The following is a 142,759-nucleotide window of genomic DNA, read 5'->3' as shown; positions in this document are numbered from 1 at the left end:
ATTGTAATTTTAGGTCCTTAATACAAGCTGTGAATGTAGCCATAAAGAAGAAGTTGCCCAGTACGAATGCAGAGCTGTGAGAGATGATTTACACCTCTCTGATTTACAGAATATAGGTGGGATAAGTTGTGAGGAGAGAGAGAGGAGGTTTACATCAGGACAAGAAATTGTGCTTGGAGATGGAGAGTCTGTGCAGGAGGCTTTGAATTTGCTGGTGAGTTGGGTGGGCTTCTCTGCAGCAGCACCCGAGGGAACTGCCCTTGGTTTGCCCTCCCCACTCCCTTGTGTGGGTAAAATACCCCCTCTCCTACCCCTTGGGAGTGTTATTGCAATTGTCAGGTCAAACAGCTGCAGATGGGAAATGCTGAGGACTCTGCACATCTTGTATTTTGCTGAGCTACTCCAGCAATACAATTGTATGAAAAATCCTGAGTAGGAATAAGTAGCTGTCTCCAAAGCAGGGTTTGAAGAGTGTACACTAACCAAGGGCTGGGCACACTCAGCACAGAGTAAACAAACAGCTCATCCTGAGCACCAGGGCAGGAGAAAACACCAGTGGGTGATCACGTGGCTAGAGATAAATATATCATAAATCATTTGCTACCAGGAAACAAATGTCAGTTGAGTAAGCATCCTAATTCTGGCATTTCTTAAATTTTCAGTGTTTGCCTTTGCAACCTAATCATGCTTTTGGTTTCTGTGATACATTTGATATCACTGCATGTTGAGATACTGCAGACAGTCTCTGACCTAGTAAGTGAGGCACGTCAGATTTATTCCCATAACAAGCCTTGAGCAGGCACACTGCAGACCTGTTCTCTGCAGCAGATGAGCTAAGGAGCTTGGCATTTCACCTGGCCTTAATTCCCCCAGAGCAGTCAAGGCTCCTTGTGACACCTGATGGAATGCAGAAGCTCTCTGGAGCCCAGCTTGGTCAGTAACTTGTGTGCTCTGGGAGGTACTGTAAGTACCTTGAAATATCGATTTCACACACGTAAACTAATCTGAAGAGGATTAAAAGATTGGTTGGCATTTGAGCAAACAAGAAGGATAGCTTTTTCCTAGGGGGATCTATGAGTCATCTTTTATTTGACAAGACAGACAACTTTCAGATATTACAATACATCTTGAAAATACTTCTAAACCCTTGATTTATTTTAATCCAAAGAGAACTGTTGTTGACTATACCTGGTCTTAAAATCTTTTCATGTTTTGGTCAGGAGCAAGTACAATGATGCATTTTACAGCTTCACTATAGAATATAGGGAATAAATAATTGCTGAATGTCACATGAAATGAGAAGTTATTCTTTGAATTATTTACAGAACACTCACAAAAAAGGAATTTGTGTAGAGAAAATAGGGACAACTATGCATACACAATAGGGGAAAAGTTTGTTAATAAAATAATATGAAGAGCTATAAATTGTAAACAACTGTAAACAACATTTTAAAAACAAGTAACAGTATGAGAGGTTTCTCAGACAAATATCTTCAAGTAATTGACTAATTATGACATTAGTCAGAAAAAATTTAGACCAGTCCCAGCCCAGCAAATTATCAGCATCCTCAGATAGGATAGCCTCATTTCCAGGGCACCACTGAGAACAGCCAAACAAGTTGGTTCTGTTTTACATTTAAATTTTGTTTTCTTGTTGTTATAAATTGTATGCTGCTGTTTTGGTTTTCAGTGCTTATGGTTACGTTACTTACAAGCAGCATGACTGTAACTTCATCCAAGAAAATGAATGTGGATTTATTTACAAGATATTCATTTACACTTGTGTAATTGAGTAGAGAATTCTCCTCCAACCTGTATGTTCTCACCTGGCATTCTTCCTGTTTGCTTGCTTTTAATTACTTCTAATATGCATACTAATGCTCTTAATAACTTGGCTCATGAAATCTACATCTGCAGTGGGCTTTTAATTTACAGCTTGAGTGGTACTGTTTTAATTTTCTTCTTTCCAATAACAAAGCATCTACTGATGCTTCAGATGTGATCAGAGGATTTAAACATTCCTTGGGTGTGCCATGGGGTGCTCGTTGCTATACCAGCACCTTTCCTGGAGTGAGGCTGGAGCACACACAGGACAACCCTGCACTTGTAGTGGTCAGCACTTCATCCACTGACAAGCCCTGAGCGTCCTTCTGCACAAAGGAACCTTGTTCCCACCCCTGTTCTCTTTATTGTGCATGCTTCTTGACTCCTGTGTACCTTTCCTTTTCCACATTTTAACCAATCTCACAACCTTCATGGAAAGCCATCTGCCACCTCTGCCCCAAGCCCTGCCCGTGGCTGCTGTTTGTCCCTTTGCTCAGGTGGCAGTGTGGCTTTCACAGCTCACAGCAGAGCAGGAGCCTCCCAGGCACCAAGGAGCCTCTCATCCAGGCATTGGCTTAGAAGGCAGGAGTGTAACATCATGGGGACACATTTGCTTTCCTGGTTTCAAGTCTTTCCAAGTTTCTATCTAATCATGAAGGTTGGGAATTTGCTTGCATTTCTTTTTTTTTTTTTTTTAATAGAAGGCAAATCAGAAGTATAACTGAGATTACTCACCAGGCACGTGACTTCTGCAATGTGAGTTTAATCCAAAAGCAAAACATAAAATGAATATAATGCTTCAGAAGTCAAGAGAAGAAGAACCACTGCAAAGAATAATTTGTGGATTACTTTTATTATGTTACACAAAAAATAATCAATAAAAGTAAATAAATTCTGAGGTCACATAGCAAATAATGATTGTGACAGATAATCTACACTGTAAAAAGTTCTAGGCTTGGTTCAGATTTTTAAATATAAACTAGTTCTCTGAGAAACAGTGTTTTATATACATGCACTTTAAAAGCTCTTTAACTCTGCTGTACGATGTGGAGTAAATAAAAATCAGGCTCTGTATTTACATACACTGAATGTGCACAGTAATGTGTTTTGAGAGTTAATAATGCATGAAGGGTGCTCAGGGTAGAGGTGGAAGCTTGGCCTCTGGTTGCTGAAAACTTCTGAGATGCAAAGGGGGTCATGCAGATTTAACTGTTACCTGAGAGCTTCTTCTGGGGTTTGCTGGTTTGTTGCTTAAAAATAAAAAAAATTTTAAAAGTTTTATAGAAAGCAAAGTGAAAGAAAGGTTTCAAGTGAAACAAATACCAGCTTAAAGAAAAATTATACCACAATGTAACAAATGTATATTTATTTTCCTTCTATATTAAATATATTGTAATGAAATAAAATAAATCTCTTAAAAATAAACTACAGAGAAGATGTTCATAGAAGCTTTGTGAACTACTCCATCAACAACACACTAGACAATGCATGCTGTACCATCTCCTTAGCCCCCTATGTACCCTTGACCAGCAATCTGTGCTTGCTGCTGTTAAGTCTTTTTCTCTCTCTCTAAGCCCCGAAGCTGTGTTCCTCAGGCACAATTCTCGTGGTTCCTCACACCTTTCCCAGCCAGCTCCCTCAGAGCAGGTGAATGGCCCCCGGGAGACTCCTGTCCCTCTCCATTTGCTCAGGGGGAGCCGAGATGAGGAGCTGGAGCAGCACACAGGCATGGCACTCAGCTCAGGATAGGAGAGAGGAATCCTACCCTTCCTCCCCGTAACGCTCATTTCCTGGTTTTCCCAGGATTAAACAGTGCTGAACTGTTTGGCCCCAGAGGAAGAAGCAGGAAACAGAACAACAAAGGAGAAATCTGATTCCAGTGGGAGCTGTTGATGAAAAGCATTTAGGCAGAGCTTTAAAAGGGAGGCAGAAATACTCACTTGTGTCTCACTTCAAGTGACACACATCAATAAAGCAGTGCAAAAGCGAAGGGATCTGCTGACCTTCAGAACAGAGCTTCCATGGGAAACACATTTTCTGATTTGGCTCAGGTATGTCAGGAGTCATTAAATCAGGAAATTATAAAACTGAAGGCTGGTGCTATTGGGAATCAGAAGGGAGCACAAAAATGGAGGAATTCTGTACTGATCAATTAAATAAAAAATAGTGGCAGTTTGAGAGCTGACAAGGAATCAAATAAGATCAAAGCTCTCCCACAATGGCTGCCATCAGATGGGGCATGGTGTTTGCTAGGTGGGGAAGGCTGCCCTGCCCTTCTCCACCAGGAACATGTTTGTTGACAAATATATTAATTTAAGGTCCCAAATGACTTCAGTATTTCAGGCCACTAGCCTGATCCTCAACTCCTATTGAAGCTTTGTTTATCAGTGCTAACAACCTGTTTTGCAAGGCCAGCCTTTATTTGGCTGATATACTGTATTCCCAAAGGCTGACGTAACATGGGTCACAAATGTCTGGTGACAAATCTCTTCCATCCTCTCTAATTTCCATGTGAAATCAACTTGCATGTATCCCAGATTATACACAGCCAAGCAAGGAGACGGTGTCTCGGCACAAGCACGTTTAAATCCCCCAGGTGCAAGGAAGGAGAAACAAAGATTCATTACAGCAATAATGTTTCAGCCTTCTAGGGATGAGGTCAAATGAGAGCAGCAGAGCCCTGGCTAACAGGAGAGCAGATCTTATGTACACAGGAGCTATCACTAAGCCTCCTGACATGTGTCTGTGGAGGGAAAATATCCACCTTATCACTGAACATTTCACAGGGCAAGAAATCTTCATTGGACAGTGTCGCATGAGTAGGATTTTTTTTTTGTCTAAATTTGCTTTCTTAGCTTATTTACCTTTGAACTTGGTTAGCAAGTAGTGAGTTCTGTCAATCTGTATGTTTACTCCAATTGAAAAACACTGTATTATTTTGGCACTTAGCAATTTTGTATTTACTGAGAACCCTTCTTTGTAATGATGGAAATTCAATGTTTAGGGTAGGAACTGTTCACTGGAATCAAGCCTGGAAACTGCAAGGGTGCATGCCAGAATGCTGCCCACTTCTTTAGAGTCAATGAAAATGTGCATTCTCCTTAATAAACTACCACACATTGGTATGGTTTTTATAGACTAAAAGCTGCTGCTGAAAATGACAAAGCAAACTGAAAAGTGCCACTAATGTCTGGGTTGGAACATGTTGCCAGAACATTCCTGAGAAACTGGAGCCTCCTGGGAGCAGTGTAGGTGGCATTTACTCGCTTTGGAGCCCCAATGTTTATACCAAATTGCATTTCCTTGCCACTGCGCATGCCAGAGCCTGCCTTAATTTAGACTCTGCCCTCATAAGACCCTGAACTCCCTCCACTGCTCCCCATTGCAGGCAAAAGCAGCAGCCAGAGTCTCCCAGGACTGGTCTCAAAAGCCTCTTTCCCCTTCACTCAGTTCAGCAGAATTTCATGACATGTACATTAACTTGGATTTAATTTGATACTTCTCCAAATGCCAACTGCAAAAACCGAGCTGAGGAGGAGGAGGAGGAGGAGGAAAGAAAACTCCACAAGCAAGTGTGATACCTGCAGGCCAACAGTTCCATTAACCTTCCCAGGGACAGGCAGGCACTCTTGTTTTCTAGCAGTCTATCAGTTTTCTCCCTATTTATATGTACTCTTAGCCTAGGTCATAAAGTGTCTAAATGAAAATTTGTTGCAGGGACTGGCTATTGATTTGCAATCCTGCACATCTGGAAGACATGACCCTAAAACAATGTCCATTCTTTGAACTAATGAAAATTTAAACTCTAGCATAAAATAAATTGTTTCAGGATTAAATGACCTGACATTTTGAATGAACACCGGGTTTGTTTTATAGGTAAATCCTCTTTACAAAAATATACCAGAGAAGTTTCAGTGATATTTGTGGGGCTGATTGAATTCAGTGGAGCCACACTGGAGGTTTACAACAATTAATTACACCCTCCAAAGGATATTGCAGAAAATGGTGACATGACAGCTGCTTCTCAGGGTCCCTGATGTTAATGGGATGGATACTACAGTAGTCTCTCTTAAGATCCAGAATTTTTTCTGTGAATGAAACAAGCTAGTCTGTGACTGAGCAATTCAAGTAAACTCTCCCTCTGGGAGGGAATCCAGGTTTCTCCCTCTGTCACTTTGTGTTTCATTCAGTCAAATCTCTGCCAAAACCACAGAGTTCAAGGACTAAGTGTAAATTTCCTGTCAATTCCTGTCCAAGTCGTTGCTGCTGACATCCTGACTCACTGAAGGGGAAGATATCATCTACCTTTGTCAACAAACATCATTCTTCTTGCAATTCCTAGGGCAGAACCAACTCTTCTCCTGTAAAGTCAGATTTATGTAAAGTTGGGAAGGATATTTAACAAATTACTCTAACATGATGTACACAGGAAAAAAAAAGTGCAGCCAGCTAAGGCCAACTACAAAGCCTGGTTTCATCAGATTCTCCTATCACAAGAACCATATAAACATTTGGCACTTTCACTAGCACTGTGCATCAACATGTTGACTCTTTGCTCATCTGAACTGTACATAAATTAATTTCTCCATGAGTTTCTGTCCTAGGATTACGTTGTGATGCTTGTATCCCCATTCATGTGTTCTGTTTATGCTGGATATCATGTTCTGTGCCTTCAAGACTGGCTCTGAAGAGTGAAAGTTCTGTTTTGGTTTCTTATCAGCTGCTCCCCCACAGCTGGCGAGACACAGAGACGGGGCAGGACATAGGGCTGCTTTTGCTTTTTTGCTTTTTTGCTTTGCTTTTGCTCTTGCTTCTGCTTTACTTCTGCTTGCTCTTGCTTCTGCTTATTAGCTAGTTTAGCTAAACAGTCCAAATTTCTTCCTGGACTGTTCCTCCTTTCCTTTTTTTGGACCATCTCGAACCTGCTCTGGACTGGGACCTGGGAACACGGAGGGTTTGCACCTTGTGGCTGCAGCAGCTGCCCCAGCGCCGGAGGGACTGAGAACAGAGCAACCACCTCCAAGAGAGGCTTTCTGATTTTGTCACCTTTTTCAGAGTGGTGTCACCCGGGATTGTTCATTTTGTGTGCTGGGGGGTGCTGTGCCTGTTAAATAAACAGGTTCTTTCCACTTCTCTCCAAGGAATTCTTCCCAAACCGGTTGGGGCGAGGAGCCGTGTGGGTTTGCTTTCTGGAGGGGCCCCCCCTTTGGAGATTCTCACCCAAATTTGCCCTAAACCAGGACAGTTTCTTAATGATAGATCTTGTAAAAGCTCAAGAAGAAATATGCAACTGCAAAAATGAGCTCGAGGTGAGTGGCATAAAGGGAAGGAGGGGGATACTTCACAGGAGGAGGAACAAAAGAGTCAAGTCATGGTTTGTATGCATAGATTTGTTACCCCAACTGATAAAAATGCATCTTTCAAGAAGAGGATGAATCAGTCTGCAAACAAGCTAGTGATATTCTAGTAACACTGTGAGACTTGACAAGTGGAGTAAATCATTCCACTTCTTCAGACAACCCAGTTTTATCACTGGATCTATCTCTCATCTTCATTAATTACTATTGAAATTGCAGGCAGTAATCCATTTACCATAGAACAAGCAGGAAGCTGAGTATTCAAAGTGTGATGAATCAGTGCTTTAACTAGCCAAAACATGACAGGCAAAGCTTGCTGCCGTCACTGGTGATTCCCAAGAAAAGCATTTATGTAACTGTACAGTTATACATAATTACACAGTGACAGGCATCCTGCTCACACACTAGGTCTGTTTGTTCTCTGCATTTTTCATAGTGCCCCGTCTCTCATAAAAGCAGTTATACAGGCTGATACAGGTAAAATTAATAATTTCAAATGGGGCCATTCAACTCAGACAACTCCTGGCTTGGAAAGCATCAGCTCTGGAAATGAAGTCAAAGCTTGGCAATGCTGGCTGGGATTGGAAAAAAGCTGAGGAAACTGAACTGCCCTTCTAGAGGAATCACACTTCTCTGTAACAAATGGCCTGGCTTATGTTTCCTCCTTGGAAAATTACAGCTGGGATTATCAGAGCTGCTTCAGAGTCAAGAATCTGCATCCCAGATGGAAGTTGCACCCTCCCATCCCTTGCCAAGTACAGTCCCGTTCACTTCTTTTTCTGCTGTCTAGGAAATCTTAGCAGACAAGCAGTAGCTTGGTAATAGCTAACCTGCCTGGTAGGAGTGCATTTTGCCTGTGCTGGAGTGGTTTCTACTCACTCCAGTGAAAAGCAGCACCAGCTGCAAAGGGCTGCTTCAGCCCAAGCTGTTTTAATAACACTAGATGCAGCTTTTGAGAAGGGATCTCGTGTCTGCTTAGTGTTTGTACTATGACTTGTATTACTGATTTATAATCTTCAAGTATCAGGCCAAATTGCTTCCTGCTTAAAGTTGGAAACCCATCAAAAGCAGTGACATCGCCCTTTCTTCTGCCAGCTGTAACATGGTCAGACAAGAATGTGGGGCTAAGACTGCTGGTTGCTATGTTGGGATAGGAGATGTGCCTGACTAGTGTATTTAGTAAGACATTAAGATATATTAAAGATCATATTGCTCCACTTCTCTGAAAAAGACTTACATAAAAAAGGCCAGCACAATATTCCAAGAGCAATTTCCTAGATGCAATCAGTCATTACTGCTGATGTCAGTACCAGGGATGGGGTTTCAGTGACTCCAGTCATGCTAGGCCTGCCCTTCAGGGACAAGAGAGTGCCTGAAAAGAGGCCTGAATTCTGGTGCTAGCTTTGTACCAGCTGAAGTGTTTGCTAAGCACTCATCATCAGCACCTGTGTGATGACACCAACTCTCTGCCATCATTCAAGGTATGTTACCACTGGAAGCTGGGGAATGTGCTGCTCCTGGTCAAGCAGCTGATGAATGGTGAGGATGCTGCACAGGGAGGCGAGGGATGAGGCTGTCTTTCCATGTTGGCAGGGCAGGCTTTGTGGGCACCAGCACCTTCACCCTCAGAAATGCAGCTCAAACAGCTGGGCACCAGAGACAAAAGAGCCTCCAGACTCTGAAATCTGCAGGGGATGTTTAAAAAACCAAAGAGCATCAAACTCAGGAAGAGTGAGAAAGGAGAAATACAGCTCTGACCAATCATAGAGAAAACAAGCATAGCTCTGACCCAGCAGAAATGACAGTGAAATCAAAGATGTGGGCAGCAAGGGTTGTCGTCATTAGCAATTAAAAAAAACCTAAGTGCAGTTTAGTAAGAGCTGACCAATATACTAGGTGGCAAAGTATGAGTCAAAGCAAGTGCAGAGCTGTGAGTCATCCACCTCAAAGGGCTTTATCCTTGGATAAAAGTCAAAGAGACAGCTCAGGGAGAAAAAAGGAGTGTAGGAAAGGACAGAGACAATAGCAGAGCAGTGGGCCTCCTCACAGAGCAGAGGCCACGTGGAGGGCAAGGCAGCTATCAGCCAGTTATGCTTCCTTACTGTTATTTCTGTGTATGTTTCACAAATACAGGGGTCAGCCTCTTGCTCTGGGGAACTTCACCTGCAGCACAAACAAGAAGTAGAGCAAGATCAGAAAGAGGGAAGTGGTACAGAAAGCAAGTCACATCACTAAGGGTGTGTGTTTGTGTCTGTGTGTTTAAAGGAACAAACATTTATCAGGACTTTTCTCCTGCAGTCCATTTACCATGACTCTATTACTGATACAGTGTTCTGCAGGAGCAATATAGCAATTAGTCAGCTGACATGGCTTTGTCTTATAAAGTAAGATGAAAAGCAAGAAACTAAATTACAGGTCAGATAAAGGCAACTGTGATAAGGATCAATGCCATTTAAGAGGGTGAAAACACAGAGAAGAAACTCTTTCAGGTGGGATGGAGAGAGGGGAAAAAAGGGATGGAGAAGATGATGAGATGGTTAGGAGGACGTAGAAGAGAAAGTGTACAGGATGAGAGGCTGTCGAGCATCACACACGTCTAAACACAGGGTGACATGAGTTAGTTCCAGATTACAGGGAAGCACAAGGAGTGACAGGAAGAAGCAAAGAAAATGAATATGCAGGATCTCATGCTGCTTCAAGGACAGTAAATACAAGAGGCAGGGTAGAAAGAACAGGAAGATGGTCATGGCAATCACATCTGTAGTGTCTTCCATCTGCAGAGGAACTGTTTAAAGAAACTCCAAAGGCCTTAGGAGAAAACAAAACACAGATTTACCACCAGAGGATTGAAGCTAAGAGAGAATTGAGACAAAGCATGTTTCCATGTCCACAGCTCAGTTTCAGAGTCCAAATCTAAATCAGTTCCCTTGATTTAATGGGTATTTTCCATGTTTTACAATACAGCAGATGACCATAGAACCTGGCTCACTTACATCCTAGGCAAGGCAATCAAAACCACTGGAAGCTGTGCTGAAATAAGATAGGAAAAAAATTAAATAGGTGGGAAAAAATCCCAAAGGTTCTGTATATTTTGTGTAACTTAATTTTCTTAAGACTTCCTAGGTCCAGTTATCAGTAATGCCTCCACATTATCACTATCCCTCAATATCCCCTCACTTATTCCCTTGCAGTCCCCGTATCAGGTGGGAGCACACACCCTTCCAACTTTAAGCAACATTCTGGTCCCACAAACACTTTTGTAGGCACTACGTTTTTACACTTTGATAGAAGATATACAGCTTTGGGGAGAGAAGAATGTGAAATAATTAAAATAAGCAAAACATCTGGATACTGACAATCCAGAACCATAATTTTCAGGGCAGCCTGAAAATTAACCCTACAAAAGGCTGAAATTGGTAGAATGAGTGAAATATCCACAGTTGTTACCTGATTATTGAAACTTTACAGATATTTTTAGGCATGGGATCTTTAACATACAAAAATACAACCTGGTTTGTTTACAAAACAAACAACTACATATTTTTAAAAATTCTGTGTAATGACAAATATGCCCAGTATAAATGCATTACACTAAGGTCTGTGTCTGTCTCCTGTCAACAATCTCCAAAGGAGAGAAAGAATGACTGTTAAATTGGAAAGCATCAGTACCATGAACTTGTAAATAAAAAGGAAAATTATGTCTGCAGGGCTTAGAAATAATATGTAAACAGAGAACAAATGCCATCATGCAGATACATGATGCATGTTTGTACAGAGAAAGCTTAGAAAAAGAACACAACATCCCTGTATTTATTCATTGTAATGTATTACAGCACAATGTTTAGGCCACATAATAAGCTGTCAAATGGAATAACTTTCATATATCAGTTGAAGAAAGCATTTTGGAAGATTGAAGTGTAACAGTAATAACATTTTCAACATTACCTTAACAATCATTTCAGCATGTGCATTCTGGGAAAAAGAAACTTGCATGAAAAATGATTTTTGGTTCTCCCACCTTCAAATGTGCAATTTTTTTCCTTAGGAAAAAAGAAAAATTGAGTGAGCAGGCTGGATTTTTTACTTCTCTGCTAACTATGCATGCAAATAACTTGATATGCATCTATAATTTTACTGAAATCAAGGTGTGGGATGATCCATATTGGAGAATCAGAAGAAAACTGAAGTTGCACAATAAATGCAACAAGGTACACTATAGAACAACAGCTACAAAGAAGGCGTAAGAAAAAACATCTCGAGCACAATGGAGCAATTGTTTATTTTATGTCTGTCCAGGTACTGATGGTCTGAGCACAAATATTTGAAACAATTACTGTTCTTTTCATTGCAATGATTATGATTGCTTATTCCAGTAACTTTTAGAGACCCTACACTAACAAACAAAAAAACCCAGCTTGAACATGATGCATTAGAAATGCAATGGATAATTTGTGGATCATTAAAAACATAACTCCTTTCACTAATCAATAAATCAACAACTGCAGAAGTATTTTAGATTTTATTAAAAAATCCAGGAAACTTATAAATCTCATTTTACAGTCCAACAGGACACACATATTGGTTTAGTTTTACCTTGCAGCTGCCAGACAAGCAATCAGTTTTCCAGCAGCTGCTCAGCCATTGGCCTGACTGTAGGTCAGGAGACACACAGCATCCAAGGGACAATTCCCTCAAACCTCCAAGGGACAATTCCCACAAACCTCTTCCATAGAAGAGTGACCAGTTCTGTAATCACAGAACCAATTAGGTTTGAAAAGGCCTCTGAGATCTTCGAGACCCCCCTCTGACCGAACACCACCATGTCAACTAGACCCTGGCAGCAAGTGCCCCATCCAGTCCTTCCTTACACACCTGCAGGGACAGTGACCCCACCACGTCCGGGGCAGTCCGTTCTAATGTCCAATCAGCCTTTCTGTGAAAAACTTCTTCCAGATGTCCAACCTAGACCTTCTCTGGCACAGCTTGAGGCCATGTCCTCTCCTCCTACCCCTGGCTGCCCGGGAAAAGACGCTTCCATGGCTACCACCTCCCTTCAGCATCTGTAGAGAGCCTTGGGGTCACCCCGAGCCTCCTCTTGCCCAAGCTCTCTGGAGGCCCGGTCCCTCTGGAGCGGCACCAACCGCGGCCGCGCTGCCGGGAGGTGCCGCCTTGGGGCTGCGCGGCCGCGGAGCTCCCGCACGGGAGCCCTGAGGCCGCCCGGCAGCGCTCCGGTGCGCCCCTGCGCGTCCGCTGTGCCCCCGTACATTCGCTGTGTCCCGGAATATTCACTGTGCCCCGTACATTCGCTGTGCCCCGGTACGGACGCGCCCGCCGTGGCCCTGCACGTTCGCTGTGTCCCGGTGCGCCGCCGCTCGGCTCCGGCCGCCCCCCGCGCTCCGCAGCCGCAGTTCCGGCGGTGGGAGGAAGCGCGGGGCCGGCTCCGCTCCGCTCCGCTCCGCTCGCCGGGGGATGCGGGAGCGCTCCCGCCCCCGCGGCCGGCGGGAGGCGGGCGGCGGCGCGGGTGGGGCGGACGCGTCGCCCCGCAGAGAGCGGCGGGGGGAGCCAGCGGCGGGCTGCGGGCACGGGCCGGCCATGGAGGAAGGTGAGGGGCGGCTCCTCAGGCCGCGGAGCCGGAGCCGGGCGGAGGCGGTCGGGGCCAGGCCGCGGGCTCAGGCCGGCGGTGTGGCCGCCCCTCGCGGTTTGTGCCAGGGCACGGACGGAGCCGAAGCACTGGGCTGCTGGACACAGGCGGCCTCCCGGGCCCAGCCCGCCCCGGCGGCCCCTCGGGCCCCAGCGCAGCCCAGCCCGTCCTTTGCAGCCCCAAGAGGGAGGCTGGGCCGCTCTCTGGGGGACTTGGGGTCTTTTTCTCTTCCCTCGCCTTCCCTGGCATTTTCTCTTCCCTCGCCTGGCATTGTCTGTGGGCAGAGCGCCCGGGGCAGCATCTGCGGGCTCCGTGGATGCTTCCGTGAGCGTACTTTCTCTTTGGGCATCCTTCCGTATGTTTTAGTCACTCTTCTTTCTCGTTTCGTTAAGTATTAGAGAGCATCCAAAAGAGGGCTGCGAAGGTGGTGAAGGGCCTTGAGGGGAAGCTGTATGAGGAGCAGCTGAAGTCACTTGGTTTGTTCAGCCTGGAGAAGACTGACGGAGACCTCCAGCTTGCTCAGGAGGGGCAGATACTGATCTCTTTTCTGTGGTGAGGAGTGACAGGACCCGAGGGAATGGCCTGAAGCTGCGGATGGAGGGTTTAGGTTGGTAATTAGGAAGAGGTTCTTTACCCAGGGGCGGTTGGGTGCTGGAACAGGCTCCCCAGGGAAGTGGCCGCAGCACCAAGCCTGACAGAGTTAAGAAGCACTTTGACAGTGCTCTCAGGCACATGGTGTGGTTATTGAGGTGTCCTGTGCAGGGTTAAGAAGTGGACTTGGATCATCTTTGCAGGTATCATCCAACTCAGCGCATTCTGAGATTCTGTTTCATTTTTAGCCCCTACACAAACATTTTTCTCCATGTCTTTTCAGTGCAAACCCCCTATATAGGGGTTATGAGATGGCATTTAGTTTTCTTGGAGAAATCAGCAGAAACAAAACCATTAATAGGTACCCAGAAAAATGCAGGAGCAAACAAGCATATGCAAATCTGTCCCATGGCATATTCCAGCCTCCCAGCTGTTCTCAGCAGGGGTACTTTCTGAGTTGCACATGGTTTCTGTATGTGTAGGAGTCTCCGCCTGCTTGTCCTCCACAACTGTGTCTGTATTCTTATGAATCTGTGCAAACTCTTGGTTTACAGAACATTCTTTGGGTAGGAGTGTTCTGTGTGAAGGTGATGTGCAACGAGCTGGTTCTTTTAAGCATGACTCATTAGGTTTGTTTGAGAACTTTTTGTATTAGAAAAGGTGAATCACTGCTCTCTATTCAGTGTGTTTGTGCACTTCACTAACTGGTAGACGTCTGGCATGTTTCTGTTGGTCATCCTCTTTTCTAGACTGAGGCATCTTCAATTTGCTTCCTTGTTCCTTGTATGGAAGCCATTGCACAATTTGAATCACCCTCATGGCCTTTTCTCTGAGTCTTTCCCAGCTCATCTTACCTTTCTTTAGATGAGGAGACAAAAATTACAGACAGTGCTCAATTAGTAGGTGAAAAGTAGATGAGTATGGTGCACAAAGTAGGAATGAGTTATGTTTTTCTGCAGTAGAAACACAAAAATAAATGGAATGCATGTTTTCTGAACAAGAACTTGTTTGAACTGGGGACTTGCAGGGAACTGAGAAGCAGATGAAAAAATTATGTGCTGGATAGTTACTAGAGGCTGTGTCATCAGTTCAGAATTCTAGATAATTCTTAGTTGTTACCTTGTTTGACTTTCATATCACTCTGTTTGAAGGATTTGTTGAAGAGAAAACAGCATTTTTCTTGTTTGTGGCAGCAGCAAGAAACAGAAGTAACTCGCATCTTTTTGTGTTATTGCTTTGGGCAGAATATGTTGAGCAGGCTTCAAAACTGAGGTGAAGATCTTTTGCTGGTTGAGGTGTTGTTTCAGAAGTAGAATTTTATACTGTTACTTCTTTGGGAGCTTTCTCTTACTGCTTGAAATGCTATACTTTATAAGTTTGTTACACTTCTGCTATGGTTCGCTTCTCTGCCAGAGAAGCAAAGGCCTTTTCCTCCAGTGTTCTCAGTGCTGTTGCCTTGGTCATAACCAGAATGACAGGGGCACTCACTTGTCCTTCCAAGCACATATCTGCCCACTTTTGTGATCTAGGATTTTCTTCCAGTGTGCTTTATTTTGCGTGCTACAAATGATTTTTAACTGCAGCGCACTTGGTGTTTGCATTGCTGATAAACTTCTCATATACATGTCATGAAGAGATGCTGGTGTACATTGCATTTTGGATTGGCATGAAGATAAATGTGACACTGAACACCCTAAACCTTGTGTTATTTAGACTCTTTCCAGTTCTTGTCTTGTTTAAGAAGGTAGACGTTTTCTGTTCATTCATGAAAATGTTACCATTGAGATCTTGGTTTGCTCAGAATGATTTATAATTTGCTCTGTTAACACACTGGTGTTTTATACAGGCAGACACCACTTTAACCATTTCTATTTCTCTCTCTAGTTTCTAACTTTTAGATTTAATAGCTGGGAATTAAAAGTAGACTGAATTAGAATTGAAGTAATTAATATACAACCAGAGTACTTAAAAGCTTTGTTGTGGGATGTGAAGATTGACACTTCAAGTTTGAAGTTGGATGGGTTTATGAAGGAGCTGTTTTAAGTCCAGAGGAAAATTGATGGCTGGAAAATTTCAAGCAATGTTGGACACTAGGTCAAGCAGGAGAGCTAAAAATTCTGGAGCGTCAATTACAGTTAAATCTTTTCATTACTCTTCCAGAGTGATGTAAATGTTGTGGAATATCTTTAATATAGGAATTATAAAATACTTTTTGCAATGAGTTTTTCTGTATTCACAGACCTGTAGTGTGTGAATTAGCCTCATTGCCTTTCAGACTGTAAAATAAATGGACCAGGACTTCAAATTGCTGCTGCTACTCACAAAAAAGTGAACAGAAGCCCTTGGTCTTGTGATGTGATCTATGTGGCTGAGCAAATTGGGCTTTTAAATTATATGTAAAACTAAATATTCATAAATCTGCTTAGTTCCAGTAGATCCAAAAGCAGGAAAAAAGTGGCATTACATTTACTTTATAAAGGCCTTTGCCATATAAATAATAGGCATCTCAATTTAAAAGTAATGGACTAGCCAGTTTTTGTATTATACTGCTATAGCAGCATAAAACCAGGATGAGGAATTGGCACCAGTTTCTCCCAGTGTCTGCATAAGCTTATCTAAACTATTGATTTTCTTCATTTGTGTTCACCAAATGGAATAAACCAGTAACCTTCCAGTTTGGGTTCTGGGTAATCCCAGAGTATGTCCTCAAGAGAATACTGTTGTTTTTTTCTAAGGAATAACATAAGAATTGATTTCTGTAGTGTTATATTATTATTTTAGTTGGGCATATGACATCCTTTAATTGAGTCTCTGTCAAATATATCTTCCATGGGATTGAATCAGTAGCAGTAACTGGCTGCTACCTGCTGCTGTGTGGATTTCCCAGTGTGATTTTATGTATTGTGTTGCAATAACTTAAAAAAAAATGTCTTCAGGGGCAGCAGACCTGCGACAGAGAAAGAAACAAAACTGCACAGAATCTGACAAAATGGCTCCAGAAGAGAGAAACAAAGAAAATTCAAAGCTGGGAAGGTCGCCAAAATGTAAGCTACAGAATTTTTAGCTGACTTTAGATTGTTTTTTTCATTATTCTCTTACATTTTATGGGAAGATATTTGTAGCATGGTAATTTATAACAGACTTCTTTTTAATTAGGTTTTTGAATATTTTGAGGGAAAACAGGCATGCACATTGGAGTTCTTTAATAATGACATTTTATGCGTTGGAGGGTGAAATGGTAGTCTTGGACTGTTTCAGGCTTGAGGAGGTAGAGGCAGGGGAGTTAAGAAATTTATTATTACTATTTGCATCCAAATAAATATTTTTATTGTTCCTGGAATGATCTTCTGGTTGGAAGCCGATAACATGAAGTAATGGTACTGAAACAAGAACAGACAAAAAGTCCTTAGAGCTTTTCAAGAAACAGAACTAAAACTAGATATAATTTTAGGCAAGTGCTCACCAAGCTACCAAAAGCTTTTATGTTAAAAGTACATACTAACTCAAAGGAGATACAGGTGTAGTAGACACCCTTTGAATGAGTTTGGTAAATTCAGATCCATTTGTTCTTATATTCAAAAACAGAATGGAAAATAAAATGTCTCAGAAATTATGTTAGATGCAGTATGCCACCTCTGTCTGTTATTGTCTTTAGGAAGTTTGTGGTGTTTTGGGTAGAATCTAGAGTTTGCTCTATTTATCGGGAAGAGGCTTTTCCTTCTTGGAATTCATTTGACAACAAAGCTTGCTGGAGAAAATTTGCAGTGTGTAGTGTGTTGAATATTTTGTCTGTGAAACAATGATACCAGCTGGGAAAGAAAACTACAGGACGGGAGTAACAAACCAGTTTTCAATGTATCTGTGCTGCTGATGGTATGATAATTCCCATGGCAGTAAGTTCCCTTGTTGTTCAGAAGTAAGAGTCATGTGTAGGCTGTGCTGTAGTTTCTCAGTCCTCTGTGCTGTTTTAGCTTTCCCACTGTTCATTTTCAGATCTGTTAATCCAGCGCTTTGCAAAGCTTTTCTTTGGCTGTCTCGCGGCGGTCACCAGTGGAATGATGTATGCTGTGTACCTCTCCACGTATCATGAGCGGAAATTCTGGTTTTCCAGCAGGCAGGTAAAGATAAACTACTGAAACAAAAGCCAGATTGTGTCCTTGAAATCAAATCTGATCCGTGTCATGTTGAAACTACTTGCAGTCCTGTGTCCTTCTACTGAGGCCTCTGTCTTTGAAACAGCTTCTTTTTTTTTTGTCTTGTTCATTTTCTTTTTTTTTTTTTCTCCTGCTAACAGTTGTTGTGGCTTGTCATGCTTTTGTATGTTTTTCCATGTCACCTTTTATCCTTAAAACACCTTTCTAAAATATAAAAAAGTAACTGAAGCATACTGGGATTGCAGAAGCTACTCAACAGGAATATGTGTTGGGCTTTTTGGGGTTGTTTTTTTTGGGTGTTTTTTTTTTTTTTTTTTGTTTTTTTTGGTTTTTTTTTTTTATTTTGGGGGATTTCTTGTGTTTTATGGTTGATTGATTTGGTTTGGTTTGGTTTTCTTAAGAACTCCATTATTAAGTGAAGTATAGAAAGTTGAATGAAATTCGGGTTTGTGAATATGAAAAGATCCTGTGGATTTTGTGCTGACTTACAATGTGGATTTGAGTTGCTCTGTTTCCAAGCATGCTTGCTAAGTTACAGAGAGCATTATGTACCTGATAGAAATGCTGTGAGGATTAATGTATGAATAAATATGAAAATATTTTGTGGAATATTTTGAAGATGTACAGTGAAGTCATAACCATGTACCATGTTACAAAACCAGTCTATCTGAAAATATATTGTCTTTGGAAAGAGATTGCAGGAGATTAATTTCTTTTTTTTTTTTTTCTAGGAACTTGAACGAGAAATTACATTTCAGGGTGACAGTGCCATTTATTACTCATTCTATAAAGAACTGCTAAAGGCTCCTTCATTTGAAAGAGGTAAAAAACTCATTTGTTTTATTACTTTGAAAAGTCCTGTTCACTTTGAAGACAGTAAAAACCTCCTGCAGACTGGGGAGACTAATTTTATTCTCTTATGTAGGTATATTGGTCAGATAAATGAAAAACCACACACTGTCCTAACTTTTCAGTGCCTTTTCAAAAGCAGTATTTAACTATCCTGTATTCCAGCAGATTGCCTTTAATTGATACTCTAGGATAGGGTTAATAATAACTCTTACTGTGTCCTGTGTCAGAGTTATCATTGGGTTTGCCTGTGTCACAATAGTGGATTTTTCTGCCATGTAAATGTAATTTATGTTGAATTTGGGAATGAGGGATGAAAATAATTGTTTTCCATCCTCTGTCAGAAGACAGAACAGTTTCTGTCACAAGCTGATCTGCTCCATCCTGTCCCTGCCAGAAGTTTTTAATCTTGTCAGCTGTGATGGATAGATGCTGATGAGCACCGAGTGGTGGGGGCAGAAAGGAACAGGAAGGAGAACAGACTGGGTGACAATGATCTCTCCTTCCTTCATGCTCCTGCTCTTTACCCTGCACTGGCTCTGGGGCTCTCTGACCCTGGGTCCCTATACCAAAAGGAAACTAAAGCAGTGAAAAGAAGAAGGAGCACTTCCATGCTTGCTCAGGGAGTTCAGAATGCACTGCACTAGCATGGGGCTGGAGCTCAGGAGAGAAGAGGATGAGCTGCCCTATCTTGCAGTGGTCAGCCACTGAATTAGTTCAGTCCTTTTGTGAAACCTCACTGAAGCCAGTAAAACTAAACTTTGTGGTTAGTGTTTTATTGGTTGAACAGTTTCCCAGCTGAAATGTAGCACATCAGCAATATCTGAGGTCTTTGGTACACTCAGTGCCTTCTGTCCTCTGGGGATATTGCCCATGCTGTGAGTGGGTGGACTGCAGGCCTCAGGGATGCTGTGTCTGCAGACAGGTAGACTCATGTCTACAAGGTATTACAAGGCATCTAGTCTTCAAGAGTGTATTACAGCTGAACCCAGTTGTAAATCCTGGAAGACCTGGTTTGACCTACAGAGAACCAGCTGCAGACCACACACCAGGATATGCTCAGAGCTGGAAACAGTTGTCTGTTTGACTACTGTATTGTTTTTGAGGCTTTTGTTCTCCCCCATATCTTGATTTGGGTTGGTTTTGCTCTTCTCTCTATTGTTCTAGGTATTGACAAGTCTTTTCTTTATTTATAACATTTTGAAATTATCTTGGAATGATCCTTCAAGTATGGCAGCTTCAATTTCATCTTCACCCCATAGAAAGGCACATTGTGTTTGGTGAAGGATTCTTAGAAATCTCAGAAATGCAGAGCTGAAAGGGGTGATGAGGCCGTCATACCTGACATCCTTCTGGAGACAGGTTTAACACATCCTGCTCATCCCTGTTAGATCTCACTCCCTAAGGTCTTCCTGTGAAGGTGATCTATAGGAATGTAGTTCCAGGACTGCATCAGTGTGTTACTGAAAAGGCTGTGCTTCAGATGATGAGTTTTGGGCCTTCTATTTAAAGACTAGATGAGGGTAATAACTTTCTAGCTCGATCAGTAGGTGGAATGACATCTAACACAGAAATTTATCTTTCCTTTTAAACTAGGTGTGGTGAATCAGTCAGTAGCTTTAGTGATCAAATCTTATTCTCCCTGCCTTTGAATACACTTTAGCCTCTTTTAGGAACAGCAGTAGTAAGTGATTCCAGCAATAATTTTTTTTTTTGTCTGTAGGTGTTTATGAATTGACACACAACAATAAGACAATATCACTGAAGACCATAAATGCTGTCCAGCAAATGACTTTGTACCCAGAGTTGATTGCCAGTGTTTTATATCAAGCATCTGGTAGTGAAGTATGTGCATTTCTCCTGCTTTCTGTACTTGCATTATGGTTGTGTCTCTGTGTGTGTGTATGGGACTTTCTGTGCTGTATCCAACTAATACATACATTTTTTGTTGAATGAGTTGAGCTAAGGCTCTCACCAGGTCCAGATTCTCCTCAGTCTCAATTCTGATCAGTCTCTAGCATAGGATTTTGGGGGTTTAACACTAAGCAGTAACTTTTTCTGTTATTCTTTACTTCTACAGACTGCTTAGAAATGTCAGGAGTATCTGTGCTATCTGTTAAAAACAGGAAAGTTAGTTAACTCCTTTGGAGTACAGAAGTCTGTTAATAGTGGTACCTGTCTGCCCATTCTCATAGGGAAAAGCACTTCTGTAAATGAACCTTTTGTCAGTTTCTACTCTACTCAGGCTTTGTTCTGCTTATGCTGCGTACTTGTGTCCGCTCTCATTATCTTTCCTTTTTTATTATTTACTTATTTTGGAGCTATTTTTGCCACATCTTTACTTCTTCAAGTTCTTCCCTTTTATAGCTTCTTCTAGTAGTCCTCTGAACTTCATATCCCACTGTAGCATAGATTTATTAAATCTGACACATAGAGTGTTCAAGCTAAAGCAAATTCAAAAATCATGGCACTGGCAAGCTGAGTCCTGAAGTGTGCACTTAATTCACACTGCTTTGTTCTTCCCCATGTTTTATTTGAACCCCAAATAAAGGCATGCCCAGTACTTTTCTAAAATAGGAGGCATCTCTTACCTGTTTGTAAAGCACCTAGCACATTGTTAGCAGTAACAAATTGTAAATAGTAATAATTTCCAGCTTCAGCTCAGTTGCCACTATGTCTCTTCATTTTTATTTGTAATTTCAGGAAGTTATTGAACCAGTGTATTTCTACATTGGTATAGTTTTTGGACTGCAGGGAATTTATGTGACTGCATTGTTTGTAACCAGTTGGGTTATGAGTGGGACTTGGCTGGCAGGAATGCTGACTGTAGCATGGTTCATTATTAACAGGTAAGAAAAACATCTTTATACAATCTAGTTTGTCAATAAGGAATTTTAAAATATTAGTGGATTGAAGTGATTTTAATGAGTGGATTGAATTGCTTTGATTAAGCTTTGTGTTCTCACTGTGAGAGCAAAATCTTATGGTGAATAAAAAACATTTCCAAGAGATTAATTGATTCTCATGATTTTTTTAATGGAAAGGCCTCCTGTTGTCCAAATTATCCACATTACCAATTGAACTGACTTTATGTATGTGTGTGAATAAAGGAGTATTCACACACAATTTCATTTTTCAAAAATATTCCTCAGAAGGTTTAGTTTTGTGCTGATGAAGAATGAAGACAAATATCCAAATCAGTTGTAAAACAGAGCTGCACTCTCTGGCCAGCTTTAAATGCTGTGGCACTTGTCCGGCGGCATAGAAGGAAATTATCAAGTTGCATTTTTTTGGTAAAGAATATTTGATTTTTTTTTAATCTTCTTTTTGTAGTAGGTTTTTCTGCAAAATGAAATTTTCTCAGATAATCCTAATATCAAGACTTTTTTATTTTAAAACAATTCACTTGGAATTCCCCTTCCCCTTATGAAGCCCCACAATTATAAGGAGTCTCATTTGGGCAATGAAAACCTGTGTTCATGTGCTTAATTTGTCACCATGGAGCTCTGGGGGTTTCTGTGAACTTGAGAGCACTTGAAATAAAAGAACTATGGAGCAAAATGTTAGAGATATACCTTTAAAGTTGAACTGTTGAGAATCATCTTCTAGGAGTGTGAAGTCATCATGACAGAATCTGTGATTAGTAGCTGAAAATACTGTTCATCAAGCTGGTGTGAACAGTGGAAAGTAGGAAAAATGGTGAATAAATCTGTAATTTTTTTTCAGCAGTGAATAAGATTAAACAGTGTCAACAAAATGAAAGGTTTAGTAGTTAAAAAAGCTTCGAATATGCCTCTGTAAGAGGCTTCAGAGGAAAAAATGAAAGGTAATGCTTTTAAATACTTAAATGATAAAGGGGCTTGAGGCTCCTTTTTAAAGGCATAGTAGACACAAAGCAGACTATGTACCTCTGAGACTGATGCCTTTGGTTACATTTGAAGCATGGCTTGTGCTTCTGAGTCACTTTAGCACTTTTTAAAACTTTCACCTACACCTCTAATTGTGTGGATACTGTCAAGTCATTCCATGAGAAAACCCTGCATGCTCCCCATCCGTCTATCTCTTGTTTTGCTGGGCAGAGTTTTTCCCTGTAGACAAAATATTTCCTGCTGCTGCTGTGAGGGAGCACCAGTTTGTATCTTATGTTGTGCTCAACTACCTAAATCACTTGTTTAAAACATATTGTATGAGAAATGAAAGGAAACTATTCTCTCAGCTATGAGCTGGTTTTCATTGCGGGTCAGAAAAGGCTTGAGGCAGATTCTTTTTGCCTTCAGTGCTAAAAATGCCAGCCAACATTGAAACCTGCTAAATGGATGAGTAAAGATTGGGCCTTTCATGCTGTTAATAAATTGGTGAACTGTATCAGCAGCAAAATTGTGTCAGTGTTACTTTGCACCAAAATCAGGAAAAGTTTGCTTGCAAGGCCACATTTACAGCTAGAAGTGGCATTTAGGCTTTCCTTGATATTCTTGTACAACAAGTATTTTAATATTTTTGTTTCTTTGTACTTTATTCTAGAACAGACACAACAAGAATTGATTATTCCATACCATCAAGAGAAAATTGGGCTTTGCCATATTTTGCATGTCAAGTAGCAGCTCTCACAGGCTATTTAAAAAAGAACCTAAACTGTTCTGCTGAGGTAAAGCAAAATTAGTTTCTTAATAAAGAGCTGTGGGTAAAACTGTACTCTAGGTTAGTTACTTCTGCTATTGTTGCTCTTCTGGGCAGAAAACAGTAGAAGTTTTGTTTCTTCTTTTCAAAAGGGCCAGTTGGATTTCACCTAGGCATGTGCAGTTTTTGCTAAACAACTTGTGCCCTACCTTGTTATGCCCCCAGGAGGGTTCAGAGAGAACAATGTGGTAATGGGCCATGTGCTGCTTGTTTTTGAATAAACAGAGGCAGAATTTTTCTCATGTAAACTGTTTTTCTTGAAGAAGGTGGTTGTTACTTTCTTACCCCGACCCTGTCTTAAAAATATTTCTTCTGATTGGCTTGAAATGTTTTTGAATATTTCAGTAATTACTTTCTTCCATGCTGAAAGTTAAGCACGTCCAAAGTCAGTATTTTAATTATTTCCCCAAACAATAATTAATTTCTGTAGTTTATGTTTTAATGACCTCTCAGCTACTTGACAGACATGTATGAGTACAAAATTAATGCTTTTTCTTTTCTTTTTTTCCTTCTAGAAGTTTTGTTATCTTCTGGTGAATGCCTCAACATACACCTTCATGATGATGTGGGAATACAGTCATTATCTCCTGTTTGTCCAGGCTGTTTCTCTTTTCCTGCTGGACAGCTTTGCCCTAGCACAGACAGAGAAGGTATTGGAACTTTTCAGCCTCCTGACAGCTGGGGACTTGGAGGCAGCCTCTGAGGTGCCTGCCATTCCTACTGCTCAGGAGCTCCAGAGGGCACAAGGCTGAGTGATGAGTGTCTTGCAGCCTGGGCCCAGCTGAAGTGTGATGTGATATCCATCAGAAGGATAAAATAACTTCAAACTAAGTCTCTTTTGGGCTGCTGTGTTTGGGATAGAAGCTAAACAAAGCTCCTGAGACCTTAAACATCCTTGGAGACCTAAAAGAGTGATGAATGATATTCCTCTGTGTCGACCTAGCTGCTTCTTCTTTCTCCTATTCACAGCAGGGTGGGAGACCAAAGATGTGCTTTGTTGGCTCTGTGCAGTTAAAGGGCTCATTTTCACCCTCAGTGGCCTGTTCTGCACTGCTTTGACAATAAATAGACTTGACAGATGTTGAGGGAAAATTGATTTTTTTGAATACAAGAAAGTATTTAAATTTATTCTGCAAAATGGCTCTTAGAAATGTTGCAACAATAAGGTGTTCTTATGCTGCCTGTTGCAGTTGTAAATATGCTTTTTTGTACATGCATGCCTTTTGGTTTTGTTAGATATCAAACTGCATGCAATTCTAATTCTTCACCTCTTCTTTCAGTTTCTTTTTATTCTGTTCCTCGGCAGTGGGAAATGTTTGATCTATTGTAGTTCAAAGCAGAGTGTATAAGGGAGAAAATGGGTATTTTGGTAAAAGTCTGAAGAAAAATCAAGCATCAAGGTTTATAACATCTGCTTATCAAGTAGTAAATAACAGCAATTATAGATAACAGTCTGAGTATTCATTCCTGAGACAGGTTAATGAACAAGTTATTTTGAGGGCAAGAAAACCGCCTGTTTACAGATGAGCTCTGTCACAAACTATGTGTTCTTACTGGTGCCTTGTAGTAACTGCTTTGTGTACTTCATTACTGGGTGGGGAGACCTGGTAAAATACTCCTACTTATGGCATTTTTACAGAATTATTGTGAAGCAATTGTCCTTCAGTTACTCAGGCTGTCCAGGATCATTTTCATGTGCAGTGCTTTCCAGAGCCAAATAGTACCCTGCTAGATTCATGAGCTGAAGGATTGAGATCCATTAATCTCCTGATTAACAGTGGAAGGGAGCTATCTACTGGTCTAAAAAACAGGATTTATATTCACTGTAGTTTTATCTTATTGTTTATTTTTTTTCTTCTGCAGGTGCATGAGGTATACAGAATCTACCTGTTTTCTGTCATTGTGGGGTACCTTCTGCAGTTTGAAAATTCAGCCTTACTAGTGTCACCATTACTGAGTCTTGTGGTAGCTTTAATGCTCTCCAAATCCCTTCAGGTAAGTAGACTTTCTTCTAACCCTGAGTCTAGTTTAAAAATTTAAACTGAACTCCAAAATTATACAGCATTCTTTAAATATTTTTGCAGATGAATATGAAAAAAAGCACATTTGTGTCAAGATTGCTGAAAATAATGTATATTTATTTGGTACTTACAGTAGCAGTGACACTAAACTTCTTATTAAAGGTAAGATTCCTCTGAAAAAGTGATTTTAATTTCAGAATCTAAATTAAAAGTTGCAGATACATCTTGAAAAAATCTTTTGAAATGTTGCTTACCTTATTGATATGACAGTTCATAACTTAATTCATAGTAAGAGTACTAAAAATTGAGTCATTTTGTAGCAACTCAAACAGCTTCATCTTGTTGGGGTTTTGGTCTTCTGGGTTAAAACAGTTTAGAAATCCTATTTAAAGGACATTTTACCTGTTTCATAAATATGTGGTTTGCTATAACCTGAATGACCTCTACAGACTAGTCTGGATATTAAAACAATATTCTTGGGCATGGTGGCACAATAGCCAGGAGCCAGTATGAGTGGTCCTAGGGTAGATATTAGTTCTCAAATACATTTCAAGTAGAACATGGGAACAGAGGCTTTCCCTTTGTGTAGGGGTCAGTTAGGAGTTGAGATTACACAGTGGGATTTTGGCCTGGTCTTGTATTTTGATTAGCAATTCCCTCTTGCTGGCCTTTTACACATATTAATGTGTTTTTCTTCTATGCCTCAAACTCACCATGTGAGTGTTCATTGTGTTAATTAACAGTATGAGCTTAAAAGTAAAGAAACTACTGAACCCTAGAAGGCTTGAAAGAATACTCACATGTAATTATTTTCCTCTGCCATTCAGAATGCCTAGCCTTGCTATATCTCCAGGAAAATAAAATCCAACCTTGAAAAATATGAGTTAAATTACAGTTATGAGTAAGTTACAGAACTTTAGGCAGCTCAGACAGTCTGTGTGAAGATTACAAATACTCATGACTTCTGCTCAGCTGCAGTCCTATTTTCTAGTGGAGCCAAGCACAGCACTCTTAGGCTTGCTTGGGAGTAAGTCTGGGCCTGTTTTTCATGATCCTTTTTACACTGCTCAGTAGTCTTTTGACAACTTATTGGCAGCTTTTCACTTGTCCTCCTGGTGTGGTATGGGAGTGGAATGAAGGGAATAATATTCTCAAGGAAACCCTAAATGTAGATTTATTGAAGATTACAGTGCTATACCAGTACCTTAATTAGCACACTTAATCCATTTTGTTAGTTTTAACTAAATCTTGGATAGTTGATTGTTACCTGACATTTTGTAATTTGAATGACTATGTAAAAAACTGCTTCCAGCGTTTTGTGTGATTTTTCTCTGCTAAATTAATTTTCAGATGTTCATTCCTCATAAAGAAAATGGGCATTTGCTGAAGTTCATTGAAGTAAAACTTGGCTTAAACACAACTAAGTAAGTTTATTTAAACTCTTTACACCTCCCAAGATACCAAAAATTTTGAAACTGCTCTGAGAAGTGTAACATTTCAGTGGCTTGTGAGAGTTTTATAGAGGAGCTAGGGAAATAGTTTAGTTATTTGTTGTCTGGTTTTAAGATTAAAGTAAAAAAATATGCACATACAGAATTTACTTAGGGTATTGAGGTTTCTGAGGTACTTCAGTATTTTTCATGCCTTAGGGTGAAAGCATTTCATGGATTTTTGTTGTCTTGTGTTGTTGAAGAATGAAAACTTTCTGTATCCTGTCTAGTGTTTCTAATAAGACTTGAAAGCAAAGATAATAGGGTAAAGGTGGCAGTATGAGCTTTTTATAGCCTGGAAAAAAGGCTCTGGAAAGAGTCATGAACTATTGATACTGTCTCAAAAGAGGCTTGGGTTGTGGGTACCCCCAATATTCCCTTTATATTTTGGAAGAAATTAGGACAAGGGACATCTTAATAGTCAGAGGGAATTGTGATTCTGAGAAAAAACATTAGTATCTGTAAAGAGTTGGATGTTGGACTGCAAGATGTCATGGCAACAGATTTTCTGGAAAGCTTCCAATGGAGTGTTAGTAAGGACTGACACACTCCTGGACCCAAGCCAAGATTTGCAATGCCATGCAGGAATTGGAACTCTCTCTGAAGAACTGCATCTCTCTTACAAAAAGCTGCTTCACAGCCTTTCAGGGGAACAAGTGGAAAATGACATCACACCCAACTGAAACTGTTGGAGGACTTTTGGAAGACAAGATGTAGGGATGTTGACTATGATGCATTGTTTATCATACACACATACTCATTCTTAAGTGTTTTGCAAGAAAACAAAGACTCCTGGTCAGGATTTCAGTTTATTCAGCTCCCAGGTATTAATGGATTTCCCTCTTTTTCCCCCTGGGTCCTTGCCAAATATCACTTTTCAGACTGTCAGACTCTGCAATGAAGCCAGAGACTGAGACAAACTGGGTGCCTTTATGCCTGGAACACTGTGTATTGGAATTGTGATTTGCAGCACAAGAGCTTCAAGATCTCTCTTTTAAGGCCAGTTGGGACATGCCCAGCTGTTCATCTTTAAACTGATTCTGTCTAATTGAAAGTGGTTCTGTCCTCTAGTCTTCCCTTGGGAGAAAATGAAAGAGGGAGGGAAGCAAAACAAAGTAAGACAAGAATGCATTCCCAGCACCACATGCTGCACCAGTTCCAGTTGAGAATACACACTGACAGTGCTTCTGAGCAGAGTGCATTATCTTCCTGCTGGCTATATGAGGAAGAAGAATGATGAAGTGGCTTCAGCTACAGAACTAGAATTTCAACATTAAAGATTTTATTCCTGGAAGTGTCTCAGGCTTCTTTGTGATCTCAGATGACCACTTTCCTTTCTTTGTCTCCTTGTTTGGAATGAGGACAAGCATACCTTCTTGCATCAATATCTCTAAAATCTTAATCCACCGTGACAAGATTCTTTTGGTCCCCATAATGGAGTTATGTGGAAGGTTGGGCTTTTGTGATACAGAGGATTTGTAGTCTGCTCTCTTCAGATCACAGATACTTTTTGGGAAGATGGACTTCTGACAGTTACTGTAAAGAGTATTTGCAAGGCCGTTTCAAATGATAAAAAGATAATGTCAAAGATGAATCTCAAGTAGTTTCCTATGACATGAATAGGTTAAATTGCAATTGTTTTGTGCTGGGTTGTTGGGGTTTTTTTCCTAATCTATGGGATATTATTATTGTTTTTAATGGAATGTTTTTGCCTTACTAGGAATTTTACAATGAATTGGCTCCTTTGTCAAGAATCTCTTCAGGCACCCTCCCAAGACTTTTTTTTGCGACTAACACAGTCATCACTGTTGCCTTTTTATATTTTAGTATTAATTATCTGCCTTTTTTCTGTAACTCAGGTCATTTTTAGGAGAATTTGGTAAGTAACTTGTTTATGTGAAAAATAAGTTAAAAATAAGAGGCTCCTGGATGCCTCAGGGAATGGTCATCATGTTTGTTGCTCCAGAGTTTGTTTTACCATTGGGCTTGTCAGGGTGTGAGCGCCAGTGGGAAGGCCCACAAGAGCCTCCTGAAGAAAAGTCTTTTAGTGAGGAGGTTCTTGAGCAACCCTCCTGTCAGGACAGGGAGTTGTCATTGGTTTGTTTCCCTGCAGATGTAATTCCTGCTGAGCTCTGGATAGTGTTTGCTGATGTGTTTGTCTCTTCCCACTGACAGTGAAAGATTTTATATCTGTAATTCTCCTTCCAAAGCAAAGTTATCTAATTGTTGCTAGAATTTGTTTTTCTGTTTTGCATTTGGGGTTTTTGGTTTTTTTTTCAAGTTTACATGTTGAGAAAGATGAGATGGGTGGAGCTGAGAGGGCTTTGGATTTCTAATGCTTCACTGTTGGTTTTTAAAAACACTTGTTTACTGTGATAAGGTCCGCTAGCCGTTGCTGCTTGGAACAGAACTGAAGTAAAACTGACTCAATTAGTTTTAGTTTCACAGTGATTCACAGTTCCCTTGAGAGGAGGGGTAGTGGAACTGTCTTTGTAAGAAAACTAAGAATACCAACACTGTAGATCCTAGCATAATTTGTCTTGGAAACACAGTGGTTAGGAAATTATCTCTTCCTGGTAGAAGATGAATGGTGTAACTTCTCAGATACTGGAACGAATTTCTCACTTGTCTGCAGCAAAAATCAATAGGTTTGTTTCAAGGATGAAGGCTTCTAACAGATAAAGATTATGCTGCTGTAAATGAAAATGTTTGTCAGGTTGGATGTGTGATAGGATATTCAGAACAACGGAGCAAACTTCTTACTGTTTGCTAGTGGTTGAAATAACTATTTATTACTTTGTAATGAGCAGTGACTACATTATGTTCAACATTTTTTAAGGAAAATCTTAAAATAAACCTTTTCCTCTCTCTTTTTTTTTTTTTTTAATTTTTGAATCAGTTAATAATCTCAAAATATCATTTCTAATTTTCATAAGGAAACTTATTATAAAAATGTAAACAAATCACATCATGGTAGGAGGAAGTTATTTATTCTATGCCTTTCTATCTTGTTAGTAGAAAACCTTTCACTGCAAGATTTTGGCTATGATTTTTATTTATTAGATATAATTAGAATTTATAATAATGTGACTATCAGCTACTTTTGTTGTCTTTGTTGTACACACATTCCATACACAATTATCATGCTACTGATTCCATAATTCTTTACCGTGCTATTGGTAAGAAGGAATGTGAAATGCATGTTCAGTGTGATTTGTGTAAATGTTTGTAGAGTGTACATGCTCTTAAATTAGACTGTCTCTTGGTGCTGGATTACCTTAAAGTAAGGTTTGTGGTCATAAGCAGTGATCCCATTGTATTAATTGACAGCCATTGCTCCAGAGAGGTTGCAATCTAAATCAAGGGACAATGGTACTGATAGGTCAGTGATCAAGAACAAAAAGCAAGTGAACAGTGCAACAATATTATATGTTATGATATGGAATGATCTCAGTGCACTGCTGACTTAAAAGTATTTTTATTGGCACCTTTTCCTGGGATAATATCTGAATTAAGTGATGTCTCATTTTCTCCAACTGCAGTGGTGAACCACTGAAAGAGACAGTTAAACTTGAGGATGGTCGAATTGGAGAGAGGCCAGAAATAGTTTATCATGTAATTCACACAATTTTGCTTGGTTGTCTAGCGATGTGTTTGGAAGGGTAAGTCTGATTTTGATGTATCTCTTTTGAAATCAACAGAGTTCCTTGCTGGACATGATGCACTGTTTACCCCTTTGAAATCACCCTTTTTCAGAAATAATTTTGGCATATAGTGATACTACTTAGGAGTAGTCAAAATAATTTTGATTATAAATTTGATATGGCTATATGAACGCTTGTGCTTGATCTCCTGAACGTTTTCCAAGCTTTAATGCAGCCAAGGTCCAAGACATTAATTGAATCACATTTAAATCACTTTCCTTATGGTATTTAGTATAGAACTGTGCTGTAATTATTTTTAGCAAGAGCTTTTGTAGTGTTTTGATGAACAGAATAGTGCTGGAATATTGGGACATGGAAGATTTCTTATCCATCTTCTTGTGTGTAGGCTACCATGATGCGTACCTCTGCTTGACACGTTAAATCAGTAGCAGAACTAGTTTCAAAAGTATTGTGTTAGTCCTTAAAGCTAGAGTAGCTGATGTTTGGAAGACATTGTTGTTCTAATCTTTTTATCAGCTTAATCAACTTGAAAATGTCAGACTTGTGTTTTTATTAGGCTCCTCATCTTAAAATCTAAATATTCACAAATGTTGCCTAAAGTGAGCAGACTATTGTGTTATCCTGTAGTTTTTCTAAGTTGACTAGTCTACACTTAAGAGTTAATTAAATATTTTCCTTTCCTTTCTTCAGGAAGTCCCTTATAGTACATTGTCTGTACAGCTTTGTCAAATAGCTGCTTTTTATCCCTTCTTGGCTGGAAAACCAGCCAAGTGACTCTGCTATTCTCTTTGTTTTTCTTTCATCCTCCCCTGAACTCTGTGAAGGATTTTGTCATCTTTTACCTTGGATCTTGCTCCTCCATCTCACAGCAGATAATCAGGTGCCAGCTCTTCTTCTAGAGATTTCCTTGGTTTACCCTCCAGTACCATCAAAGTTGACCTCAGATTGTCTGAACATCCAGACCGTGTCTGGCATAAGAAAAAAATCTGAATGTTTTTATAATAGCTTGAGTACAGAGGCATACACCGGGTCCCAACTAAGTTATTGCAGTGTTTTTCAGAATGAAATATCTATGGACACCTTATGTTTGTATGCTTGCTGCATTTGGTGTGTGTTCTCCTGAACTTTGGATGACGCTTTTCAAGTGGCTTCGACTGAAAGCTGTGCACCCAATACTGCTGGTGAGTTGCTGTTGCCAAAGTCGTGAAAATACAGCTAGCAAGTATATAGCTTTGCAAACAAGAAGTACCTAAGACCCATGAAAGAACCCATGAAAGCAACAGGTTGTTCTGTGAGCAGTGGATTGCATATGGTCTGCTTTTTCTGTCTTTTCTTCTTAGTGTCACTTGTTCTCTGGTACCTGGTGATAAAGTTGCATTCACACTACAACCTTTCCTCATAAAAAGCAGAGCTGTCTTCATCTCCTTTTCACTCTTCTCAATTTCTTTTAGCAAATATTTGAGAACTCAATCTCTCTTTCAAATCTATTTGGGATTGGTTAAGAAGGTCATGCACTTTTTAGGAGGAATGCAGGAGAAAAAATACTGGTGCACAGGGAAGGCGTAAGCTTTGTTTCCCTGAGAAATGGGTCTTTAAATGGTGTAGTAAGGTGAATATAACTGCTCAGAGTAAAACTGCTGCACAAGAAATGGTAAGTTGAATTACTTTGTATAAGATTTGTTCATGTTTGGCCATCATAGAGAAGTGTTGTGACTGAAGAGAAGCTTGTGTTACAGAGCAAACAACTCCCCTGCTTCCAAACCCTAACTTTATTCTCAATATGACAAAAGTTGCTTTGTGTGATTTTTAGCAGCTTTGTGCATTGGTTTTAATAATAAAATAAGGATAGGGTATTGTTTGCCCTAAATTCAAGAGGCTTATAGGAATAAATATATTACACTTAGATGTTCATTATGTCTCCTGTGAAAATACCATACACTGCTATATCAGAAACATTGACTGTGTTCTTTCAGTCAAGGAGTATCAATATGTTCAGCTACATGGTAAGCACATTCTTTTATATGCTTCATGTTTTCTGTGATGTAGACCTGCTTTTTCACTATTAACACAGTAGATGTGTTAGCAGCTTAATATCAAAGGAATGCCTTGTGTGCATTCCTTACCAAATGTTTTCTGTGCCATAGAAGCTATTTTCTCCTTCTTGCACAGCAAAAATTGCATCAGCTAGAATGATGGTATGCTGAGAGATGGGTTTCTGGGTCTTGCATATCAATAATGCTAATCTGAACAAGATCAGAGGTTTGAAATGCTTGGTCTCGTAGCATTTGAATGTGAGGTGTTTACCTTCTTTTGTTCCCTACATCATGTGCACATGGAATCATTGTTACTTTAGTAGTAATTAACTGTCCCTAAAATTGATGGTAAAGTTTTTGTGAGTCAAGTGAAGCCTTCCATGGTAAATTAGGCAAAATCTTGTTAGAGGAAATTTTTTTGCCTGGTAGAAAACCACAAAGATTCACCTACTGTCACTATGAGGTTTCAGGCATAAATATTGCTCACTGTATGAGCAGAATCAACAGACACCTCAGAGTTGGAGAGTGGTGCATAATCCATTTTCTCTAACATGTACTTTCTAGGCTCTTATCCTGAGTATGGCAGTTCCCACTATAATTGGATTCAGCTTGTGGAAAGAGGTAAGAAAAGTTCCTTTGTGGAGTTTTCTTTGTATGTTGGCACAATATGAGTCAAAATGATGAGCAAATGTAATGAAATGTACTCAGTGAAATTAAATATATGTGATGAAATTGAAGGTGTCATCCATTGAAAATGTTTCTTTTTAAAAAAAAAACTTCACTTTTTTCAGTATAAGGTATTTGAAAATTTAATTTTTTAATGATTGCTTATTGTAATTAAATTTAAATGAAGACTTTATTATAGTCAGCTGTTAAGCTTTGGATGTATAAACTGACTCAGCAAAGAAAATGCTGCCAAATGAAAACTCAGGATATTGAAAGCTATGTTGCCTCAATCTTATTTTTAGTGAAAAGGCATAAAGTTAGATGAAGTAAAATTACAGGAGGCTATATGCAAATAAACTGTTTGAAAAGCTCCCATCAAATTATAACAAAGTTAAATTCTTTGTGCAGACAAATTCTGTCGAGGTGTGTACCTACTACAATATAGGAGAAGAAAAGGCACAGATGTTTCCAAGTTTAAAATGAATACTTTATTGCAAGTCACACACAGCCTCAGAGTGGAGTATTTGGAAATTATTTTTTAAGCTCCTGTGAGTGCAAAAAATATGTGAAACGTCTCATCAAGTGTAATCCTCTGCTATACTGGCACAGCTTTAAAATAGTTTGGCTAGTCTGAGAATTCACATATAGAAGCCAGTCTTGCCCAACAGTATTTTAACAGATTTTGTAACATCTCTCTTACATTGCAGCTAAATTTTCTATTGTAGCCTGACTTTTTACATGTTTTTGATGAAGCAATAGATACTGTCTGTAAAAAAAGCTAGAGTTGCTCAAAAGAGTTATGAAATCTATTACAATAGAGGAAACGAGTGTAGTTACCCAAGTAATTCCTTTCCAGATTGTTTTAATGAAAGCAGTAGCAGTGTGGGGTTTTGGACTCTAGAGGGCTTCGTCCATTGTTGATCCAGCTTCTGCTTTTAAGCAGTGGTGAACAGTTTGCTCTCCAGGCTCACAACTTGTCCCTGAGGTTGGGAATGTTGATTACAAGTAACAGAGCAGCAAAAATGCCTCGAGCATAATCTGTTACCGTGGCTATAAAGGCTGACTGTATAGCTCAGCATCCTTTTGCTTGGCTGCCTTCTGTCTGTGTCTGGCATAGTCCCTCCTCTAACTAGGTTTTTCCAGGTGCTGTGATGAGTGAAGCAGGTTCTCCTTGGGGTGGCAGTAGCAATTCCTCTTTCCATCCCTCTGCTCTGGGAGTAGTTCCAGTGTATGTGTAACAGCAGTGCTGTTTGTCCCTGACACAAACCTGTGGCAGCTCTTCTTGTGCTGATTGTAGACTGCTGCCACTTGACAGCTGAGTTGTCCAGGTAATGGAGGTGAAAAGTCATCAGTTAAAAGCAGGCTCCCAGTTCTGTCTGTCCACTGTGGCTGTCCCAATGTAAGTTGTCTCTTTAATGTGGCAGAGCCTGTAAACTTCATTATTTTCCAAAAGAGCTGACGTCCAGAACTTAACATCTACAACAGCATGTACATGTACCTGTTCTAGCCCCTTAAGGCTGGCCAGTTTCCAGCCATGGCTTTTTCAGATAAATGCACTAAATGGCTCAAGGACTTACAAAATTTCTCATCTCAGTAAAGAGGGACCTCAAAGCTAACAGGGTAGGGAAGCCATGATGCAGGTTTGCAAGCTGGCCTGGTTTGAAAGGGTGGCATTCTATCTCACAGAATTCCTCCTTTTCCCAAAATGTTTTTCAAAAGCATAAATTGAGATATCCCACTTCACACAATGTAATGTGCTCGTCTTCACTGCAGTGATTGAAGTCAGACGCGAGTCTGGGCACATCACCAGGGCTCTTCTAGGAGGTTTCTTCTTTCTTGCTTGCATAACACCTTTCCATCAAGTCACAATGGTCCAATCCTTCCTGCTCAAGCAGGTTTACCATGAGAGATTTATCATCTTCTTGGTTTAGTGCCCTTATTTGTAGACATTTGCATATGACCACCTGAACTGTGGTTTTGATGCATTTAATGCCACTTGATGTTCATGAATGTTGTTGCTGCTACTTATTTATTTATTTTTAATTATAAGTATTCTAATGAAAGAGAGAGAGATTAGAACTTCTGTTTAACATGCTTATTTTGGAGAGGGACTTCTGCTGTCAGGTAAGCAAATGTAAGCTGAGTTTTGCAAAATATTCAAGCAAAAGTACCAGTCAGGGGGAAAACTGTTGAAACCCGTTTCTGTTGTGTCAATTAAGGCCTTAATGTAATGTGATGCTCTATAGATAATTTTTTAAACTGTAAGTAACCAAAACCATTTTACATCAGTTTTTCCCTAGAATAATGACAGAGCTTACGGAACTGCAAGAATTCTATGATCCTGATACAGTAGAACTTATGACATGGATAAAGTAAGCATAAAGTCCAACATTTCTATTTTACTGCTTTTTGTAAGGGTATTTTTATCTCAGCAGTTTGTGGAGCTACCTCTGTCAAGCTGGGTTTTCCCTTGGCATTCAATGATGCATGGGGGAAAAAAGTTTTCTATTTTAAGTGTGGTATTGTTCCCATAAAAGAAACTGGAGTTTATCATGGATTACAAGAGAAGATCCTGGAACACACAAGCAAGTCATGTTTAATGTTGTTGCAGACCTAGTTTCTAAATAGTAGGATCTTAGATCTTGCTAACATTTAATTAGATTGCAGGATTATGTTGGTTGTAATGCCAAAAACCCTGAGATGTTATGTGCCTGAGCCAATAAAATGAAATGGCTGAATGTGAGGATTTAGAGACTTTTGTCAGATACATGTGTTATGCAGACTTCCCCTTTGACCACAGCTAGTATGGAGCTATGTTATACAGCTATACTGAGCATATACACAGCTAATAGCAAGTCAAGTTATTTTCACAATTTATTTTTTTTACCACCAAAGGTTTCAGAATTGCATTCTGCCTCATTCAATTTAACTTCAAACTATGTCATTAGGAACTGTGCTTTTCTGAAAATTAGATCCCTTGTGTTCAGATAACTTAGCTTTAACTGTATTTTTTTAGAATATTGCTTTCTCTATTTATGTAGTCTTTAATGTCAACCTGTTCATCTTCACAAAAGGCAGGGCTGGTAATTAGTGTTCCAGCCAATTTCTTTTTCTTGTTGTAGTAGTGTATGTTGTTTGTCACTGCTGTAGCTCTTCAAGGCAGCAAGTGGAATAATGCCAAGTACCTAATGGCTTTTATGTTAGTCTGCATATACTTCAAGTACGTAATTAATCATGGTGAATTTCATTGAGATTCATTCAGCTACGAGCAATGTGACTACCCTTATCTGTAGCAGCTGTTCTTATTTTTAAAGAAAATAAGGATTTTTTTTTCTTATGGATATACTTAGCTATCCACATTGAAATTTTAATTCAATGTCATTATTACAGTATATATTCTCCAAGTCTTCTCTCTGATAATACAAATTTAATTTGAATTTTCTCTACAGAAGTTGCCAAAGTCTGTAATAAAGTGTGACAATGACTGTTTTCTTTTACTAATACAGAAATACAAACAGTCAAAAAGTTATACCAAACCCAGAAACCTGATTACTGTAGACATTATTCTGCATGCTGACATTATTTTCTCATAGATGATGAAATACATGATCAGAGCTTACATATTAAATACATACTGGAGATCAAGTTACAACAATCACAAATCATTCCCTTACAAGATAACATCATGTTGTTTCTCCTTGTACCTACCCCCTCTCTCCCAAGCTTGTTTTGTCACGAGTTGGCAGCCATTCAGAACAGCAGAACTTGGATCCATTCCAGGACCACTCTGAATGGTGCTCATGGATTGCATGAGGGGAGAACAAGCACGAGCCCTTGCCCCAGCAGGAACCCCTCCTTTCAAACTCCTGTTGCTGCAGGTCTGCCCTCTCCCTCGGGGAAAAAGCACTGCCACAGCAACACCATCACCAGCTGTAATGAGAGCCCCTTTCACCTGCTGCAGTTCATTCTGCAGATCCCACACAAGCTGATAGAGCTGTTTGATGAGTGCATGCAGTGCTCAGGTGTGTTGGTGTTGCCTTTGCAGACGCCAGGCTCCCGTGGCTGCCGTGTTTGCAGGCAGCCCACAGCTCATGGGTGTGATCAAGCTCTGTACAGGATGGATGGTGTCGAGCCTGCCTTTGTATAATGATGATGATCTCCTGAAAAGAAATGAGAATGTGAGTATCCAATTCCATAAATGTGGCATCTCACAGGAACTGTCTTCCTCTTCACCCAAATGTAATGCAAAAAATCAAATTTATTAGAAGAGAAGAGGACATAGGAGTCCAGTGGACATGGAAGGGATTATCAAGTATATTATCAGTGCTTCACTCTGCACAGAAACAAATCATTATCAAAATATTATTTCTGAAGACTTTTCAGGCCTTACATACATACTTGGAGTATGTAAGATGAGAACTTGCCATCATCAGAGATAAATACTTCCCATTCAGCTGGCCATTGCCTCACTGATTTCAAAACCAAACTTTTTATAGCTTGTGTACATATAGTTTGTCATTGCAGATAGGTCATTGTTGGGGGTGTGTGTGTCCCAGTGTTTAAGGTATCACTGATTTTTGCATTGCATGTACATGTTTTCTTAATTTATAGATTTATCAGATCTATTCAAAGAGGTCAGCAGAGGATATTTATAAGATACTCACATCTTACAAAGCAAACTTTCTGGTTATTGAAGATTCAATTTGCAATGAAGTGGGACCTGTAAGAGGATGTAGAGTTAAAGATCTGTTGGATATTGCTAATGGTCATGTAAGTATTGGTGAGAAGAAATGAATGTTTGAATGCATAAATAATTAAATTGAAAATAAATCTTATAATGCTGGTCTTATTTTTCTTATTGTAATTGACATGTAGACAAAACTCAAGTTTTAAAGGTGATCAGTCAAGTTTTGGATTGTCTATAACCTGTAATCTTACCTGATTTTATTAACTGCCCTAATCCCTCCTAACACATGAGTATCTAGCTCTGCTGCTTTTCTGACAGTCAGTAAATACCAATGAACTATATAGAAATGTTCAAGACTGACACCTGAATAGGTTGTTACAAAAGCATTGAAGTCCTGCCTCAGAAGGCATTCTTTAGCAGCTTTGAAGATGAAATTCTAAAATGGATAAACTCAGTTCTTCTAAAACTGGCTGGGATTAGGACCAGCCTGCCATTTAGTTCAGTACAGACTGTTTGGTTCTGATGAGGGTGCAAGTCTATTCAGTTCAGCCTTGCAGATGGGTTACCACATCAACAGATAGTTTAAACCACATCTGCTAGAAAGACTGGTTAGATAAACTGCACCATGAATGCTGCTTCAGTCATTGACATGTTCTGTCTCTCTGGATGCTGGTAGTACTGCCCTTGCTGCTTAACTAGAGAGTAAGATGGGGTTTATAAGGTGATCTTACTGCCACTTGTTCATTGGCTTCTTGGAAATCCAGCAAAAATTTTGGTTTTATAAAGGCAAGGGGTGGCCTTAAACTCACTTAGAGTTTCATTGCTTATTCTCAGATCAACAAGAAAGAGGGAGTTGCCAGTTACCTCTAAGCAATATAGGAGTGGTATGTTATTAGGGGATTGCTCTATATTTCCCCAGGAATCTACAGCTGGTGTCAGTTTCACTTCTAGGTTTCCCAACTACTTTATCCATGAAGGATATTGTCCCATTTTCTATTAACTTCCTTACCATTGCTAAAACCTATTATTTCTTTCCTAGTCTTGCTGCTAAAACCATGTATGCTGTGATCATTCCAGGATATATCCAATATACCGTACCATAACTGTGTGTGTCTGAATAACCTCCATGTTTGTTAATCTGCATGTTACCTCTCAGTTTCTTCTCAGATCTGTGTTTGCATGAGTAAGTTCCTGTTTCCTCTTCACACTTAGGATCTCCACTGGAGCAATTAACCACAATTTCAGGATTCCATGCCCACATATCCCTGCATCTCTCATCTCCATGCTTCCTGCATGCTTCTCTCTCACACATAAGCTTGATAATCCTTCTTGTATTTTTTGTTGTGGTTTTTGTTATTGTTCTTTTGTGGGGAGTGGTTGGTTTGGGTATATTTGGATATTTTTCAGAAAACTGACATCATTTGTTCTGTAAAGTTAATAAAGTTTATTGTCTCAGGGAGCTTTAAACAAATCTCTCAGTTTGCTTGCTAACAGAATTTGTTTGAGTCGTATTGGAAGATTATCAAGGTACTCCAAAGTAGTGGAAGCTAGTGAATACATATTTGGAAACTGCAGTGCAGCATTTACTTACTCCCAAAGTAGGTGAGACAGTGGGCAGACAGTGTGTTGACAGGTCTGTGGATGTGTTTTGAATTGCTGTGTTTAAGAAGATAAGTACTGCTTTATAGCTTGTGCTACTTCCTGTAGTCCTAGTCCAGTATCTTGTTTCTGACACAGGCTGAGAGCACAGGTTTACTGATAGGGAAAGACAAATGTTTTCCAGCAGTCTGTTGCTGAAGGACTGTAGCTCAGGGCAATTATCTTTGTGTTTGGAAGCCACTGGTGGATTTTTCTTCATGAGTTTGTCCTACCATGTTTTTTTTTAAACTGTGTAAATTTGTGGCATCAGAAGGAATAATGAAGGGATTTCTTCGGGGATATCAGACAGCAGATCCTAGAATGCAGTTTGCTTCCAAGTCACTTGGTTGGAAATTGTAGGGAGATGTGTGTGTGTGTGTCTTTGGTCTTTATTAGATATGTCAAAACTTACTTGGCCTGGGAAAGTAATTGAGATTTTAGTTTCCTTCATACTGGTATGCTCTGTGCAGGTCAGTTTTGTACTGGGAACCAGGGCATGTGCATAATTTCCACTGCTGTTGTTCTTTATAATATGTACAAAGTACACTGGTTTTAATGTCTGCTACCTTGACAAAGGAATTAATCCCTTTGTCAAGGTAGCAGACATTAAAACCAGTGTATTTGATTCATATTATAAAGGCTTTTTTAGGTGGTTAAACAAATTACAGGGGAATATGTTTTCAGTTTATTGGAACTGTACAATGTGGAAATTAATTGTCTATCATAAATGAAATTTACAGAATACAAAAGTTAATTAAATGTACAAAATTACATTCTGTAACCACTTATCTTCAGTACTGTAATTAGGTCTTTTTCTTTCTGACAGGTGGTTTGTGAGGAAGGTGACAACTATGCCTACTCAAAATATGGACGATTTTGTCATGAAATCAAAATGAACTATTCTCCATATGTGAATTATTTCACTCGAGTATACTGGAATAGATCCTACTTTGTATATAGAATCAACACTGTGATATCCTTCCAGTCCTGAAAAAGCATGCAAGCTTCTTTCTGAGGATTGATTGTGAATGAATTTCAGTTGGAAAAGTTCCTTTTGAGCAAGGAAGTCTATTTTTGCAGATAGATGTGCACACATGCAGTGTACTGACAACTTTACTCTACCAAACTGAAATTCTTTGATCTACAGATCAGCTGATACATATACCATCCTTGAAGGAAACAGGAACATTTATCAGTTTTACAGTCTCTACAATGTGCTACAGTCTTCCATGTTTTTACGTTTTTCTTCCCATTAGAAATCATCTTAATCTTCATGTAAATGTGATTTCTAACTTTAGTGTTAGAGAGTTGATATGCATAGACTTCAGTAAATACAGAAAAATTATTTAAAGAGCTTGTTTAAGTCATATAGCTTTTAATTTTTAGCAAGAAAGCAATCACTATCCCAAGTCTTTTCAAGTAAGTGTTTGGATTTTTAGTTTGGGGTTTCTTTTTGTTTTGTTTTAATTCTTCCTGTCTTCCATGGTAAACATTTCTGTGTTTCTCAAACACACATTTATACATCTTATGTGTAGCTATATAGTTTTTATAAATCATATGAGGAAGATTTTACTTAAACAACACTTCATTGATTAAGGCACTGATCTCTACATTGTTGTTTCTGTTGTCTACAGAGACATGTTGGTGGAAATGCTAGGAATTAGACCTAGCAATAGGAGCTGACAAGCTCAGATCTTCAGTTTGGAAAGAACTTGTCTTCAGCATTTCTCCACACTTAAATGTTTGTGTGTGTATGCATAAGTGTGTCTTTCTTAGCAGCCACCAGAATGGGCCAGTATACCACAGTATGCCACACTTGTTTTCAGGCAAGTGTAGCAGGACAACCAGGTTTGCTACTGAGACTTCTGCACTTCACTTTCACCCCCTGTGTGTGTGCTGGTGTGTGTGGGTGCATGTGGGTGGGTGGGTGGGTGTGTGCACAGACAGGTGATACTCATTTCATTCAACTTATTATGCAATAGCTGTATTAAGATAGTGCCATAACTGTCATTTAATCTACTATAATCACCACCATTAATAAATAATGGTACAGGTGTTCATAGCTATTTTTATATCAATTATGCAAATACACAGATCTTTGAAAATTTGGCAAAGTACTCTGCAGTTTTGCTTTCCTCTAAAATTTGTTCTATGCCCCTCTTTGCCTCTACAACTCCTTTTCTTAACAAATGATCTGTTCATCCTGTTTGTTGCTGGCTGATAGACTTTCAAGAAAATGAATGATGTTATAATTACAACTCTGGGCCTAAACCTAGTGTTGAGAATGGAAACTCCAGTAAAAGGTCACAGTAGCTTTGCTTAATGTAGATGTAACTGGACAAAATACAGGACTGAGTTTTGGAAGAAGCTGCTCACCCCTTAGGAGTTACCTGCAGTTACAAATTAATGTAACACCTGGCCCAGAGACCAGTCTATCAGGCATGTGGGAATGATTCTTTGGAGCCCAGATGTCTTTAATGAAGGATCTGGGAAAATAGGATGAACTCTCAGCTGAAAAATCTGCAAACCATTCTGCAAGTGGAAGCTGCAAAACAATCCTTAGTGCAAATCGGAGATTTTAACTCTGAAATTATTAGGAACTGCAGCATGTTGTTGTATGTGCATGATTCTTCTCTGCTCTATGCAGATACACTTGCTTATTTTACACTGACACATAGTGCTGAGATTTTTTTAAAACTTGTTATCACTTTTGAAGTGATTTTAAAGAAAAAAGCTTTATTGTTGTAAAAGCCAACATGTCTTTAATCTGTTTTTTACTTTCAGTTATATTTTTAGGCCTATGAGTCTTGACAAAATGTTAAATTATGCATTTTATTTCAAAGAATAGATAAATCCATCGAATATATGGGATGTTGTCACTGAGAGAAACACTTATCCATGTAACTGAGTTACAAGTTATAAGTAAATATCCTTTCTGGGCATACACACATCATGTTGGGGATAGTGTGTACCTGTGTGTCTGCTGGAGTGCCGGCTGCATGTATTTGCTTGTGCACAAGTGCATGTTTTACTGCACTGGCCTGTTTCAGACTGCTCAGTTATCATATACCAACAGAAGCTTGTGTATTAACTTGAGCTATGGCAGGCCTGCAGGAACCCCCTCTGTATGTGTGGATATAGATGTAATATTTGGAAGTAAGTTTACAGTTCCTTTTTCTATTTAGGTTTATTTGAATCACTGTCAAGGAATTACATGTCTGTGTGTTGGTCATTTAATCTCTTGAAGTTAGAAATTCATGAATATCACTTCATATCAGCAATAAGGCATTCCAGGTGCAAACTTCAGGATTACAACTGTACTTGGGTAGATGAAGCTGCAGAACTTCTGGCTTCATGCCTTAGACTGCCATGCTGAGATGTAACATTCAGCTGTCCTTGGCTGCCTGTTGTGTTTCATTGCAATGTTGTGTGTGTTACCATGTAGAACATAGTTTGAACACATACATGTAGAGCACACATATTAAGAAAACCACAAAGGAGGCCACCCACACATCTAAACAAAACTGTCTTGTATCATGTTGGCCTATATACATGTTTAAATGAACGAGTTGAACTTTATTTGAACTGTGACATAGTTACTGTTATTAATTTTGTCATAGTTTTTAAGATGTATTCTTGATACTTCAATTGATTCTGCTTTAGGAGAATCATTTAAGATTTTTACCTTGCTTTTTATATTAGAGAAAATTATATTGCAGCACCATTGGCACAGCAGCCTTAAGTAACAGAAGGAGCCTTTTATTTGGGAGAACATTGTGGTTGTTCCTGTAAAAAGGCATAATTAAAACGAGTGACTGAAAGAATCATATCTTACAAAGAAAGTGAATTAATTTCTTATCCAGCCATGGACTAGCAAAAATACTGTCTAATCTCTGGTTTCTGTGAAAAATAATAAGTTCCAGTGATATCCCTCAGTGGGACAACAATAGGGCATAATTGCACCAGACTTGTGCAGACAACCCTGGCTTGGTTTTCAATCAGATCACAGGTTTAACTCCCTGAAAGAGTTGTGGGAAGGTTTTACAAATTTTGATCTGCTTTGCTGTAGATGTTGCAATTCAGTTGAAACATGTGCCTTGCAAGCTTTTATTAAACAAACAAAAACCTCAATTCATGTTTCTTTTTGTGAAGATTTTTTTTTTAATTCCTGTCCCTCTGATTTCTAGAGTTTCTGTTGTGTCTTAATATGCCAGCCTCCGAGGATGCCCAGGTGGTGCAGCTGGGATGTGTTCCAGCCATCTAACAGCTGTTCACTGGGGAGAATGGGAATTGGAATAGCAGTTTGTGTGACTATTCTGCTGGCTTATTTCCTCCTTCACATTTCCACTTTCTGATATACTTGATCTTAGTAAATGCAAAAAAAATTACCTTGAAAAAATAAATTCATATAGTATTTTCAGGCACTCACTGTTATCCTTAGACTTGTGAATCAAAGTTTCACCAACCCACAGCTAAGCTAACAGACATAGTTTTGTCCTAATCTTAAAAAAACGCTCTTTCACTTCCTAAATTACCACATACTCGAACTCAGATTTGACAGGAGATGCTTGAGACTAAGGAAAGGTATTTCTGAGCATAAACTTCTATTCATATTATTTAAAAAAAACATTGATTTAATTTTTTCCAAAGTAAATGGAAAGACAACATTAAAAACAAAATTTAATACAAGCCAATCTTAAATACATTTTCCATAGGGGTTTGGGAATAAGGAGAAGATGCACAAATGTGGAAGAAAGAGGGCCAAAAGGTTTCACAGGCATTGAAAATTCTTCCAGCTGTTTGCTCTGGTGGCATTACTATATACTGAAAGGTAGAGGCTAGGGACCAAATCTTGTTCTTACCACCTTAATTTCACTTAGTCATCTTCAAGTGTCCAGACCTTGTGATATTCCATCAGCTTTTCCATGTGATTCACATGAAAAGGAGCTGCAAGATGAGGTTGTAGGGATTGTTAGGTATCCTTGAAATACTTATTAAAACTTCATATAAGCTGTCCTTCAACCAAAACTCCAGCAGGAGAAGGTGTAGGCTGTGCTTGTGAATGCCTGGGCGTGTGCACACATGATGTGTTTGCATTTATAAATGTGTCTCTTTTACTGTTGTGTTTTGGAGATGGAATGAGGAACTTCTCTTATCCCTAATAGGGATTGAATCTGTGAGTCTGGTAAATATTGATGGCCAGGTGGACTCTGGAGTAGTGTGCTATTGGAGATGAAAGAGAAGCAGAACTTCATTCCAACATAAGCAATATTTCATGTGAAGTAATACCTCAACATAAATCTGCAGAATCATGCTTTAATACTCTTTTTAAAACCTAACTTCAGAGGGAAAAGAGTGGGAATTCTAAGACATGCCTTGTGTGTTATCTTAATCTCTTCTACTTCATCAGTACAGCTTAAAAACACCATTATGTTGCTGCACTCTATGCCAAATGCAGACCTAGTGATGCCTAAAGGTCTTCTGAATTGTTTTGTACTTCAACAGTGTGTTTAAATGTAATTAATCTGGCAGTGGTTTTGGTTTCAGCACAGTTAAATGTATGTATTTCTGCCTTTCAAGTGATGTTTAAGGTTACCTATTTATTTGATGGGACAGAAGGTTTAATGCCTTTCAAAGATTCAAACTTGTTTACTTCAGTAATGCAGAGGAATTATTGGTGGTGCTTTACTTGTTCACAGTGATGTTCAGCAGTAACCTGTGTGGCATATGGACTTATCTATGTGCAGCTATTTAATAACAAGTCTAAGGAATACAATTGCTTTTATTCTGTTTGTTGTCTTGGACAGTTTTTTATCAAAATCATGTATACATAGTAAATATTTTTCTCTTGTAACAATATTTTTTCTGTAGAAAAAAAATTTAATAAAAGCCAAGTCCAGAAAGTATGGATTGTTTGGGACACAAACCATTTTATCCTTTGAGAAATCAAGGGAAGACTGTGCAACATGGCTCAAAAGTCTGTCTTGACAGGCAGCATAAACAGTCTTGCAGCTCTTGAGGACAAGCAGCCTGCTCAGACTGGATCCATATGTCGTGCTGACTGTGGCTGCCTGTTGAGACATACTTGTGTGAGGATGAACAACAAAATGTGAGCTGCTTCATATGGAATTATTGAACTCTGTGACTTTCTCTCTAAAGATCTTCATACAGCAAGCACGTCACCTGGAAATAAAGTGCTATGCAATGTCACATGCTTACTGATTTGATTTTTTTTAATCTACTAATGTATTATCTGCTTTGAATTTTTACAGATCATGATTACATATTTAGGAGCCCTCTACTGTTTTATACAATATTATTAGTAGGAATCTTTGAATGAATATTACTTTGTAATAATTTAGCATGTAATGATACAAAATCTTAATTTTTTTTTAGTTAAATTCTGAAGACCATACAAATACCCTACAGAGCACATCTCCAAAACCAGATCATTTAGCACATGAAAAAAAATTACATATTTCATCTTAAATTTATAATGATTCTGAGTTTGAGCATTTATCAGACTGCTTTGTTTTAGGCAAGTCAGGAAATGAGCTGATGATGAAGTATCCAAGTTTAGCCATTCAAGTAACCAGGCTCTATGGTTGCTTAGCTCAAAGGGGAATGGAGCTTCCTGGCAGCAGGAAATTCATGTTGGTATCTGTACTTTTCTGTGCCTTTATGCAAAACTGACTGTGGTTACTAGCTGTGAAACAGAGAACATTCTGTTACATGTAATACAATTTGTATTGGTATATGTCTGTAAATAGATGTTTTATGTGAGTCTATCTCTGTAAAAAATACATATTCTGTTTATAATCAGTGATTCAAAGGTGTTAGGTAAAAGTACTATTGGTTTGGATGATTTTCCACCTAAATAGTGGTTCTGGAATCTGTTTGTGGGACCTAGTTTCCAGATCTTCCAATTTTTGCAGTGACCCAGCCTATCATACTTCAACCCCTCTTTCAGGTTGCTTAGGTAATAAATGTCATGGACATTTTTTAATGGTGAGGAGATGCATCTTGTTGTGGATTAAACTGCATATATAGAATATATCAACATTAGCAATCCTGAGAATTACAGAGCTATTCAGTAGGTTGTAACACACCATCAGTACATTTGCTTTCAGAACCTTGAACAGCTTTACAATGCCTTGGAATTCTTCTGTTTCACAGTTACACTGTACTGGCTGCTGTCAAGCCATGACTCCTGCTGCTGCTGTGCTGACTGGGAATGGGAAGACCCAAAACATGTTAAGACTGACTTTATTTTTAAACTGCAGTAAATACCAGAGTATTCTGTAAGGCGAGGGTGTATGTAAAGTGATGCCTTAAGCTATTCTCCCCTCTGAAGCAAGCTGATTAAGGACAGGTAAGAATGCAGCTCCATTCTTCACTGCCTCATGTTACACTCTCCATGAGACTCTGAGCACAGGGGCTGTGGTCTCCCCAGAGAAGCTGCTGGTGCACCTCTGGTTTCCCTGGCTGATCTGACTTCAGTTCTGGGCAGTAAGACAAAATCACTGCAGCAGAAGTGACTAAACCATTTATGCAACTTTGGAAAAGTACATTAAAATCAAGCCTGTTTTTAATTTCACCATGAAAACCTCTTCCTGAAACACACACAGTCCTGAAACACAAACAGTCATTTTCATCTATTTCAGCATTATTAACACATGGATAAATGCTGCTCCTTTCTTTTTTCTTTTCCTTTTTTTTTCTTTTTCTCTCCTCCCAGAAATTGGCCCATTTTATGACAATCTGAGCTGCAGTCAGAACTGCTGGCTGTATTCCAGGGGCTTGTCCCAGCTGTGAGGCAGGGACAGAGAAAGGCTGTTGGCTTGCTGATGTTTTGGCCTCAGAATGGCAGTACTTCGATTTAGTGATTGCAGTTCACAGTACTCAGTTCACTAGATCAGCTTTGCTTAAGAAGAACCCTAAAACTAAATTTCAGTATGATTGTTTGGCAATAGAAGCTGACACTGTCCTGAAGATACCTGTGTTGGTTTAGACAATATCTAAGGTGTGGGGGCCTGAATATATGTATTGTTATACATAAGCCCCCACACTAAGGAGCTTATTTATTTATATTTATTTCTTTTCTATGTTGTTTCCTATTGAAACCAAGAGCCATCTCTGCTATCTTTATTGAGAAGTCCTTTTGGATTAACACTGGATCAGTCTATGTGGATTCTGCTTCAGTTTTGCAGGAAGAGACAAGTTCCTTTAGAAAACACAGCTACACTCAACTGTGTTTGCATCTCTTTAAATGGTAGGGTAGGATCTGTGGCCACAAATACCCATACATTTGTTTTGTTGTCACATAGGTTTTGTGTAACTGGATGTCAAAAATAACACAGTTGTGCTAGTGAGTATCCACAAGGTGAGCTTGGCTCTGGTTCTGTTCTGTGAGGTGTGCTCTAAATTCTAGCAATGGGAGTGACATGCAGGAGAAGCTTGAATTTCCATCACCAAAATGCTGTGTTAATGTCATAGAAATACGCGGGCTCATAAGTGGGAAGAAATACTGTGAATAAAATGTAGTTTATATCTTCACAGGCTGTAGGGAAAACTGCATGTTTCTAAGTGCTTGAATAGAAGAGAATAGAAAAGGTAGTGTGTCCTGTTATGTGGGCTAAAAACAGGAACTTTATTTTGAGAGGATTTAATTTGCTTGTTGAAAGTTGTGTAAGGATGAAACACACTTCAGAAGAGGGAATGCTGTGCTGTGTCTCCATACAGAGACACAACCCTAAGCTTGTCCTAAACTGAATGCTTGTTTGCATGGTCTGGCTAGCTCATTAAGTGTTTTAAATTAATGAGCTTCTAGTGCCTTTGTGAAGGAAGGAATTAGGGCACAAAGAGCAACCTTAGCATACTCAAAGCTTGCTACAGCACATTAACCAGGTATGGCTCTGGATGGTTACTTTCATGTTGTTACTCGTAAACCATTCTATAAAACTGGTTTTACTTTTTGCCTTCCCAGTCTGAAATCTTGCATTGTGCCACATTTTAGAAGCTGTCATCCTTGAGGGGGTAAAAAATAAAGGTTGACAGCTTGTAATAATGGGATGTGATCTCCCAATAATTACCTTTCGTTAAAACTGCTAATTCCCCAGGTGCCACAGGTGCAGGTCTAGCAGTTGGTTGTCACCTTTGACTGCTGCCTGTAATATTTGACTAAAGATGAGTGAAATGGATTCTGGCTTTCTTGAGCAGAGCTTCACCTCCAGCCTAGATATGTCACCTCTGAAGTTACAACACAGCTGGCAACAAACACCCCTGCCTTCCTAACAACCTGCTGGTAAAACTAGCAAGCCTGCTCGAAGCAGGAAGAGGGAGCATTTCTGATGGAACAACACCTAACACCGTTTGACCAGCTGGATGTGGAGACTGCATAAAAGGCTGTTCTGAGCTGTTACCATCACTGTGTGAAGGGAGATACTCTTGTTTATTAACAGGAAGATGCTGCTGCTTGGAGTGATGAGAAAATGAGTACTGTTTGGTTTGATGAGCAGTGGTTGACACTGCAGTGGTCTGGCTTGTATTGACACTTCCACTGATCACAGACTAACCAGAGTGATGAGTTCCAGGCCCAGATTGTTTTCTGCATATTTAGTGAGACTGATGTGTTTGCTCAGTATGTTCAGAAGGACCATTTCAGTCTTGCTCTCAACAACAGCACATACTGTTATTGTCCCAAAAATATTGCATCTTTCTGAAGGAGCAGCAACCTGAATGTGCACTTCTGAGAGGCTGTGCTTCCAAGACAAACCCAGCTTATGACAGAGGAGCATGTCTGCTGAATGACAACTACTCTTATGATTCAAGTGTCCCAAGGTCCTCTCTCCTTTATGCAATAGTGTCTTTTTCCTCTGTTTCTTTTATGGTGGTTCTTCTGGCTTGGCTGAGTGGATTTTTTCATACAGCCTCAGGAGAGGGGGAGAGATCACCCATTTTCCCCCAAGTCACTCCCCCAGGAAGTGTAGTTCATCCTGTGTCTGCTCAGCTTGCAGAAGACCTGGAGGGAGCAGCTGGATGCATGTGGTGGTTTGACCTCCGTTGAATGTCAGGCACCCACCATAGCTGCTGTGTCACTCCCCTCTGCAACTGGACGGAGGAGAGAAAATACAACAAAAAGTTCGCGAGTCGAAACAGGGACAGGGAGAGATCATTCACAGATGACCCTCACGGGCAATGTGAAATGGGGGAAGATGAGGCATTTGCCAATCAACATTGTGCGCTTTGCCACAGAATAGGAGAAAGCGAGGAATTTGCACTTCAGCGTTGCGCGCTTTGCCACGGGCGGGCTCCCCGCTCGACCAGGCGGGGCGGGCTCGGTCCGTCCCCGCCCACGGCCGTGCGTGGCTGCGGGACGGGCCCGGGCTGCCCGTGCCGTGTGTGCCCGCGGCGGGAGCGGCGCAGAGCCGGGCTGCGCTGCGCTCCGCTCGGCGGGATGGGCAGGGCGCGGCGGAGCGGCTGCGGGCTGCTCCCGCTCCTGCTGCTGCTCGCCGGGGCGGCGGGGCTGGAGTGCGGTGGCTCCCCCCGCCTGCTGCGCTTCTCCGGGCAGGTGCCCGAGAACAGCCCGGCGGGGACGCGGGTGCGGGGTTTGCGGGTGCCGCTGCGGAGGCTGCTGGGTCCCGGGGAGCCGGCCGGGGAGTGGGCGCTGGAAGGCGACGGCGCCTCCCGCTTCTCCCTGCAGCGGCGGCCGGGCGGCGGCGGGGGGCTGCTGCTGCTCCGCACCGCCGAGCCCCTGGACCGGGAGGCGCAGCCCGAGTACGGGCTCCGGCTGCGGCGGCGGGCGGGACGGTCCCCCCGGGAGGCGCTGCTGCGGGTCCGGGTCCTGGACCGCAACGACCACCGGCCCCGGCTGCCGCCGGCGCGGCCGCTGGAGGTGGACGAGCTGGTGCCGCTGGGCACGGAGGTGGCCCGGCTCCGTGCCTCGGACCGCGACGAGGGCGCCAACGCGCGCCTCACCTACCGGCCCTGGCCGCCGGGTGCCGGCAGCCGCCTGCTCTTCGTGGTGCCCCGCAGCGGGCAGGTGCTCACCGTGGGCTCGCTGCTGGGGCTGCGCCGGCTCCGCCTCTGCGTGGCGGCTCTGGACCACGGGCGGCCGCGGCCGCTGCGCAGCCCCGCGCGGTGCCTGCGCCTGGCCGTGCGCGGGCGGGGGGCGGCGGGCCGGCGGCGGGAGCCGCGCTCGCTGCAGCCGCCGGGGGCCGGGGCCCGGCGCTACACGGCCCGCCTGGCCCCCGGGGCGCGGGTGGGCGACACCGTCTTCACCGTCCCGAGGAGCCGGGAGCGGGCGGCGGGCGGCTGGTTCGAGCTGGCCTCTCCCGGTGCCGCCCCCGTGGGGATCGACAGGACGTCGGGGCGGCTCTACCTGCGGCGGGAGCTGCGAGCGGGCGGCCGGGCGGAGGTGCTGGTCAAGGTGCACCGCGGCGGCGAAGGAGGTAGCGCTCCGGGAGGGGACGGCGAGGGTGGCCGGGATGGGGTCGGTTCTCGCCGCCGCGAGTGGGTCGGGATGGCCGCAGAAGGAACGGATGGGCATGAAGGGCTGTCCCGAAGGAGGGGGATGCCATCCGAGGGGATGAAGCCGCGGTGATGCTGCCCTCCGTGGGGCGCGCAGAGCCTCAGGCGGCTGCCGGAGCTCGGAGGGGGGCGTGGGAATGTGCGAGCTCTTCCCCGGTACCGCCCGCAGAGCTTCGGCCTCTTGCCTTTGAAGGAGCAGCTGGAAATGAAGGGAATGGTGTTTCGGTTATGCTGTCTTGTAAGGAATTGTTGTCACAGTAGGTTCACTTTTGTGGGACCAGAGGCGTCGGCTCAGGGCCCGGTAAAGAAGGGGCCACGCCACAACAGACGGCTGGTTTCATAGTGGGGCAGCCAGCAGGGAGCCTCTCCTGCCGCTCTGGTTCTGCTGGAAGGAGCTGGGAAGGAAGAGGTGACGCTGTCCCGGGTGTGGGCACTCACAGCCCACCCTGAACCGCACGGAATGGTGCTGGGAGTCAGCCACAGCGCTGGAGAGCAGGGAAGGGAAGGGAAAGGACTCGTTACAAAAGAGATGTCAAAGAGCCTAGGACAAGAAAAAGGGAAAAAATCTGAATCAGGAATCCTAGGAGTTGATGTAGAGAACTAAAGGGAGATACTGTATGTCAAGAGTTCCTATTCTGTTGTGTAATAGGTTTTCCTAGTAGGACAGCAAAGAAAATGGCTAGACTTGATAAACTTCTTAAATCACATTAAGCTTGAGGTGTGTTATGGTTGCAAGAGCCATCCTAATTAATGTATGTGTTACTTTCATCTTGGAGTAAGATTTAGAGTGTGTTTGTAAGTGCAGTTTAGGTCGCTAAAAATGCAACTGGTTATCATTTGCTTGGGTTTATTTTGTATTGTTTGCTTTTTTTCTTCGATGCTTGCAACCAAAAGAGGGAATATTTACCAATTTACATCAATGAATTTTACAGTCTAGTGCTCAGGAAATGTGAAACATAGAGCTGGGAGGAAAACAAATATGTTGCAGCATGCTGGAGACTGTGATCTTCACCAGACTGCTGTGTGCAATCTGCAAGTCCAGAGCTGCTGCCTGAGAAAGTTACTCTTGCAGAAATGGGATGTGTTGTGCAAGTGACAGACATTTAACATTAGAATAACTCTGCACAGTATTTCCAGCTACTAACTTTAAACAAATCACCTGATGTTTAAAGTAGAACTTCTCATTCAAGCTAAAGATGGAGCTGGAAAGGGGACACACAGCTTGGCTGTCTTGCTAATTTATAATGAAAGCAAATAACCTTGTGAACAGTGTTCAGCATATGATTGTGTTGTCCTCTCCAATCTGGTGGTGCACATCATGTTTTTACCACTGTCTGTGTGCTAATAATGTATTGACAACAGATGAGCCTCAGGGAGAAAGGAATTCAATGATCAAGTGGGACAAGGTCATTTAGGCACTCCTTTAAGCTACTTTGAAAATCAAAACTCTCATAACTTTGTACAGCAACAAACTTGGGATGTTTTTCTGTCTGCTTATTTTACACAAGTATGGTGAAATTATTTGAGCATCCATTTTTTTAATCTGAAGAGACCTGGTGAACTGTCAAAAGTCAAACAGAATTGACTTTGGTCTGCTCCTCATTTCTCTTCATGTCTCTTACTAAATGTAATTAAAAATCACTCACAAAGCAATCAATATTATGGAACATGTGCCAAACTTTTAATAACCTCTTTAATTGAAAAACAAAGCTATCAGACCTTTATTAATGGCCATGTCTTATGTAAAAAACATGAATGGACTTAGGCATTTCACAGGTGCTGCTTCTCCAGGGAAGCGTGTGTCTTGGGGTTTTGGATGCATTTGCCTTTTTTTTTTCAAGAAAAGAACAGCTTTTTAAAAACTAAGCTTTACAAAATTAAACAGTAGGTCAGATAGTAACTTAGAGCACAGTTTCCTGCAACAGCAGTGCTAGCAAGACAAGGTAATTCTGTGTGTAGTTGAAACACTGAAATAAAGCTGAGTGCAGAGTACAAAAGCCTTCTGAATCTTCCCAGTGCCCAGCAGCACACACAGCAGTGATAGGGAGGGGGGCTGCCATCTGTGTGTGGGGACCCTGTTTCACTGTGGAAACACAGCTGTTCTCCCACTGAATATACACCTGGTACGTGGACTGTGAAACATGGTAAAGGTGTTGGCACAACTTCTGTGGCTTGTCTTATGTATCTCCACAGAGCACTTTGCATCTTCTTTGGGAATCTGACAGCCTGAATCTGTCTGTCAAAGCCTTGCTGGTCTGGGCTCTGTGCATGGATGGTTATGGATTGGACCTGGAGTTTAAACAAGAAGTCCCATCCTCCTAGATTGCTTTCTTCAGTTCACCATTGTTTACACTTTTTGGTAAACAATAGTGAATTGTTTACCAAAGCTGCAATGGTGTCCTTGGTTCTCAGGCTGGAAAAGGATTGTTTTATCTAACTCAGCTGTGAGGAGAACTTGCTAACACTTTATATGAAGTTCACAGTTATACAATAAAGCAGTACAGAATCTGAAAAATATGAAAGCTAAGTCTTAAGGCATCAATACAAAGGTACAAGTTGCAGACCCAACATTTCTCATCCAGATTTTCTTTTGGTACATTTCACATCCTGGAAACACTGAGTGCACCATCAGAACAGTGTATGGCCAGAGCATGGAAAGCTGGGGGTGGTGAGGAAGAGTTGAAGCTCCCTTCCTCTCCCATGTCTGCCATTGTTCATGCACACCTGCAAGTACCTACACAGGTTTTCATCCTTCTCATACCAATTTACACAGGGTGGGATGTGCAGATGCTGTTTCCTCTTCTGCCCCCTCAGCTGCCCTCTCTGATGCTGGCAATGGGTACTGGTGCACACTGTGTGGAAGTCTGAGGTTTAGGACTTTGTCTATCATGCTTCATACCCCTGTTCTCCAACTCTAGAAGACTTTTAGTTCTCTGGTTTGGTTTGAAGGCTTTTCTGGTGGTTTGTTTTTTGGTTTGGTTTTTTTGTTTGTTTGGTTTGTTTTTTGTTTGTTTGGTTTGTTTTTTTGTTTCTTTAAACTTCAGAGCCTGGCACAAAGGGCTTACAGAGTGCACACTGCCTTGGCTTGGAGTAGTGAGCCCCAGTGGGAGATGTCCAGGTTCCTGCACACACCCACACTGCAGATACACCCCACATGCTCTCTAACTGAAAACAACTGTGTAGGAAGTCAGTCCGTTATCTGCAGAGGGTAATTTTGTTTGGCAACAGTAGGAACTCAGAAAAAGCATGGCAAGACAAATCTCTTCCCCTGCCATGTGTCTGCAGTGCACTGAAGGGTTAAAGGGTCAGTGTTAGCTGCCCCTTAACTCTGGGATGCCTCAGGGCATCAGAGAGGGGTGAACAGCAGCAGGTAGTTTTAGACTGAAGGGAGCAAAACAGTTGCAAGGCTGTTCAGTATTTTCCTGGCTTTGGAGGTGAGGTGGATACCTCATTCCCTGCTCTCTTTCAGGTGGGATAGCAACTGTTTACTACTGTAAGTGAATTCCAAGGAGATGGATGTTAAATCTGACTGAGGAGGCTGTAGCATAGTGCAGTTCCTTCAGTGCACTGTCTTCTGGTAGAATATGAGCAGTGCTGAACTCCAAGGGCTCACTGGAAGCAAACTGCATTTTAAAAAGGCTCCTGTCAGATCTTGACATTCCTATAAAAACTGCACATGGAAAGAATATGTGGTTTGAGTCCCTTTTACTTTCTTAGGAAATTTCCACCAGGAAGCCTACTGGTAAGAGAAACCTTTCAATCCATTCAATACAGCTTTTGTAAAAGCTGACAAGTAATTAATGTATGTTGCTGGCTGTGATTTCAAACCAAGACATAGGTTAGGTTTGGGTTTTTTTGGTGTTTTTCTTTTTTTTTTTTTTTTTTTTTTAACAGAGCCAGAAATGTCCCACTGCTTCCTGGCACCTCCTGACATTTTTAGAAAATAAGTCTCACTCCAGAAACACAAACTTGACTTGATCAGCTATTGAGGTCACATTATATGCTGCCTTTTTTTTTTCTTTCTTTTTCCTGGGGGTCAGGGGGGTGTTTCCTCCTGGTATCAGACTGATTAAAACCATCTGTGGATGCCATTAGTGTGCCTCCAAATTCAGGTACCAACAGAAAAAGCTTGCCTCACTTAACCCATGAAACCCCTTTAATGGCCAGGGCTCACTGGATGAAAGAGCAAGCTCTGGGATGAAGGTTATTACTTTACCATGTCTGCAAATATCTTTAGGAAAACCTTGCTGTTAAAAAAAAAGAAAAAAAAAAGTAAACATACGTAATGATCATATAAATTAGTCTTAGAGGCTATAAATTAGTCTTAAGAATGTCTGACAAAGTCATTAACTTTGAGAAGCCTACAAAAAGCTTAGAACTGGAGAGGTAAATGTAACGCTTATGTTACAAGTATTCTTGTAAGTTACACAAGCTGCTTAAACCATGAGAAAACCTCTATCATAACAAATTTGAGAGAAAAGCAGTGGGAAACCTGAAAAATAGAACCCTTTATTCTTAAGATTAGCATCCTGAATCCTTTTATACAGACAATGATTTAGTATTTCTGAGTTTCATTACATTTCAACAGCAGGAAGGCATTTAAAAATCTGTTTTTAGACCCAGATCAAAGCTGCACCATGCCAGAAACAGCCCTGCATGCTCCTGGTGCTGTCTCACACTCCAGGAGCACTGTGCAGGGCCCAGCAGTGTTTGATTTTCATTTACTGGCAGGAGCCAGCTGACCTGGGGCTGCCTTTACACACCTGCCTTACACATGGGAGCCCCAAATTCACACCGGCCACGTTTGCTCGGGCAGGGTATTCATGTTAGCTCCCCGTGGAGAATGTGCACAAAGCCCTCTCTTTGGGACCGTGGCTGAAGGGGAATTGAGCTTCCTCCTGCTGTGTGTCCCCAGAGGGCTTGCAAAGCTCTGCCCTGCCCAGAGAGCAGAGTGCCTTCACAGCTGCTGTTTGGGGCAGGCACTGGGGGCTCCTTGCCACAGCACTCCCACCTTGGCTGCTGCAGCCTCTGAGGTTGGCCTGATGCTGGAAACTGCCCAAAGGTTAAAAAAATATTAAAGCAGAATGTTTAAGAAAAGCCTTTAAAAACCTGACCTGAGCAAACAGGCTGATGGAAAGGACTTGGAATTCTGCTTCTGCTGTGAATGTTGCTGCTGGAAAGCCCTAAAAGCAGTGCTGGATGATAGCAGAGTGAGGAGCCATTGGTTCCTATGGGTGGAAACCCCGTGTGGCAGACACTGATCTGGGAGAGAGAAGCAGCAAGGTGTCAAGGGCCCGGCCTGTGCAAGAGGATCTGTTTAGAAATCTAGAATAAAAGGGGAACTGGAAGGTAACCTAGTAACTTCACCTGCTCATTTCTGAGGGCATGGAGAGCAGCCAGCAGAGAGCTCCTTTGGGGGCTGCTGCTCCAAACCCCCCTGAGTGCTGCTGGGTCTGAGCTGCTCCTCACAACTGCACCCGGGGGGGGAAGGGGTAAAGCTAATATTGCAAAGCTTTTTGGCATCTTTTTGTACATGTTAAACACATTTGCTGTCCTAAAATGATTGTGTTTTGCTGGTGGCATGAACTTCTTAAGTGTTTGGAAAGAAGTTAATAGACTCTAAGTATGGTCATAGGAATAGCTCTTACTGCATGAAGCTTCAGCAAGCAACTTTTTAGTTTTAAAATGTTTGAAAAACCTTCAGGAAGAAGAGACTTAACTATGTTAAAGGACAGCTGATAAATGCCTGTAGTTTTTCCACAGGAAAACTGAACATCAAAGCAAAGTGATTCCTAACCCAGACTCTGCTACAGCCTCTCAGGAACAAAATTTTTTTTATGTCCCACACAAAATACTTTAAACTTAATAAGTGCTACTTCAATGAGGAAGAGCAATGTGCTGGGTAGGATGACAAGAAGACATGATTGTAGCCATGTCTTACTGCACTTTCCTTCTTTAAAAGCCATAAAAAAGCCCCCAAATGCCCTCTTGTGCTGTTGACTCCTCAGCTCCTCTTACTGTGTTGGTGTGATCTGACTTCCTCATCTACTGATGTGCCTGCAAATAATAAACTTTTTATAGTGTTTAATAACATTTTTACTGAGGATTAGTCAGCTGTCAACATGGCAAACTGTAATAAAAACTTGTTTTATGTGGAATTCTGCTATATGGAAGCTTTTGAGATCCTGTGAATTGTTGTGCCTCCTACCTTTTCTGTGGCACTGTGTTTCTAATTCTCCTGATTGTGTGGTAACAAGCAGCTCTTGGCAGATACAGTGGATTTAAGGGTTGAGGCAGAAATGCTACTTCTGTAATCACAGGTCTGAGAGTGCTCAGAGCTTTCCTCTGGAAACAGACAACAAAATTAAAACAGATTTGAAAAACTAGAGGAGGACACCACAGGCAAGATGATGTGATAGCAGTAAAAATCCAATGGATTTTGAAGGCCTGTTCCTATAACTGCCTGCAGCTCTTCCTGTGGTGTACATTCACCTGCCTGAGGAAATGATCTTTGGTGCCTGACAAAGGCTGTGGTTCTCAGACACCCCATGGGATGGAGGTACCCCCTGCAGCTGTGCACTCACACCGAAAGGGAAAAATGGGCTGAAGGTTTTCCTTTGCTGTGCATGTGTGCAGTGGCACCTGCAGTTGCCTTTCAGCCTGATGGTCCCACCGGGTGAGTCCAGAGGCAGCACTGAGGAAAGCAAGACCTTGCCTCCTAAGCTGGGTGAGGATGTGTGTACATAGAAAATGTGTCCCAGTGCTGGTGTCTATTAAGAAATATGTAATAGATATAATGCAAGATGATCTCTGCAGGCTGCTTTTTCAAGCTTGCTGGTTGTGGTTAACTGAGGAGAGAAAATGGAAATTAGCAAAGCTTCAGCTGAGGCAGTTGGCACAGTCCCTTTGCCCAGGTGTGCTGGGCCTGTGGGCTCTTTATCCCAGGCTCCTGCAGGGATTTGTGAACTTCCAAGGGAATAAAGAGTCCTATTTCCAGAACTGATGGTGAGGGTATTACCTTGCCTTCAGGACACAGTACTCACTGCTTGGTCCAACATGAGTCCAGTCGGTGCCCTAGGATGTCGCAAAGGGATGTGTTACTCCTGGGCACTGCACCCAAACCTCAGGAGTACTTGTGAGACACCAAATCTGTCAATTATTGAAAGCATCACACCCAGGAATCTCTCATCAATGTTTCAGTTGGAGCTGACCCATCATGTTCATGACAGCAGACTAGCTGCACTAAAGGTGATCCCGTACAACTTTTCTTAAGGGAGTTGGGGAAAAGAAATTCATAAAAGTAAGCCTTCATTTTTGAGGGTGAGATCTGTGTTGTGAAGGCTGTCCCCACTGTGAGAGCTTCTTGGTGCCCCTGCACTTCTCCTGGGGGAGTGACAGCACATGCTGTAGCTGCGGCAGAGGCCCGAGCATCATAGGTGCTGCTGACTGGGTTAGTCCTCAAGTCCAAGTTCAAGCTGCTTTCTCTTCTCCTTTACCTCATACCTTTATTGGGGGTGCTCATTTTCTGGCCAGCTGCTGACGTTTGAGCTTGTAGGAATAATTTACCACCAGATTTGAAAGCCCCTTGGGCAGGACAGAGTGGCACAGTGGACAGCATGACTGTGGAAATGTCACTAATGATATCATTAAAATGCAGGGGGGAAAAAAGCAATTCAGAAAATGATGATGAACTCTGGTTAAAGACCAAGTGCTGCCACAAGAAATTTTGGTTTAAGTTGAAATATGCCCAAGTAGATTATGCCTGTTGTCCTGAAGATGAAAGGGAGGTTTAGCATTTAACCATTTCTCAGGTGTAGATTTCCTGGCCATGGTTCAGTGATGAGCCAAAGCTCCTGTTGTCCTGCCCTGCACTGAGGACTCGTGCTGCGGCCTGACAGCACAGTGGGGGCTTTCCAGCATCCCACCTTGGGGTTCTGTTCCAGCCTGGGCACTGCAGACTCTTCTTCACATACCACACTCTCTCTTTTCAATTCAAATGATTCTTTTTGCCTGAGGGGATAGAAATACAACATAAACTGTCATTTTTTTATGCACACTTTTTAGTTTTTAATTTTCCAGCATTAGTCCCCTCAAACCCACATCAGTCAGTGCAGCTCTAATTCTTATCTTAGGAAAAGAATCACAGAATCACAGAAATTCTAGGCTGGAAGAGACCTGTAAGATCATCGAGTCCAACCCATGTTGTAACACCTCAACTAGATCATGGCACCAAGTGCCACATCCAGTCTTTTTTAAAACTCTTCAAGGGATGGTGACTCCACCACCTCCCTGGGTAGATGATTCCAGTATTTGACCACTCTTTCTGTAAAATACTTCCACCTTAATTCTAGCCTGTATCTCCCTTGGCGCAGCTTGAGACTGTGTCCTCTTGTTCTGTCTGTTGCCTGGAGAAAGAGACCGACCCCCAGCTCACCACAGCCACCCTTCAGGGAGCTGAAGAGAGTGATAAGGTCACCCCTGAGTCTCCTTTTCTCCAGGCTGAACAACCCCAGCTCCCTCAGTTGTTCTTCATACGGCTTGTGTTCCAAGCCCCTCACCAGCCTCGTTGCTCTCCTTTGGACACGCTCAAAAGACCTGTCTTCTCTTCTCTTCTCTTCTCTTCTCTTCTCTTCTCTTCTCTTCTCTTCTCTTCTCTTCTCTTCTCTTCTCTTCTCTTCTCTTCTCTTCTCTTCTCTTCTCTTCTCTTCTCTTCTCTTCTCTTCTCTTCTCTTCTCTTCTCTCTTCTTCTGGTGAGGGAGGAAATGAAATTATCAAAGGAGTGAAATTGATACAGGCTTGCAAGAATAGCCACTTGCAGTTTCCAAACCCTTTCCAGTTCTTTCTTTGCTTTCATATTATTGTCCAAGGAAGGTGTGAGTGTATGTGCTCTGATCTGCTGAATAATGTTTAGCCCTCCAAGACACAAACTTAGGATTTCTTCATTCCCCCCACTCCTGCACTTGCTACATCCTAACATTTTACTTAGGGTGCTCTTAACTGGTGATTGATTGGCATCCCTTTTGTTTACATATCTTTTTTAGATGTAAGCAGGAGGTAAAGCTGGAGCCTTGGGGGTGCACCAGTATCTCCAGGAAAATCAGCACTCCCTAGTGTTCTCTTCCAGACTGATCTTACCAAGACTCTTTCCAATGTGTGGTGCAGAGGCCAGGCCATCCTGTTGTTAGTCTGGTTTCCTGATTATTTCCTTCCTTACAGTGGATAATTCATATTGACAAAATTGGGTGAACTGCAACATCACTGGGTGATGTTGCATTCTGATTTAATAGGATGTTGTGGTTGTGTCAGGAACAAAATAAACCACTATTGATTTCAGAGGCTTGATCTGTTAATGCCTTTGCAGCTATGACAGTTGAAAACCCAATGCATTTCTGGGGAAAAACTCTACTTTGTCAAGGCTGGTTTTGTTTCATTGACTTGTTTCAAGACAGTGTGATAATTTTACACAGTATCTGATCGCCATGTGTCTGAAACACCTTAAAATCCTTGGGTTTCTCACACCTGGTGTGTGTGCAAAGGGGAGTGACCAGAACAGAAATGTCCCTACTCATAGTGCTGCTTCTGAACAGCTCTTTCTGCATGATAGGGGAAATTAGGGTTAATCAGTGCTGTTTGACTGACCTCCTATCAGTCTCCAGACCATGTTCAACACTGCTTTTTTAGGGTTTTGGACTTGAATTGATAAAATCTGTTCTTTGTAACCATATTTTCTTCCATTTATGCCTTACTAGAATTAGAGCTCTGATCTATATAGATATAACCTGGACTGTTTTGTCAGCATGCTTGCAGGTTGCTTCAATTTAAATTTTGTTATTTGCATGGAGAAAACAGCTTTAAGTCTGAAAATCTGAAATAAATGCTGAGGGCCTGAAGGAGTGAGCCAGGTCTCAGCTGCAGAAAGATATTCCCCCCTATAGCTGAAGTTTATTACCCCTGCTGCTGTACTACAGCCCTCCAGGTTTGGCTTCATCCCATGTTTTTCCTTTCATGTGTGGTGCTGGATGTTTGTAGACTGCCATTCACTCCTTTTCTCACTTCTTACCCTTAAGCAAACAGCAAAGATAAAACACAAAGCCCCAAGAATGTTTATGTTAGAAGTTCCTTGAAGCTGCAGGGGAATGAGTGACATGTGGACATATATGCCTCAAAAATCAATGAGATGCAGAAGCTGAAGGGCAGGGAGATTATTGTGTGATGGAAAGGATTTAACAGTCTTGCTGGTTCTGTGCCCCTGCCTAGGGGCAGGTTTGGTCACAGCAAAGTGATTGCCAGCAGATATTTGTCTGGTCAGGTCTTAAAGACTCAGTGGTGGAGGCTGTCTCACCCCTCTGGCCACTGTCAAGGGCTCCCTTGTCCTTACATTTAAAAACATGCTGAGGGAATCCGCCCAACATCTAATGCCAGTTTTTTCCTTCAGAATAAGAACTAGCTATTTTTTGGTTTGCAGGTTACAGAACAGCTGACTGACTTCATACCTTAGTCCTTAAGCCTCTTATATCAATGTTTGCATGTCTCTTGCAGTCTCCTGAAAATCTCCAGGTCTTTTCCCCTCTCTTGAAGGGCATTCTTTCTGGTTATGCTTTGGCTTTTCTCTGGACACTTGCCAGCTGGTCTTTCTTGAAATCCAGCCCCTAGAACTTTAGTTCACTGGATTGCCCAGGGAGGTTTTGGAGTCTCCTTCCTTGGAGATATTCAGAAGCCTTGTGGACGTTTTTCTGGGCAGCCAGCTCTGGGTAGCCCAGCCTGAGCTGAGTGGTTGGACCAGATGCCCTCCAGAGGTCCTGCCACCCTCACCCATCCCTTCAGTCTGTGATCTGAGGCTTTGTTAAGTGTCACAGGGCTGAACATGAGCCAGCAGTGCCCAGGTGCCCAAGAAGGCCAATGACATCCTGGCCTGTGTCAGCAATAGTGTGGCCAGCAGAAGCAGGGCAGGGATTGTTCCCCTGTACTGGGCACTGGTGAGGCCACACCTCGAGTGCTGTGTCCAGTTCTGGGCCCTCAATTCAGGAAGGACACTGAGGGGCTGGAGCATTTCCAGAGAAGGGCAGCAGAGCTGGGGAAGGGTCTGGAGCACAAGTCCTGTGAGGAGAGGCTGAGGGAGCTGGGGGTGTTTGGCCTGGAGCTCAGGAGGCCCAGGGGTGACTCTATTGCTCTCTGCAATGCCTGAAAGGAGGCTGAAGCCAGGAGTGGCTTGGTCTCCTCTCCCAAGTAACAAGTGGTAGCACAAGAGGAAATGGCCCCAAGTTGTGCCAGGGGAGGGTTAGAGTCAATATTAGGGAAAAAATTTGTCACAGAACGGGTTGCCAAGCATTAGAACAGGCTGTCCAGGGAAGTGGTGGAGTCACCATCCTGGAGGTATTTGAAAGACATGTGGATGTGGCATTTAGGGACATGGTTTCAAGGAACTGTAGAATTCTTAAGGTTCAAAAAGACCTTTAGGATGATCAAGTCTGACTGTCAACGTAGCACCAGCACCTTGTTCACCATTGAATCATGTCCTCAATTCCTTGTGCACATGCCTTTTCAACATTTCCAGGGATGGTGAACCCAGGTTTAGTTGTTAAGTTGGCAGTACCAGGTTAATGGTTGGACTTGATGGTCTTAGAGTCTTTTTAAATCTAAATTCCTCTATGTTTCTATTTAAATGCACCTTTCATAGAGAGGGAAGGTGAAGTGTTTGTAAAAGTCCAGAAAATTATGGTTAATTTGAGCAACACAAATATTTTCTCTGACATGCTGTCCTGAACTCAGTGAAATTTGTTCCCTTGTCTGTCTTTTTTAAAACATAAATCTCTGTTTTACTGCTGACTTTTGGTGGGTTTTACAATACCTGCAGCAGGATTAGGACCTCATTATTGATTGGTACTTAACAATTGGATCACCTACATGGAGCAATATTAAGAATAATCTGTATAATTGCTATTTTTAAAATAATTCTGCAAGTTTCACTGTAAGGGAAAAATGCTTGACTAGACATTCAATCTCTGCAGAAATTAGAACTGCCTGAATTAGACCAATAAATGAATAAAAATATCTTTAAATGCTCATGCCTACAAGTTTTCATCCCTTTACTAGCAAAATAACACTGTCTGTAACAGGCTGAATTAGGACATGTATTTGCCAACCCTCCTTCTTGGGTGTAGATAAAACAGTGACTGCTCCAGCTGCTCTTATGAGCTACAGCCTCATGCTGTGGGTTGTGCCTTGTCCTACACAGCAATGCAGAGAAAAAAAAGTGAACCAATGTTCTCCTGTAATCAGTGCTGGTACATGAGAAAACCAGAAACCATGTAATATAAGAAAACTAAGGAAACCATGTCTTAAATGATTTTAAATACTATAAAACCCCACAAAAATTCAGTAAAGTTTTTTCCTTCCTGGAAACAATTATCTCTGGGAAATTTGTCTAGCATGTATTTTTACTGCAGGGTAAGGCTGCTTGTAAGTGCAGGTCTGGTGTGTCAGGGAATGTCTGTCTGTGGGTAGCCTTTTATTCAGTATCACATCCCTGAGACACGCACCTAAAATTGTTTGGAATTTCTGGCTTTTGGTGCTGGTTTTGTCCATGTGCTCCTTCTTCCATCCTGTGTGAAATGGCCTTCTTGAAGGCAGAGTTGAAGGGTTTCCTGTATGAGACACACACACACCTGGGTGGGGGTTTCATTGTGTAGTGGTGCAGCCCTTAACAGACCTGCAACCTCAATGCAGTTTGTTGAAGTATGTGATCATATTTTAATAGGCAGAAAATGTACATTTCTCCTATGTACCTTTCTACATACCCCCTTTCTACATGTAGTTTCTCTTTTTATTCAACTTTATTCTCTACATTCCATAATATATTCTTTTTAATTTGTAGTCAAATCTTAAGGCCACTTTTAGAACACAAATGTGCTTAGGAAAATTTCTTCAAGGAGCCCATACATAACTTTAGCATCTGTTAGTGACTTGCTGTGAATTAAAAAGGCTTGAATATAGGTCTCCCTGGGGCTAAAAAATAGCGTGATTAAATCTCTACATGTCCTTTGCAGTGGAAGCTTCCTTCTCAGTTTGTTGACAGATACTGATGGATAAGATCTTAGCGTTAAGCTGGAGACCAAGCTGTGCGTGTGTGTTTTGCAGATGATGACTGGTACCTGTGCCACGTGACCCTCCTTGCCCCCGAGGAGGAGCTGCTGTCCTGGGCCATGTACCCGTACCCGTACCTGGCGCGCGTCGACCCCGATGCGCGCAAAGGCGCGCTCGTCTACCAGCTCACGGCGCGTTGCAGCTGCCCTGAGAACGCCTCTGCTGCCATAACCTACACTCTCACTGCAGGTACGGCCAGTCTGAAAGCAAAAGGTGAAATTCTCTTTAGTTGCAAATGTTTCTTACTGAGTTTACAATTTCATGGGTAAATTTTTCCCGTGGGGAATCCTTAAAGATACAATAAGTACAGCAAACAGAAGCTGGAAGTGCTGTAAGTAAAAGTTACATGGATGGGAATCTTCCTTCTTGCCATTTTCTTTGCTTATTTTGAAATTGATGGCAGCTTTATTGTTAGCTTAAGGCTCCATTTCTTTCTTGTTCTTGTCTCTTCTACACTGCTGGTCAGCAAAACAGTGTGTGTGAAAGATAAGGTGAACAACTGGAAAGGTAAAAAGTAGTGCATCCAAGGAGAGAGGTGGATGAGTTGAGGATGGCTTACTTTGAAATGGTGAAGGTGCCAATGTCCTTGCTGTGGGGCATGTCTCAGAGCAGCTTTGTGCCTGTGTTGGTAGGTGGTGACGAGCGATTCCGAGTGGATAAGGACACTGGCATGATCATGACCACTGGTCTGCCTCTGACGTGGAACAAGGAGTACGTGGTGACTGTGGAAGCCTCTGATGAGCAGGGCAACCGAAGCCCCTACGCCTCCGTTTCCATCCTGGCCGGCTCCCGCCCTCCGCAGTTCACTAACATGTCCTACAGCGTGTTTGTCCCTGAAAACACTCCAGCTGGAGAAAAGTGAGTTGTGCTTGGTTGGGTGACTCCCTCCCCGCAGTCTGAGAGGGGCTTCACAGAGCACAACAGGGTGAAACTGTTGTGATTTGCTTCCTAGGGCCATGCATATGCATTTGTCTATCACACTTTAAAATTAATGTTGTGTTTTCTAAAAGAAATTATGCCTCTTTTGATGTTTCTCCAGTGTGACATGGGTCTCCATGTGTCACATGTAGTCTGGGATGCTGGAATTATTTTAATGCTTTTGGGGTTTTAGTGCATTGCATCGTGAATTAGAACAGCCAAACTACTGGCTATGCATCTCCTAGTGACTTAAACAAATGCTTGAAAAAAAGTCTTTTAATTAACCAGATCTGGAGTTGTTTGTGTCCTGTTTGACTTGTATTTAAATTTCTAGAAAGACAAGTCATTGCCATACTTTTGAGATAACAGCAGCAGTGTGAAGTGCAAATAGGTAAAGCTCAGTCTCCAAGGGGCTCTGCTGTTGCACGGAGAGTGGCAAAGCCAAGCCACAGTGGGGAGATGCTCTCAAGCTGGCTCTGGGTTTATTGTCACTGTTCAGCTACTTGAGAGAAGAATGGGCTTTAAGGCCTCTAAGGAGCAGGTGGAACAGTGCCATAAGGCCTCTAAGGAGCAGGAAACCTCAAAATAAACTGATGACCTAGGAAAAAATTGCTGGAGATGTGCCACTAATCCTTAAGAGAGACTGAATGAGAAGGAGGAAGGAAATTTCTCTACTTCACAGGAGCTTTCAGTGAGATGAGCTAAAAGTGTATTATGCTGGTGAAAGACTGCTGTGAGAGGTGGAGCTTCAAAACACAAGTCACAGTAGGGAGGCAAATATTCCTTTGATATCCTGCCAAGGTGGACAGCAGGATCTGAAAGCCCTGTGCTCCATGGGTTTTCCATCCATGTCTAAACTCATTTCTTTTCTAAATATACAACTACAGAGAAACTCAGAAGTGTAGTAGGTCACTTATTCCTGAATAACTGAGAAACTGGGGGTAAACCAGTTTCTCAGTTATTCAGGAATAAGTGCTGTCATTTCAAAGGCTACAATAGGGAAGGAAAAGATGTTTTAGTGGTAGTGGGGGTTGAAATGGTTTTTTATTTCAGCACTACTATATTGGTGAATAAGTTTGGTGAGAGAAGAGAAGGTAGATGTGCTCCCTGTAGCAAAAGTGGTTTCCAGTCTGGATACAAAACTGAGCCAAACATTGACAGAGAGTGAGCAAGACACCTTTCCTCACCCCATCCTCCTCTAGCTGCTGAGGAGACAGCTTTTGTTGGTATTGTTTTGAAGCAAATGTTGTTCTCTCGTTCTTTGCAGAGTAGCAGTTGTTGAGGCTGTTTCTTTCCAGAGCCAGCCTCTTTCCTACACTCTCCTGACCAACCCCTCTGGGCTGTTCCGGGTGAGGCAAGAGAGTGGAGAGCTCAGCCTGACCCACCCCGTGGACTACGAGAGCGAGCACCACCTCTACCACCTCCTTCTGAAAGCCATGGAAGTTGAGAGCACTCTCAGCAGTGTGACTGAGGTACTGGAATCTCTTCACTCCATGGTCTGCCAGCCCTTGCTCCAGGACCAGTTACACAGATGGATAGCCCAGTGAGGATGCTGGGCAGCAGGGAGCCTTGTAGTACAGCAGAGATCTGGGCTCTGACCTGGGTTCACATCTGGGCTCTGCAGAAACCTCTTGTTAGTACTCTTTGGCTTTGCCTCCCGTCTTGGGAGTGGAGGAGAAAACACTTCTCTGTGTTCCAGGAGTACGGTGAGAAGAATAGCATCAGAGGTGTAAGGATGGGACAGCAGCAAAAGCACTGAGTGCCACTGCAGTGTCCAGAAAGTGGTGCTTCTTTAGCAGTGTAGGGGCTAAAATCCACTCTCAGTGTGTCCTTTTTCCTCAGGTCATGGTCCATATCACCGATGAAAACGACTGTTCCCCTGAGTTCCAGCGCTCCATTTACAGCAGAGACAACGTTCCCGAAACCATTCCCGTTGGCACGTCTCTTCTGCAAGGTGGGGACCATCCTGTCACCTCTCACTTCAGTCCTGCCACAGGCCTGCTAGTTTGTTACCTTTCCATGGTCTGGCCGTGAGGAAGTGCTCTCTTCCACAGGCACTGCCTTGGTAAGGTGTGGATGGCAGCTTTCCTGGCAGTCTGGGGGTGACTCTTAGCTATCCTGGAAGTAGAGCTGTGAGTGTCTTCAGGTGAGGATCACTGTGCTGTCCCCAAGGAGAGATCCTGTGCTATCCCAGGGCAGTTAAAGCAGCTGATAGGAAGTGACTTCATTTCCTTTAAATGTTGTAGCTGTCTTTTAACTCATCTTGGTCATCTTTTTGTGTGCCAGAAGCAGCTACAATTAGTTTTACTTTCCTTAATGTGTTAAGAAAAAAACCTGGGCTTTTTTTAATGGGCAGCTTGCTTTGTCAAATAGGCATTAATGCTGTGTAACTGACTTTCAAAGTGTTAAAGGAAAAATATTTTGAAAGTCTGTGAATTTAAATTTATGGTTGTGGCTTACCAGTCATCATCCCATGTTTGTTTTTAACATGGCCATGTGTCACTTGCATATAAACCCTGAATGCACAGGTGATATTTTTAGAGGCTAAAATGGTATGCTGATAAAAGACTTCAGGGGGTGTGGACTCTGAGAAATGGGTATGTGCCAAGGCAAGACTTAGCAAAAAGATGAAAATGTAAATTTCCCAAAGCTGGAGCTGAACTCTGCAGGTTGCAGAGGTGATAAGAAGTTTAGCTTCCCTTGTGTCAGGGGTCTGCAGGGCCTGCTTTCTCTAAACATTTGCAAAGAGAGTTCAGAGCTTGTCAGACCTAATTTTTAGATTTAATTGCTCTTGGGAAGAAAGAAATTTATCAGAATAACCAAATCCTAAAATTCCTAAGCACGTGATTCTCCTTAAAGAGATGGATATTCTTTTGTCCAGAGGACTTGTAAAGCTCATAAAAATTCCACTTGTGGGGGAAAAAACTTATGCCCCATGTCCAAAAAAAGCATAATGTCAAAGCTGTGCAATTGCATCCCACGTTGTTGTCTTGCCACATGGGGTACATTTCAAGAGAAAGAGCATCTTAGAAAAGAAAATGTGAGGTGGAAGTATAGTGGCAGTCAGTGGAAATGGGTGTGTGAAGACTCACTTGCTGTGGAAGGGCTGAGCAGGGTTGTTGGTGGCTGCAAGGGAGCTGTGCCTTGTGCAGGATGAGACCTGGGCCACCAACTCTGACTGCCAAGGCAAGTGTCTCAGGAAAAAAGACAAAGAGCTCTTACCCTCACTGTAGCTCCTTGAGGGATGGGATGTTGCAGCCTCAGAATGACCCACAAACCTTCAGCTGCATCACTGTGCCAGCAGGACAAGGCTTGGAGCTGTAGCTGCAGCTCAGTCAGCTTCTGAGCCAGAGTTATCTCGTGCTAAGCTAGTTCAGAACATGTGCAAAGCCAGCACAGAGCTGCTTGTGCCTGGCATATGATCCTTAAAATATCCTTTGCAAGGCACACCAGTTTCCAGGATGGAACAAAACGGAGAGGAATGGGATTCCCAGGTGCTATTGGGAAGTAAGGCATGTTTCTGTCATGTAGAAGTGCCACATTCCCTATTTGCCAGAAAACATCTGGGGGAAAAGAAGCATATCATTAAGCACATAGAATGTATTTCTGTGAGTGGTTAAATGGCTCACTAATGGCTGTAGATTAAATCTGAATTTTTCAAATAAAAAAAATTTTCACATTCTGCATGCCTTTCTAAAAACAATACTTAACCACTACATTTGACAGTTTTAAATCACTGTCATTTTAGTTTTTGTGTTTTGTCTGTCAGTGCAGCAAGAGAGTGATTAACACTAAAGCCCTTGATTTTGTAGTCTGTAATACAAACATTTATTCACAGCAGGATTTGGAGAGATTTTGAACAAGATATTGAACCACTCTAAATATCCTTGTAAACAAAGATGAGTAACTTTCCATAGGCATATGCAGTTGAAATTTTTTGCAACTAAGTAGAGCAGTTCTTCAGTGTACTTTTGAAATCATTCTCTGCTCTTTTCCTATTTTGAGTTAGTATTCTGATAGAGGCAGGTTGTTTCTGCCACCCCTCTGTGGATGGTGCTGCAACTGTTTGCTGGGGTGTCCACACGCTGCAGTCACTGTTCTGCTTGCACAAGGCTGCCACGGTGGCTGCATCTGGATCCTACTGGTAGAATAAGGAGTGTGTTTATTAACAGTGTGGGAATGATGTGAAGCCTCGCTGTTAGGCTAGAAAAACTGCAAGGTAATTGGAGAGGTGAGCTTCTGCTCTTAAAAATCACTTTTGATGCTTTGTTGTGCTGAGCAGATGGGGCACGCAGTGTACTGAATAAACACTTACTGGGGGGGAATGTTTAATCATTCTTCGTACCTTGAAGTGCCAGGTAATTAAAAAGTATATAACTGGCTGGGAGCTAATTGAATTTGAACATAGCATTCCTGGAAAGAGCGAGGAACCAGTTTATGACTGATAATGTTAACCAACGTGCATACTGATTGTGTGCTAATTACCAGTGTTGACTGCTATTTGTGCAAAGCCTTTTGTGCAGTGCTGGGATCACAGCTCTAGCAAATTCCCCTGACTGAGATCACTCGGGTTGGGTTGGAGCAGAGGGAAGAGTTGTTTTGATTTTTCGCTCCCAGCCTCCTCCTAAGTTCTCAGACTCTAACCACAAAAAACAACAACAACAAAACAAAAACAAAACAACAAAAAAAACCTTTTGTGGATGAAACAGATTTAGGTGATGCCTGTTCTCAAAAACTGACAAAAAACCAGAGTTGGCTTGGTGGCAAACAGCATAACCAAACCTCCTTTGCAGTATGACTGTTCTGTTAATTGTGTTCTCTAACAGTGTTTGCAACCGACTGCGACTCTGGCTCCAACTCTGAGATCTCTTACTTCATCCAGAGCACTGATTTTTCCATCACACGTCACGGGGTCGTCAATTCTAACCAGAGGCTGAACTTTGAGCGAGCCAACCACATGTACGAGTTTGTGGTGATCGCTGTGGACAGAGGACACCCCCCTCGCACGGGGACGGCGTCTGTGCGCATCCGCATGGCCAACGTCAACGACGAGGCTCCCGTCTTCTCCCAGGCCCTGTAAGGCACCCTCAGCCCCTGCCCTGCTCTTAAATGGTGCTGGTCTGACATGTAACCTTTGTGCACCTGTAAATACCAGTGAAATTGAAGGGTGATTTCTATATAGAAAGGCTTTAGGAGTTGGACTTTCATTTCTAGAGTGTATATTAAAAAATACATCATTTGTGATACCAGTATATTGATTTTATAGAGAGAGAACAGAATGAATCAAAGACCTGTCTATACAGGGAATGATTTTGACTGTGTTGACTCCTAGGTCTCAAAGTGATTATCCATGTATAAATAGGTGACAAATAAATATGGTAGTTAGCAAACTACTACTAAAATTTAATTTTAGCACCAAAAGATTGTATTGTAAGCTAATTTCATGAGCTCCTGCTTCTTTAAGACTTCCTTTTCTTTCCTGTCCTCAATCGAGACAATTTCTATTCTTTGCACAATTTTGAAGTCTGAACATATTTAAAATACAAAACATACATATATTTATTTATAAAAGTAAATACTATTTTACATTCATCTCTGTAGTATCTGATGCTTTCCATTAATATATAGGGGCATAAGAAACACTGCATGGCAGATACTAGTCCTTTTTCTCAACTTTAGTAGATAGATGATCCTGTTTTACAGTACAACTTATTATGGTGCACATTGTTATACTCCAAAGGATCCTTCAAAATTAGGTATACCAAAGGTACAGGATTACAATCCCAAAATAAGTACCAAATGTTGAACAAAGAAGACCTAAGTCATATCTTGAACCAATTTAAGATTCCATGATTGCATGCCCAAAGCTTTAAAAAGCCATTCATAGTGAGTTCATACTGTTGCTGATGGTTAAGAGGGTGATGGTTATTCTGACACTTGTGTGCTGCCATTGCTCCCTTGTGTCCATCAGTTACAGGACCTTCCTTTCGGAAGATGCTGGTCCCGGCACCTTGGTGGCGACTGTTCGGGCAGAGGACCCTGATGGGGACGGGCTGCTCTATCTGATTACAGGGGGCAATGAGGAGGGCAACTTTGAGCTAGATAGCCAGAAAGGTAAGGAAAGAGGGTTTAGAACTCAGGTATTTACTGTCTAATCTCTATTGACTCTGCCCAACCTGTGTCTCAAGAACACTAAGAAAGCTCCGTATTTATATAATCCGCAGATGGGAATGCTTTGTATCAGTGAGCATTAGTTCTTTGATATGATGGTTGTTCTTTAACTATCAGCCAAAACTTGGGATCCTGGTCCAAGTCTGTGCAGACTAACATGAACAGTTACTGTGCTTTGCTACCAAAATACAGTAACTGTTCAAAGAAATGTGATGCTCACTTGATTTTGTGTGTTTACAGAGTAAATTAACATGACACTTTATGCTTCCAAATTCAGGTATCATTAAACTCCGCAGAAACCCACCACCCAGCCTGAAAGGGCCACAGTACACCCTGAATGTCACTGCCATAGATGACAATGCCTCGGGGGGACCCACTCCTCTGAGCAGTTTTGCTGAGGTTATTGTAGGAATTAATGACGTTAATAACAACAAGCCTGTCTTTAGAGAGGTGAGATGTCTTTCTGCAGATACTCTTTTCCCATCTAAACTATAACTGGGGTAATAGTCTCTATTGCTACTGGTGGCTGCTGGTGGGCTGAAGGGTCTGTGTGTGCAGAGCAGAAGAAACTTGTAAGTGAACAGAAGACAATTCTCTTCCTAGAGGAAGTGTAGAATCTTCATCCTCCTTTTCCCTTCCTCTCCCTTAGAGATTGATTTCTTTGTGTGCATAAGTAATAGTAGTTATTTCCTTCCAAGTTTTTCCCAGACCTGCTAGAAGAAATATTGACACTGTGCAGCAGATTCACGCGACTCTGTGTAATATTTAGGGTCGGATGTTTGGGTGTGTTTTTAGTGCGCTTACTACAGTGACAGCACCTGGGTTCTGGAGAACCAGCCTCCAGGCACGCATGTGCTGCAGGTGGAAGCCTATGATGCAGACCTTGGCATCAATGGAGAGGTGAAGTATGGGCTCATGCACCGAGATGGAGCTTCCCTTGGCTTCAGCATTGATCCAGACACAGGTCAGTAGCTTTAGGTTACTGAAAAAAAATGAAAATTGTACGTTGTATTGTAATAAAAATGCCTCTGTATCAGTATGTTCATGTGGGCTCATGCTTAACCATGTAACTGCAGGGTTAGCTGTGACAGTTTATAGGATAAACACTGGAAAATGCTCAGGGTATGTAAATACCCATGCACATCGATTAGATAGGATTAGATTAGATTAGATTAGATTAGATTAGATTAGATTAGATTAGATTAGATTAGATTTAATGAAGGTTGTAGTGATTCAAATCATAGTAGCATATAATGGTTTGGGTTGGAAAAGACCTAAAAGATTATTTATTTCCAACACCCCTGCTGTGAGCAGGGACATCTTCCACTAGACCAGGTTGCCCAATGCCTCATCCAACCTGGCCTTGAACACTTCCACAGCTTCCCTGGGCAACTTGTGTTGGGCAGTGTCGCACCACCCTCACAGTAAAGAATTTCTTCCTAGTCTAAACCTGTTCTCCCTCAGTTTAAAGCCATTACCATTTTTCATATCACTATATGCCCACAGACCCTCTCCAGATGTTGTGTAAGCCACCTTTAGGTACTGGAAGGTGCTGTAAGGTCTCCCTGGAACCTTCTCTTCTCCAGGCTGAAAAATCCCAGCTCAGTCTGTCTTCACAGGAGAGCTTTCCAACTCTCTGATCATCTTCATGTCCCTCTTCTGGATTCACAGATCTACATCCTTCTTCTATTGAGAGTTCCAAATGCAAATTAAATAGGGAAACCAATCCCAGTTCAATAAGAAGATAGAAATGTGTTCTGTATCAATTACCTTCTTATTTGGATCATGAGTAGCTATAAAAATGCACAGCAGAAATTATGATTTTTACAGGTAAAGTTTATTCTTCCCTATGATACAGCCACAGTTTATTTCTCATTTAATGCACAAATAGGAAATCCAGTGCACTGCAGGCAAAACCCTCATACCAGAACAGGGCAATGATGTATTTATATATGATTTATTTCAAATGAAGATATTATGTAGTTGTTGATGTTTCTATAGTCAAAATAGGAAAATGGGATATTGTTATCTCCAGGACTGTGCAGGAGATTGGAAAGGATTACAACAGAGCTGAAGAACTCTGAGCATAGGGAGAAAAATAGGTCTAGAAGTGGCCTCAAGAAGGTCAGTTTGAAATCTGCTAACCAGAAGAAAATAGCTGAGGTAGGGAGTGATTAGTAGGGAGGAAAACCTGAAGATTTGGAGGAAATGGTTTGGTTTATCCACTATATGATTTTACCCAATTTTAATCTGTTCAATGAGACAGCCTCCAACTCCTGTAGCAGAGGTTACTTTGGTCATGTCGCTGTGTCTTCTGTGCTGTGACTCTTCCTCAAGCAATAATGAGCTGATTCAGTTACTTGGACTAAACCTAGAGAGGCTCTTCAATGAGAAGGAGAAAGTCCTGTGCTCCATGAACCATGAGATAACAAGATACTCAGACTGAGCTTTTTATCAGGGCAGCAGGAAAATGTGGCATGTGAGGAGAGGAGAGACAAGAGAACTGGAGTTGGTCTAGTCCAAGAACGCATTGCAGGGTCGGTGAGGATCGAGCCTCACGGCTGTGCTGCACGCAGCCAGAGCTTCCTTTTGTGCAGGAGTTGTGCGGGTTGCTCTCTGCAGACCCAGTCCTGAGGCTGTGGCAGACAGCACAGGAGTGTCTGTGTTGGCAGGAGTCATCACCACCACACAGAGTTTCGACCGGGAGCAGCAGCGGGAGCACACTCTGTCTGTCACGGCCACAGACCGGGCGCGGGAGCCGCTGATCGGCGTGTGCCAGCTCACCGTGCTCATCGCCGACCTCAACGACAACGAGCCCAAGTTTGAGAACAGCCGCTACCAGTGTGAGTGCTGCTAACTGCTTGTCCCAGTGCTGCCACGGGAATTGGCCAGGAGGTTATTCCTTGTAACAGCAGTCAGTCTGCTAGGTGACCAATCTTCCTTTGTTTCCCACTAAGCCAGTTACTGTTTAACCCATCATCAGTAGGAATGAGCAGAATTAACCAGTGCTCTTTAGTCACTGCAGTTCTCTTAAAAACATTTACATACTCACTCCTACAGATGAGGCAGGTCTGATCCCTTCTCTCTGCAGCTTTTCTCTGCCCAGCTTTTTTCCACGCTAAATTTTTATTTGATGTCCCAAAACAAAACATGACATCCTAGCTCGGAAATCATCGACCCTGACCACAAGTACAATTGTCATCTGTGTCTCTGTAGCATGATATTTCTGTTTGAATAGATTGAAGTGGCATTTATGTCTTGTCAAACAGCACAGAATCCTTGGTTTCTAGGCTGCCTTTGGCTGGGAGCCAATGCCTGCTGTGTCTGTCCTGCTGAGCTAGCTTTTCCCATTTGACCTGGTGACATTCCCTTTTTCATCCCACATGATATGCTTTACATCGGTCTATTGTTTAATTTGACTTGATGCTTCTCCAGTAGAATCCTGCATTTCATTACACTTGGACTCTCTACATTTAATGTCATCCACAAGTCATGAGTATAATCTCTAGCTGTTGGACTGGAACAGGTCCTTCCTTGCATAATTGCTTGAAAATGGAAAAAAAAATGTTGCTGATGCATCTGCCAACAGCTTCATTTTGGAGTTTTTTTGCCACTTGTGTGGAAATGTCATGGAGGGCAAAGCAGTGACCAATGCCCTATTAAAATGAAGATGGCTTATAAGAAAATTGTCTTTAACATCACAGATGCCAGCATTTTAGAAGGATTCAAAAATAAGTTGGATGTTTATATTTTAGGAGTTTAACAAGAAGTGACCTGCTGGGAAATATGCTAAATATACATCCACATCTCAAAGTTATGTACAAGGACAGAAGGAAAATTGTGTTGCACCTTTTAAAGTATCTTGTAGTGACTAATTCTAAGTGCCAAATTCATTAAAATGTGTAGATTTGGAATAGCTATTTCTACAGTCTTACCAGTGTTTTCTGCAAACCTGGCCAAAGCAGCACTGAGAAGTTGAGTAGGAATGATCTTTCTGGAGAGAAATATTTTTGAGTGGAGCAGAGAGTCCCTGAGGTAGAGGTAATGTTTTTGCAAAGATGAACCTTTTATTCCACCATCACACGTGTCCTTCAAGTGAAACTGCCCAGGATTCTTTTTCAAAAGCTGTGAAGCTGAGAGGTTGCATTTGTGATTATGGTGGCTTCAGCACTTTGAGAAACAGGCAGGGTTTTTTTCTTTTTTCATGAACAGAGCGTACTGGCAAAGGTTCTGAAGAAAGGCAGCTGTTTGAGATGGCAAACCTGCAGATAATGAGGTCACCTTATGCCTAGCACTTTCCCAGTGTCTCTACATAAGTAATCAATGCTTGAACGTCACAGAATTAAAAATAGCTTTTTCCCTAACAAGATCAAAGGCCATTAGTCATAGGTTTCTATTCATCCTGGCAACTGCTGGTTCTTTACTCTCAGCACTAGGATGTTGGTTAAATTCCTGATTTAGCCATGCATCTTATCATCTGTCTGCGAAACAGACATTAAAGAAATGCTAAACTGTAGTAGGGATGGTACAGTAAACGTTAAAGTTGTGTCAGAAGCAAGCAAAGCACCTGAAATGAGAGACTACCACCCTTCCAAGTAACTTTGTCTTTTTTATTACAATGCAATTTAACTGAATTTGGCTGTTAAAGACAGCATAAATACACACACACACACAAGCCTAAACACAAAAAAGGAGAATTTTACAGTGATTTATGGCAGTTAATTCAATTTTCATTAATCTGTCTTAGTGCTGGTAAATCTCTTGTGAGATTTGTCTGTTACTTGTCTGTCACTGACACACCAAAGACAAGAATCCCAGGACAATTAAATGTCACAGGGACAAGTGAAGCCAATTAAATCTCAAATTACTGCTCATAGAGCAAGTGGTTGCTGCTGTTTAAAGTTGTACTGCTCCACTACTACACGCTGTAGGCATTAAAGGAGAAGACCAAAACAGAAAACATGACTGCTCCATAAGCAGTTCTGATTATCCCACATCAAAAATGCTAAAGGACACACATATAAAGGACATCAAAGATATGAAATAGTTTCTGAACAAGACACAAATTAACAGACTGACTGGGTTGCCTAAACCCAACTGCAATAGCCTTCCCGCAGTCAGCTTTAATACCCTGAGCTGGTGGAGCCTTAGTACAGGGAAACAGCTCAAAAACACAATCAGGCGAGCACACGTAGCTACTTGAAAGAGGAATTGGCACTGGATGGCTGAGGATAGAGGGAAGAGCTGGACCAAAAATCAGTGCAATGTAAAGATGAGTGTGGAAGAGACACAGACAGCAGGGATGTGATGGTTTCATATGAAACTGTGCTTCACAGAGTGGATGGGAGCAGGAAATGACTGCTCCTGATTTCCCATCATTTTGTTGGTGTCCCTTCCAGAAATCAGGCCTTAGGAAGACAAAATTATTCTTCTGTGCAGTGGGCTCTTCAAATTCATGACTTTGCCAGCAGATTTTTAGATGACAATTGCGTGAGCAGGTTCAAAGAAGGATTGGTCTCTCTAGAACTACAGGCAGAAAGACACGACTTCTGACACAGGTGGATTTCTGGGAACAGGGAGTGAAACTTAAGGAAAGAGACATACATAAAATGATCCTTGCCCTGGGCAGTTTTTCCAAAACACTGTGGGGCTGGAGGCATTTTTTCTGTGTCCTGAGTCTTTGTGCTTTGCAATTACCTAGTGCCTCCCACTGGCAGTGCTGCTGGCACCACTCATATTCAAGACTAATTCAATTCACACAGAATTCCCTTTGATACCAACCTGCTTTTATCATTAGCTGAGCCCAGCAGGCTGGGCTGTGATCCAAGGCAGTGGGCATGTGAGCTGCTGTGGGGTTGCCAGCACCACCCTGGAGTGGCACCAGTGCTGGCAGCAGCAGTGTCAGTAAATCTGCACCACCAGCAGCTCACTTAACAACCCAGCGTGGCAGGGGAGAGGGAGGGGAAGCTGAAAGAGAACTATAGACACTGTTGGTGACAGTACTTTATAACCTGCTTCAGTACAGAAACATTTAATCTCCCATGAAGGGAACAATGGTGTTTTACAGGGGTATTTCTTTACAAATACAGCCTGCTAAACCAGAGCAGACCTGCTGACAGGATCTTTGTCTTTTCAAAGACTTCCTCAGCGAAGACACTCCGGTGGGGACGAGTTTCCTCCGAGTTGCAGCTCACGACAGTGACCAGGGTGTGAATGCTGCTGTCACATACTCAATGCTAGAGCATCAGCTGGAATACTTCCAGATCAACCCCAGCACAGGCTGGGTGTACGTGAATTGCCCACTCCCCCAGGTAATGTGAGAGTCCAGCCCCTCAAATCCATTGCAGAGGGTTAATTGCAATATTTTCAAGCATCCCGTGCCTCTGTTTCCCAGACAATGCGCATCAGCCGCTATATTGTAGCCACAGACGGCGGGAACAGAAGCAGCACCGTGGAGCTGACAGTGACTGTCACCAGTGCACTGAGCCAGCCCCCACAGTGGGAACAGAGCTCTTACTGGGTCACCATCCCCGAAAACACCATTCGGGACACCAGGATTGTGGTAGGTTAAAAGCTTGATTACTTCCCTCCCTCTTCATTTCCACTTCTTCCTCTGTTGTGCTCTATGTCAGAAGTTCACAGATGCCTGCTCTGCAGCCTTGCTGCATTGCACTGTGCCCTTATGAGCCTTCACTGCTCTGTACCCATTAAAGTTTGCCAGGCGTACCTGTCACAGAACAGGGGGGCATTTCAGCTGGCAGCAGTTTGCCCAGTGAATTCTTACATTACAGGAACAGGACTTGTGCACTGCCAAAGAAAGAAATGCTTGTGTGTTCCCTCCAAGAGCCAGCTCCTCACTCCTCCATCCTCATCCTCAGTGGCTGTGCTATCTGCTTGTGTCTTTCTTAAAGCTTTTCTCAGTTTAGCACAAGAGTGTGGAATGACATAGCTTGCTTTGGACTCTTCTAACCCAAACCAATTCCTTTTTAACCCATAGAGATTTAGTCTTTAAGGACAGAAGACTTAGTCTTCTGTATATTGCCACATAATTCCAGCCTTCCTCCTCCTGCATGTAATATTGAAGCACTTGGAAAAAATTTAGGGTTTGAGTTTTTCTTCTGTAACTTGCGGAGTAAAATGTACAATTCAGTGGAGAAATGGTTTCCTTATGGATCAGTTTTGCTTTGGAAGGAGCAGAGAGGAGGGATTTCCTATAGCTGTGCTGAAGTTCTGACTCTGAACATTTACAGGCAGATAAATTTCTTGTTGATTTAACACCTGCACCAAACCTAGATATTGTAAAATAAAACTCAGCTCTGTAAATGTTTCTGTTTTGTCTGTTACCTGAGTCATACAGGCGAGTATGTTCTTGGAGAGCATACATGTGTGTGTGTTTCTGCCATCAAACTCATCACCCAACACTTGCAACCCCGTGCTTCATGAAAGTATGTGGTGGCTCTTTTCTTCTTCAGACCATCAAAGCCACATCCCCTCTTGGTGATCCCAGGGTCACGTATAACCTGGAGGAGGGTCAAGTTCCAGAGACTAACATGCCAGTTCGTTTCTATCTGAAGCCAAACAGAGCTGATGGATCTGCTTCTCTTCTAGTCGCTGAACCACTTGACTTTGAGACTACTAAGTTTTTCACCCTGACAGTCCGGGCACAAAACGTAGCAATGACTCCTTTAGCTTCCTTTGCCACTGTGTGTGTGAATATAACAGGTAAGCTTTGCTGCTGTTCAGAAAAATATTATTTTTAGTATAATACCATGAATTAAGGTAATATCCATGAAATGCCAAGCCACCTCAGAATACTTTGTATTTTTCTATACTGTAAATAGTTCTGCAGTCATTAAAGAGGTCTGTCTGAGGCAATTCCTAAGTACAGCCATCAAATGTGGAGATGTGATAGTGCAAAAATGAGCTGTTTGAATGTTTAGGAAGCACTGTAGTTCTGTAAAGGTACTTAGAAAGATTTTCTTTCGAAAGGAGGAAAAATCTAGTACTTGTTCCCAAGCTATTGAAAGGAGATTAGTATTACTGAAAATACTCTGTGCTATAGAAAGCAAAACAGCTCAGATAGGCCAGGTTTGTGTTGGATATCTGTTTAGGGGTTTTTGTTACATTCAGTATTTTCCATTGCATACTGAGATTACAGGCATGAAATTTATCCTTATGATAAATGCAATTTTCAAAAATTTGATCCAAACCTCCTTATAGTGGGATCTTTTTATAAGGCTCTGTTCCAGTAGATCCACATAAAACTATAAATCTGATATTAATCCCTGTTTTTGCAGGATTAGTGGAGTTACTTTTGTTAGGCAGACATTCAAATGAAAATATGAATAAATGAAGTCTCCAGCAAAAACATTTGTCTTGCCCACCACCATGGAAATGAAAATGGGGTAGTAATTTGAAAGGGAATCCAACTTTCCTGCTTCAGTTTATCACAGCATTGTCCTGTCTTTCACAATCCACCAATGCAAAACCCCTCCAGGCTGTAGCGCAGGGTCTGAGCCTCATTGTAGGTTATGGATCCTGTCCCAAAAGGTTTTTCATGTAGTGCAGTTATTGGTACCAGAATTTGGCAGAAACTTTATTCTGCTCACAAGAAAAAATCCTTTTTCAGCAATTTAGCTGTGGATGAAAGCCCTCCTGTTCCTGGCATTTACAGACTTAGTATATCTCTGGTCAAACCATTAGCCACTATCTCAGCTGGGATCAGGCCACTGTTTCCCAGAAACTGCCCAGTGTCTATAAAATGTCTCCTGATTGCTACCATGAGAATGAGAAAACCCAGAGCAGGATTGCTTATTACTATAATCCTTAAAAGTCCTTCCTCCAAGCAAAATACAACTGTGGGGAAAATACCAAAAAAACACAAAAGTAAACAAAAAAGTTTTAAAATATTTTCTTACCATGATCCTCATCACCTCCTTTTTCAGATGTCAATGACAATGTTCCTTTCTTCATGTCTTCTAACTATGAGGCGTCTGTGCCAGAAGGAGCAGATGTTGGCACGTCCGTGGTTCAGGTGTTAGCTATGGACTTGGATTCTGGCCTACATGGAGAGGTTTGACCTTAATCCAGTTCCTTTCCTCACCATACTCAAGCTGTGGTACTGTAATTAGTGAGAACGTGCAGGGTAATGAGCCACCAGCAGTTCTTACAGCACTTGTCAAGCATTTGTGTGTCTTATGGCTGGTGTGCCTCTCACGGGATGCAGGAGAGAAGATGCCAGAAGTGACCTCAGGGTCCTGCAGCTCATCCTGATCCAGCACCATGACAAAGCACTGCTGCATGATTCTCTGGGCTGCTCCCATGACAAGACAAATGGCTGTGGCTGCAGGACATGTTTTCAAACTCCTGTCTCTTTAGCTCATTTTTTAATTGACCATCAGTGATTATTGTCAGTTATTCACAGCCTTTTAAGTATGGTCGATTAAACACCATCATTGGTCAAACCAGCATTTGACCATCATAGTAATAATGACCCAAGCCTAGGAAAGAGCAGAATTCTGAAGGGAATTGCTCATTTTCTTTGCATTTTCCTGAGCCATTTCTAAAAATCCTACTAGCTCTTCTGTGAAGAAACTCTAGCTAGTGGAGACTCTGGGAACTCTGCTGTTCTGGAACTGTCATTTTGTAGCTTCTGAAGAGCAACCTGTGTGGTAGAACAGTTGGTGCTGCTCTGGGCATGACTTGAGAGTGGGGACTGAACTGGTGTTTTTTCAGAGAATGACTTTTATTAAAGGGAAAAATGTGAATAGCTTTCATTGGTGGAGGTTTTCATTTATTCAGTCTCATTGAACAGGACCCAGATTATTAGTTTGTTTGTTTGTTTCTTTCTTTGTTTGTTTGTTTTGGGTTTTGTTTTGGTTTTGTTTGTTTTGGTTTTGTTTGTTTTTGGTTTTTTTTTAATCAGAAGCACAGTGAATTACTAGAAGCTGAGGAGACACCAGGGAAAATGCCAGTCCATACATTCTCTCTCCTTCTTATTATTCATGATCTTTCTTAACTGGCCACTGTTGGAGATTAGATACTGGTCTTGATGTGCCTTGATGTCACTGGTACAGATGTTCTTCAGTTTGAGAATTCTCCACTTTTTATATAAAAATAAACAAAAGACTTAGAAAAAATTTGTTCAGGTGATCTGTCTTTCCTCAGAATATTGCTACTTTGCAGACACAACCAGGAGGCTACTGAGGAAGGGGGAGGTCACAGCACTTAGACATACAAATGAAAATTAAAAATATAACCTCTTTTAATAACTTCCTTTTTAGGTTCACTACTTAATATTAAAAGATGCTAATGAGGATTATCAGTTCTTCACCATTGAACCTGAGACAGGAATTATTTACACCCAGGCATCTTTTGACAGAGAGAAAAGAGCCTCTTACTTGATTGAAGTTCAGTCTCAGGACTTATCAGAATCTGCTAGACCTGGTGTTCATGGGCAGCCCAACACAGGTAAAACTAAGAGGGAATTCTGTATTGGGCTTTTTAACTTTCATAGGCTTGGCAGGTATGTGAGCTGTTTGGAATAAAGCAGGGTATTCCACCTCTGCCATTTCTCCTCTGTGTTCCTCCTGCATGTCCTCAGACACAGCCTACGTGAGGATTTTTGTCAGCGATGTGAACGACAACGCCCCGGCATTTCCTCAGTCAGTGTATGAGGTCAGCATGGATGAGGACAGGGAGGTGGGGAGTCCTGTTGTGACAGCAACAGCAGATGATGAAGATGAGGGTGAGTGGCCCCTGCATGTCCTTTTAAATCCTTTTCATGTTAATGTGTGTTTGTGTGTAGGGCTACTTCCTACATGGACAAACAGCTCTCTGCACTCAGGAGACAATTCCATGTTTCAAACATTTGTAAAAGTGGGGAGAGAAGTTCTGGGTGTCTATGAGTGCTGTCTTTAATTAGGTGCTCAGGTTTGTAGTGCAAAGATTAAGTTAGCTGGCAATGTCTTTGGGGCAGAATGAAATCAGCCTGAATCACAACACTGCTGTAACTTTATACTCTTTCCAGAGCACATGCGTGCTTTTTGCTGACTCCTGTGCTTTCAAGATCTCCCTAGGAGTCAGTTCTATTTCCCACTATTGTGAAAAAATCAAGTTGTGTTTTTTGGTGTGTTAGTGGGTTAAATATACTTGTGGAAGAAACTGACAAACAGTGGAAAATGTGGGATGGCATGGCCAGAAATGAAGTCAGGAAGAAAGGGAAAGTCAGACCTTCCATTTGGGCTCACCCTAACACCAGCTCTGATGGTGTGAAGCTACCCCTACAGTGTGGTGAGACCAGATGGACAGAGCCAGTCCAACAGCATGTACAACATGCTGACAACAGTCAGTCCTTGTCTTTGCATTTTGGTTGCTTTTGTGAGCTGGTCCAGCTCAACTTGCTGAAGAGAAACAAATCTGTTGGTTAAAAGAAGGCAAGCCGGTGACAGAGCCCGGATGAGAGCCAGAGGGACGTGTTGCTGGGAGCAGGTGAGAGCTGGCTGTTCTTTCAGTGGCAGTGCTGCAAAGCCTTTTCACTTTCTAGCCATCCATATTGCTCTAGTCTTGTCATCCACAGCTGACTCACAACTTAAAAAGCTGAATGTTCTTCTTGCTCCTAGCAGCTCACCTATTTAATTTAGGAAATTACTTTGTATACTGAAATGCAATTTTTTTTTTTTACCTTTCCAAATAAGCAAACAGGAAGCACTAAACTATTTGTTGTTGTTCCTAAAAGTTTTACAGCAAACAAAGAGCTGTTGTTGCGCAGGTGGAGTGTTCGAAGATGAATTCTTGCTCGAAATAGAGGACTTCTGTTTTATTTTAGCACCACCCAGTGGTTTAAAAAAAGTTGAGGAATACTGGCATTTGAAATGAGAGGCTTAGGAAACATTGAGTAAAAATAACTTCTTGTATTTTCAGAGTATGTTACATTTTTATTATTGGCAAATGAATGCACAATGATTTAGAGGCACACAGTCTCTCCATTATCAATCAACAAGTGCTTGTCTGTGTCTGTAAATTATACTTGTAAATATAAATGCAAACCTAGCCTCCTATCTACTACACACAAAAACTTCAAATTTCATATACAGATCATTCTGTGTGTGTTTTTATGTTTTATCTCACAAGCACACACCACAACAATCTTGGAAAATAAGGTTTCTCTTGGATACATGTCCTTTGTGCATAGCTGGATTGAACATTTCATAGAGAGAACAGGGGGCAATTGTTTCTTTCTCTTATAGGTGCAAATGCCAAACTAAGGTATCAGATCACTTCAGGAAATGTGAAAGGGGTTTTTGATGTGGAACCTGAGATTGGAACTGTCTTCATTGCTCAGCCTCTGGATTACGAACAAGAACAACATTATGAGCTCCGGCTTGTAGCTTCTGACGGAAAATGGGAAAACCACACTCTTATCATCATCAATGTTGTCAATAAGAACGATGAAGCACCAGTCTTCACTCAGAATGAATACCAGGGCAGTGTCTTGGAGGAGCTCACTGATCTGCCTGTACTTGTCCTAAAGGTAAAGCAGTTTCCACAAAGCAGGGCAAAACCTGGCTTTGTGTTCAGTCAATCCCATCCATTCACACAAATACAAAAAGATAGTGCATTTAGGGTGGGTGAGGCCTGGTATTAGGACTTAGCTAGCAACTTTCTGTAAAGAATAGAATAAAGTAAACCTGGTAATTTTTTGTGGTGGACTTACTCTCCTCACCTACATAAATAGCGGCTGGTTTTGATCTTAGAGTCTTTTTCAAACTGATTTCTAGTTATTGGAAAATGGGATAATTTCCTTTACAAAGAAGATTTGGCACATTTTGAGTAACTCTATAAGCACAGAATGGTTGGCATGTGTACTTTAAGCATGTAATGGTTAAATTTTTGCTACCAAATAAACATTACCAGGGATTGTTCTTTGACTCCAGCTCAGTCATCTTCATTGTTTTGTTGTTAGAGCAGCTCTTGGTAGGTCCAACTAGCAATCTCCTAAACAATCCCTGGATGCAAATCAGGAGCTGGGAGCTCTCTCTGGCCTATGCTGATAATCAGCTTGGATGTATGGCCTGTTTTCACAGCAGTCTGTAAACTCAGAGAGAATCAGCCTCTGCTTGCCTTTGTATTCCAGCTCCAAAATTTTCACAACAAATATTTTCTCAGCAGAACTGTTATTATTTTGATTCTTCCTACAGTTTTTTCTCTTTCCAAAATAAATGGGGCAGTAGAATATATTAGTCTGTGGAAATGTCCTGGTTTTGTTTCTCTAGGCTGTGCATGATATTTTTTGAAAGAGTACTTGAATGACTCAAGCCAATAGATGCTTGCTGTTAAAATTCACACTGTTCATTTAACCTGCACTGTAGCAGCTGCCATCAATAAGAGAAGTGTGATTTCCCTTTTTTGTAACATAAACACTTGCCTGCTCTGGCTTGTTCCAGGTTTCTGCAACAGATCCTGACCAAGCAGCAGATCAAGCTGCCATTAGCTATTCCCTGCACGGGCAGGGAGCCGGCAGCGAATTCAGCATCGACGAGAGCACAGGTGAGATCAGCGCACACACCAGGCTGGACCGGGAGAAGCGATCCACGTGGCGCTTCCTCGTTCTCGCCACGGATGAGGGCGGAGAGGGCCTGACTGGCTTTGCAGACGTGATCATAGAAGTGAGGGACGTGAACGACAACGCGCCCCTTTTCCTCTGTGTGTCGGATGGCTGTTTCACAGGCCACATCCCTGAGGGCTCTCCAGCTGACACTCCTATCATGGAAATGACAGCAGTAGACCTCGATGACCCCAAGGCTGGTATAAATGCTGTGCTAACATACAGTATCATTCAGAACGTCAAAAACGAAATTAATTTGAACTTGTTCTCAATTGATTCAGTTAGTGGCACCATCTCTACGGTGCTTGGGTCCTTGGACCATGAGAAGGAAGACAAATACCTAGTGGTGGTTGAGGCCAGAGATGGAGGAGGGCTCACTGGGACAGGCACTGCCACTATTTTGGTGACTGACGTGAATGATCATGCTCCAGTCTTCCTGCAAAGGATCTACACAGCATTTGTCTCCGAGAATGCGAGTATTAACACTGAGGTGGCAGTGGTGTCTGCTGTGGACAGAGATGAGGGAGAAAATGCCATGGTGACATTCAGCATTGTTGATGGGGACAATGACCGCAAGTTCTCCATAGAGACAGATGAAGTCAACAACTGTGGGTTTATCCGACTACGCAAACGGGTCGACTTTGAGAAACCTCATGAGAGGGTATTCAATTTGACTGTGAAAGCAGAGGACATGGATTTCTTCAGCATTGCTCACTGTGTGATCTATGTGGAGGACTCAAATGATCATGCTCCTGTCTTCTATCCCCAGTTCTATGAAGTGGCTGCACTTGGGGAAGATGTACCAGTTGGCACCAAAATTATTCAGGTTTCTGCTGTTGACTTGGATTCTGGCCTGAATGGGAGGTTTTCTTTCCACCTGCTAAACAAGTCTGATCCAGGTGGCCAGTTCTCTTTGGCTAGTGATGGGTGGCTGATGGTTGCAGGATTGCTGGATTATGAGACGGCGGCTCAGTACCAACTCATTGTGATTGCCACTGATATGGGACAGCCCCCTCTGACCGGCAGTGCCACTGTTTTGGTGACTCTGCAGGATGTAAATGACAATGGGCCAGAGTTCGAGGCACATTATAACCCAGTGGTCTGGGAAAACACAGCTTCTCCACAGGTTGTCCAAATGAATGAGACCTCCACACTGCTGTATGCCAAGGACCGGGACACTGCTGCGAACGGAGCCCCTTTCTCCTTTCACCTCCTCGGTGATCTGGATAGCCTGACCAGCTTCAGCCTGCAGGACCTCCACAACGGCAGCGCCGTGCTCACCGCCCTGCGCACCTTCGACAGGGAGGTGCACAAGGCATTCTACCTGCCCATCCTGATCACAGACAGCGGGATCCCACCCATGAGCTCCACCAACACGCTGACCGTCAACATCGGGGACCAAAATGACCACCCGCATTCTGCTGGCTACATGGAGTGTCTCATTTACAGCTATGATGGTAAATCACTCCCTGATGTTTGCTTCCAAGTGTGGCACAGGGTCAAAAGAGGCAGCTTTAAGTTTTACAGGAGGACTGTATCCTGTTCCACATTAGCTGTCAGTAGGGGTGCTACTGAAGTTTGCTTAAACCCAACAGAGAGCAGTGGGTATGTGGGGCACAGGTCTCTGGGCCACTTGATTTGTAGAAGAAAGTGAGCCAGCCTTGAAGAAGGAGCATAACTGGCTGCTTTTCTTGGCACCTTTCTGTCAAACTTGAGTAATGGTCTCTTGGTTTCAGATACAGTTTTTCAGCAGCATTAACATATCAGGGGAGAAAAAATTACCAAAGTTCCTAATGTTGCTGAGAAATTATGAGTCTGAATGCTGAGAACTTTCTTCTCCTCAAACCTTTTTCCTTCTCCAGACTGCATTGAATTTTAATGAATACACTTATACTGAACTCATATGTAAACTGCTGAAACATTCATCTAAGTCTTCAGCTGAAAGATGCTGTTATGGTGGAGTTTTCTGTGAATGCTGGCTGCATGCAGTGTGAGAGAAGCTTCTTTCCCTTCTTGCTTTGGCAATTAGGCAGCAGTATTCTTGTGATCTGGTGCTCCCATAATAAGCCCATCAGGAAAATAAAACACACAAGTAAAAATATTTTGGGATGCTTGCATGTTGGCTCAGGGCGTTCCTTCCTCTTCTACTCTGCTCTGTGTCCTATGGTTTGATAGCACATTAGATAGATTATCTGTTGTGGCACATTAGGAACTACTTCTGAGTAGATACTGTTTATTTGTACTGAAGCCCTGTACTGCCTGTTGCATAATTACTCCAGTTCAGCTTCTTGTTAAATTGAAACCAAGTCTGTTTCTATTTGCTGAGAAACCCTGTCTGTAGCTTAAATAACAAACATTTTCATTCAAGCCTGAATTCCATATTAGTTGTTACTTTCATCGGTACATCGGTTAATTTCTGAGAGGGACTATTCAAGACCTCAGATCTTTGATTAATTAAAATATAAAGGAGAGGCAGAATCAAAAGGCTACTATCACATTGTATGTTACATTCATATCCTGTGGGAATCAAACACCAGGGCATCCTGTATCTCCTGCAAAATACCCAGTGAGTGTTGCCACACCTGCCAGAGAGGTACAGTTTCCTCTCCTTGCATTCAGTTCCTCGGTTGTCAGGGTCTGTGCTGCTCCTTGTCATACGGTGAACTCCTGCATTTATCCTTTTTGTGTATCCTTGATTCTTTACTCAGTAGGTTTATGAATTCAGAAAACTATTTCCTTCAGAAGTAAGGAGGAACCTTTCCTTCAGAAGTAAGTTTTGTAAATCCAGAAAATACTAATTTGTCAGTTTTGCTGAGAGGATGCAAAACAAGCAGAATACATGCTGCTTTCCATCTCACCCCAGTCTCACCATCTACTCAAAATAAGCCTGGCCACTGTATTTTGGGCATCCTCTCTATCTTGCTGTAATTTCTATCTTGTTGTTATTTCTGTCTTGCTGTAATTGCTACTGTTTTTGCTTTTTATAACCCAGTCTGCATTTTGGTTGTTTGTCCTGCCCAAACACCAATCCCTGTCTAAACCACTTTGTAAGTTGGTTGAATAATGCAGATAAAACTGAAAACTCTCAGAGGCGGCTTTTCTTTTTTCATTCCCATTGCTTTTCTTTGCAGTCACCTGTAGAATTAAATCTGTGTAGTCATACAGCAAACATGTGACAAGCAGGGCACCGTGTGGCATTTGCAAACCAGTGCATGGCTCTCGAGAACTACCACAACTGTTTTTGTAGAGCTCTTAGGCTTATGACACATGTGCTTAGACCAGAACCTGTCTGTGTACATGTGAGAGCTCTGACTGTGCACCTGTGTGCTGTGTTGTTCCAGGTATTCTCCCCACGACTGTGCTGGGCCAGGTCAGTGCCCCTGATGCTGATGACTGGGATCGCAAAATCTACCAATTTGAAGGGAAGACATCAAGGTATTTGGAGAGAAAAATGGGAGTTGCATAAATTTTCTGGGAAAATAGAGCAGATACAAAATCACAGCAAGTTTTTACACTGACTCTTTTTTAAAAACATGAGTACAAAATAATTTTGTTGGTTAGACACTTCAGTGTGCAGATTTCCAAAAGCCCTTCTGAGTGTGAGGCTGCAGTAAATAACACTGCGTGCCTAACCAGTCTGCTGCCCATTGCCTCATGGGCCAGAATTCTGAATTCCTCTTCACAGTCATTCCCACAATCTGTATCAGTGAGCTGCTACAGGAAACATACCTACTAACTTCTAAATTCCTTCATCCAAGCTCCTGGTGTTTCCATGTCACCATTGGTTTCAAGACCTTTTTAATACTAGATGTATAGACTTGGGAGTGTCTGAATTGTGACTGGAGCTGAGATGTACATGTGCCATTCAGAGGTTTTGACAGAGGTGTCACTCTCAGTGAATGTATCTACACTAGGAGTTTGCACTATTTCCAAAGTTATGGCTATTGCAGCTTTAGTCTTCCTACACAGTTAATACAGCACAGCAGCAGGACAAAACCTTCCTGATACACTGGTGAAGAGTCATTAGGAGCCACAGGAGACAATGTAAAAAAGTTCTGTTCTGCTCTGTCCTTTCATGAAAGAACACATCTGCTATCTTTGATAAATAGAAAGTGGCTCAGAAAAACCACCAGTGATGATAATTAGAACGTAGCTTTTGAACTTCTCATAGCTTGTTCCTTGGCTTAACTCTTATTACAGGTACTTTATCCTTAATGATAACTCAGGTTTGCTGACTATTAAAGAAGGAACCCCCCCAGGAACATACAACATAAGAGTTAGAGTCATTGATGGAGTCTGGCCAGATGTTATCTCCACTGTAAAGGTTATAGTGAAGGAAATCAAGGATGACGCCCTCCGTAACGCTGGTTCTGTACGAATAACAGGTAAGCAATGTGCTCAAGTACGGTCTAGGTCTGCAATGTTACTGCTCTGATACTTTGAATTCTGCTTGGAATGCTCTTAGACATGGGATGAGAATTAATAGTTTTCCAGGTTAGGAAATGCATCTTTGCATGGTCCTCTGATGCTGCATGTGGAGAGGCACCTATGGAGAAAATTGACAGCAAGGAAAAGTTGTCTCATTTCTATACCAACTTCTAAAATATGCAGCCACTTATATTTCAGAAGGAAAACTTTATTTGAACAAATGCCTGCCTGAAAATCCCCAACCTCTGCGGAAAAGTAAAATCTTCTTAAACATGTTTCTCCTTCTAAAAAATAATTTTAAAAAATTGGTAATTAATAAAAGTCTAAAAAGTTTCAGAACACACAGGTTTAGTAGAAGCAAGCATGGAAAATTTCAGAGCCTAAAAATTACAATACTCCTGAATTTGCAGTTGAGACCATTTTCTGCAACCTTATGATTTATTCTGTGCTGCTCCTTTCTTCTATTGCTACAACAGTTGCAAGAAACAGGTGTCAAATTTTCAACTGCTGTTACAGGTATCACACCAGAGGAGTTCATATCCCAGTCCCCTGAAAAACAAAGTAAATACTACCAGATGAAGAAGCTGCTTTCAGAAATTATCTCAGTTCAACTGGAAAATGTTCACATTTTCAGTGTACTGAATAGCCCGAGTCCAATCCGAGGGGTTGATGTTTGGTTTGCAGTTTATGGCCCACCTTATTATAAAGCAGAAAAACTTAATGGCAATGTAGCAGCTTCCAGAGCCTGGGTAAGTATCCATCCTGTGTATGAAACCACAGCATCTTCTCATTGTGTCTATTCAGGTAATGCCTGTGAATGTGAACAATTAGAATGATTGAGAGAGTAATGTGTGATAGTTTTAAATAGAGAGCTTAAATCAGTAAAATCAGACAATCCTTTTGCACTTATACTAAAAGTTTCAAATACTAATGTTCTGAAACCCAGACTCTGAATACATATCAAGTCACCTAAACACAATATGCTTTTAGGACTGCGAACACGTTTTTCCTATTGAAAAGACTGTAAAACACTGTATGAAGAATGTGTTTGGCTGTTGCCTTTCTACATGATGCTTTAATGTTTCAATTTTTAGTTCTCTAGTTGGAACTCCCAAACCAGTCAAACATTTCAAGGTTCTAGACTTAAAAGAGCAAAGTAGTAAAAGAGCCACTCTCCAGTACAAAACCAGGTTGGAATATGTGTTTAAAATTTAGTAAATTTCCTTTCCCTCTAGCAAAAAAAAAAAAAAAAAAAAAAAAACCAAAAAAAAACAACCAAAAAACACCAAAAAACCTCCCAAACCAAAACCACCATTGAAAAGAGTTAAATTATTTGCTCTGTTGGAAACATATTGGTGCAGAGTTGTACCAACTCATACTTGCCAGGAAAGATATTTCTTCACTATCCAGTGCCAATTCCCAGTATATTTAAGTCAGAAATTCAGATTAAAAATATAGTTTATATGCTGTGTAAATAATGCATCAGAATCATTAGTGATAAAAAAATTATCCACTCAGTCTAATGAATATTGAGGGTATTTTGCCTTTAAAATGCTTATTCATGCTATAATTGACTTATACCAAGGCTTTGGCCTTAACAGATGCCAGACTGAGCTGCCTTTGGCTGTATAGGGTGAGGTAGACATTGGAAGGAATTGGCATAGCAACCAGTTTTGCAAATAAATAAGACTTGGGCTTTTCATTGCTGTCATTGGTGAACTCAGTGGAAAAGTCAGATGAATGCAACTAATTATTCTTCTTATTCTTCTTCAGCTGGAAAGCATTCTGGACATAAATATCACCCAGACTGGCATTGATGAGTGTGTGACTGCAGAGTGCACTCACAGCAGCGGATGCGTCAGTAAGCATGAACAGAACCATGTACCAACCATAACCACAGCTGGAAGTGTTTCACTGGTGTCTGTGACAGTCCTGAGCCATGCTGTGTGTGGCTGTGCTGCTCGGGAGAATCCTCATCTTTCCTGCTCCTCATACCAGACAAACCCTTGTCTCAATGGTGGCACATGTGTGGATACTGATTTGGGCTACAGGTTGGTAAAGCTCCATAAGGTGTACAAACACAGTGCATGTAGAGCAGACTGTAAGGAGGATGAGTCAAAGCTGCAGGAACCATCACTTCATGGCTTCTCATTGTGGCAAATCTAAGTTTTGTTTTACTTCACACACAGGTCTTGCAAAAGGACCTCTATTCTCAGGTACATATATTAGGTACATATATTTTATGTTCAACATAGTCTCCAGGAAAACCTTGGGAACATTCCAGGCTGCACCAGTTCCATTAATGCCACCCTGCAAAATGCTCTTAGTTTGTGCAGCCTGCCCTAAACACTTTAATTTTGTTAAATGTTTTAATCACATCTCTTATGCCACTTAATAACATCTTCCCCACATTTCTTGCCTTATTTGTTTCTCCAAAAATGAGATCTCATAGATAATATAGTATAAAGATGAAAAAAAAAATTATAGGACTGTTCTAGCTCAGAATTAGCCTGATCCCATTCCAGAATGTGGCTTCCAGCATGTTTTGCTTAAAAATAATCATCCCAATATAGGAAAGCAGAAACATTGGCCAGTGTCTTCATAGCACCCCTAGGAGGGGTGACAGGACTCAGACTGAAGCTGCAGAAGCTCTTGTCATGCAAAAGTTCTTATTGCTACTCAGGCATAATCAGACAGGGAAATTTTGCTGCTCAGAAACTCTAGGCAGGCTCTGTCACCTATCATTTGTTCAATTCTGAGGTTTCTTTGCTTTTGCTCCATGTTCAGTAGTTTTGGGTGTCATCTTTTCCTGCATCCTACCCCCATCATTCTGCTCTCAAATGTACTAGCAATCTAAAGCAAACAGAAACTCAGAAATAGGAGCCCAGCTGATCTCCCTTCCTGTCCCTCTGCCCATTTCTGTTGTTCCTTTGGTTTCCCACTTAGAGGTTCTGTTACTGTCGTACTGTGGCTACTTTTTTCGACAGATCATTAAGGAAAGAACTCCAACTGTCTCTTGTTTGATAGTGTAAAAGAAATAAACTAGCAATTATCTTGCAATAAATATGAAAAGGTCAAGATTTATGACTGCCACAGCCCTCTTTTTCTGGGTGATATTTCCTCCCCACACCCTTCCTGCAGAGACTCCGATTGGACACAAGCTGAAATTCTTTCCCAATGAGAATAATCAACCATTGTATTAATCTCCCCAGGGAGGTGGTGGTTTACCCAGAAATGGACTCTACCAAGATGCTAGGCCATCTTGTCTAGATCATTCTTTTGCCAAGAAAAGTTGCACCAAATTATACTTGAGGCCCATTCCACCTGGCATTCTGTGATTCTGATTTTCCTTTGCTTTTCCTGTCAGCATTACAAAGTCTTCAGACAAGCTGATAACTAAGCCTAGTGAAAAATGTTTTTCTTTTTTTGTCTGAAGATGTAAGAGGTTTTCATGAGCTTTATGTATTACAACAGGTCCATCATTTACTCACAGAATATCTTTGCATAGACATATTATAATTTAGACTAAATTTATATTGTGTTTGAACAAACAAGTCAAAACATTTGTTGAAGTTTTGCTAGTGCTTTACCTGTACCATGGCCTAGGGAACATGGAGTCCTGTGTTTAATGTGGAGAGTCCTGTTCTCAGAACACCTTTGCATTTTCTGTTTGCATGGTGGATATTTGCTTTTATTTTTTTTATTAAATAGATGCAAATGTGCTGCAAATTTTCATGGACCAGACTGCCAGCAGACAAAACACAGCTTCAGAGGCCACGGTTACGCCTGGTTCCCTCCTCTTCAGCCCTGCTTTGAGAGCCGCATCTCCTTAGAGTTTATCACTGAAGTTGCTGATGGCCTTCTGTTGTACCATGGACCAGCGGCACGAGGGCAGCCTGGAGAAAAAGAAAACTTCCTTGCCTTAGGTTAGCACCTTACAGAGTATTTGTGTTTATGTGAAGGTGAGATTCTACTTAGTTCATAGGTTTGGGGTTTTATTTTTTAAAAGGCTCAGAAAGTTACTCCTGGAGAATAAGGAGAATGCACAATAGTTTGCCAGTATGCCTAATTCATATCTTTGTGTCACTGTTAGAAGCTGGACTTTTTTTAAGCTGTCTAAAGATCTTCTCCAACTAAGATCTAACTGCAACAGTAATTTCAACTTCATTTGAATGGGAACATGGTTACTGCATATCCAATAAGAGTCTTTCCTTTGCAGAACTCTCTGGTGGTGTCCCATCGCTGACTGTGAGCCACAGCTCTGGTGAGCTTTTCCTGCAGCTGTCACAAAAAGTTAATGTTGCAGATCGCCGCTGGCACAATATTAAAATTATAAATGATGGAAAGGCAAGTGTAAATATGGCACAGGCAGTCCTATGTAAGCATTAATTCATGTACCTAGTTATTCCTTCCAAATCCTTCCTCCCTTCTGTGGAACTCAATCAATCAATTTTCCATCATCTCTGAAATGGCAGGGGTAGAAGTTTGTCAGTTCAAACATCCTCTTAGTCTTGAAGTAGTGAAGCAAAACAAAGCCTGGAGAAGTCTGATCCAGTTATGAAACTGGCCATGCTATTTCCTTTCTTTAGTTATCCTGTCTGCTGCTTGGACAACAGAGTTGTGATAATCCAGGGCCTAAATGCTTCCTGACGTGATTGGGTGAAGCATTTGTACTTTATCTGAGTGAGAAGCCCTGCCCCAGCAAGAGACTTTAGATGTGTAGCACAAAGGAGGTAGATGCACTTTTGTGTACAGGGAATATCTTGCTGATACAACACTGCTGAAGGCATCTGCTAGGCTCCCCCTTCTCTCCCACATAAGACAAGCCAAAAGGCAGGTCAGGATATGGGATGCAGCCTGACAGACCTTCTGCTCTGTTAGGTTATCTCTCTGTGTTCTGATCTTGCAGAAAACTCCAAGAATGTCCTATGCTCCCTCTACTATGCCAATGACTTGTCATGGCAGAGTTAAATCTTTCTTTTAGTTACATGCCATGTGCAATAACTTTCCAGATTAATATGTGGAGTATTTTATTATTTTAACAAAGTTTCCTGCACTGTAATTGGTAGTTACTGTTCTATCTTCTGAGAAGTGAAAGAAAATATGGAATAAAAATATATGCATATCTCTGGATATAATTGTTTTAAATAATGCCTTTTTCTAGGAAGTGAAGCTGATTCTTGACAACTGTATGAATGTCTCAGTTAGAGACAATGGCAGTGTCACTAAGAAGATTTCCCAAATGGATCTGTCTGCCTGTGAAGCCTCTGGAGAGATTGTGGGATCTCAGAGGTAAACAAAAAACAAACAACAAACAAACAAAACCAAACAAACAAAAAACCAAAACCAACCAACCAAAAAAAACCCACCACCAACAAAAAAACCAACAACAACAAAAAAACCCAACAAAACCCCCTGAAACACAACCAGTCAAAAGAGCTACAGAAAAAGGTGAGGGTGGGGTGGTGAAATCAGCCAGGCTGCTGTATTTTGCATGGCACTAATTCTTTCTTTCCCTCCCTCCTCTCCAGCATGGGAAAGCTCTTCAGTGGCCATCAGCCCCTGCAGCTGGGGGGAGTTAAGCAGACCTTGCCTTACCGTGACTCCCAAAGGCACTTCAGAGGGTTTGTGGGCTGCATACGCAACGTCATCGTTGACAGTAAGGTAGGGCCACAGAGATCACTTTTGGGTTTACTGCTAATTGTAAGCACCTGCTGTGATGGTTTTCTTTGACCTTTTCCAGGTCTATGATTTAGAGCACCCTGCAGAGTCCCTGAACAGTGCTCCAGGCTGTGTCCTTATGGATGAAATGTGTCAGAGTGGTGGGATGGCCTCCTGTGGCACCCATGGCAAGTGTGTTGGTGGCTGGGATTTCTTCCACTGTGACTGTTCCCCAGGATATGCTGGATTAGCATGTGAAAAAGGTACTGCAAGTTCTAGGGAGTAATTTGTGGTGAGGATCTGTGGAAGCAGCATCAGACCCTCTGTTCCAGTGTTCAAAGTCATACTGCCATGACTTTGAACGGAATAGAATAACAACACCATGCTGTACTCTGGGAATGATTTAGATCTTCAAAGATGTAAAGATCCTACTAATTCTTGTTAATTAATGTCGCAGATGAGGGTTATGTTTAGAGCTGCTTTATTTTGCAGGGTAGGGAAATGGTCAGACAGGTTGTTTTGTCATTTTTATCACCATCCTATTTCCCAGTGGTGAAAAGGGAAATATTCTGCATTGTGCCTTTTTCCTCTGCTCACGCTGATTCCAAAATGAAGTTTAATGAACATATGAAACCTGTGGGCATAACCCTCTTGTTATCTTCAGACCCCATTTCCCATTTGTGAAATGGTGATAATTGCATTTACATCTGTCATTAGAATGAATTGCAAGTTGAGCAATTCCCCTAGACCACAGCTGTGGGTGTATGTGGGGGCATAATATCAGGCTGCCTGCACCAAATGTGTTATCCTGTACAAAGCCAGCATGAAATATGTATCAGAGAACAAAAGTTTCCCGTGGTGGATAATGAAAACCTCTGAGATGTTGTAAGAAAGTGGAAAATTTTAGCACAATTCAAAAACTTGGGAAATAAATGATTTAACTCCTAGTAGCCCACATCCATGTTTGGGGTACAGGGGATATACACTTGAAGTTGCCTTTGTCCCCTCTGTCTTAAAACCTTCATCAGCCAAGCAGGAATCAGAAGTGAGTGACAGATGTTTATTGGGACTTCACCTGCCTCTAGGTACAAGGTACAAACAATGTGGTTGATCATAACAATCTGTAAAGAGCACCATTGCCTTGTAACTCTGGGGGGTTTTGTTGGAAGAGAATTGTCCCACTCAGTCCTGTAGTTTGAGCTACAGGTGAGGATGAGGAGCAGAGAGCAGCTGGAAAGGAGTGCTTACAAGCTAGTGTTGGATCAATATGTTGGAATTCATGAACAGGACAATAGTGCATTACTCTTATCCTTTTAGCTCAATGCACTTAATTTTCCTTCTTGTATACAGAACAATAATACCCTGTGCAGGCAGCCAGACCCTCTCTTTCTCCACACAAGACTTAAATAGTTTGACTGTACATTACTCAGTGGAAACCCTGTCCGTCCAATAAGGGGGAAGACTGGAATTGTAACTGTCATGGTCTAGGCCTGGAGCATTCACTGTTTAAGGTGTTCATAATGACCAAAAAATTGGTTTATATAGTTAAGCTATTTGTATTACAGACAGACATACTGGTTTATAAACGTCTGCTTGGATTCAAATCCTACTCTGTTTTGCACTATTTTTAAATTCTGCTTCACAAGCCCAGCTGCTGTGTTGGTTCTACCCCTCATTACTATGGGACAAACCAAGGGCTCAGAAAGCAATTGTTCAAAATCTGTAAGTCATATCCTGATGTAACAGAAAAACTTTGATTGGCACCAGCTTCTTCTAATATATTGGGCTGCAAAATGCTGGTGTCCAGCCAGTGCTTTATGAATGACTGTGACATTCTCACAGCAAGGAGCAGACAGCTGAGGACAGGAGTCACTGGAGCATCCCAGGAAAACCCATGCCTGCTCATCAGCTAGAACCTGTAGCTGCAGAGACAGTGAACAAGAAAGAACTGGGTTAAGAAAAATGATGTGGGGGGGAAACCTAGAGGAGAAAAGAAAACATGCTTCTAGAAAGGAAAGAGAGAAGACAAATGGTGAAAGGAAAAGAGAGTGCAGAAATTAAGTCTCTTGATCATTTGATATTTCATGTCCTGGGAACCAAACTAAATGCCCCAGGATGAGCTGGGTACTCTTTGGATTTCTACTTGCACGGCACTGACATCTGATGAGCTGTTGGTGACCCAGTGTCTGTCCTGTCTGTTAACTAACTTGAACTATCTCTTTATCTGGTGAAAAGAAATTTCTTTTTTTTCTACTAAGCTTGGCCCAAAACAGATCTAGAATCGCTGTCAGCTAATGAGACTGAAATAGGTGCCTGCTCTGCAAGAGCATCAAAGCCTGGGTAGTTTAGTGGTGCTTGATTTCCACAGAAGTATGCAGTGCAACTTCATCAAACTCTGTGCTGGACCCTGGGTTCCTCAGAGGGACAGGGAAACAAATAATTTCAGTGCATTTTCCCTAGTTAAAATAGTAAACACTAACTTAATCTCCCTTTGTAGTTAAAAAAGTCCTGTGGCTTCCTGGAGGCTTTCTCTTGTGCCAAGTGAAGTGGGAAGTAAAGTGCAAATTTTCTAACAGTGGGGGTTTTAACCATGCGATTAAACTACTGAAGGAAATATTTGGTTCTTTTCTTTGGTTGGTTTTTCTGGGAGTTGTTTGGTTTTTCAATTTTTCAGATCAACATAAGCTACTTTACTGGAAAATATGCTTCAGATTTAAAAAAAACCAAAGTGATTTGGGCACAGTGTAGGAGTGATGGGGTAGAACATTTAGCTTGTAACAGGCAGACTGCAAGACATAGTATCTAATTGTCCCTTTCCTGCTTAAATTCTGAATCCTTAATTTGTTGGTTTTCTCTTAATTCCCTTTGAAGTGGGACAGAGGTTGCTTTCCATGATGCTTCATCGTATTACCAAAATTCCTTAAGATCTAAAACTGTGACATTCAGAGCTAGTAGATTCTCCAAGAGCAGAAATCTGAGGGAGCAGCCATTTCTGAGGTTTTCACTTTGCTTTTGCGTGCTGTGCTCAGTTCTTCCAGAGTGGGCCTTCGGAAGGGACAGCTGGATCCATTACGAGCCAAGGAGCACCCGCAGCACGCGCAGCACGCGGGTGCAGCTGCTGGTGCGCACCCGCATCTCCCACAGCACCCTGCTCAGCCTGGCCTCCGCCGACGGCAACGGCTACATCCGACTGGAGGTGAGCAGAGCTGCTCTGCCTGAGGCTCTCAGTTTGTCATGGAGTACCACAGCGAGAGAAAAACACGCAGTTTGTGGTTAAAGACACTTGCTCTGTCATGTAAAAAGAGCAAGAATTTTCCATATGAGGGTAACTACTCTCATTTGTGTTGTACATCTCAGCATTACTCTTTGCAATCAATTCTAGTTTGCACTGCCCATAAAATGTCCATGTGATGCATGTGAATGAAGAACATTGTTCTGCTTGTCCTGCTTGCTTTTTCCCTTGGCTTCTCTCTTTCCCTGTCTGTCAAACTTGCCTCTACATTTTTGTTGCTGTTGAAAAAAGCTGTGTGAACTATACTAGCCAGAGAGAGGCTACTTATTCTAATTGAAACAGGAGGGTCAGCTGGGAAGACTTAGAGGTAGCTATCAATAGGGAGAAGACTGATTATAAAGAGTTCATGTGAGTTAGAAGAGTGGCCTGTAAAATAAAAAAGTTGATAATTCCTCCTAGTAATTCCTGTAGTTTTCTTGTGGTAACTTTTATCTGGGAATAAAGCACTTAAAAACAAGAATGCCATTTCCATTTTAAAAACTGTCATCCATTTCTTGAGGCAGGACTGTGTAATAACATTTAGAAGTGCAATTCTGTTATTAAAGATCTTTATCATCTTCTTCTAGGTGGTTGAGGGTTTCTTTAGTGTTAACTTCAGTTTGGGGGACAACACCCACTTTTTGAGAATGAGAACATTACGTATAAACAATGGCCAGTGGGTACTTCTGACCATGGAGCGCTACAACAATGAATTTACCCTGCGTGTTAACAGTGGTGGAGGGGATCAGGAAGTCACCTCTGTCTTGGGTGTGAATAGATGGTTTGAAATGGATTGGGCAAGCATCGTGCTAGGAAACCGCCTTCCCAGTCATTCAGAGAATGATTTCCAAGGTAAGTGATATGATGGATTCCTAATAGGGGGTAATTAAAGCCTGAAAGTGGCATCTTTGAGTGTATTGGATAGTCTACAACCCAGGTAACAATTCCTATATGGACTACTATGCCCTTCCTTTACTGGGGAATTCAGTGTTCAACCCTATGTGCCATTGTATCTGGTTCTATTGAAAGCATGAGATTTCCTGTAAATATTAAAAAAATAGCACTTCAGTTTTTTGTTTCATAGAATCATAGAATAGGTTGGAAGAGGTCCTAAAGATCATCTTGTTCCAAGCCCTCTGGCAGAGGCACTTCTACCAGATCAGGGTTTCTCATGCCTCAAGCAGTGTACTTGTGGTGTGATCTGTTTTTGTCTTGGAAGGATCTAAGGAACAGGCAACACAACTTTTGGCAGGAGGAGAAAGAATTACAAGGCAATTTGTGGCACTCTCTCCATTTCCTGGGATTGTGTGCTGAGACAGATTGTTGTTCAACAAGAAGACAGCTTTTCCCATTCTGTTGCTTTTTATTCAGCCCCACTTTTAAGATTATATCTTAAATCTAGATTAATTTAGTGGAGCTGTTCTGATTCACAGCACCATTCTGCTGAACTGTGGTATTGGTACAGTGCAGCTCTCCTGCAGAAGTACTGTCAATCTGTAGATTGACCAGAGCACAGTAGACATATTTTCTGTCTCTCTCCTAAAATAAACCTGACGAGTACAAGGATACTTTTAAACAATGTTTTAAGTTTCCTTCAATGCTTTAAGTTCTCCTACTTATGTGCTGGGGGCAAGGCTTGAGGTGGGGAAGAAGCAAACGGAATGTGCTCCTGTGCGTGCTCCTGTGCTTTGTTACAGGCTGTATGCGCGATGTCCGGCTGGACGGACAGCCGCTCCTCGTGGAGGGCAGGAGCACAGAGTTCGGGCTGATTCTGAGGCGGCAAGGGGTCACCATGGGCTGCCACTCCAGTGCCTGCAGCAGCCAGCCCTGTTACAGCCCCTTCCTTTGTGTAGACCTTTGGAGAAAATACGAGTGCCGGTACATGAAGCTTTTGTTTTCATCCAGGGATGGCTGGGAAGCTCTTTCTTTCCACCTTTGACCAGGCAACTTGCTTCTAATAGTGAAATTCCCTGTAGCTGCTGGCCAGAGAGAGACATTATGAGAACAAATTCTTCTTTCCATCTCATATCCTGTCATGGACTAGACTTGCCTTTCTATGCAAGTCTGATATGCAGAAAAATTACTAATTACTCCACCTTTTTTTCCATGGTGAAAAGATCACCAGAAGGCCAGTGAGAAAATTAAATGGCCTTTAATAAAAGGTGGACTGCAAAAGCTTTGGTCTGTCCTCTGTATGAAAATACCAACATAGTGTATATATACACTTATAGTGTATATAGACTGTGTGTGTGTATAGACATCAATATATACATACATACATGTATATAAAATATATATTTCATAAATATATATGTGTATTGCAAATACATATTTACATATATTTCTTGTAAAGAAGTTGAAATTAATCATAATTTGTATGAAACAATGAGACTTTCAGAATTAGATTGTCACAAAACTGGATTCTAGAATTGGCTTCCCAGGGCCAGAGCCGAAGCCCAACAGCTGTTATCCTACACAGTAAGTTTCTTGGAGAAAATCTGCTATTTAAAGAAAAATTTCAAAATATTTATTAAAATATGCAAACCAAAATACAGGCATTTCTGTTTAAAAAAACTCAAACATAAATACACGCAGGACTGAGAGGAAGAGTCACTTGAATTCTTGGAATTCAGACGAAATTTGGCACTTGTGAAGTCTGATGATTCTTTGCTAGAAGAGGCTGTGAGATTGTTTTAAGTGTGCTTGGGGACACTCCATTCTTCAGACTGCTTCTGAAAGAACAATATGAAGTCTTTGCCATTTTTTCAGTCCAATTTTTTCTTTAGATTGCAGAAAGAAATCTGTGACCTCACACTATACCTCCAGGGCCTCTCCAATTACATGCAAGAAGAAATCAATCCTAAAAGACAAGACGAGTCATTCCAAGGTCAATGATATTTCTCCCCAGGGTCCAAAGGAACATTACTAAATTTATACCACATGCTCACTAGCTCTCTGCCTATTGATCTCAGCTGTCCATTTTCTTTCAGGGTCTTTGATTAGAACATGGATTGAGAAAAAGGGTTAGTCAGAAAATGATGGCTCCCTCATTTAAGGAAAGAGTGAAGCTCTTCTGCATATCTTCTCAATCAGGAAACCAGAACATGTGTTCATGTTTTCATAAGTCTACTAGCTCACTAAGTTAGACTCTCCATGTATTTCAAACTTGCAATGTGGATTTGTGGTTTGCTTGAGAATAATTAAACTTTACTTTAAGAAACATTAACAAACTTTGCACAAAACAACATACAGCTCCAGATGCTTTGCTTGCCTATAAGATATCATCTGCTTTGGTTGTTCAGGTGCCCAGCTGGGAAAGTAGAAGTGACTGACACACTTACAGGGCTCAGACACTGTACCTCATCCCCTTGTGGACACTGGACCTGTAGGAATGGGGGTACCTGTGTGGCTCAGTCCCAAGACAAGACTATCTGCCAGTGCCCTGAAGGTTACAAGGGAAGATGGTGTGAAATTAGCCAGGTGAAGGCTGCAAGACCTGTTGGACTAAGCTCTGGCTCTATTCTGGCAATCAGCATGTGCCTCCTTGTCTTCCTAGGTAGGAGATCATGTACCCTTTTTCCTTATCTTTAATCTTGTACCTTGTTCCACTGAATTAAGTGTGCTTTACCTTTGAGTCTTGTGATCAGTATTTTGCCTTTTCTGGAGATCACTATTTGAAGACGCTAAGAGACAGACATCAGCACATAGTTAGAGTTTACTTGCTTTGAGGACAGTTCTAGCAAAGTTAGGACTTTTCCAGTCACTTACTTTCAATCCTTCTTAAGTAAGAGCTTTCCATCTTTGTGTCCAACTCTGTGTGCAGCCACATCCATGTGAAACCCCCACCTGCCCTGAGCCCTTACATTTATAGTAGGTAGAACCTACAGCTACATGTGCTCTTCACATATTAGGAAAGAAGAGAGATCTAGAAAGTTCATGGTCTTAAAAGGCAAGCCTCATTAAAAGCATGGGCACAGAGAGATGTTCATAATGTGTCCTTTTTCAGCTGCACTTTGGCTGAAAAATTAGTAACACCATAAATTAATAATACCATAAAACTGTGTTGATAAACTGCACAGACATCTCATAATAGCGAAGACTCCAGGATTATATTACACTTGTAACCTTCATTAAAACAGTGGTTTACTTACTTTGGGTATCTTATTTACTCAGGATTGGTGAAAGGCCAGAGATTGGCCAAAATGCCTTCTATTTAAATGGATTCCTTTAGGTAAGTAAAATACCCTTTTAATGAAGTTTATGATGTAATATACATAGATTATTCTTTACATTCATGAATTTTAGTTGTTTGTATATTAATAATACTCATTTCTTACCTGCAAATTTAGTTGTCAAATTAAGAGTTGATTTAATATCTCAGGAATTATATAACTACTTGTTTATCATGCAACATACCTTGTCATACCTCATATAACAAATATGTGTCTTTATTTCTTCCAGCACTCTTGGTTTCCTACACAGTGTGGAGTCAGTGGGGAAGTTCAGGGTTTCGGAAAGGAGGAATTTACCACATTCCTGAAGAGCGTGAAAGCTGGGAGGATGTTAGAGAAAATGTCTTCAATTATAATGAAGAAGGAGGTGGAGAACGTGACCAGGTATGATGCAGCTTCAATCCAGCTTTGCAAATCCAACATCTCCTCACTTTCCTTTCCCAGACCTTTTAGTTAACTTCTTATCAAATTGGCTTTTTTCTTCTTCTTTTTTTACCTGAAATCCTCTTAAGTGGGAGGCTTCTATTTCAGCCCCGTCTGTACCTTTAATGATGCTGGTCGTGTGTGCCCACTTTCAAGGGTGGGCTTTGGACACCTCATTGTTGATTTAGCTGAAAATTACCATTACACAAAGGGATTTGGTATGATCTGAACTTAGACCTCTGAACTAGGCACTCCCTTCTTCAGCTTGTAGAAAACTCAAAGAATTCAGTCTTGTGTTGTTTTGTGTTGTAAAACATTTTTTCAGTCAGTTTCCTTTTGAGTTGTTTCTCTCTGATATTTGCATTCTCTTTGTTTCCAGAATGCTTACAATATAGATGAACTGAAGAAACCTCTCCATAAAACTCCCCGCTCCTCCTTGCGAGCAGCTGCTCCACACTCCAGGACACCAACTGGCCCAAAAAGAGACTCAGTCCCCAAACATGCACATCAAAAGCAATCAATATCAGCTGTTACCAGCATCCCAGACTTCAAGGAATATGTTTCTCAAATCGTACGGGATGCAGACAATGATCTAAAGAGTCTTCCAGCTGACACTATTCATTTTTACTGCTTGGAAGGGCAATGCTCTCTAGCAGGGAGCCTTAGCTCATTAGATTCCATCAGTGGGGATGAAGATCTGAATTATGATTGCCTCCAAGAGTGGGGGTCAAAGTTTGAGAAGCTTAAAGAACTCTATTCAGTCTCAAATGAAAATTTATAACCAGAGTTAAATGAACTTGACACATTGTCATGACATATGGACACTACTTTTAAAATTGCCCTTTTTTATATATAAGTTACATCAAGTAACTTACATGATGCAAGTTTTTGGCTACAATAGCATGATATACTCACTTTTCCCAGGAGTGATAATCTGAATAATCTTTTTATATGCACTCTACAAAATTATTTCATTATATAAGTGCAAAGACTTTTAAAGCATGAATTTTCTTGAAAACTTTGGAATGTAGAATAGCTATAGAATAGTATTATAATATCCTTTTTTATTTATGTAGACCACACAGACTTACTAGAATTATCGTGGATGCAAGAACTTGAATTATTTTCTCCCTAGTATTAATGTGAAACCTATCAGGCAGGTAACAATGCATAGGGCATTCTTTTTGAAATGGAATTAATTTTAGACCGTGAAATAATTATTACCAAAGTTAAATATAAAACATTTACGATTTCTGGCTTCTTGTCAGCTTTTATTATATCCTCCTAAACTCTGCTCTTTCATGACATGACACACACCACCTCACTCACAGGCTGCCCAACTCTACGGGACTTTTTCTGTCTGACCCTTTTTCTAACTACCTGTACCAAGGGGAAAAAAGTAGCAAGATCCCATCCGTGAACATGACTTTGTGACAGTTTTACACTCTTAAAGGCAGCTGTAAGACCTGGGAAAAGTTTATTTTCAGTAAACTTTTATGTCCAGCTTTGCTTTTCACATGGAACCCTTCTTCAAAATGTGGAGCTGGAAAACAAAAGAGCTGATAGCAAGTGTGAAGACAAGACAGAAGGATATCCAGGCAAACGTTGGAACTGAATTCTTTCAATCAGGACAATCATTGTAAAAGTTGGGATCCTCAAAACAGAAAGCATGGGAAACCTAGCCTCTACTCCTTTGTCTCCACCTGCTCTCCAAAAAACAACTGGTTTTAGAATGGAAAAAAGGCAATCAGAAGCTTCTGAAATCTGACATTGACTTGAACACTCACCTCTGTGACCATGGGCAAATCACCTTGTTCTTTCCCTTTCTCTCTTAACTCTCTGAAGCTGGAGCTCCCCTCTTGGGCAGCTCCCAATGCATGGGGTGATGTGTGAATGTTAATAGGTGCTTACAGAGTGCTTGTAAGCTCTAAAGCACCAAGGGGTTTTTAACTGTTTTCAACTCAGTGGGATTTTTTAATTACCATGATACTCAACATTTGTTTTTTTATCATAGTCTTGACACTTGCTTTGATTTATTATTGATGTTTTAAAATTAGATCTTTCATCACTCTTCATCATTTTACTTGGCATAAAGAATGCAAATGTAAATTAGTTTTGTACCTAGAGGGAAGATTTTGATACTATTAGAACAAATAGTTTAGATCAAAAATAAACTGAACAAAAGTACCATGTGAACAATTTGCAGTCATTTAATAAAATCATTTGTGTAGATGACACTAAATTAGTAGTATTTATTAGAAAGATTTGGAGAAGGAGTCACCATGAGCCACTCCTTCATGCCCAAACCTCACATGGCTGGGCACTGATCGTTCTTATGGAGTCATAAAAAATAAATCGGGTGCACATATCAGCATATAGCCACATATTGTTTCATGTAAATTTTTTCTCCTTTCTAAAAACGTGTAGTGTGGTAAGAAACTACAATATTTCTTATACGAAGGGATATTAATATGTGATTGCTGCAAATGAAAACTGCTGAGCCACAGAACTTCAGTAAGGTGACTCTTCCAAGTGTTGAATTCTTACAACATTTTAAGTGAAAGAAGTGGATATATATTTTTATTGCTCTTTTATTAAGTTGCCTCTTCTGAATTTGGTATCAAATAAAACTTAGCATAATTATTGGTAAACTGTCTCTTCCAAAAGAGACCAATTTGAACAATGTGCTACAAATCATGCTAACAGACTATGATCTCCCTGAGGGTTATTTTGTAATTCATATTCTGAAACTGAACATTTTACATTTGGATGCACTAAATAACTCAGGAAAGCTGAAGCAGTACTTCATTTTTTCCCTCAAAAAACTGAACATACAAAGTAAATGCACAACAGAAGATAAATTGCATTGAACTCAGGACATTTAATGGACTTCTTTCCTCATGGCAGGTGAGAAAGAAGAACCTCTATCTCTATCCTCTATCTCCTTGGGTCACTTATAGCAAGATGCAGAATGCTTATAGCTGAGAGCTGCACATGACAGCCCCAAGAGTCATGTTATTTGCCTGAAAAGTATGGTCCAAACACTTCTTGAACTGCCAGGTTTGGTGCTGAAACCACTTCTCTGGGTAGCCCGTTCCACTGCCCAACCATCCTCTGGGTGAAAAACTTTTCTAGTACTGTAAAATTATTGTATGTAATCATGTATCTATATTGCAAACCTCCTGTACAGCCTTTGTGAACTCTTCCCTTGGTAAAATATTAGAGAGACGCAGCTAATTTACTGAAATAGATAAAAGCTTCTGCTGGTCAACATGTTCTCCCCAGGACATATGTGTTCTAAGAGCAGGGATACCTGAAAAGCTTCAGAACCAGATCCTGGCTAGTTGCAGTTGAGAGAGTGGCACAGTTGCACGTGGACTGTCACGCAAATACTGACACCTTAATAACACTGGAAGCTGTTGCTGCTAACACGGACATGGAGCAAGTCCAGAGGAGGGCCATGAGGTTGATAAGAGGACTGGAGCATCCCCACTGTGAACATAGGCTGAGAAAGTTGGAGCTGTTCATCCTTGAGAAGAGAAGGTTGTGTGGAGACCTCATAGCAGCCTTTCAGTATCTGAAGTGAGCTATACAGAAAAGATGGAGAGGGATTCTTTGTCAGGAACTGTAGTGATAGCACAAGGAGGAGTGGATACAAATGGAAAGAGGGGAAATTTAGGTTAACTGTTAGGAAAATATTCTTAACTGTGTGCATAAAAGCCATGCTATGAAAAGCTAATGTCCACAAAGGAGGCGGAGGAGTCCTGCAATTTTATTCTAATAAAGGGGGAGAGTCACTGGGACAATCCCCCATGGGGTCACTCTTGAGGTTTTGGAGAATGCAGCCTCCTTTCATCCTAAACTCCCGACTGCAATGTTACCCTCTTTGTTTCCCCACTGGCTGAGGTACTAGGAAGGTACAGCCTTCCCAAACCACGTACCACATATTGCCCCAAAAACATGTATTGTCATTTTACCCTAAAGTTGGGAAGTTCAGACTGTCTAGGTTCTGTGGATCCACCAAAAGTTCAGACCATCTGGGCTCTGCAATAGACTTTGCACAGATGCATTACTCCTAATACTCTGAAGTTCAGGAATTCAAAATGTCTGGTCAAAACACCTGGGTTCTGTAACAAACCCACACAGCTTGATGCTCCTAGAGACACATTTCAAAGACAGTTAACACCCATTTCTCCTAAATCTCCTAAATCATCTTCTGATCAAATAATCTGTAAAGACATTAGCACCCATCTTTCCTATCAGCTGTGAGGGAGGTGAAATCCTAGAACAAGTCGCCCAGGGAGATTGTGGATGTTCCAACCCTGGAAGTGTTCAAGGCCAGGTTGGACGGGGCTCTGAGCAACCTCTGGTGGGAGGTGTCTGTCCACAGCAGGAGAGGTTGGGTCTCGATGATCCTTAAGGTCCATTCCAACCCCTTAACATTCTATGATTCCATGATTTAAATCTGCCTCCATGGACCAAGGTCCTAATTTCTTTATTCTTTCATGAGGCTCATGGGCAGGAGCATGGAGGGTGAGCCATTTATCGGCCTGAGGGCTCACAGGGAGCACTGCGGGGACAGGACAAAAATGGATGCAGAGAGACGGCTGCAGGGATATGCACCGAACTAGTGACTTGGGAAAGAAAACCACCGACGGAATAAGGGAGCCAGACTGCTCGGCCGATAGGCCCGCTCCTCAGTGCCGCCCCACAGGGCCGCGCTCCCCGCGCCGCGGCGGGCGGGGCGCTCACGGGCCGCCTCCGAGGGGGCGCGGCCGGCGGCCATCTTGTGCGGCCGTCGGTGGCTGCGGGGTTTGTGCGGGTCCCTGCCGAGCGGCCGGCATGAGCGCGGAGGCGGCGGACCGGGAGGCAGCCACCTCCAGCCGGCCATGCACGCCGCCGCAGACGTCGTGGTTCGAGTTCGTGCTGGAGGAGGCGCTGCTGGAGCAGCACCTGCAGAAGCCCTCTCCCGGTGCGTGCCCTGCTGGCCGCCGCCTCCCCTCGGGGCCGGCCCCGCTCCCCGGCCCCTCCTGCGGCAGGCTCGTTCCGGGGGCAGCGGGGCGGCAGCGGGGGCTCTGCTGCGGTGCGGGGGAGAGCGGGGAGCCGGGCACTGCCCGCGGCCGTGCGGCGGCATTTACCGCCGGCAGTAACGCGAGTTTTCTCATTTCACTTTATCTTTCCTATTTAATAACTTCATTTCATTGTCTTTCTTGTCTGGTAGATCGCTTTTCCTTTCGCGTGTGTGAATGTTGTGTGCGGAAGTGTTGTAGTTTGTTTATTCGGTGGGAAGCGCTGCTCATGCATCATTGCAGCTGGCAGCTGGTTTTCTGCCATTGGGGTCCTGTTAGTGGCAGGAGCTGAAGTCTTCCGAAAGGTTCAGTGCTGAGATTGCTCTCTGGACCTGGAATAAATAGAATTCTCGTCTGATATGTTATAAGAAAATGGCCGTATTTAAAATTATCTGATCTTTTGATCATAAGTCATAAGTGGTAGTCATCTTTTCCAGCACCTGAATTCTGCGAGGAGGTGGAGGAAACAGGAAAACCTGGGCTAGTGTTACCTCTACAAAAAGTCAATTTAAGTGTAATCTATCTTAGATCTATGCTTAGATTTTATACTTTAAGATTTTATACTTAATGAATTAAGTAATTTGATAATACTTGCTTTATGTTTCACAGAGTTCAGTGAGATTGTAATAGCTATGGTTTGGCCTCTTTTTTCAAAAGAGCTGAAAGGTATTGGCTGTCTTATTGGAAGGGAGAGATTGGGTGCTTTTTTGATGCTGTTTTTTAACCAATTGGAAAGTATTTTGTAAATGTATTCAGAAGTACCAGCAATTGCTTGTAAATTTACTTTATGTGCAGAGGATAATTACAAGTAGATGTATAGTTTTTGTATCTTGTAATTTCTTTAGGCAGCATTTATTTTCAGTAGATGCAAGTATCAAAACATAATTAATACAAAATAGTGAAAAATAAATAAAAGTGTGAGAGTGTGGTTACCATGGTCAAGTGAATTTTAACATTTAGCAAAGATATGTTGATAGTTTTGAGTCAGCACATGCAGGACACCATTTGGGATTAGAATCTACCAAGTAACAATGTCAGCACTATAAACACCAAGGACAAAAGAACCGTGTTCATAGCTAGGGAAAAAAAATAATTTCTGGGCTTATAAAGAATTTGAGGAGTGGCTGTGTTTTCTTGCAGACCCACCACCTGTGCAGCTGATTGTTCAGTTCTTGGAGCAAGCTTCAAAACCATCAGTGAATGAACAGAACCAAGTCCAGCCACCACCTGATAACAAAAGAAACCGCATTCTAAAACTTCTTGCTCTCAAAGTTGCTGCTCATCTGAAGTGGGATTTGGATGTATTAGAGAAAAGGTATAGTCTTCATGCTAAGTTTACTAAATTGATGTGGCTTGAGATACTTATTTTAAAAAATGGAAATCTCTCTTGCTCCCTTTTGGGTGTGATAATTGAAATTTAGTTTTATTTTAGCTGTAAGTTATAAAAGAGTTTTGATAAAGTCAATGTGTCTGAACAAATCAACAGTGTCTAGAGAGGAAAACCAGCATGTCTTAGACATTAAGATGTGTACATGTAAGCTTCATAAAGATGAATTTGAGGTTATGTTTTCTTCAGTGACAAAACTACCATAAGTTTCCTCATTCTGACATGCTTGAAATTGGAAGTCTCACTCCACTGTTGTTGATGTGAATAGCTCCATGTATCTGTGAAATGACTGTGGTTGAAGTAGACAGACCCCAGCTTTGCATCTTTCCTTTGGACATTTCAGCTGAAAGATGGTCTGATGAGCTAGAACAGTCAAGAACTACTTCACTTTGGCAGTGCTGTGCATGTTAGGGAGCTGCACTCACAGAATCACAGGATGGGTATGGTTGGAAAGAGCCACAGTGGGTCGTCTGATCCAGCCTCCCTGCTAGAGCAGGGTCATCCCAAAACACATGGCACAGGATTGTGTCCAGGTGACTCTTGTTTACACTTGGCTTCCTGTTTGCACTTAAGTAATGGCAGAAGTTCCTTATTCATTCACACAGGTCTCCTGCCCCCTTTATCTGTAATTTAATGTAAAATCTTAAGGGGACAATAATTGCCCTGGTTCTAACTCACATGGAATTGTAGAATCATTTAGGCTGGAAAGGAGCTTTAAGATCATTGAGGCCAGCTGTTAATTTGACACTGCCAAGCCTGCCACTAAGCCATGTCCCTAAGTGCCACATCTGCATATAATTAAATACCTTCAGGGTATGATGGTGACTCAGTCACTTCCCTGGACAGCCTGTTCCAATGGCTGACCACCCATTTGGTGAAAAACTTTCCATAAAATTTAATCAATTTCATAAAATTCAATCTAAACCTTCCCTGGCACAACTTGGAACCATTTCCTTTCATCCTGTCACTTGCCTGGGAGAAGAGACTGGCCACCCACTTGCTACAACCTTCTCTTAGGGAGTTGTACAGAGTGATAAGGTCCCCTCTGAGCCTTCTTTTCTCCTGGCTAAACACCCCCAGTTGCCTCTGTCACTGCTTGTGAAATGCTTCTGATAGAACACAAGACCTGAAATTTATTAAACAGAAATCCTGGCTTTAGCTGCTAAAAGTGTAGTTTCACTGGTTGTTTTCAATACTTGTTGCAAAGCATACAAATTTTTCACAAGATCAAAGGTACTTTGGCAGTAGCTGATCTAATTTCAAAAAATGTCTAAATTAGTAATAATATTTTAGTTGTGTTAAATTATACCACAAAAGCTTGGAGCAGTGCAGTCCAGCCTGCGTGTCTTCTCATTTTATTAAGGAGAGTCCTGTCCCAGCCAATGTATCTTGTACTTAGCACTATTCAAAAAGTTCCTAGTCTTAACTTCACTTTCTGTGAGTGAAATTTCATTTGTGATGGAAATGGGGTTGCTTACCTTCAGGGAGTATGATCTGGGGCTGCTTTGAAAGAACCTCTTACTAGCTGGGTCGTGCTGTTACAGGTGACTGGATTATTCTGGTAAGGTCCCTGTGTGGGTAATGCAGTGTGCAGAGTAGCACTTCAGCTGTCTGGCTGGCTGAACTGCTCCTTGGGCCCATCCTCTTGGGCTTAATTCATGCAGCTAATACTGGTAACTGCTTTACATACCTGATCTCAAATTCTGAATAAACATCCCTGTGATGCTAAGTACTGAATAGTACTTAATGGTATTCAGCAGCCAGTACCGAATAGTAGTGTACATTGTTTAACATTCCATAAATAGATTTACTCTATGAAATATCTGATTCTGTCTTTTATTTTTTAATAGCTTGTCTGTTCCTGTATTGAACATGCTATTGAATGAACTTCTGTGTATCAGCAAAGTTCCCCCAGGAACTAAGCATGTGGATGTAGATCTGTCCAGCTTACCCCCAACCACTGCAATGGCAATACTGCTCTACAACAGATGGTAAACTACTACATGGCAATAATACAAAATCATTATGGAAAAAGCAGTGCTTTCTTCTATCTGTATAATTGTATGTAGATGGAGAAAGAACCCTAAAGTACTAAGTGTTGTGATCTGTTGCTAGGTTATAGTGAAGGAGCAGAGTCTGAAAAGCTATTCTAGAGCTGGTTTTCTTCTCTAAAAAATAGTCAAGATAATGATTTGAACTCTCTCCTTATAAATATAAAAATCTTCATCTTTCAGCTTTTTATGGACATAAAAGCATTTCTTAGCTGCTAGATGTGCTCTTGAGTAAGGGATGTGTTCTAATGGTATAATGTTTCTGAAATGGCAAACTGCTATTATCAAGAGGCCTGTAATCTGCTTATTACATTTCTGAGGCTAATACCATTCTTTGCTTAATTTTTTCCCCTGTGTAGGGCCATAAGGACCATCGTTCAAAGTAGTTTTCCTGTAAAGCAAGCGAAACCTGGTCCACCTCAGTTAAATGTGTAAGTTACAGATATCATTAAATTGGATGTCATAGGTATTTTATAATCAGAAATGTAATTTCTAAGTGGATTAAATAATGTTTCTAAAATGTCTAGTTGTTACATGGATAACTTGGATTTATTTCAAGTATATTCTCACTTTCCTGTCAGACATGCTTGGTACATATACTTGTCTGTTGTTCCACTCTGTCAATGTTATAATCTCTGTGACTTTGTCATGGCATGAAAAATCAAGAGAGGAAGAGAGGTGGCAATTTCCCTTGACAGAATGCTTATGCTCTAGTTTAGCTGGGGTACATTTCTTGCATTCTTTTGCATCCCCGACTTTCAGTAGCTTGCTTAATATTGTTGTTTTATTACACCATTTGGAAGCATTGTGTATGATAACCTTAGAAATAATGAAGTATTTGCTTCATTAGGCAGTAATTTGTAATTTAAAATCAATTTTGCATTTTGCCTTCTAGAAGCTGTGAGGCTTTAGTAACAGCTTGTCCTTGACTTTTATGTTACAGTTATCTCCAAAATTTGGAAGTATCTAAGTGGTGCTTTTCATATGTTTTATGTTAATTTTACACTTAAATATTAGACTATACTTGTTTGACAGACTCTGTTAAATATGTTGATTAAACATACTCTTCTTCCTCCTCCTTATTTTACTATAGATGTTGTATTGTCCTATGTGTATCTGAGTCTGATCCTGAATAAAAAAAATCTGTGTGGGAAAATAATTGAAAAATACTTTTAATTTTTGCATAAACATGTGGACATGCTTCTGCTCCTGACATGTTTGAGATTTAAATGTTGAAGCTTCATGAGACTTGAGGCTGTGGAAGCTTTCTTCATTATCGTTTCGCTATTGAATTGGTATTAGCAATCTGATCTTGGAAAAAGGCAATGATAACTTTGCAACTTTTTGTTTTATTGAACCACATTCTCATACAAAACTATCTTTTCATTATGAAGTTCTGTATTTCAGATAGAGATAGATAAGAGCAGTCAGTCGTCCTGCATTATGATGTTCAAAATGCAGTTAAGAAAACCAAGCATGAATGAGTTATTCTGATCTAGAACGTGAAGTACTGTGCAGATCTGCCTTATAACTGAATGCGTGACCTCTTGTATCTAACTTGCAGTATGAATCATATTCAGCAAGAAAAGGAACTAACTGAAAATATTTTGAAAGTGGTGAGACTCTTTTCCCTCATATTTTTACTCAAATTCGCATGTAAATATGAATTTCTTTATTGTACAAGAAATACAAAAGCCAATTCTACATTGTGTAGAATTTTTGAAGGACTTTTTAAAAAACTGTTATTTTACTGACCTGTTTAAAATGTAGCATTAACTGAAACCCAGAGTTGAACTCAAGACCAAGAGGTTGATTCTTTTAATGCATTTGAACTATTACAGTTGAAGGAGCAGGCTGCTGATTCCATCCTGGTCCTGGAAGGAGCCCTTAAATTGAACAAAGATCTTTATGTCCATACTATAAGAACTCTGGATTTATTGGCCATGGAACCTGGGATGGTGAATGGAGAAACAGAGAGTTCTACAGCTGGACTGAAAATCAGTACAGAGGAGATACAGTGCCAGGTAGCTCACATTTTGTACTAAAGCTTTCAGTTTATATCTGTTTCTTTAGAAAAAGTGTTTAGTAATAATTTTGAGGTAAATCACAGTTTTTTTCTATTAATGTTCCTTATGTTATTTTGGGTTTGGTTTTTTTGTCTGTTGGTTTCTTTTGTAATACAATGAAATAATACTGCCTTCATTTTTACATTAATAGAACTTTTTTAATCATTGTAACTGTTGTTACTTCCCACTAACCTCTCACTTTTGCCCTCTCAGTCCCCTGAAATAACCCATTATATGACAAGGATAGCTTATTGCATTGTTTTCAATGATGATGGGGAAATCATTCTTTAATTTTGTTATGCTTGTGCAGATTTACTTAGATTGCAGTTAAAGGGGAAGCAATTGAAGTATGAGGGGTCAGGTGTGCAGTGTATGTTGGTAAATTAGATAAAAGTAGGAGTAGTTTAAAGTACAAAGCTGAAATACTTCATCTTGACTTGGAACATGATGTCCAAGAGTGTGTGTTTGATATGAGTGCTCTTTGCAGGTTTGCTATGATTTGGGTGCAATCTATTTCCAACAAGGATCTACAAATGCAGCTGTTCATGAAAAGGCTAAGGAAAAGTTTTTCAAAACAAAGGAGTTGATTGCAAAGGTAAGAAGTGTTCTTTTAGTATGTGTATTCAACTCTTTTCTAAAAAATGCCTTGTCTAAATTATTGCTTCCTTCTTTAGCAGTTTAATAACTCTTAATGGTACACAGAGTTTTTAAAGAAACTTCCTGAAGTTTTGAGAGTGATTTTTTTCACGTTGTGCCTGGTTTGAAATTATATTTATTGTTTGCAGTATATTGCTGCTTTGTTCTACCTTTTGTAATGAATAGTCTTTTACACAAATTGTATTGATGCAAAAAACGTAGAAATGACAGCTCCAATGCTAATAGTAACTTGACTGAACAGTACATCCTGGTCCATGGTGATGACATGTTTTTGAGGAAGGTAACCATACAGCACTTTTGGGTTTTTTTTTTAGCCTAACTTTCCCTTGGAAATCAGATTCTGTATGTTCTAACCTTTTAAAAAAGTACATCTTATTTTTTCAGAATGGTTTGCTTCCTTTTTTATTTTGTTTCATATTCATATTTTCAAAACTTCAGAATTCCAGTTTTTATTTAAATGAAGTGTGTGCATGTTCTTTTGTTCTTTTGCTGTTGGAAATTTTGAGTCTCTGTTTTGAAATAAGCATATATTTCATAATGCTTTGGCTACTAAGATCTGCTGTAACTCTTACTTTTCAGAATGGCTCATCATCACTTCATTTTACCATAGATGAAGCACGGTTAGCTGGGTATTGTCAAGCTTGTGAAGTTCTCACCTCATCTTCTGATGATGCATCTCAACAGGCAACTCCTTACAGTAAAATCCACAGCTGTATGAAATCTGGCAAATACCAGGTAGAATGCCTAAACAAACCCATGTATATTTGAGGGGGGGTTTATCCTTCTTTGTGGAACATTCAGTTTGAACTGGAATGGATTTTAAGAAATGTTAAATGGCAATTTAACCGTTTACATACTGGTTTAAGTTCTGTGTGTTTAGGAATATAATATAATCTGGTACATATTGGATTAAAATATCTTGGATTCCATACAATGCTAAATAATTCCTGCCAGCTGACATAAGAGCTTTTCAGATAATTCTTTGGGTATTGAGAATTATTCTTTCAGCTAATTCTCGGGTTCTAATTCCTTGGGTTTCAGAGACTATTGCTACTTAGATGTGCAAGTTTGTTCTGGGGTTTTGTTGTTTTTTCTTTGATTTTTCTGATAATAAAGAACTTCTTTTGTTACTTGATTCCTTTTTGATCAATTAATTTTAGTATTAAATATGGATGTGAGATGCTTCTCTTAGTTTTCTCATTTTTACCAGGTAAAATAGTTTTCTGTCTGGTTCTATTGCATTATGTATTGAGTATTCCAACTGTTTTTGTTACAGGACTTAGTGAAGATATTCCTTGAAGATAACCTAACCCTCAGTTTACCTGAACAGTTCAGACAATCGGTGCTGAGAGAACTCTTCCAAAAAGCTCAGCAAGGGTGAGACATCAGATTATAATCAGATTATAATCAATGTTCAGTGATGATGAAGAGTAATTTTCATTGGTAATATTTTTGGTGGAAAGTATGTAAAATCTTTTCACAACAAACTACTTACATCCATGAAACTTCAGCCTTCGTTTCTGTTAGCAGTAGTCTAAACTACATTTTACATCACACCACAGCTCCTTGGTTGTATCTCCCTCTGGCCATAGATGGAAAAAATGTAATGCACGTTAACAGTTGATTTTATCACTTGACTGATTCTTTAAAAAAATTTTTTCCACCTGTTGTGACACCACTCTTTGTGTGTCAGAGCTGTCCTGTGACCTTCAGTTTTGTGTTCTTGCAGGAATGAGGCTCTGGATGAAGTGTGTTTCAAAGTCTGCGTGTGCAATACAGTCTGTGATGTGTTACAAGGGCGAATCATTGATATTCAGTTTTGTCAACTGTTCCTGAAACCCAGCAAAGAGAAAATAGACTTCCTTCTTGAGGTAAAACATTAACCTAAAATTGGAAGTGAAAATGATACTTAGTAAGAGATTTCTTTCCCCACATAACTGTTATTATTGCAAGGGATGCTCTGCTTTCTGAAGCAGAGAAAGGTCAAACAGTATTCAACTTATTTGCAGTTAGGGCAGCTCCACTCAGTGATCAGTTCTGCATCTGTTGTTCATAGCTCTGTTTCCATCTGTCAGGGAGGGTCCAGTGGAGAGCTGTTGCTTCAGGTTGTATTTGAAATTGCTGCTATTCCTGACATTGTTAAATTATGTAGCGATATTGCTGAATATTTGTTCTAGTGGAACAAAGAATCAAATTTTCCAAGACAGAGAGAATGAGTAGAAAAAATACCTGTGGAAGAGGACCACTTTTCCCTTATTAGCTTTGTTGTAGAAATTAGCATGGGATGCAGTGATCCTGAGTTACTGTTATGTGTGAGACCTGCACTGTTACCCTTAGTGAAGCTTTTTAGGAAACTGAATGTTGCTTAAGCTAAACTTAATAGTTTTATTGCTTTGCTGTTATTTTAATGTATTTTATTAATTTGAGCCTAGTTCTTTTGCTTGTCTCTTCAGTCATGTGGCAAAAACTAATTGACAGTGCTCTGTACTGCAGAGCAAGTAAAAGCTTACATCAACTGCTCATATTGGAACTGGAATGTACTTCTAAAAAATTATTGCAAGCTGATAAATTCAACTGTCTAGTTATTTTTCAACTTCTGGTTTAAAAAAAAAAAAAAACAGGTCCTAGTGAATCTTATAATTTTGCACTTAGAAATACTTCATTTTTGAACTCATGTGCTAAATGATCTTGTGTGGCACCCAGTATCAGTGCTTCTGTATACCAGAGAAGTAGGAAAAAGGAATGTGGATTATGTCTGACAGAAGATGACAGTTGTCTGAAGCATCCTATCTTGTGTACAAGTTGAAGGAAACTGTTCCATCTGTGATGGCAGTAGCTTTTATCAGGTTTACTTCAGAGACAGTCTTATTTCACACAGTTGTACTGAGATTTCTGTATCAAGCTTTGTCAGTCAAATCTTACCTTACTTTCTTTGGCTTACAAGAAACCCTTGAGAGCTGGTCTCATCTCTACGATTAGAGTAACTGAGTCATGACAGGATTACACAGAGCACAACAGAAATACTGATTTGATTCTAGATTAATTAGGGTAACCACCCAGCAATGCTGCACTTGGTTCCCACCTAACAGCACTTGAGCATATTCAAAAATTGCTCTACAAAGTAAAAACAACAGACAGGCAAAAAGAGTTGGAATTGTTCTGGGTGGAGAAGCAAAGGTTCCAAGGGCATCCTTGAGAACTTTCAGGCTCCTAAAGGGGACTAGAAGAAAGCTGGTTTGCATTTTGTTGTGGGACAGGACAAGGGTAATAGGTTCCTACTCAAAATGGCAGATGAAATGTTAGGAAGAAATCCTTTACAGTGAGGGTGGTGAGGCACTTGAACAGGTTGCCCAGAGAAGCTGTGGATGCCCCATCCCTGGAAGTGTTCAAGGCCAGGCTGGGCAGAGCTTTGAGCAACCTGGTCTAGTGAAAGGTGTCCCTGCCCATGGCAGGGCTTTTAGAACTGGATGATCTTTAAGATCTCTTCCAACCAAAACTATTCCATAACTTGTTGCTTCACCTGAGATAGAGGTTTACTGGCTGTTACTACTTGTGAGACAGAAAGCTGGTCAGTAACACTGGCTATAACTAAATATTATAATATGTGCAAGGTGGCTGCTTAGTTATTTTCTGCTTTCTTTTCCAGGTTTGTTCAGGGTCAATAAACTTGGAAAGTGCTTCTGAAGAATTGAAGAGAAGAATGGCAGCGTTTCTCAAGTATGTACCCATATTAAGATAACATGAATTTGCACTTTGTAAGCAATGTAATACAACACAATAAAAATTTCAAGAACTTACAACTGGAAAAATAAGCATTTTTTTCCTACTTATGTACATAACATTTTTATTTGCTTAGAAACTTGTGTTTGGGTATGGAAGATCTTCAGTTTGTCTTCATGATTTCATCTCATGAGCTGTTCATAAAACTGCTGAAAGACGATGAACGGAAGCTGCTCATTGACCAAATGCGGAAGAGATCTCCTCGAATCAATCTGTGCACAAAACCTGTCACTTCTTTTTATGATATCCCAGGTAACTTTCACAGCATTTTCATTAACTGCTGCTAGTGTCCTATTTCCTTGGTGAGTACCTTGAGGTTACAAAGTGCAGGTCTGTTCTCAAAAAAGTTTATAATGTTTTTAGAGAGAGTACTTCCTGTTACTGGTTGGTGCATGTCCTGCTTGTTCAAGAAGTTGGCTGCTACTTGCTTGTTTCTGAAGTGAGTGTAATACATAAGCCCAGATGAACGTGTCCTCGGTGAGAGAGCATGGCATTAGTTTGAACAAAATGTGGCTGTGGCAGCTGTTCCCAGAAAGGGAACCCTGCCTCTGGACTTACATACATTAATGACGATGTGACTGTGCGGTAAGCTGGAGCAGGAGTGCATCTGAATGAAATTTTTAACCTACCAAAGTAAACCAGTTAAATTCCCCAATACAGCTGGCTGGCTGTGCAGCTGCACAAGTCAAAGCTAACAAGAGGAGCCAGATGGTGGCTGGAGCTGGAAAGGCCTTACCTTTTCTGATCTTGAATCTTTGCTCTGCTATAGCAAGTGGTCAGAGCTGCTGGAGTGAGGAGGGGATTGCAAGCAGCCCTTTAGGTCAGGGTGTGAAGGTAGCACAACGTGTTTGTCAGAGGACACAAAAGGATATCTGGACCTATGGAAGCATGATGTATCTGCTGTTCTTACTATGTTCTGATTGAAGTGTTATATACTAAAGAATTGGAAGTATCTACATTGAGAAGAAATGTGCTGAAGACCCCTGGTTGCTTTTCTTCCAGCTTCAGCAAGTGTCAATATTGGCCAGCTTGAGCATCAGCTCATACTGTCAGTGGATCCATGGAGGATTCGCCAGATCTTGATTGAGTTGCATGGTATGACCTCAGAACGCCAATTCTGGACAATTTCTAATAAGGTAACTTCGCTCATGTGCTCACAAGAGACTGTAATTCAAGGACTGGTGAGGTATCATACTGCAGTGAACAAGAAACATTTTCTTATAGATCCTCAGGGTGATTTATCTTTTCCTTCTCTGCATAGTGGTGGTTTTATAAGAAGGATGATACATATCTTAACACACATCCTGTATGAAGAGTGTTACAAAAAACCTATAACCTTTGTTTTAAGGAATCACTGGCTGTATCACAAGCTTTCCTTATGAGAAAAGATTTTTTTGTAGCTTGTGCTTTTAGTGTTCTGACTAGATAGCAATATAGTTTTAGCTTAAATTTCTGTCATTAGAAGGTGGGAGCAGGAGAGAGGAGGACTTTGTTTAAGTAAAGATTTCTTGTCTCTTTTTAGCTCCTCCCTTTAATTACTGCATATTCAGAGTGTGAACAAAGGGTTATCGGGCGTTTTTATCATAGTTCTAAATGAACCATACATTGCTTGTGATGAGATGTAAAGACAGGAATTGGCAGTAATTTTCAATATTTGGGGTTTGTTTATGTTGTTTTAAACAGTGATGTGAATTCTAAAACTTGTTTCTGTGCAAATATCCTATGCATTTCTCTCCCAGTGGGAAGTACCAAATGTTTACGGCAGTGTTATTTTAGGAATCAAAGACAGTCTGACTAGGGATTTGGTCTACATCCTGATGGCCAAGGGATTGCACTGCTGTGCCATTAAGGTGAGCAAGCCATATGAGCTTACTGGTTGGTTTGGACAATTGAATCTTAATGAAATGGAAAATTTGAAAGCCCTTTTTTAGAAAAAGAAGTGAAAAATTGTGTGGCGAGGGAGATATTGTGACAAGCTCCATGTGTTGTGTAATGGATATGGATTTCTGTCTCTCAGAGTTTCATCAGCAGAGCAAAGATAATGGCTTTCCAATGAGTTGGGCCTGGAGATAATTTCATTCATATAAAGTTTTGATTATGTTGTTCTAGATCATGTGGCATCTACATCCAGTGGTGATTTGATTTACTGATATGAAGTGCAATTCTTTTGAATAAGTGTATTACATAAGGAATTTATTGGAAATGCTGTTCTATTTTCCTTGTAATTGACAAATTTGCTAAACTGCAGCTAAAACAAAATTGTAGCAAGCATACCAGTAGTTGATTCTAGCATGTTTTTGCTTAAACTCCTTGTTTTGTTTTCAGAAGATCTGGAACTCTTAAGCTTAATAGCAAGTCCAAAGGACTCATAAGTAGACAATGTGAGATGCTTGAGCAATGCTGATGCTAATGGATGCTGAGTCTGGTTCAGCCAAGATAGAGTTGATTGCACTTTAGCTTGTAGTATTTCCCCTTATGAATTTATTAAGAATCATTAACGCATATAATTTTTATTGCAGGATTTTGTCCATGCAAAACAGCTTTTTGCTGCTTGCTTGGAGCTTGTGACTGAGTTCTCTCCAAAGCTCCGTCAGGTCATGCTCAATGAAATGCTGCTGTTGGACATTTACACTCACGAAGCTGGAGCTGGTGCTTCTGGAGAGCGTCCTCCTTCTGATCTTATAAGCAGAGTCCGAGGATATTTGGAAATGAGAGTGCCTGGTAAGTACATTACTGTCTTTCTGAGGAGCAGTAAAGCACAAACCTTGAGAGAAGGGGAAAAAATCCACAGCAAAATAAAGCAACTTTGTATTGCAGATTAACCACTATGTGTAAATGGAAAAACAGTGACTTTGACGCTGGTTTTAGTAAGTCTTCAGAAGTTTTATTAGATTTTAGGATTTTGAAGTGAGCATGATGCCTGCCTGTTGCTAAACATTGACAGTTTCTATTCAGTGCCACTTAAAGGACTTGAACAGGATTAAGATGTCTGCACTTCTGCCAGAGGGTTTTGCCAGTTGTTAAAGATTCCTCCTGGTTTCACAACAAGAGAGTAGCATTGTACTGTTGTGATTAGGTGAAACCCTTGTTGCTTCTAATTTCCAGAGGTGAGGTCTCCCATTGGGCTAAGCATCATATCTTCCTGTGATAGCAGTGGAGCAAAAACAGCTGATTAGAGGGAATGGGATATGCTTATTTTCATACAACACCATTTACAACACTGTTTTCTCAAAAATAAAAAGCTAAACAAAGAATCCCTTTCCTTTTAGATATTCCTCTTCGACAAGTTATAGCTGAAGAATGTGTTGCCTTCCTGTTAAACTGGTGTGAGAACGAGTACTTGACCATGCAAGTTCCATTACCTCTGGTTCAGACTAATCCTTATGTGAAGGTAACAAGTGCTCACTCTCAAGGCTTTCTCAGACTGTAGTTGACTTTTTTTTTTGTCGAAGTATTTTGTACTTTTCAAAGCAAGTACCCTTCTGCTTAAGAGTGTGGGGCTTTGTGGCTCTAATGAATGGAGTATGGGGTAGAACATAGGGCTAAGCAACAAGCATGTTTAGCACTTGACAAAAAACATGGAAGCTGTGCTGCAGCAACACATGAAATCTTGGCCCTTGTTGGCTGCCAGCTAAGGTTGGTTCCATCAGGGGTGTGTGGTTATGATCCATGATTGAAATGCTGTAGCACTTCCTAAAGGACTCTCCTCTCAGCTGGAATTCAGCCTAGGTTGATGTAGGAGGTATGAGAAGTGTGCAGATCTCTGTTTTCAGGTCTGGCTTCTTTTCTGTTCCTGAGATACTTATGTTCCAAATGCACTGTAAGAGTTCTGTTTTTTACCCAGCACTGGTGTTGAATTTTTGGAGACATTCAAGCCCTGCCTTCTTTGAAACTTTGTTTTCAAAATTGTTTTGCTCCAGTATTTCTACTTCACAGTTAGGGCATGGAGCAGAAGGCAGGTTGTATCACAGGACGGGTTCATTTTTACCCTGCTCTGCTTACCTATGATACTTCCTAATTTCTGTTCTGAGGTTCAGCTTTTTTGTATAACATTGTGCCAGTTTCAGTTAAGATTAATTACTATATGGAAGTTAAATGAGCTCTAAAGAGCCAGTCTTTATTAAACCATATTTTATGGGGGTTAGGTTTTATGTAATATATGTTTGTTTTCTGGAGCTTTTAATAATGAAATAGACACCAAGGAAGCTAATAAATGGCAAAATGTTCTGTTTAATTCCTGTTTTCCAGCTTCTTCATCAGTGTTCTCTGCCGCAAAATTTAGTCACGTTCCTTTGTAGTTCATAATTTAAAATCACTTGCTTTGCCATTTTAAAGGCCAGTAATTCCTTTGCTGTAGATGATATGCAGAGGAGCCTTAGTTGCTGTGTTTTTTCTGTTGCATTGTGTAGCTGGGCCAGTTGCTGGCTGCCACGTGCAAGGAACTGCCAGGTCCCAAAGAAAGCAGACGCACAGCTAAAGATCTCTGGGAAGTCGTCGTACAAATCTGCAGTGTATCCAACCAGCACAAACGTGGCAATGATGGAAGAGTGAGTTTGATAAAACACAGGGAGTCTACATTGGGTATTATGTACAGGTATGGTTCTAAAATTATTTTTGAAGATGGCTTGAATGGTTTGTTTGATCCCATGTTCTCGTCAGAAATTGTCTGGATTCCACTATCAGAGTGATGGCAGCAGCTAAAGATCTGGGTAAAAATCCTGTCCACTGTGGGAGTTGGGTTTTAGTAGGGATGTGCTGGCTTTCCTTTTCAGAGGCAGAAGAGGAGTGTGTGGGAGGCAGCTCTCCCTGCAGAAACTGAGGCATATAAGGCTGTGCTCCCATTATAACCAGTAAAGTCAATGCATCTAGAGGGCAGTAGAGCTGATGGCTGGAGGTGTCTACTTTGCAGCAAATAGAATTATTGTGTATCAGTTTTGTACTTTTATAGCTGTATCAAGCACATAGCTCACAGCATGGGTATCTATACTTAGATTTGTATCTGGGTCTAAAGCTAAATGTTACTGAGTCTTGAAATGAAATTCTAATTCAGCTAAACTCTGCAGAGTAAGAAAATCAAATTACTCTGGTCAAGAGTCTTCTCTGTCAGACACCTTAGCAGCCTTAGCCTCAAATGACTGATTCAGGACTCTCTGATTTGTCAGTGCTGGCACCTGATTTGTCCAGTTCTGGCCTGTTCTGAAGTCTGAGCCTAAGTATAAGTTGTCTAATATGGTATAGTTTGGTTTGTGTGACTATATTGAACAGCTTTCCACGTTAAAGCCGTGGGAGAGGTGCCTCTGTCAAACCTCTGTGTCTTTGCCTTCCTTGAGCTAATCAGGTTAAGGTGTGCCAAAGGCCAGCTGTGTTTGCCTACGCTGCTCTGGGGCAGGTGTAGGGGGTACCAACGTGCTGCAGCTTCCAGTTGTGTACTCTGGCAAGGAAAAGGAGCACAGCTGTACTCCAGGTTACTGAACCTTTCCTCATCCCTCTGATTCAAGTAAAGGGCAGTGACCCTGTTGTTATTATGGAAAAGAAGTAGTGAAAACTTTTCCAAAGGTTGTCCTTGTCTGGATTGTCCTATGGTGACAATTTCTGATGTTCATTACAAGGAAACTGAAGTACATTATAAGTGATCACTGTGTACCCTCTTCTGTAAGTGTGTAGGTCATTGCTGCAAACCTAGCTTAGGGAATTGCAGTACAGTTCAATTGATTTCCTCTTTAGAATCAGTGGTTGACTTCTGTGATTTTCATGCCTTTTATAGTTTGATAGAAGAACATGCTTAACCTATTTTTGGTTTAAAATTTGCTAGTAACTGTATTAAAAGTGATTGGGCTGGTCATTTTCATTTACATGCCCTATATTTGTAAACTTAGAGGTGAAGGGGTGTTTTAGCAGGTGAAGAATTTGCTCTACTGACTTGTGTTTTAAGTGTGCATATATTCTTTATTGTGGATGATTTCTTACATGGGAATTTGTGTCCCTCATTTAGGAGTGAATTGTTGTCCTTCATCAAGAAGCTTCGGGTAAGTCACAGTGGTGTTGAAAATATGTTTGCAACCAAAACATCCTTTTGGTGTAGTATTTTTCTGGAGTTTTTGTGTTAAATTCCAAAAAATCTAACAGTTATATGGGTGCTTTGTATGGCTGTAAAACGTCAGAGTTTGCTATACCTGGCATACAGCAGTGTGGAATAGCTTGTAAAAAAATTACCCTGAATTCTGGTGGAGATCTGTTTACATTGGGAGTGTATTTTATTGCAGCTGTCACGAAGCAAAGCATTCCTTTTGGAGGGAGACAGAAGCTGCTACATGCATCATACTAAGCAGCAGAAGTAAGAAGGAGGGAAATTGTTTATAGCTTCTGGGTTTGTAAATGCATAGAAAGTTGTAGTAAACCTGGCTTAAGCTTAAGGTTAGGTAGTAATCACAGAAACAACATAAAGATCTGTAAAACAAAAGTAAAGTTTATATCCAAGGAGTTATTCAGGAAAATATGAAGTAATTAAAAACTTTCTACAGAAACATTCTTGCAGTATCCTTGTGGTGCAGATCTCTTAAAAAATATTGTCCTATTTCAATAGGAAACTATAATGATTGCTTGACTTCTTACATAGTTTTGAAGCTTAGGGAAGAAAGTGGAGTTTTGTCAGTTCATGGAATATTTATTTTCCCCTACAGGAACCATTGGTTCTAACTACAATATTGTCCCTGTTTGTCAAGCTTCATAATGTTCGGGTTAGTATATATCATCAAAGTCTTTCTTGGTTTTCTTGAAATGTTTCTTGTTCTGATTTCTCACACCATCTTTCTTCTCTTAGGAAGACATTGTGAATGATATTGCAGCAGAACACATTTCTATCTGGCCCTCATCCATCCCCAAGTAAGATAATGATTAAGAACACTTTTTTCAAAATACTGTATGTGATGGGTTTGGTCCCAGTTCCTGTTAGTGTGGTTTCTCCATGTAAAGGCATGACTGCCCCCATTCTGTCTCTGGGAAGGTTGGTTTGAGGACATGGAGAGTTTTGTTCCTAGTTTGATGGTCCTGGTGGAGATAGGGGAAACAAGAAAGAGGAGAAGAAAAGATATGGCTTTTAATCTGTGTGCTTTATTGAACTATATGTTCACTTTATCTGAACCATATAATACTTTAGTGTGAAATCACTAATATTTTTTGAGATGTGTTTGAATAATAGCCAAAATAGGAAGTAGCAAATGGTATGTATTGATTTATTCTGACTGTATTGAATTTTATTTCTCTACTGAAATTTAGAGGCTCTGTGGGGTGGGATCTCAGAATCTGGTTTAGTTCTGGCATTTTGTTCAAGCCTGTGAAGGCTGTATTTTTTCATTCAGATTTACTATATTGTAACAACAGTAGTATTACTCAACACAAAATCCTTTCTGGAGTTAGTTATGCTTCACACTTAGGGCAAGGTGCTTGGGACCTCAGCTAGAGGTGAAATCAAGTTAGTGGTTAAAAAAACAAAGCAGTAAATTAGGAATTATTTTTCTTTCTTTTTTCTTTCAGTCTTCAATCAGTGGACTTTGAAGCTGTGGCTATCACAGTAAAAGAGCTGGTCAGCTATGCCTTGACTATCAATGCAAACAACCACTTCTGGTTAATTATTCAGGCAGATATTTATTTTGGTAAGTGAAACCAATGTCTGTGTTTAACATGTGTAGAGGAACCTTGCTGCTCTGAGATTTGTTTGACATAACCCTCCTTGTATTTCCTTTCATGAAAAGAAGTTTAAGTGATATATGAGGTTCAAATCTTCAGATGCAGTGGTGTAGGTGGGTTTGTCTGGGAAGGTGTCTAAGCCCACAGAGAGCCTGAGCTTCTGATAGGTCATGCAGACTTGCTTTTAGGGGAAGGGAAAGAAACTTTGAGTTACCCTTAACTTCCCTCTTCTAGTGCAGTTGGTCCTTGACTGGTGTAACTGTGAAAAACCATGGCATTTCAGTGTTTTATAAGTGAATGGAAACTTGTGATCAGTGGTTGCTTTTAAATGTGGATATCAGCTTCAGTGGAGCACAAGATGGGCAGAGTGGAGAGGATCTGTATTTTATATAGGGAAGTATCAAGGGTTTGTAAATGAGGAAGCATGAGGAAGGGTTTGTAAATGAGGAATAGCTACAGCTTTATAACTCTTGGGGTCAGAGGAGGAGTCTTAATGCAGTGCTCAGTGCTGTCATGTTACATGTGGGAGAGTGATTCAGGGTTATAAACCTGTTTTCCAGTGTTTATTGCCTGTACAAAGTGCAGCAGCATCCCAGAAGGAGGACATTTATTTAGGGAGCCTCAGAGCTGGTGTTTAAAAGAGCAGTGGTTGGAGCAGTGGCAGTGGGCTGTATTTCTGTTCTGCTTCTGCCACAGAGCCTGGAGGCTGCTGCCTTCTCTGCAGCTGAGGAAGGGCTTCCTGGGAGTGAAGTAGTGCTGAGCCATGAGGGTGCTGTTCTCTCACTCACACCAACTCCTTCACTACCTGTGTGTGCTCAGCTCACTGAAGACAAGTAGAATTCAGCTATGAGAGATGTATCTGAATAATTCTATAAACAGTTGATCTGAGTATTAAATAACTGCTGTATTTACTTTTGAGACCTTATTTGGCTTTTTTCCCTTGGCAGCAACTAATCAGTATTCAGCAGCCCTTCACTATTACCTGCAGGCAGGAGCTGTATGCTCGGACTTCTTCAATAAGATGGTGCCACCAGATGTGTACACAGACCAGGTGAGCTAAAGTGGGATTTGCAGAAATCTCTTTGGATTCAGACAGCATCCTGATTCTATGTAGAGACAAAAGTGTCCAGCACACACACTTTCCTGTAGCATGTGAGGTGTATCTTGATGCATTTAGGAACAGATGTCCTCATCAGTCCTTTTCTTTTTTGGCTTGTTGCTTGAAAGCCAGAGGAAATCTGAGCCTTCTCCTCTGCTGAATCACAGAAGGCTTTTCTGTTAGTTCATAGAGCCTGCAGAGCTGTGTGCTGGGAAAGCACTGTGGGACAGCAGGGGCGTGGAGAGCAAATGGAACAGCCCAGAGCACAGTCAGTGTGTGGTCTGACCATCCCCAGCTCATCCCTGCAGAGCCACACCGTGCTGGGCAGGGCTGGGGCCAGAGGGGCTCAGGACAGTGCAGCAGCCCTGCCTCACCAGCAGTGCTCACCTGAGCTCCAGCTGCTGAAAACATCTGGCTCCTACTGTGCTGGGAATCTCTATAGTGACAAATAGGGATGTGCTGAAGCCTGGGAGTTTCTTGGGGGCAGAAGAATGTAGATACCTACTTAGGTGGTCCCTTGAAAATAATAATAAAAACTGCAGTTTGTGTTCCAAAACGTGCATTTCAGAACGTGTTCTGTTTTAAACCTTTCTGTAGGTGATAAAAAGAATGATCAAGTGTTGCTCTTTACTCAATTGTCACACCCAGGTAAGAGGTGAAACATGGCATTATCTTAAACATTTGCTTATAAATATTTATATAGGGGATAAATTTAAAAAATACTAAATTCAACTTCCCTTGGAAATACAATCTGCAGTAGAGTAGGCTTTGTTATGTTTGCTTCTAGGACAGTTAGAGGACTAAAATTAGTAAATATAAGACATACTTGGAAATGTAAAAAGTAGAAGTAGTCTGGGGGTGTTTTGTTCTACTTTTCTCTGATAATATAGACTTTTTTTTTTTTTTTAAGAGAGGAGGTATCCATGGGGTGGTGATGGGAACCTGGCCTTGTTTTTCATAACTCAGGTTCTGTTGCTGATCCACGGGGTCAGTCATTCTCCAAGAAGTACCAGCACTTGTACTGCGCTCTAAAGCTCCTCAATGCATTTGGAAACCTAGAAGCCAAGTCGCTCCCTTCTGATCTGAGTCAATCCCCTTTTCTTGTAGCTGTTGCCACTGCTGTGTGAGAATGATCTGTTCAGGTGCTCAGAACTTGCTTGCCCTGGTAACAAGGTCTAGATTAGGTCTAGAAAAGGAGTGGCACGAACAAGGCATTGTGTGGAAGGTTTGTTTGTGGGGAATTGAGGCTGTCAGAATCACTGAGTCTTTCCTTACAGGTAGCTATTTTGTGCCAGTTCCTCAGAGAAGTAGACTATAAAACTGCTTTTAAGGCACTGCAGGAACAGAACAGGTAAATGGTACAACAGAGTTTATAGATGCCTAAACACAGTATGTGATTCTGTCAGTTTAACCTGCCTTGTCTTTCAGTCACGATGCCATGGATTCTTACTATGAATACATCTGGGATGTCACCATCTTGGAATACTTGACATGTATCCTTTTGCTGGAATACCACACATGCTGGATGTTGACAGCTGAGAAAAAGTCCATTACCTACTTAAGTCCATTGCCTACTGACTTTTCTTGACTCATCCTCAGATCTCCACCACAAAAGAGGCGAGACAGACAAGCGGCAGATAGCAGTGAGTTAACTCAGGGTGCTGGGACTTCTTTAGAGTCTTTCCCTCCCTGAAATCACCTCTGAAAAGGTGGTTTTGGTTCCAGTTAATTCCATCACACAATTCTTTTAGAATCTGGGTGTTTATGTCAAGTTGTGGCTGAAGGGGTGGGGTGATGGGGCATACAGGAAATTAATACAGAAATAAATCACCCATGGAACTAGTGCTGAAAGTGCCTTGAAATGAAACAGCTCTACTGGAAGGCCTCATGCTACTTGTGTCTACTCTTTTGTTTCAAGATAAAAGCCATTGGCCAGACAGAGCTGAATGCCAGCAATCCTGAGGAAGTCCTACAGCTTGCTGCTCAGAGAAGGAAAAAGAAGTTTCTTCAAGCAATGGCAAAACTTTACTTTTAGGCTAATGCTGGAAGATGATTACAAAATGTATAAAAGTGAAAAAAATCTTTCAAGACTTTATTATTTTTAAAAATTCAATTAAATTTTTGTACAATATTTACAGTCTAGTATCTTTCTTCTTAGAAATAGATGAAATCTTACAATAAACCCCTTATTTTTACAAACTGTACAGAAGGCTGGAAGCAACTGCAGCTAGTTCCACAATGGCTTGTTTGAGAAGACATGAATTCAAGTTTACAAAGTTGTTGTGAGTGTAAAGTGGATGTGGGTGGCACTTGATGCTCTAGTGCAGCTTTGTGGGCTGCTCAGTGTAATGTAACACTTGTCCCTGGGTGTGCAGCACGGATTGGAGCACCATGAAAGAGGGAAGAGGAATGATATCCTTCTTTCCCAGTACTGCCCTTCATCACAGAAGTGACTCAGAGGTAGTGAGTATTCCGAGGAAAACACAGTAGTTAATGCTGTTCATAAGCACTGCTGACATCCAGCTCCACAGTTTAAAATACTGTTCCTATGATGCGAGTGGTTGCAGAGTACCTGCGCTCCCTTTGTTCCACACCTTCTCCAGTTCTCATGCTTTTCTTTCTTGGTGCAAGTGGCTGGCTGGGGACTGTACTTCTTCCAGTTAGGGTTACTGCAGCAGCAGCTTCTTTGCTGGTACTCTTACCTGAGGTCAGTGATGCACTAAACTGAAGTTCATGGCAGGCCTAAAGGGCGTTAAATACATCAGGCTCCTGTGGAGCTGGGATTTGGTACAAGGCTGGCTGCAGTGTCCTGCACACACAGAGTGGTTTCAGAGATGTGAACTGCTTACCCAAGGGTCCCTGTAATACTGCACCTGAGGGGACTGACTGACTGACACGAGTGAGCTCTGACCTTCCCAGGAAAAGAAAAAGGGTCAAGAAGAGGTAATACATACAAGCTGTCAATATTCTGCTCATCTAACCCAAATTAAAGCAAGTAATTTGCTTTAATTTATATATATAAGCTTGAGTGGAAAAATCTTGCCACCCAGCCCTATTTAAGGATGTTCTTGAAAGTCATAAGTTAAGAATTCAGTTCCCACCATTAAGTCTTGTCAGAATGGACCAAAGTGGTCCAGGCTCTTGTGGTAGCAGGGTGCAATGCTCAGCTGAGCTCTTTTTGTCAAGTCTTTTTGTAGGAGGATGCTGGTCTCAGTTTCCATCTGCTGTGTCTTTTACTGCCCAAGTCTTTAACAGCAGTAAAGAGCATGAGTCACCTTTAGTGTGGTCTTGTTCTGAAGCACCAAGTCCTGTTTCTGAATCCATTTGTGATAATTGACTGTATTTCATTTCTTCTCTGTGCTTTTGGGAGGGGTTATTATTCCTCCTGTTGACACAGGTGATAACTGCCCTGGGGCAGTAGACACTACTGCACTGTTCACTTCTTCCTGCATATTGGAAAAGAAGACAGCAATTAATACCTGTGACAAGGTCTCCTTTTTTGTGGCAGGAAGAGGCAGCAGTGCTTCCTCACACCACTCACACCGTTCAAGTGCTCTAGAGTCAGGGTACTGAGAAAACCAGTGACACTGCATAACAAAGTCACAAACAGCCCCCCTGTACTGGTAATGCAAGTGCGTGCTGGGAGTATTAGGGTAAAGCAAGTGTTGTTTACAGCAGCCCTGGTGGTGAGCACTCCCTCACTGAGGTGAGCCAGGCCAGCTGTGAGCAAGGAGGTGCTTTGGCCACTCAAAAGCTGCCCTGGGACAAGGAATGTGTAATGAACTCTCAGCTGCCCAAACTGCACATCCACAAACCACTTACCAGCATGTCCAGATAATTTGTGTGGGTCTGGATATTGTGGCGATCTTCCGCTGCAACCTTCTTGAAGTTCTTCAGCTTCACAGGGACCTTTTTTGCCACATTGACAAAAGGAACCATCCATTGTACACACTCTGAAATGCTGTCCCAATCTAAGCCTGAAAGGTAGAACACCAGAGTATATTTAGAAATCACGAGATGTAGCACAGTGTTCCCATATGACCATGAGTTAAAAAACACAATAAATAACACTGCAGATAAAAATTCAGAAACATACTCCCAGAAACAGCCAACATTCCTTATGCTTTTACTTAAAAGGGTGGTGGCTGGAGGGTGAATGGAGGTCACAAGGGTTGTTGCTTTCCAGGGGAGGCTGAAGTGACTTGTGGCTTGAACACAAGATTGTGGGTCATGCTATAAAAACACACTGGGTGTTGCTGACAGACATGCACGACTACTTGAAAACTACATTTCAGGAGAAAAAGTGGCTAAATATATAGCTAATGATTCCCCAAACACTTGGAAGCCATTGAGCAATTAGCCCAAAAGCAAGAACAATAAATGTTTCAATTCCTTAGTAAAAGCTGCACTGCTGGGGTTTCCTTCTTCTGAGTCTTTGTAACATCTGAAATAGTGGTAGGAAGTGAAATTAGAAGGAAAAAAAGCACACAGAACAAGTATTAGTGTCCATGTAGGTTTTGGTCTTTGCAGCTTGGTAAACCAATACCATCTTAAGCAAATTTGGGTCTGTGACATCTCCCAGAATTCCCTGCCCCACAAGGCCAAGCTCTGCAGAGGCATCTTACCTGAAGCTTTCTTAACTATTTCAATTGAGGTATAGTGGCAGAGTGCTGCAGCAGCTAGTGTTCTGTACTGGAAGTCCAAAGAATTCACATCCAGAATACACAGGTCTAAAAGCTGAGGACATGAAGAGTAACAAATGTTCACAAGCTGATACTTTGGCATGATCCTTTCTCAGAGAGGACTGTGCACACAGCAGTCCTACAGCCAGAACAGGGCTGAGCTCCAGGAAGGTGTCTGAAATTTAAATACTACCTAGTGCAGCATTTACACCACTGAGCTACCTCTCTCTGAGGCTGGGCACAACACATGCCCATACCAACAGAACCACAGCTCTTCCAAAATAGTCAAAACACTCCCCAGGCTGCTGCCTTGGCAATTACACAGACACACTGTTAAAGGCAGTTAAAAAACAGCCTCGAGCCTGAAATGATCCACCTTCCTCTCAGAGCTGTCCTGTCACTACAGTTTACAGAATGCTGGAGTGATTAAAGAAATAAAATTGAGTTTTTATTTTTCCAGCACACAGAAAAAGTCTTAAAGTATGTGAAAGCAGGGAGATGAGAAACACAGGGGTAGTTGTCCTCAAAACTGAATTTCTTTGGTGGAGTCAAACTTGCATGCTCCTTAACAAAGTAACAGGTGAGGGGGAAACAAGGGAACACTTAGGACGAAGTGGCTTTCAGGGTGCAACATTCAGTAGCACTTGTCACTGCCCCAAGAACCATTTTCCAACGTTTTACTACCTACCTGCGCTATTTGAATGAATTTTTCCTGAGAATACTGAGGTAGCAGTACTTTTGGAACATCCTTCAGAGCATCCACTTGAAGATAGAGGTTCAGCCAAGAGACAATTGTCACTGGACAGAGTTCCCATTTTAAAGCCTGCAAATATTTAACAAACAGTTAAGTGCCATAAACCACTCAAGGATAGTTTTGTGCTCCGATTTCTTCCTATGCCTCTCCTGAGATTATTGCACATATCCTTAAAAGACACCAAAAAATATTTCCAGTTTCAAGTATAAGTATTCTTTTTGAGTTGCATTCTTACTCTTTTGGAAGAGTTGCACTCTTACTGCTTTTTGAAAAGGCTGTATTAGGATCAGCACAAATCTGTATCCTTTCACCTGTGCAGTTGGATTTTATATGTCTTCTTCATTCAGAAGCTGGGAAATTAATATTATTTATTATTTCCTCAAGCTTTTGGGCTAGCTGTGTGAACCTGCAGCTCATATCTATTAAGGAAGAGTAAATATATAGAGTCCTGTGCTGGTAAAGATAGATCCTTTCCAACACAAGGAGCACCAAGCAGAGTGAAGTTTTTGCCTGTCTCCCCAGAAGCCCCTGTTCCTGGACAGCAGGGGATGTTGGCAAGTGCAGTACATGACAGTGACAGCTTTCCAGCCTGCCTGTGGCTGCCTGCACTGTTGAGAGCTTTTAAATTCACATAAGCATGAGAAACCTGCCCTCTTCTACCAGTCAGGGATTGCATCCCAGCTAGGGTGTCAGAGGTCCACACACACACAACAAAGGCTCCACTACTGTGCACAAACAGGGACAGGTTCCTTTTCCTAAGCAAGTAAGTGACATAAAACAGAAAGCTCAGCTGGAGGGTCTTTCACCCAGCATTTACAAACACAGCAAATTATTACCTTTAACATAATAAGTTCCATTCTTACAATATCTTCCTCGCTGCAAGCACCATCAGTGACGTAAGCAAATTCCTGTATTTTAGGAGCGTAGATTTCCTTTAAAGGGAGGGAAAACAAAGATGAGTGCATCTTACAGTTCTAAGAAAGGTGGAGAAGATACTGGGAAATACTTTTCTGTCCACATTGACATTTTAACTTTTCTTATGCTATAACAGTGTTTTTTTCATTATATGAACTGACATGAAACTTACAGGATAAGGAGATGACACATAACCTACTTGGGTTTTAGTATCTGTTGTACAATGCAATGGATTATTGCAACCCTTTGAGCTTCTGGGGAAATAAATGCTGACCAAGCAAATCAGAACACCCTTTCATTTTTAGATCTATTTACTCAGCCATTCCAATGCTGTAAAAACATACATCATCCCAATTCTCCTACAGATGGCTGACTGGTACAGATTACCTGCATTGTCAGTGCTGATGTAATTGCATAAATTAAAAAAATAAAAAAAAAAAAAAAAAAAGAGAAAAGCTAAAGAAAAGAAGAGAGAAAATCCCACAACCAGCTACTGCAACTGTCAAAATCCATGGTGCAGAGATGGTCAAGGAAATTTGCTAAGCCAGTCATGCCAGCTGGGGCCAAGCATAGTTTGGTAAGTAGAAGAGAGCTTGCCAGCAAAAGTGCTTCCCTACCAGCTGGCTCTGTGACCACCATGGCCCCATGAGACTCCTTAGGACAGGAATGACTGCTCATATGTACAACCTTGCTTTGGGAACCACAGTGAGATCTGGGGGTTCCAAGATAACAAACCCAAGTTCTCCTGTCAGTCTAGCCCACTATGCTATACCCAAAAGCTCTTGGTCCATGGATGCAGCACACAATGTGAGGTCTCACCATCGCTGCACTCAGGACTCACACTCCACTAAACGGAGGATGTTGTAAGGGTATCAGCCTGATGTACAGGCAGTTTGAGACTTAGGCTTGGTTTTGTTCAAGTCCCACACCCATTCCTGAGACTGTCTGCCAACTGCAGTATGTTTGGAAAAAGACTAGACAAAACAAAACTACTTCTAGCACATTTGCATGCCTTTCAAGCTTATGTGGTCTCTTCCCTACTGCTGGAGAAAGGGAGGACAAAAACTACTCTCTGAGAGACTGACAAATGCACAACTGAAGGAAGAGAAAAAATCTCCCCTTCTGACCTTCAGTGTTGTACATACACCATCAAGTTCAAAAGATTCAGACATGAAATAATTGTTTTAGCTGTCTTTTTAATTACTCCAAATTCAAGATCCTCCTCCCTGTAACAGAGCTTCTTACCTCAAGTTTGGAGGCAATAAATAATGAGGTAATTCCTATGAGCTGAAGCATGCTCTTGTTAATGTTCTTTTGTGTCAACATGAATCTATCAAAGAAGTCTTGAGCTAGGTAGAAGGTTTCCCGGTGGAGTGCATACACCTCACACACCTACAACAGGGGAAAAAACCCAAAAGTTCTGTTATAAAACTCTGTGTACACGCACGGGAGTATTCAAGCTTTAACAGCAAAATGCAGGTTCATCTTTTGCACACACAAAGCTTCACATACCAAGGTATGGTGTGATGCAGTGGTTAGCATGGGATTGGAAAAGGTATTTCCCATGCTCCCACCTAAAAGTGAATTGTCTATGAGGTACTAAAAGACTTTCAAGAAATATTTTTTCCAAATTAAATAGCAACCATTTTTCCACTGGAAGAAGAAAGCCCGTGGAGGAAAAAACCCCAACAAAACAGCAGCACCCACACACACACATTAATTATCTTGATTAAGAATACTCTCAAGCCTCAAGCTGAAGTCAAATCCCTGCTGAATTCCCAGTAGGTCTGTCCCAGGGCAGAGCCACTAAAAAAATCAAAATCTTGGGCTCTACAGCAAAGGAGCCTGGAAGTTCCTGCTGGAGTGGGCTGTGCTGGCAGGCCAGGAGCACTGCCTGCAGCCCCTCAGGCACACCAGCAGCCTCACTAAGCAGGAACAAAACTGCAGGAGCCGCCATCTGCTCCATCCCATTGCTGCTTTCCCTGGCAGGGAGAACTTTTAATACTCGCATTGTATCAAAGTGTTTCAAATGCCAGTTCAACAAAAAAAGAAAGGAGAGTGCCCAGACCTGGAGATCTTAGGGAGAGCCCTACTTTTCATCTAATCTCTAATTGAACTGGGAGGGGCTACCACATTTCCAGCTCTCCTGCAACTCCATCCCCCTTTTACAACTAGAAAGCAGTTAGATATCCATTAATTACTTACAATCTACTTGCAGTAAAGAACAAGAGCAGAAAAGAACATCCAAGAAATAGATCCCAGCCACTTCATTATTTTACTTGGATACAACATCAGAATATAATCTCGCTACTACAAGCTATTTCTCAAGATAAGGTTGGAAGCTCATTTGCAAATTAAAGCCCTTCCTGACCACCAAAAATGCAACTGATTGGCAGAAATAGCACAGCCCCACTCTTTTAAACCTGATAAACGATGCATTACTCTGATACTATTAACAACTGCTCTAAAGAAGATTCAGAGCTAAAACTGCATAGACCAGGCCTGCCCATAAATAAATGGCAGAATTTCTATAGAAGTGTAATTTCCCAACATAATAACACTTGGCCATGTTAAGCAGCATCTGTTATAATGTTACAGAAGACTGTTAGGAACTACTGAAGAGGTCTCCAAGTTGCTGGGATTTAAATCTGCTGTGGCATATAGAACCACTGAGCTGGACAAAAGCAATGCCCCTGATGATTGTTTGGAAGTTGGATGATTTCCTAGTTCAAGATTTTAAAAAAAGCAACTCTTCTCTGCTCTCTTCCTATGATAAAATTGAAAATTTGCTATGAAATCAGAAAATAGCATCATGGGCTGACACTCAAGAGCTCTTGACATGGTCAGGCCATAAATCCTCAACAGATGCAGTTTTCTCATGGCTTAGATACAGTCTACCCCATAAGTTAGAGATCCATAATTTCAATACAAGTGTCTCAAAACCAGATTTCTCTCTCTTGCAGGATGCAGGGTGCCATGAGCAAAGTTAAAATACTGCTGCTTACTGTCCTGGGGGGAGAGGAAGTTCAGTACCTCCTGCCTGGGAAGGCCCAGGTGTAGCTCACCAAGAGCATCAAAAGCAGTCATTTGTTCTGCTGCAAAATAGTTTGGCCATTTTTTACAACTGCACATGTTACTATGAGATCTTTATGTAAAAGCTGTGCTTTTACCTGCCTACTTCACGGGCATAACACATGATAAAGTAACTAAAGATACACACCTCTAAGAGCCAGTCTAGCAGTATGGATCTCATGTGAGGTTGCAAACTAGAATGTAGTGATGTGAAGTGTTTGCAGTGAGCATATCTGTTTTCCTTCGTCAGGATGTTGAGCCAGACATCTTTGGAATTGCCCCAGCTATGGAATAAAATTACACAAAGCATTAGTAAGCATATGCACAATTAAAAAAAAAAAAAAAAAAGCCAAATAAACACATTATTTATTATTTACAGACATTCAAAAAGAAAAATTCCACACTATAAGATCCTTATGGCAATTGGAAAACTGCAGGAACATTTGGAACATTTTACATCACCACAACAGCAGCTTGGCAAGCTCACCAACAAGCCCAGTTCTACAGAACAGGCAGTAAAACTGAACATGTGCCACTCAAAGCTGTACGTGCAACTAGAGTTCCCTATTTTGCCTACTTTGGTGGCTGTTCAGAGAGCAAGATAAAACCAAACCCTCCCCCTAAAAAAGAACAATATACTCCTCCTCAGGAAACATAAAGCATACATAAGCTTAGCTTGAGAAAAACTAGAGATAGTGTTTAAAACTCACTCATCCATCCCTTTATTTCCTAGCTTACTTCACAGCTCAGAAGCAAGCTATTTAGAGAAAAAATATGTTCTTCATTGTTAACTTATAAATTATTAGTGCTCCAGTCTGTTTGGGAAGATGATGCCTATAATCATCAATATGGCTTTATTTGTAATTGTTACTATCAATCCATATGGGCTTTTTCTTAGATGCTCTTCTCATCCTGCAGGTACTAAGAGGAAAAGCATGTCAACCAATGAAATCACGATTTCCTACTGAAATTTTTGGAGTTATTTACCTTTCCTCAAGCAGAAGGGGAGAGAAAGCTGATCACTGGTATTGCCTACAAATTTTAACCCAGGTCAATTTCATTGTGTTGCCCTCATAAGTTAGAAGCTGGGGAGATATTTGCTTGTTTAATACACAACTCTTCCCATTTAAGCAGGCAGGCATTGAGAAATGAATTATGATCTTCTTACAGCAGTTAGGGAAGGATGGAGAAGGCAGGAGAAGTGAATTATCCTCTAATTCAGCTAATCAGAAAGGATGGAGTTCAGCTTCACCAGATGCCTGTCAACAACAGGATTAAGCACCTTGCACGGAACTCTGTATCTGAACAGGTCTTTGAGATAAAGCATCACCTGGCAGCATCTTGAAGATCTGATCCAGTTTGGGCCAGTACAAAAAACCACCAAGGTATATCTATAGAAAGGTTCTCTTAAAGTAATGCTACCTGTTCTGCTTCTCTTCTCATTGACCTTGGCAGAAGTTTTCCTCAACACATTGCAGTAAATTTACCACCTCTTTCATCAAAGCCCAGGCTGATACAAACAGCAGCTGGGTACTTCTCCAGCACAGCCTGATCAAAGCTATCTCTCTGCAGAAGGGCAACTCTCTGAACTGTGACTGCACCAAGCACATTGCATTGCACTAGCAGGCTACCGGCACAGTGGTATTGCCACAAGTTTATTTGAACACTTTAAGTTCTTTAAGCAAATTTGGTTAAATATTTTTTAGCCACAGTTCCAATAGCACTGAAAGAAGTTTAGTTTAACCCTTAACCTTTAGAGTGCCTTAACCCTTAGAGTGTCCACTGTAAAGTTATAAAAGGACAGCTCTGAAATGTGAAAACTGTCTGGTGTGTTTATAAGATCAGGAAAAAAATATTCAAACAACCAAACTCAAGAATTTCTCTCTTTTGCTTGTACATAAAATCTTTTGTGAGATGAGGAGACAAGTAGAGGTAAGTATTATATAAGCACATATAACAAGATTTTATTAGAGTAGTTCACACATTAACAATTATTGCCTCTGTTAAACTTACTTGAGTTCTGGCAAAGGAGATGGATTTATGAAGAGGTTCCTGAATCTGTATTTTTTGAATCTTGAGAAGTCAGTGGTTACTGATTCTTTGTGAGGTGTTTCAATAATTATGCAAGGTGAGATACCTCCTGTTATCGTGGGGGGCCAACAACTCTGCAAAATAAACAAGGTGTCTTTTAAATGCTGTGTTTACTATGAGAGCAAGAAAGGCAATAAGCAGATTACAGTAACAGCAACAATATATGTAATGTACATTAGTCTTTCTAGATCTCAGCATTGATTCAAGTACTGAAACCAAGAAAGAAGAAAATTAAATGCCAACAAAACCTTCCATAGCCAAGCTGGAACATATATAAATAAATTGGATGCATTTGGGAACTCAGCTTTGAGGAAGATGACCATCTTTAGTTTATGAACCCACAAGTAGCCTATCCATTGCTTGAAAAGCTCAGTTACACTACAAAAGGCAGAGATATTAATTGCTACTAAAACACAGGACATTAGGTTACTAGTCCAATCTACTTATCTATTCAGAGGAAAAGAAAGGAGGGGGTGGAGGTTTTACTGTCTCTCAGTGGAAATTCAGCAACTTGTTATCTTCCAGTTTAGTGCTCCAGAGAGGAGCCACCCATCTCAGCTCCAGAGCTAGATACCCACTGAGCAAGCAGCAGCTGTGAACTCTCTCTCAGCTTGCCAATGCCAAATATGGGATGCAGTGAGTCCAAATGAGAAGACTGCAAAGGTATTCCTGCAGAAAGCCTTAGAGAAGGAATTCTAGATTACTTTGGTTAACTGTAACTTGTTTCACTAATGCTTATTTGGTTGTAAGTAACCAATGAGTAAGGGGGTATCAAATCCCTGGAGCACATGGCAATGCTGTAATGGCTGACAGCCTTCGAAATGGTGTCACACAACCTAAATTATTCCCTGCGGAGTTGAGAGGGAATCCCAGTCACAAAGAATGGCAACACTTGTCCCTGAACACAGAAGCTTTCCCTATACAGCTGACTTGCAAGGTAAGCTACACAGGATTCCTCAGTATATCCCAACCTATTTATAGCCAGACTGAAGTACCCCAAGAGTGAAGTTACACACTGCAGCAGAACTGACCTTAATAAACACAACCAACAGAAAAGGGAGGTCCTACTCCTCCTTCTCTCCTGTGAGCCTCACTGCCCCCAAGTTCCACTCCAATGCTTGCCAGACCCTCTGCTGGGTTGACTTAATTCACTAACCTGGCAGAACTTTAACTTATTTCCTAATGCCAAATTAGCAGGATGAACCTGCCTACTGCTTTGTTCAAGGAATGGAGCAAGGCTGGAGATGGACTGCACAGCCCTTCAAGGAAGAAGAGACAGGGAGACAGGGACACAGGATGTCCCCCTTTCAGCAAAGTTGAAACACTTGACATTTAAGTTTCACCCCAGGTACAGCTGAAATACTTAAGCAGCATTTTTCCCTACTCAAGATTTACAAAGACAACTTCACAATCAGAAGAGTTTTGCTTCACCATAGCTGTTAGTCTCATTCACTTTACAAACAGAATAATTACAAACAATATTATTTGCAAGAGAAAGTTATAATATTTTACTAGTCTGCTTTACAACAGAAAACCATAAGGCCTGTCAGTTTTAAGAGCTTACTGTGTTAGTGAAAACACATTCCTAAATTGATTTAAATAATAAAAAGAACTGTTAAATGAAACTAAAGATGGCCTGCATGGTTATGAATTTTAACTAAATGGCCATGAAACCACACCTAAAGTTAAAACAAGGGCAGTGATCTTGTTTAGACTTGCCTCTAGGCCTAACCTGCTCTGCATATGGAATTGTTCTGAAATATCAGGGGTGATTCTCTTTTTTCACTTAATCTTACTCTGCAGTGGCTTTTACATTGAAGGATCTTTTATCTGCAATCAAGTCGTGTAAAACAGATAAAAAGGTGCTAAGCTCCCATAGTTTCTAATATCTAAAAATACAAACTTCCCCTATTCAATACCTTCTGGTGTGGAATGCGTGATTTCACACCTACCAACACAAACCAGACTCCCTTACCTAGTTTGAAATGGTATTCACAATTGAATTACCTTAATTTCATATTGATGTTTTTTTGCAATTTTTCCATCTTCTCTTTTCTTAATCTCCTGCTGAAAAGAGAGACACATCAATACACTGACAGTGACCAGTACACCCTCCTACAGCTCAGAAAATCTCTTGCTACCCCTGCCTTGCACTTTGTAACATGGCAAAATAAAGACTGTCCCATCCAAATGCACTGGAGAGCTTTCAGTATCATTCAACTTCCCAAGTTGCTCAAATTGCTCACCTCTGCTGTTCTCCTTTTTCTGGTCTGGAGATAATCTAGTGCTTGCAGTTCTTGTGGAGCCTCTTCTGGACAGGACAGTGGCTGCTGCTGTTTGGCCTGCAAACGGCTACTGCAAAGAGTAAAAAGACATGAGATGTTAGGAGAGCAGCAGTTATTAGATTAGTACAGATACTCTTAGTACAATGCTAACAGCTTACCTGCGCCTTGACATCTTCTCTGGGCTATGAGATCTCTACCTGGATCAAAGTAATAAGACAAGCTCAGTTAGTGCGTCCTCACAAAATTAGAACCAAGTTCCCTACTTTGTGTCATGAACTCATCACAAAGAGCAGCATGGTTCACACAGCTCAAACAGAAGGGCACAAGTATTCCCCTGGCTTGAGGAATGCCCAAGCAGAGCATGACTGTGGTATGTAAGCACACGCAGCTCCACGTCCTGCTGCAGGGTGCCCAGGTATGCCAGCAGTTTAGCTCAGGCTGCCTGGGGGTGGGGGCAGGGAAGTTGTAAAGGGACATTTCCCACACAAGAGGATGTGGAGGGGTCCCTGGGGCTGTGACCCCTCTAGTTCCCCGCACCCTCCATTCCAGGCACCCACACAGACACTGTTTGGACGCTGCCGCTCCCTCAGGGGCGATGCCCCCCACACCTGCCGGGATGGCGGGGCCGCGATGGGCCGGGCGCCGCCGCCCGCGCTCCCGCCGCGCCGGTTCCGCGCCAATTTCCAGCGAGCGGGGAGGCGGCGGCGGCCTGTGCCGGGGTCAGGCTGTGCTGGGGACACCGCCGGCTGCCGCCTTCGCCTCCCGAAGGGCCGATCCGACACCCACCCGCTCCCGAGGGTGCTGAGGGGACGCGGGAGGGGCAGGACCGCTCCCCCACACCCCCCCCTCCCGCGCTCCCGCCTGGCTGAGAGCGCGGCTCCCTCCAAAACCTGAGGGGGAAGGAAGGGGCTGCCGGGACGGCGCCTCACACGCGGGGACACCCACCCCCCGCCGGGACATCCCTCGGCGGGACCCCCCCGTGCAGGGACCGGGGCTGTGAGGGGATGTCCCCACAGGCACCCCGCTCCAAGGGCCAGGGCGGGGAGCCGGGTCCCGCTGGGGTGCGCCGCAGGCGGGCGGTGGGGGTCAGCCCGCCAAGCTGCTCGGCCGGCATCCCCGCCCCCAGCGCGCCGGGCTCCCTCCAAAACCGGGCAGCCCGCCTCCCGCGGGGCTCTCCGCGCTGGGGCGGGGGGCAGCCGATGGCGGGATCCCGCCGGCACCCCGGCCCACCGCACCGCTCCCTCCGGGGATGCCCGTCCGGGCCATCGCTACTCTCCGCTCCCTGCGGATGGGGCAGCCCCCGGGGACGTCTCCCCCCAGGCTCTCCTTAACAACTCTCCCTCCAAAATGCTGCCCGGGCGGGCGGGCAGGCAGCCCGCCTCACCGGTCACGGCTCCCGGCCACCTCTCCCGCCTCGCCGCTCCCGGTCACCGTTGCCAGTGCCCCCTTCACACCCCCCCACCACCGGCACCGTGTCTGCCGGTACCGCCACCACCACTACTATCATCACCACCATCCTCAACACGGCCACCATCTCCCATTATCATCGCTACCATCATCACTGATACCATCATTAACATCATCATTATTATTATTATTATTATCATGACCCCCCAGCCAGCCCCCATGCTCCCCGGCGGGACCCCGCTCACCTCCGCCGCTGCCGCCCGGGCCGCGCTGCTCAGCTGGCGCCGGCGCCAACCCGCTATATAGCGCGGCCGGGCCCGCGCTGCGCATGTGCGAGGGCGGCAGGCGGCTTCCCCGCCCGTCCGCCGCCCGCGCCCCGCTCGCCCCAGCGCCGCCCCTGTGCGGTGGGGCCGCGCCGACCCCCGCGCCCCCCGGAACGGCCCGGAACGGCTCGGAACGGCCCGGCCGCTCCGGCTCCGCCGGCAGAGCGGCAGGCAGCGCTGGGGGGAGCGCTGCCATCGCTGCCATCGCCCGCTGCCCCTGCACCTCTCCGCCGCCCTGCCCCGCTGGCGGGGGGCACCCCCGGCACCATCAACCCGCTCCGGTCCGCTCCATCGGGCCCCGGACCCGCCGAGACAGCGGCGGCTCCGCCGGCGGCCCCGCGCGCCCAGCGGGGCTCAGCGCGCCCGCCCCGGGGCGGGGCCGCCGGCGGAGTCGCCAATGGGAGCGCGCGGAGCGGCGGCAGCGTGCGCGGCCTGGGATGTAAACACGGCCCCGCCCCGCCCGCCGCCGCCGCGGCTGTCAGCGCCGCCGCACCGGCCTGCCGGGATCCCCACAGCCCCGCCGAGACCCCGCCGCACCGCCCTGCCGGGCCCGTACCGCCCCGACACCCCGCACCGTGCATGGGGGTGGCCGCCGGCAGCCGCAGGCTGTCATACACCCCGCTACACGATGTATGGCGGGGTGGAGAGGAGGCTCAGGAATGGCCTCATCGCTCCCTACAGCCCCCTGAAAGGAGGTTATAACCAAGCAGGGAACATCCTCTTCTCCCGGGTAACAAGGGACAGGTCAAGAGAACAGAGT

The 142,759-nt window shown here is 41.8% G+C and overlaps 4 protein-coding genes across 7 annotated transcripts; 3 read left to right on the top strand and 1 right to left on the bottom strand.

Moving 5' to 3' along the window:
• The first annotated feature begins 12,650 nt into the window (after positions 1–12,650).
• DPY19L4 (dpy-19 like 4) lies at positions 12,651–41,196 on the top strand. 2 transcript variants are annotated; one of them, XM_058030303.1, is made up of 19 exons: positions 12,651–12,783; positions 16,350–16,457; positions 17,407–17,531; positions 18,299–18,389; positions 20,140–20,261; positions 21,120–21,265; positions 22,938–23,061; positions 23,609–23,743; positions 24,957–25,088; positions 25,178–25,276; positions 26,465–26,538; positions 28,325–28,483; positions 30,147–30,266; positions 31,330–31,450; positions 32,867–32,923; positions 35,258–35,340; positions 37,014–37,146; positions 37,580–37,738; positions 40,120–41,196. In XM_058030303.1, exons 1-19 carry the CDS (start codon positions 12,651–12,653, stop codon positions 40,282–40,284), a joined length of 2,286 nt encoding a protein of 761 aa, XP_057886286.1. In that variant the 3' UTR covers positions 40,285–41,196. The 2 variants fall into 2 exon arrangements, with proteins under 2 accessions (XP_057886286.1, XP_057886296.1); XM_058030313.1 differs by lacking the exon at positions 12,651–12,783 and adding an exon at positions 13,368–13,429.
• Positions 41,197–63,855: 22,659 nt separating this feature from the next.
• On the top strand, positions 63,856–104,795 carry LOC131086352 (neural-cadherin-like). Its single transcript, XM_058029325.1, is given in 33 exon segments — positions 63,856–63,941; positions 63,943–64,154; positions 64,598–64,823; positions 66,151–66,355; positions 66,726–66,837; positions 69,710–69,959; positions 70,855–70,997; positions 71,332–71,504; positions 71,850–72,018; positions 73,727–73,897; positions 77,193–77,365; positions 77,449–77,616; positions 78,527–78,776; positions 80,000–80,127; positions 81,338–81,524; positions 81,658–81,801; positions 83,303–83,586; positions 84,500–86,117; positions 88,002–88,095; positions 88,861–89,045; positions 89,605–89,837; positions 90,862–91,139; positions 92,800–93,014; positions 93,308–93,435; positions 94,253–94,380; positions 94,620–94,752; positions 94,832–95,012; positions 97,779–97,945; positions 98,608–98,872; positions 99,718–99,898; positions 101,323–101,576; positions 102,482–102,636; positions 103,055–104,795. Coding segments are annotated over 33 exon segments (7,698 nt in total). The 3' UTR covers positions 103,457–104,795.
• A 2,670-nt stretch (positions 104,796–107,465) lies between these two features.
• On the top strand, positions 107,466–128,607 carry INTS8 (integrator complex subunit 8). The gene is made up of 27 exons (XM_058022895.1): positions 107,466–107,647; positions 108,885–109,059; positions 110,982–111,122; positions 111,542–111,613; positions 112,747–112,798; positions 113,024–113,206; positions 113,736–113,843; positions 114,485–114,640; positions 115,182–115,282; positions 115,635–115,776; positions 117,552–117,622; positions 117,762–117,937; positions 118,688–118,821; positions 119,425–119,535; positions 120,205–120,406; positions 120,955–121,076; positions 122,095–122,279; positions 123,678–123,711; positions 124,366–124,422; positions 124,506–124,567; positions 125,219–125,337; positions 126,319–126,422; positions 127,068–127,118; positions 127,748–127,821; positions 127,899–127,963; positions 128,070–128,113; positions 128,389–128,607. The coding sequence occupies exons 1-27, from the start codon at positions 107,518–107,520 to the stop codon at positions 128,503–128,505; spliced, it is 2,988 nt and encodes a 995-aa protein (XP_057878878.1). The 5' UTR covers positions 107,466–107,517; the 3' UTR covers positions 128,506–128,607.
• On the bottom strand, positions 128,601–141,965 carry CCNE2 (cyclin E2). 3 transcript variants are annotated; one of them, XM_058022908.1, is made up of 12 exons: positions 141,922–141,965; positions 140,428–140,466; positions 140,231–140,339; positions 139,992–140,051; positions 137,907–138,058; positions 136,042–136,177; positions 134,067–134,213; positions 132,743–132,838; positions 131,841–131,975; positions 131,096–131,207; positions 130,293–130,447; positions 128,601–129,916 (listed from the first exon to the last, which is right to left on the bottom strand). In XM_058022908.1, exons 2-12 carry the CDS (start codon positions 140,439–140,441, stop codon positions 129,815–129,817), a joined length of 1,218 nt encoding a protein of 405 aa, XP_057878891.1. In that variant the 5' UTR covers positions 140,442–140,466; positions 141,922–141,965; the 3' UTR covers positions 128,601–129,814. The 3 variants fall into 3 exon arrangements, with proteins under 3 accessions (XP_057878891.1, XP_057878907.1, XP_057878899.1); XM_058022924.1 differs by having other exon boundaries at positions 139,992–140,048; XM_058022916.1 differs by lacking the exon at positions 141,922–141,965 and having other exon boundaries at positions 140,428–140,477.
• Positions 141,966–142,759: the final 794 nt, after the last annotated feature.

Source organism: Melospiza georgiana, chromosome 1, assembly GCF_028018845.1.
Source record: "Melospiza georgiana isolate bMelGeo1 chromosome 1, bMelGeo1.pri, whole genome shotgun sequence".
Classification (NCBI taxonomy): Eukaryota; Metazoa; Chordata; class Aves; order Passeriformes; family Passerellidae; genus Melospiza; species Melospiza georgiana.
Note: the sequence above shows the minus strand (reverse complement) of the source record. Positions and strands in the feature narration are given on the sequence as shown.

Excerpts from the sequence above, each read along its gene's own strand:
- DPY19L4 (XM_058030303.1), top strand. The coding sequence starts at position 12,651 with ATGCGGGAGCGCTCCCGCCCCCGCGGCCGGCGGGAGGCGGGCGGCGGC. Across the intron at positions 23,744-24,956 it reads CCCTAGCACAGACAGAGAAG|GTGCATGAGGTATACAGAAT; the intron begins GTATTGGAACTT and ends TTTCTTCTGCAG. Across the intron at positions 30,267-31,329 it reads CTAGCGATGTGTTTGGAAGG|AATGAAATATCTATGGACAC; the intron begins GTAAGTCTGATT and ends AGTGTTTTTCAG.
- INTS8 (XM_058022895.1), top strand. The coding sequence starts at position 107,518 with ATGAGCGCGGAGGCGGCGGACCGGGAGGCAGCCACCTCCAGCCGGCCA. Across the intron at positions 112,799-113,023 it reads CTGAAAATATTTTGAAAGTG|TTGAAGGAGCAGGCTGCTGA; the intron begins GTGAGACTCTTT and ends GAACTATTACAG. Across the intron at positions 127,119-127,747 it reads TACTCAATTGTCACACCCAG|GTAGCTATTTTGTGCCAGTT; the intron begins GTAAGAGGTGAA and ends CTTTCCTTACAG.
- CCNE2 (XM_058022908.1), bottom strand. Across the intron at positions 138,059-139,991 it reads AACATCAATATGAAATTAAG|AGTTGTTGGCCCCCCACGAT; the intron begins GTAATTCAATTG and ends TTTATTTTGCAG. Across the intron at positions 131,976-132,742 it reads TGGAACTTATTATGTTAAAG|GCTTTAAAATGGGAACTCTG; the intron begins GTAATAATTTGC and ends AAATATTTGCAG.